This window comes from Amblyomma mixtum, chromosome 5 (assembly GCF_055824585.1).
Source record: "Amblyomma mixtum isolate Tamu chromosome 5, ASM5582458v1, whole genome shotgun sequence".
NCBI classification, from domain to species: Eukaryota; Metazoa; Arthropoda; class Arachnida; order Ixodida; family Ixodidae; genus Amblyomma; species Amblyomma mixtum.
This window is the reverse complement of record NC_143016.1, coordinates 141,398,608-141,542,484: the sequence shown is the minus strand read 5'-3', so window position 1 is coordinate 141,542,484 and position 143,877 is coordinate 141,398,608. Positions and strand designations below refer to the sequence as shown.

Here is a 143,877-nt window from a genome sequence, read left to right as displayed (position 1 = left end):
TAGATCATGACAGCGACTGCTGTGTGGTTACGATTAATTTTTAGACGTTTAAGCGATGTTCTGCCTCGTAACCATGCCTGTCTGAAGGAAATCAGTGCGTCAGAACAGTTTTGTCTTGCTCTTACGTGTTTACGACTAGACAAAGATTAATATAACCCACTGTTCACCTTTGCTTTCATTTCCTTCTAGGCACTGCAGCGGAAAATCAGGAAAAGTGACCACCGCCTCCCCCTACGTGACTTTGAACATGCTGTTTGAAGTAAACAGCGCAACCGGTGACCTTGTTGCTCTGGACGTGTGGCTCACCTTGCTGGAGGGCGCGCATTTTTTACTGGAAGGAGTCAGTGAAGCGGTCGATATGGGAGTATCCATTGTGGTGACCAAGTTGGTGCCACAAGTCCTCAGGGATTTCTGGGTCGAAACGCTGGCCTGGCACACACGTAACATCCTGAAGCAAATCACTTCCCCTTAGAGGGTATGATTTGGTAAGAGGTCTCACTGCGGTGATGAGCGCTTCCTGCAGGCTTGGCCATGGTACAAAAAGCGCTTTCATCACTGAAGTGACCAAATACATCTGTGTGCAACATTCGTCTGCGACCTCCTTTTTTCTTCATTACTGTACTGGAGAGCCACACAAGTGCATCCTGCTTAATATACACGGCAAAGAAAGCCGGTGAACTTCTCACATTTCTAGCAGTGAAGAGCACGTTATGGCTGGCCGATTTTATTACAAGTTATCCAATCATTCCTACTCTTTACAACCACCTTAACACGTCCCTCATATTTTCCAGGTAGTTTGAGGTTGTTGCAAGCTACTGGTGGGGTTAGCCTTGCGGATTCTGCCACCAATTGCTCACCGTAGCTACCCTTAAATACTAAATAAGGTCGACAAATGGGGCACATAGCTGACACCTGATTGATCTACATAGCTCTAAACACAATCACCGGTAACAGTCAATAGTCTGCAGTCTAAATCCGAGTCCTGGAAGCCTCCTTTTTACACGACTATTTTCGCGCACGTAAACAATGTCCTAAAGGGAACTTTGACGGTCTCCTGTATTCTTGAGGGAAGCGAACAGCACACACCTTTCCGCGTTGTAAACTGGAGAGCACATAAGATTATGTTCTATATCACCGCAGCCGCAACATGTAGTACACAGCGGAGACGATTCCAGACCTGTCTCATGCATGCACGCAGGGATAAGAGCAAAGCCCGTGTGAATGCCATGTAGTAGTGTGGCTTGGGATCTTTTTAGTACATTGGTCACACACGGCTTGATGGGTGAGCTCCACACAGTACTGAAAACGCCGAGCACTGTTTCTCTGAAGAATCTCTTCGCGTTTGAGACACTTTTCTTCATGCATTACCTAACAGCGATTTATGAGCGAGAATGTCCGCCATCCCATTGCTTATGACACCAACATGTGAGAACACCCGTTGAAATCGCATGGAAAAGACTGTGTTGTTCAGATTATGCATCATGCGTAGGGAGTTAAGAAGCAAAAGATCTGTAGGGAACCCGCGCATTAACCTTCGAAGAGCAGATTTTGAATCCGCCAGGATCACAAGAGGTTAGGCCGCACAAGATCCTACTTTGTGTACAGCCGCATCAATTTTAACTGTTTGGTCATTGTGGAGGGCATGACCTCACTAAAGCCTAAAGGTCACGAAGTATTCAAAGAATGAATGTGAAAAATCAACTGCGCTAACTCCTCTGGCCTTATCTGCAGAACCACCAGCGAAAACTTTAATATGGCGGGCATACTCTTTCTAAATGTTCGAGTACTAGCGAAAGCGTTCCCGCCAAAGAAGAACTGCCTTTACGCAAGCAGCACCGCTAATGGGCCCAATACTGGAAACGTATTGGCAAAGGCCAGCCCTACTCAAAACCTGAGTGCAACCATCCATTTGCCGTATTGGGCCGATTTGCTTTGTTGCTTTGGTAGCGAGCATGTTAGGAATAGAGACCGCACTGTCGAGTCTCGCAAATGACCAGGGTGGTTTCAACCGCTTGCCTTTTATTCGGCCAACAAGGCCTAGGAAAATTAAAGTATTAAGCACCAAGTAGACTCCAGGCTCAGATCTCTTTCGGAGCCGCTGCAAGAGGTCTCTGCCAGCCACCATCTCTACGAGGCGGCCAAGTTGCAATAGTAACCTCTGTGAAGCGACAAAGCTCAGGTTTTCGGTAGTGACGCATGAAGAACTGCACTGTTCGCTGCTGCCTGCAGTACTCAAAGGGCTCTTCTCAGGTCCTTTCTGTGCAAAACTTTCCGGACGGCCAAGCTGTGATACCAAGGGGGAAATTAAAGGCAGCTGGTACATTGTGCGCCTAATCACCAGTGCTTCGTGAAGTGGTACCATTGAGGAAGAGTGGTTTCCTCTTTTGCTCATTTGCAGTTTTAGCAATCAGATTCAGAAACGAAGATGGATACGAGGCAATCGAGTGCACAGCTGGTCTCCCCTTTAGACGGAAATCAATAGTGAACCTGTGATAGCACGACGCTGGCTGTGACGTCATTGTAGTCTTGCGGACCATGATTCCGTGCGGCGTTATCACGACGCTCAAGCTTATTTATTGCAGCGCATTTTTCAATAAGCGTTCTTCGTTTGTCGTCCACGTCTGGCGTCAGTCATATCATCTGGCGACGAGGCACTTCGGCCACGCGTGGGGCCGCCTCGGCACTGCGGAAGAAACCTTTTTCGGTAAGAAGACCAGCCAGTGCACCCAGCACGTTCTTCGAACGCTTGACTGTCGGCTGAGCTGTACCTGTTCAAGGAGCACGATAGCGAGCGAAAGCGTCAACTGAGTCCAGCAGGAACGCTGACGCAGGGAAGACAGACGCAGCGGGAACGCTGGCGAAGGGAAGGCCGACGCAGCGTGTGATAAGTGCTGCCTAAATGCCTCCTTACGGAAAGATTGCGGAGTATGATGCTAGGCCCAGTGTTAGCAACTGCTGTTTTTTAAAGTTGTATCCTACTATAGTTTGGTGCTTCTCGAATTTCAACGCCTTCCGTACGGGGTGGCTAGCGCTCCAGCCATTTTCCAAGCCTTGATGGGTGAAGTGTTGAAGGGCATTGCAAGAGTTGGATGCTACATTGATTACGGAATTGTGGCAGGCTCAGACATGGACGACTGCCAAAAGACACTCGAACGTGTCTTGCAGCGATTGCGTGCGTACAACATCACGTTCAATGTCGATGAGGTGACAAAGGGACGGCAGAGGGCATTTACCCTACTGACGCCAAAGTAAAGGCAATTCTGGAAGCGCCGGAGCCAAGCACAGTTTCTGAACTGAAGGGGTACCTGGGGATGTTGAATTTTTATTCAAAGGTTTTGGATAACGCGGCTATAGCAGCACAGTCACTTTAGCAGTTTCTAAAGAAGGAGCAAAAGTAGTCATGGTCTAAACAATGCAGCGGCTCTTTCCGCTTCAACAAAAAGTGGCTCACAAGCAGCAAAGTGCTTAAATTTTACGACTTCAATAACCCAATCGGCATGCTTTCGCGACACCTCATCTTATGGCCTGAGAGCTGTTATTTTTCACGAGACAGCAGACGACAGCGAACGTCAAATAGCTTTTGCCTTTCGAACGCTGGCAGCAGCAGAAAAGAACTCGCCCAGCAACTTACCTTAAAAAAGAAGTATAAGCAATATGAGCGTGAGGCCTTGGCTTTGGTTTTTGGGTTGAAGAAATTCGATCGGTACTTATACGGCAGGGAATAAACACTTTATACTGACCGTCAGCCATCGCTATTCATCCTTGGCCAGGACAAACCGACGCCTACTTTAGCCCAGTGCGCATGCAGCGTCGGGCCATGCTCCTTGCTGCTTACAATTATCGGCTTAAGTATCTCAAAGGCGAGAACCTGGAAGTAGCGGACGCGATCTCCAGATTACCGCAGGTTGAGAAAGCAACTAATGTAGCAAAACGATGCCTACCAGTGTTCGAGAGCCTGCCGTTATATGCTGCGGATGTTCCTAAAGCCACAAAGCGGAACGTGACTTTGAATTAATGTGTGTATAGACACTGCATGGATGGCCAAACCAGTACCCTGAAGAAATGAAGGCGTATCACGTGCGCCGTTTTGGGCAGTCACTTCAGCAAGGTTGCCTAACATGGGGTACTCGAGTGGGAACACCGGATCAGTTGAGGGAACGCGTATTGTATTTGCTTCATGACGAACATCCAGGCTGCACCCGCATGCAAATGCTTGCCGGAAGCTTTGTGTGGTGGCCTGATAAGGATCAAGTTATCGAAACGTGCGTCAAAAAGTGCAAAATCTCTCAAGCAGTCCAACCACCAGCCCAACGCCTGCCGCTCCATCCGTAGAGCTACGTGTCCAGGTGCTGGGAGCGAGTTCAAGTTGATTTTGCTTGCGAAAATCCTAATATGTTCCTTGTTCTAGTTGATTCTTTCTCTAAATGGGTGGAAGTTTGGCCGATGTCATCAACGTCTGCCACCCAGACAATTGAGAAGCTAAGGACTGTCTTTGCATCCTACGGACTGCCTGAAACATTAGTCAGTGATAATGGTCCGCAGTTCACATCTGCAGAGTTCTCTGACTTCTTGGAGAACAATGGTGTGAAGCATGTCCTTACCCCGCCATATCACCCCGCGTCCAATGGTGCGGCAGAACGCAACATGCAGACTATGAAACGATCGCTGCTAAAGCAGGCCATGGAACGCGACGACATTCAATGCGTGTTCGCTTCAGGAGTGCATTGATAATTTTCTTGTCGCCTACAGAAATACACCAAGCGGTGTGACGGGACGAATTCCTGCGCAGTTGTTTCTAAAGCGTCAACCACGTACAAAGTGTTCTTTGATCAAATCAAGCTTTGTCGGTGATATGCAACAAAACAAGTTGGCATGAAAGAAAAGCGTGATGTGTCGCTTGATGCTGAGCGTGCTTTGGACGAAGGTGATCGCGTGTACGTGAAGACAGTGCGTGGTGAACATGCCTCTTGGAAGGAGAGGAAGGTGACGTGCACCAACTTGTGAGTGCTGCGACGCACGTTGTGAAAGTGCAGGTACACCTTCAATTCTACGGCCACACCATGCGGCCATACATCTACAGCCATACTATGCGGCTCCTGCCGCAATCCCAGATCCACCATGTGCAACCGGAGCACCAAATGGATTGTCTCCACTAAGCGGTTCTCTGCGTAATAATGAGGGGGCCCAATAAGCGCAAGCGTCACAAGAAAGGAATCTGACCACCCCTCAGCCTCCGCTAGTGGATGACGAAGTGCCATCCTCTGATACTGCGGACCTGTCGCCCAAGCAAAGCCGAGGGCAGCTGCCAGCATCTGAGCCGACGCCACCTACTGCGGGAGAAGAACCACCGCTTCGTAGGAGCGCTCGTTTGCGCAGGAAACCGGACTGGTTCGGACTAGAGAACTTTAAGTAGAGCTCGTTTGGGGGGGAGAAAATGTGACAGCGCGACGCTGGTTGTGACGTCATTGCGGTCTTGAGAACCATGATTCCGTGCAGCGTTATCACGACGCTCGTGCCTATATATTGCTGCGCGCTTTTCAATAAACGTTCTTCGTTCGTCGTCCACGTGCGGCATCACCCATATCAACTCCAAAAAAGCGCATGTGACTGAACTGATGGATGCAAGAGCGAATAAAGCTATCTTCAACCGCCCATAACGGCTTTTATATACCTGCAAACAGGACGAAGCCGGATTTTTCTATTGACAGAGACACCTTGAAAGTTTTTTTTGTACCGAAAGTAAGGCCTGTCGACCTATCAAGCCTAATCGCTTGTGCTGGTAGCCGGCAAACCAAAGACATATATCGTCTGCATGTATGGACATACGCGCATGCCTGAATTTTTTCTACACTGAATAGGGGAGAACAGTCATTTTAACGTAAAAAAGCGTGCGGAAAAATACTTGCCAGAGGCACGCCTCGCGATACAGCCATTCGGTGCTTATGGTACCCCCAAACCACACTAGAATTGAACGATCACTGAAAACTGAGTGAATGAATCTTTGCGGAGGGCCTGTACGCCTATGTCTTGCGAACTATTTAGTCGTGGGCTTTGAAGGACCCTATTGTAATCTTATACGACATCAAGAAAAATGGCTGCCGTGGAAATCCCGAAAGCACTCAGATGCTCAGTGTGCCTTACAAAGTCCGAGACGCTATCTTGCGCACTTAAACCTCGGCGGAAACCAGTCACACATTCAGGCAGTGTCCTGCTATCCTCAAGCTAGCACGATGACCGTTCACTTGCCAGCTTCTCCATCAGGTTAGCAACACAGGATGTGAGTGACACAGTACAATACGAAGTCAGGACCGTAATTTGTTTGCCAGACTTCAGCACTGAAACAACACAAGCCACTTTACATGGCGCAAGAGCATCGTCAGTCTCCCAAACTTGATTGCAGTAGTTTAGGAGCGCCTTCCTGTGCTCCAGAGGAAGGCTCCGTAGCATTTGATTGGTGAAGCCGTCAGGACCTCGTGTACACCTGCGCCGTAGACCGCTGAGCGCTGTCTGGAGCTTTCGAAGAGTGCACGGTGCGTCGTCCATGACAGACGTCCATGACAACGCTCTCAAGGTTAGGTCACTTGCAAACATATATACCCCCGAAAGCAGATGATCTTCAGCCGCCGCCGTACCTCAGTTGGTAGAGCACCGGCTGCGTAATTCGGAGGTCGTGGGCTTGGTTCCCACCGGCGGCATGTGGTTTTTTCTTCTGCTTTTCTGATCAATTGCCTTTAAGCGATCACGTACTCAGTAAGTTCCTCCATTCATCAACACCACAAAATAAATAAACAACGAAAAATCCCCCATGTCCCTTGGTTTCCCTGGCTGTTGGCTTCTCTATTATACATAACTGACTTCATGGCAGCTGATTGATGAGTATAAGATAAAGTCACCAGGAATTCAAAAACATAACGGGATTTAATTCACGACGTTTCGGCTGGAGGACCAGCCTTTTTGGAGTGTATTACAGTATTTGAAATCACACTCAGAGAAGGGTTGTGGCAGCTCATTAACGCATTTCGGTGACAAGCGTGAAGCGCTTGGCAGCTTCGCAGCAATGAGGCAATATTTGATTTCATTTGATTTTATTTATGGGGTTTAACGTCCCAAAGTTACTCAGGATATGAGGGACGACGTAGTGAAGGACTCCGGAAATTTCGACCACCTGGTGTTCTTTAACGTGCCCTGACATCACACAGTACACGGGCGTCTAGAGTTTCTCCTCCATAGAAATTCAACCGCCGCGGCCGGGATCGAACCCGCTTCTTTTGGGTCAGCAGCCGAGCACCATAACCACTGAGCCACCGTGGCGGCTGCGATGAGGGAATATGTGAGGAGAAATTAGTTGGGATGGGGGTCAGCGGGAGGGCCAAAGAAACGCCTCTGAAAAAAAAGAAAAAGAAAAACGCTGTTGCACAAGGTTTTGAAAAATATTACTCAGAGAATGAAATTTGGCAGCAAAATACGATAGAAAATAGGTCATTAGGAAAAATAACGTTTGTAATTAATCCTTACACGAGAAGGAAAAAAGAGAGACAAGCCTAACAACAAATATAACATCAGAAACAAACTGCAGAGAGTCGCAAGTACATTGTTCCATAAGACAAGTCGGACTGCAAGATTATTCAGTTTTAAACAAATTTAACTTTTCACTTCGTGTGAGTGCACGCAGAACAGCATGGTAGTTCATAAATGTATGAAGAGAAGAGGGACGTAAAACCAAAAATTACAGCAAAAAGAGGGGCAGAAATGTGACACACAGCATGCACTACAAAAGAAAAATAAGAAAATATTAAAAACATAAATAATCGAAAAGGGGCGAAAAAGCACCACTCACAACAAAATCAGTGACAATACGAGTGACATGGGAAAAAGAAGAAACGACGTCGGAAGCAACGCCTGCTATGCCTTCTGCCGCCCGTTCTGTCAGTCCCTACTTTGACCATGTCTTGGATAATTATTTGCTACGCTAATAAGCGTGAAAGCATGACTGCCGGCCTACTGTTTCGTTGATGCCGCTTGAGGATGTGTTAAATTTTTGAATCAGGTACGATTCAGCGCTCTCGCAGTCATAATGTGTTTTGAACAGCGATTGAAGTACAATAGCTTTAAACTTATTGAATGGATGCCCAAGGTTGATCATGTGTTTTGAAAGTGGGAGATTTTGCTGTGTCCGCGCATGTGATCTGTGACGGTTGATGCGAATTCTGAACGGTGTAACTGTTTTTCCCACGTACTCAGCTTTACAGGTGCCACATTTCAAGAGGTAGACAACATTAGCGCTGTAGCATGAGAAGTTACCTTTTATCTGGATTGAGAAGGATGACGCTGTGCTTTTGGCACTAGTAGTTGTTGCCATCATCGGCAGCATGCCATCATCGGCAACAGTTGATTGCATGGCGCAGATCTTCCGAAGCTGCGGTTGCCGATTGTAGGCGATGTTATCACAACACGGATGTTCTTTTCATGAATATGCACAATCCGTGATGACTTCTTTCAATCTTTCACTGTGTAGAAAACATTGTGACGTTTCTTAAGCACAGCATTAACACTGGGGATTGATGCAGAATGTGTAAGAACAATACTGACTTGAGACTCCGGGCGTAGCTGCTTCTTGCCATTTATGAGTTCGCGCTGGTCATGCTTTGAAGATTTCTTGATTGAATCGTAGAAAATTGAAAATGGGTGTTTCTGTCACGATAGGTCTTCCCGGAGTTTCTCGCAGTTTGATCCCAAGTCGCTATCTTTAGAGCAAATCCTACGGAAACCTAGGTACTGACTGTAGGCGATTTCCAATGTTTTCCAATGTCGGGTGTGACTGCTCTGGAAGTGTAAGTACTGATGTCGGTCTATGGCTTTTCTGTAAACTGTTGTTTCAAGTTTCTTTCCCGTGGTGGTCACCTTCACATCAAGAAAATTCAATTACGAAGCAGAATATGATGACGAAAACGAGATGCTAGTGTGAGCGTTGTTGAAGTCGGAAATACACTTCGTCAATTTTCCTCCCAGTGTGTCCAGACGATGAATATGTCACCTCTGAATCTTCTGTAAAATAACTGCTTATGTGGAGAACTATTGAGAAATCCTGTCTCAAGTACGGCCATGAATATATTAGCGTTATTTGGTCCAATTATTGTTCCCATTGATGTTCCGCTTATATGCACGTATGGCTGGCCGTTTATGATGTGCACACGGAATCGTCGAGGAATTTTTTAACGTGGGGCGTCGACGATGATGCTTTGGACAGCGGAGCGCCACGCGTGCCAGCCCCGTGTTGCGCGTGTGCACGTGCGAATGGTGTGTACGAGGCGGGCACGAGGAGTGGAAAGTTGACCTGTCAGTAAACCGAGGTAGGAAGGAAGACACCACACCGTAAGTCTGGTCATTCAAGCGTGGAGGTGACAGCCTTTGGACGTTGAGTCCGCGCTGCCGGATACTTCTCTTGGATTACCGACACAGGCCTACAGCGTCCCTTTCAAGTTTGGAAGTGGCAACCGATGGATTGAGGGTCCGTGCTGCCATTGCTTCCTTAAATAGCCTGCATAAGCCTACGGCGTTTCGGCACGCCGTCGATGGGACTTGGCTATGCTTTTGCGGCTGCTGCTGCTGCCAAGTTCTTGGGTCGGCTCACGCCTCCATCCGCGTCTTCCAGACTTCCACCTTACCACCTGGCTTTCTACCACCGCTTCCCTCGATGCAACGCCAGCCACGCATCGCAAGTCAGCAACCCACATCCATGCTGCCTGCAAGGCATTTCCGCTTCATCTGGGATGCACTTCACCTGGTGAACTCTTTCCTCTTATCCGTAGTGTTGTACGCGTCTTGAGTGTGTGTATTTTTCTTGTTGTTTTCGTTTTTATTGGCTCCTTTCCTTTAAAGTATAAACACGGCTTCGTTTTGTTTAGTTTGATAGCGTTCCCCTTCGGCAGTCGGGGACACGTCACTCAATTCGCAACAATTTGGTGTACGCGACAGGATGAAGCCGTGTTTATTTTTTCCTTTCGTGAGTCTGCAAAAACAAACGTCGGCAACGCTAAAGGATTTGGTTGCATTAGGCGAAAAGATGTGGTTGAGAGATGCCAAGGTGCGTTAGTGGGTTGCCGCTGAGAACGAGAAGAAACGCGCTGCACATGCAGCCGAACCCGAGCATGAAAAGGCCCAAGCAGAACCCCAACGCGCTGTACTTGAAGCCGATCGCGAGCATGCAAAGTCACTAGCAGAGGCTGAAGAGCGCAGATTGGAGCACGAATTAAGGCTCGTAGAAGCTGGCGGGGGTAATCGAGAGCCCGCACCGGGGTCCTCAGCAGCGGTTAGCCCGCAGAACTTGATCCCGCCTTTCGACGATCGCAGGGATGACTTGCATGCGTACTTAAAACGTTTTGAGCGTATCGCAGAAGGGCACAGCTGGCCTAAGAAAAAAGGGGCTACAGCACTCAGTATGTCTTTGACTTGGGAGGCTCTCCGTGTGTTCGGTCGATTATCTCCCGCAGATTCAATTGATATGATAAGGCAAAACTAGCATGCTTCAGCATTCTCGGTTCGGAGCAGAACGTTATCGCGAAAGGTTTCGTGAAAGTAAGCTGCTTGATAAAGAAACAGGCAAGCAATACGCAGTGCGCTTGCTCAGTGTTTTTGATCGATGGGTCGAGTTGTCGGGAGCGGCCACAACGTACAATGATTTACGTGACTTCGTGGTGGCCGAGCAGTTAATGAGGAACTGCCATACTCGTCTGGAGATTTTCCTTCGAGAAAGAGAATCAAAGACGCTGGACAAAATGGCTGAGGCAGCAGACAACTTTCTAGAGGCCCAGCGACAAAGAAACTTGTCTTCGTTCAAACAATCGTTCGTGTTGCGCATTCCAAAAGAGGACGTTCTACCAAATAGACAGTCAGGAAGGTGCATCATTTTTAATCGACGAGGACATCAGGCTGCCGACTGTCGCTTTATTCTGTTTATTGCCGGACAGCAGGGCATGATGTAGTCCCTGCTCAAGAAAGCACGGAAAACAAAAGCAGTCGTCCTGTTGTGTTCAGCCAGAGAGCGTTGCGCCTGCAACAGGGTCCACAACAGCAAGTAAGCTTGAACCAGCTGAGGATAAGGCGATGGTAGGACTTCTCCGGAAAAATCCTGCAGGCGCACAACACATGCCAGTCCTAGAGGGAGAGCTACGAGGCCTACCCGTAAGTGTCTTTTGGGGGACACGGGGAGTAATAGAGTGGTTGTGCGGAGGGCCTTAGTTCCTGACTGAACTCTCATCGGCTCGAGGACTAAGGTGTTCCTCGTTGATGGTAGTAGCCTGGAAGTTCCCGAGGCACAAGTCTATATCGCTTCACATTATTTCACTGGCACGTTCCTGGTGCAGTGCATGAAGACACCATTGTATGATGTCATAATTCTAAATATACCAGAGCCCCGTGAGCAGTCAAATCCAGATATCGGAAGAAGTCGCAGGGCGTTGCTAAGTTGAGTGATAGCATAGTCAGTGACGAGGTTACCAGTAAAAATGGTGAGAGCCCAAAAGTGGTTTTGGCTGGAAAGGAAGCTTCTGTGCAAAGTAGGGAAAATACTTTAAGCGTTGGTCCCATGCAGGTCGCCAGGGAGGTGTTAAAAAAGAGCAAAGAGACGATGGTTCATTGAGGGCGTGTTGGGTGAAAGTAGGAACGGTGTTCCATCGTAAGCACGGCAGTTCGCACTCGTGTTCTGTCGAAAATGGTTTGCTGTACCGCGTCTATCATCTCGCTTCTTGGAGAGAGGTTCGACAGGTAGTACTTCCCAAGTCTTGCAGGTCGCAGGAGTTAAGGCTTGCCCACGATAGCCCGTGCATCAGGGCAGTAAGAAAACTAGAGGTCGAGTTCTCGAAGAATTCTAGTAACCAGGAGTAAAGGAGGAGATTAAAAGGTATGTCAGATCGTGCGACACAATGGTTAAAGAATGCAGCGCGAAAATACAAGGACAATCGAAGAAGTGGAGAGGACTGGCGCTGGTCCTGTCCAGCTTTCAGCTTTCAACCACCTTCAAATAAGTACCAGCTTCTGGTAATGGTGCGGCAGATGGCACAAAATGTTCCGGAGCAAGACAAGGCGCGTGCGATTGGGGACGGTGTCGATGTGCTACGCCGCTGTGGGGCATCGCTCAGGCAGGCTTAACCTCCCATAGCGTCCATCGCCAAGAGCCTCAAAGAGGGAAACCTTATGGCACTACAAAGCGACAAAGAAGGCGGATTTGTCATCCTCCCTGACCACTTGTTCCAGGAGAAGGCTGCGGTAAACAAAAAAAAAAAACAGCGCCAGTCCTGTCCACTTCTTCGATTGTCCTTGTCTTTTCGCGCTGCATTCTTTAACCATGATCACTGACCAACAAGCCCAAACAGCCACTTTAGTTCGTGTGACACCTGCCAAAGGACGTGCCCGAAAGGCAAAGTAGAGAAAGCTCCGTTGGGACGCCTCTTATACACCCTCCTTTTGATCGGGTCGCTGTCGGTACTATCGGACCGCTGTCGCCCACATCGGTGAAAGTGAATAGGTATATTTTCACTCTTGTCTATTTCTCCACCTGGTATCCCAATGCCGTGGCTCTGCCAAAGATAGATTCAGCAACCGTGGCACAAGGTTTGGTGGAGATATCTTCAAGAGTAGGTTTTCCGAGAGATATCCTCTGTGACCAGGGCTCCTGTTTCACTTCAGAAGGGATGACAGAGTTCAGTGATCTCTTGGCGGTGAAACATCTAAGCACGACCTCTTACCATCCAGTGTGCAATGGGACGGTGGAAAAATTTAACGGCATACTCAAGCAGATGCTGCGGAAGCTCAGTCAAGAGCAGCCCAAAACATGGAATCATTGTATCGCTCCTCTTCTGTTTGCATACAGAAAGGTGCCGCAGGCGAGTCTAGGGTTTTCTCCATTTCAGTTGATATTTCGACGGCATGTGCGAGGACCGCTAGCAGCCCTCAGAGAACTCCGGACAAGGGAAGAGCTGGGAGAAGACACGAAGGCATGATATGGGTACGTTCTTGATCTAAGTAAGCGTCTCAAGGAAACTGTGAGAGCGGCACATCAAAATTTGTTGTGTGCCCAAAAATCTCAGAAGAGCTACTACGACATTAATAGCAAGAAGCGGTACTTATAGGCTGGGGATCATGGCCTAATTCTTTTGCCGAGTAGCCGCAATAAACTTCTGATGCAGTGGAAAGGTCCATTCGTGGTTTCTGGCGAAAAGAATGACGTGGATTATTGGATCGACTTGGGGCACACCAAGAGTATATTCTACATCAACATGTTTGAACGGTACGAAGAGCTTGTGTCTCAAGAGACCATTGCCTAAGAGATCGTTTGTAAATTGCCGGAGGGTGGTGCCTAATGTATAGTTCTGCTATCCGACATTTGTAACCTGTGCAAGTGCAGTGTGGTAGTGCCTGTGGTTGTTTTTATCTCTTCTTCCTTCGTTCTGCGGTTATGGATCGTTCAGTGTGTAATATTCATCTTTATGGTACAGACGTGTTTAAAGTTTGAGTCTGATGTTTTGTATGGTTTATATTTTCCCTTTTGCCAGATATGTAATGTTTAACCCATGTTCCCTGTGTGCGCGTTTCCACGTGCCTCCATGTGTGACTGTGTAAAGAGCCTTCGTGGACTTCGGCAACATCTGACTTTTCCGTTTACCACATGAACATGAGTCTTGTGTGCACCACCGGCATTTTCTTCTATGTGAAAAAACTTTTCCTAAGGATGGGCATATGTGATGTGCCCAGAAAACCGTCGAGAGGTTTTTGAACGTGGTGCGTCGACGGTGGTGCGTCGGACAGCACAGTGCCATTCGTGCCAGCCCCGCGCTGCGCGTGGGCACGTGCGAATGGTGTGTGCGATGCGGGCACGAGGAGTGGAGAGCTTAGGTGTCAGTGAACCGAGGTGGGAAGGAAGACACCATAGGGGAAGTCTGGTCATTCAAGCGTGGAGGTGGCAGACGTCGGACGTTGGGTATGGGCTGCCGGAACCTTCCCTTGGATCATCGGCACAGGCCTACTGCTTCCCTTTCAAGTTTGGAAGTGGTAGCCGATGGATTGAGGGTCCGTGCTTCCACTGCTTCCTTAAAAAGCCTCTATAAGCCTACGGCGTTTCGGCACGTCGTCGACGGGACATGGCTACGCTTCTGCTGCTCCTGGCGCCAAGTTCCTGGGTCGGCTCACGCCTCCATCGGCGTCTTCCAGAGTTCCACCTTACCACCTGGCTTTCTACAACCGCTTCCTTCGACGCAACGCCAGCGATGCATCGCAAGTCATCAACCCGCGTCCTTGCTGCCTGCAAGGCATTCTCGCTTCGCCTGGGACGCTCTGTATCTGGTGAACGCTTTCCTTTTATTTGTAGTGTTGTACCCGTCTTGAGTGTGTGTTTTTGTTGTTGTCTTCGTTTTTTATTGGCTCGTTTTCTTTAAAGTATAAAAAGGCTTTGTTTTGTTTTGTTTGATTTCTTGGTTTTCTTCTTCGAACCTGCACGCGATGGCGTCTCCTTCAGCAGTCGGGGACTCGTCACTCAATTCGCGGCACCATTACACTCAAAATTATTATGAGCGGTGTTCTTCCTTGCTTGGCAATTGTTTTTTGCTGGTTGAGTGCGCATGTGTTTTACCTGTCATGCATTTGATAACTGACTTTACGTTTGGTGTATAAGTGGCTGGTGTCTCAGAAATAAAAACTAGTTGGAAGTTTGCGCTCTGTCCTGTCCTCACGTCTCTTTCGTTTTCCTCTTCAATCCCTTTGCCCAATTTTATTCCTTTAAATGCTGTTATGAACGAACTCGCCCAGAGAAAAGTGCTTAGTGAACTTATTTCTCCCACATTGGGTTCTATTCTGTAAAGTAAGAAGACCGGTGATCCAGCAAGCACATGCATCAGATTCGTCTCCAGTACCGTCTGCGAAGCAAGGTTCATCATGTTCTGCCTCAGAAGAAAGCCAGCGCCACCGGAGGTTCGACACTTATTTAGGCATGTGAATCTTTCTTGGGGCAATTTAAGACGTATCTGCAAAATTCTAAAATTTCAGTATTGGCACCAAGTTCGCCTGCTGGAAGAATGGCTAAAAACGTACATCACCGAACGCACTGATCCATCAAGTCAGGCTAGTCGTCTCACCGAATTCAAAAAGATGACCACCCAGTGTACTAAGTTTCAGTGACGCTGCATTGTCAGCAATGTACCCAGGAAAGACAAAAGCAAGCGTGATACTATGGATACGCTCGTCGTTCTGGGGATGTGTGGCACCCTGTGGACATCAGAAACACGCTGCAAATAGGACCGAAGTTCAGTTACGAACCAGCGGCCAGCAGACCACAACTACTGGAGCTTGTTAGGACTGTGACCGTAGGGGGAAAGAAACGAACAAGGTAGTGATTGGCGATGGCGTTGACTGGTTATTACAACAGCGGATGCATTCCAGAGAAAGAAGCCTCCCATTATGAAGATAGCCAAGGCGATACAGAGCTGCGGAGCTACCGTAATACATGATGATGAAGTAGGTGGCTTCGTTGTGTGGCCGGAAACACTTTTCAAAGATAAAGCACTTGCAGCCCTAGACAAGAATTTTAATGTGGTAACGTACCGTACCAGAAAGCAGAAATCTTTTCCCTTATAACTGCTGCAAGATCTTTACCTGGAGTTGGTAAAAACAGCCACCAAAAATCGAAGATTAATTCCGTAGAATTCTTCTTTTCAGGCAGAACACACAAGCCGGAATACCCACTCAGGACAACTGTGTCAGAAAGGGGTACATGGCAGGCAGCAGTGAGCAAGTTTCTGCAGCAACAGCTGAAGTGCCTGCCACTGGAGAATCCCTTTTTGGTGAGAGGTTCTAATGAAGCAGTAGAAGCTCTAAGAGGCCTCATTTCAGCTAATACAGCCTGTTCTGTGGAGGGGGAAGATCTTTATTACTCTGTCCCGCAAGGGATGCTCCTAGAAACCGTACGGCAGGAGACTGAGCACACCACCGAAATCAGCTTCCAGAGCTCCTCATATGTTCATCACCCACCTATAGTTGCACCTAAAGTCAACGGCTGTATTTTTCAACAAGAAATACTACGTAAAAAAAGAGATTTGCATAGGATCTTCTGTGGCACCCGTGCTGTGTGATATCTACCTGTGCGCCATGGACAAGCGAATCTCCGACCGTCTTACAGAAACGAGTGTTGTGAAAGTCCTGAGGTATGTCCATGACTACCTTCTCATACTTTGATGCTCTCGTGTCTAGTATTTTAGATATGTTAACTGCCGAAGCAATGGGCCTAAAGTTTACATGGGAGATGCTACAGAATCAAGAGATTCAGTTGCTCGATTTATTAATCACATTCAGTAAATCCGATTGCTGCCCTTGCTACAAATATAATCACGCAGCCAGAAAAGCCTCTTGGATTATCAAAGCGCCTATTGAAAGCTCATCAAACCTGGGATCATTACCCGTCTTCTCCAAGGCACACTCACCCGAGGCTGCTCACACTACATGGAGAACCGCCTTCTGCACCAGATAAATCGGCAAGAAAAAGCAGGGTATCTCTCTACTGTCATTAATCATTAACAGTGTCGCAGCAAGTCTGCTGAAAAAAGTAAAAAAGAATGGCAGTTAGAAAGCCTGAAGTGTGCCTCGGCCAAGACAGCAGGTTCAAGTGATTCCTTATCTGCACAAAATCTCGCATAACCTGAATAAGTTTGGCAACACTAATGCCGTCAACGTGCTCTTCTCCGCGCCTACCACGCTCTCAAGCATCCGCGCAGTGCTAGGCAAAAAACGTAGAGAATGTCAAAAGAAGCATTGAACTAGGTTCGTCGAATGCTCCAACAAGTAGTGTACAGCCTGCCTCTCACTTGTGGTTGCGCATACATTGAATAGACGGGTAGATGTGTGAATGATCGAATCATTGAACACAGGCGGAATGTGGAAAACTACAAGAGTGGCAACCTGTATGAAAATATAGTGTCTCACAAATGCAAACATGTGTACGGGGGCACCACTATCCTTTGCACGTGCCAAAATCAAAATGCAGAGGACAATAATTGAGGCCTTTCAAATAGTGCACTTTGGTGAAAAATGTGTTAGTTCAACCTCGTTGACACTTCTAACCAAAGAAATAGCCTTTTCAAAAGGACATGTGTGACTTGCCGCATTGCCTGTTGAAGATTTTAATGTGTTTGTTTTAACGACTGGCGCGGTTTTTTTCTAGGAAACCATCTCCTCTGTGCAGCCTATTTGCTGGTTTTATCGACTTTCGGTGTACCCTTTTCCCTTTTTTGTTCTTGCGTTTTATCTAGACGTCGCCTTGTCATGAGATACGTTTTACGTGTGCATGTGCATGTGTGTGTGTGTGTTTGTTTCTGTGTGTGTGGGTTGGGAGCTGTCTACGCACGCGTAGTATCCATGTGTGAGTATGTGTTAGGCTTGACCTCGCCTTCTTTTTTGCAGCGGCCCTGGCGCAGTGGTTGTTTCCTTTGGTTTATTTTACTCGAGAAGATGAGATATGGGCAGTGTTCCTCCTTGCTTTGCAGCTGTTTTTTGCTGGTTGAGTGCGCATGTGTTTTACCTGTCATGCCTGTGATAAATGATTTCACATTTGGTACATAAACAGCTGGTGTCTCAGAAATAAATGCAAGTTGGAAGTTTGCGCTCTGTCCTGTCCTCACGTCTGTTTCATTTTCTTCTTCAATCCCTTTGAGCAATTTTAGTCCGTTAATTGTGGTTGAAAGTAAATACATCAGGACGCACCGCATTAGAATTGTTAGCCAAGGAAACCTGCATGAGGAGTAGAAAACTTGTAACGGTCACCTCGATGTTGCAGAATGCACGAGTGGTTAAAACAGTAGGGTTTTGAAGTAGTTAAACCGAGAAGATGCGCGATAGCACGGGTTCAGCCTGATTTGCGTCTAGTTTTGCTTTGCTTGGACGTCGCAACATCTGGCGACGATATCAGGCTCAGATTAAGCTGTGATCTAGGTCAAGCTGATCTGATCGGTTCGGGCTTCAGATGGTAGTTGATGACGTGTTGGAGGCATGATGGGGTGCGGCGATAGCACATTGCTCTCGAGCAGTGGCAAGCGAGCGCAAGCCACTGTGCTCCGCAGGTTACAGACACACTCCATCCTTAGCCATTGTAGACTTTCACTCATCACGGACGGGCAACACGACCCAGTCTGCCAAAATTGTAACCAGGGAGAAATCGCCACCCAGGCACACATCCTCTGGGGTTGCGCAGGAAATCCGCCTCCTCGAACCTTACTGCCAGCTCCCTCCGAAGAAGGATGGAACCAACTCCTCAGAAGGCCAGACAAGAGCATCCAAATGGCACTCATTTTGTGGGCCCAGGAAGTCGCCCCCACCTTGGGGCCACACCAAGCCCACCTGCCCTAAATTCCGACAATCTAAGGCAATAAAGTTGTCTCTCTCTCTCTCTCTGATCTTATCTCGCCGCAGGGAGTTTGAATCCGCGTCGCGGCAATACCAAAGCAACTCCGAAAGGGAACCTGCTCTGGCAAATCATGCAGTAACTAGGGCTCACAAGGGTAAACAACCCGAGCGACCACACACGCACGGGTAACAGTGTATGTCTAGACACATCTCCAGACTTATCCCTCTCTAAAAACGTCAAGGACGCCAAGTAGGTCAACACCGGGCAAAATCTTGGTAGTGAGCACTTCATCTTTACCATCACTTTCCGCACGAAAAAACTCAAAAGCAAAGCTAAAGAAATACCAACCACGGATTGGGGCAAATTCAGACAACTTCGCAACAGAACAGCTCCAAAGGAGATCTCTAACTTTAGCGAGTGGGTTATCTCCCTAAATGAGGATGTCAGCTCCAGTAGTGTTGCCGTGGCAGTTGAGAAAGAGGAGCAGATTGCAGACTCAAAATTCTGAGACTTGTGCCAGGCACAAAAATGCCTCCATAAACGCTGGAAGAAGCAAAAACACAACAAGTGACTCCGCAAAAGGATCGCTGAAATCGAGAGGCGAATCGAGGAACATTCAGTTACGCTCCAAAATATATGAAAGCATCAACGGACAGCTCGGAAATAAGAAGACATGGCATCTTCTAAGATACCTGCTTGACCCAGAACAAACACGTCCCGTGCAACAAAGTCAACTGTACAGACTCATACATAAATATTAGGGTATAACTGAAGACCTAATCAAAGAGCTAGCAGAACGCCATCTAGGCACGGATGAGGGTACCATACAACGAGACTACCGGGAGACTCATAATCTACATTTAGACACAGACATCAAAGACGCAGAGGTCTGGTACGCAATTAGAAAACTGCGGACAACATCTGTGGCAGGACCAGACAACGTAACAAATAAGACGCTCAGGAACTTAGACACAACGTCGATCGCGACGGTTGCAGATGTTATGAACAAATACTGGCATGCAGGCAACATACCACAAGAGTGGAGACACGCGAAAATCGCTTTTATTCCTAAAGCGGGTAAGAAACTCAGCACTGAGAATCTACGCCCAATTTCATTAACACCATGCCAAGGCAAACTCATGGAGCATGTCATCCTCAACAGGCTCCAAAACTATGCGGAGGACATGAACCTCCTACCTGAAAGAATGGTAGAATTCAGGTCCCAACTGTCTACCCAGGACATACTCTTGCAGCTTCACAAGGACGTAATTTAAGCTGACGAGGGAACAGGAACGAAAGCAATATTGGGTTTAGACCTTATTAAAGCTTTCGACCACGCCACCCACAAAGCCATTTTGACAAATCAACCCCGGAGAAAGGACGTACAACTACATCCGATACTTCCTCACTAACAGAACAGCAGTGATAGTGGCCGGAACAATAGAGTCTGCCCCAATCAAACTAGGAAGTAAAGGAACACCACAGTGCTCCGTCCTGTCCCTTTTCCTTTTTAACCTCTCCCTCATCAAAATTCCCCCCCAAACTGGCACATATACCAGACCTACATCACACGTTCTATGCAGATGACAACACACTTTTAGTAACCAAATAATGCAAAGGTTACATAGAACACACTCCAACAAGCAGTGGACATCATTAAGGCATGCGCATGGGAATCCGACCTCACTTGTTCTGAGCAAAAATCTGAACTTCCTGATCCGTCATAAACGAAAACGAAGAGGCAGGAATACTACGACTCCCCCCCCCCCCCCCCCGCCAATAAACGTCTATGTCAATGGACGATCCGACACAGAGGTACAAGCCATGAGAATGCCGGGCTTGTATTTACAAACAAATGGAAAAAATACTGACACACTCACTAAGCTAAAACGCACGGTAGAAGCGACGGCGAGATTAATCCGCCGCATAGCTAATCGAAGACAAGGGGTGAGGGAACGAGATTTATGCCGACTATTGCAGGCCTTTGCGCTAAACAGGATACTCTATGCCACGCCTTACCTAAAATTTGCGAAAGCAGAGAAGGACAAATTGCATAGCAAGATACGGCAGGCCTACGAAGCTGCGTTAGGACTCCCACTAAATGCCTCAACCGAAAGGCTTATGACGTTAGGAATACATAACACCTACAATGAACAGAAAGAAGCCTATTTATTGGCTCAAACAGCAAACTGGCAGGAGTATTCTTACCAGGCTTGGAATTAACTTTCAACCTACAAACACAGATGCCAAATTTGACCTACCCCCCGACTATAGGACGGCCCTACTAATCAAACCACTCCCTAAAAACATGAACCCCTTACACCATGAGGGTAGAAGACAAGCACGAGCCGAAGGCTTACATAATAAATACAGACAGTGCGCTGGAACACTTTATGTATATGCGGCAGCGTACAAACATATGAATGCATTTGCAATTGCGGCTGTGAACGAAAATGGTGACCACATTGGATCGGCAACAATCAAAACGAAATCCTCTGAAAGAGCAGAAGAGGCGGCTATATAGCCCTCGCCCTAGCGCATACCCAAGAGAGCAGCATCCTCAGCGGCTCAAAATGGATACCAATAGTTTCGCAAATGGCCGAATTACAAACATCTCCCTTAAAATCCTTAACGCAACCAAATTCTGAACAAATTGTTCCGAACTGATATGTGTCCCAGCCCATTGGGGGAATCTGGTGAACGAGGCGGCCCACAATAAAGCCCGAGGTTTCGTCGACCTGGCAGTGGATCAGTCTGGCTGCCTTAATTTCACGAAGGACTCCATGGTCACATATCATGATGTCACCAATCATTTTAATCTAGAAAGGAGAATTTTTCCCCCTTCGGACAAAACACTTACTAAAGAACAAGAAGTTACGTGGCGTCGTCTACAGATGAGACCGATACGCACCCCGTAGCTCCTCGCGCCCATTTATCCAGATCTTTACAACCCAAACTGTAAACACTGTGGCCAACGCGCTACCTACGTTCATATCCTGTGGGACTGCAAAATAGCGCCACCTCCGGGTGATCTAGTTACAGCTCCTTCTCTTGAGCGGCGCGAGACCATGCTGGCTAGCTCTGACCCCAGAGCGCAAGTTTTGGCGGTGGAGTGGGTTGACAAAGTCTTCGAGAGCTATGTACTCTCGACCACTTAACGCGACCTCTTACCGAGCTCTTTCCAGCGAATAAAAAGTTTTACAATTAATTGTTTGGTTTTATTGTTTTATGGGGTTTAACGTCCCAAAGCGACTAAGGCTATGAGAGACGCCGTAGTGGAGGGCTCCGGAAATTTCGACGACCTGGGGTTCTTTAACGTTCACTGACATCGCACAGTACACGGGCCGCTGGAATTTCTCCTCCAAGGAAATTCAACCGCCGCAGCCGGGATCAAACCCGCGTCTTTCGGGTCAGCAGCCGAGCACCATAACCACTGAGCCACAGCGGTGGCTTGCAATTAATTGTATTTATTTATTCAAGATCAAGATCAAGGCTTTAGCGGTGAATTCTGTTTAGCAGCTGTGGTCGTGAAGTAGAGCTTTTGTTCTAAAAACTACCTCGGCGGAAAATAACTGCATATTATCAACTAATTCTCACTTCAAGCCATATCTAAGCTTGCTTTACTTTCACTTTGTTTCCTAATCGTACAGTAAATGATCAAAATTATTATTCATTTAGAATATTTGGTTTGTATTCATTTTATCTGTATAATGTCTGCATCAATACATTCGCCATCACTGTTTCATGTCTTTTTAGCCACTTCCCCTTATCATTTACCGTGTGATACCAATGTTTCATGCTTTAGAAATTCTACCATCCTTAACTCTTCTCACACATGTTGACCGCAGTCGCAAAGAGAGCGAAAAAGGCTTTCAAAAGAAACTGTTCATTGTGTAGACTGGCGTACACCAAGAACTAAATGACTCGGCGAAAACCTAGTAAACAGTGTGATCGTTGGCAGTCAAACAGAACGTCCGCAGTTCTTGGTCCGACTCAATTTAAGGCTGGCAAGGAACCTTTAACGTAAGGAACCAACTGCAATTACAACAGTCTGGAAAATTGTTGAAGCAGTTGTCAATATCCGCGATCAATCGAGATTTGCCTGGCTGCATCTCACGTCACAAACAGAACAATGCCGCGAGCTGGCGTGTTTGATCGTTAACGAACCAACAGACAAAAGATTCGAAGCAATACTCCCCTCTCAAAGACGCATCAACGCGATTCGTTAATTAAAACAAGTAATGTGCCCAGAACAAAATTGTTAGAATTTTAACTTAATTTCAGGTATTACAATGCGAAAGAATGACTTGTTTTTTGGCAACGGCATCGCAATACTTTGTAAAGGCCCCGGGCCAAACTTGGAGGCGACCATCATGTTGGGCATGGTCAATTATGTGTTGACATCGATTTTCATTTAAAAAGTCATAGGTCAAATTTTAGCTTTTGTATTGGCCACATTTTTTAAATAGCCCGCCCCAAACTGGGAGAGAACCATCATGCTGGACACAGTTATACATGGCTGGACATTACTGTTAGTTCAAATGGGCGAAGTGGAAATTTCCGGGGTGGCTGGGCCAAATTTGGAGGTCTCCATAATGTTGGGCGCAATCAATTATGGCTGGACATCAGTATTGGTTCAAATCGGCGAGGGTATAATTTCGTTTGGGGGAGGGGGGTGTGGAGAGCAAATTTTCCTGGTGTCTGGGACTAAGTTTGCAGGCAACAATCTTCTTGTGCCTGGACCTAGAAGATCAAGTTTCGGGGTGGATGGGCCAAATTTAGATGTAACCATCATTTGAGCGCAGTCGAATTCGGAGGTGGTCGGACATGGAAGCTATCTATGTGTTATATGCTTTTTATAATTAGCATGACGTCGCTGTTGCTAATTGTCGGCGGAATCAAGAGCGGACGGAGAAGGTACTTGGTCGGGGTGGTTGAACATATGGGTTGTTAGTTATTTCAGTTGGGTTTTATGGCGCAAAAGCACAAAAGCCATGATGCGCCAAACACAGGTTTAGAATATTTTGTGTTAAAGGAGAAAGCTATATTTTGTTTGAAATACTGGCTTCTTTAAGAAACTTGAAAATACATGAAAAATCAATAAGTGCTTCATCATCTAAAAGCAACATGGGAAGTGATGGGATGTATTCATTGTAGAATGTTCTAAAATACTTTTTCTCAGTAGTTCAAGTTTTGTACATGAAATTTAAATGTGGTTTACTGTGAGTTCATTGCCACACATTCGCAGAGAGGTTTGTCTTTTGTCAGTAGGAAGCTGTGTGTAAGGTGTGTGTGTCCGATGCGTAGTCGACACAAGATAACTTCTGTAGAGCGTTCCTGATGTCTACATATTTCAATTCTCCTAAAACGGACTTTACAGAGTGCAGTTTGTTGTGTATTTCCTCCTCCCATGTACCTCAGCACTTATTTCTAACTTTACTGCATATTAACTTCCAACATTCCTGCGCGGATGTTAACTTGTTTCATTTTACCAATTCGGGCTTGTGCGGCGCCTGTATCTGATTACTCGTTACCCACAATTCCAACATGGCAATAGACCCAGCAGAATATGATGTTATGTTTTTGTTTTGTGATTTTAACCATCTTGTGTGTGATGTTTCTTATTATGGGTTCAGAAGCGTTTCTAGAGTACAATGCTCTGAGAATATTCAAGGAATCATTGTAGATGATGCTGTGTTTGATGTTCTCTTTTACTATTTGCTCTACAGGTACGAAGATGGCGCAACACTCGTTAGTTGAAACCGAAGCATACTGTGGCAGTCGTACCATTTTTTCCCCTTGGCTTGAGTTACTGCACTTCTGACAAGTGCTTGATTTTGGAGCGATAAGTGTAAAATTCTGTGTAGGTGCAATAATTTTCTTGCAGCGCCAAAGAATGAACAGTTGAGTAAGGTTCGAATTAATGAGGACATTGTGACCGACTGCACAGTAATTACAGAAGGTTTTAACTCTTACTTTCAAAGCGCATTTCTGACGGAGAGGGCAACCACAGCTAGAATTCGAGGTGAGGATCTCGGTAACATACCGGCTATTTCTGTGAATGGTGTTCTGTCGATGCTGCGTAAACTTGATGATAAGAAATGTTCTGGTCCTGATGGGCTTGCAAATGCTTTTCTTAAACATTTTGCAGCACAATTATCCGAGTTTTTAACACAGATATTTCAAGTCTCTTTAATTTCTGGTGATGTGCCGGAGGACTGGAAATTGGCCCGCGTTGTACCAATCCATAAAAAAGGAGATAAGCTAAATATTTCTAACTACAGACCGATTTCAATTACTTCTTGTTGTAAGTTAATAGAACACATAGTCTCCGGGTACCTTAATTCGTTTCTAGCTGAAAATAACATGTTATCCCCTTTGCAACACGGCTTCAGAAAGGGTATGTCCACCGTGACGCAGTTGGTTTCTACGATTAATGAATTCCAAGTTGTTCTTGATAAATCCGGGCAGGTTGATGTTCTTTTTTTAGACTTCCGCGAAGCTTTTGACACTGTTTCTCATGGCAAACTATTTTCTAAATTAGATAGTATTGGCGTCCCTACTTATCTTGTCAACTGGATTCATGCTTATCTTAAACATAGAAAACAATACGTAGACGTTAATGGCTGCAGATCTAACGATCTTCCAATTACTTCAGGTGTACCTCAAGGCAGCGTCTTAGGGCCACTGCTTTTCCTAATCTATATAAACGATCTGTCTGCTTCCATCCCCGGAAATGTCTCTTTAAAGCTTTTTGCAGATGATTGCATACTTTTTAAGAGCATAAATAACCAGAACAATAACTACATGTTGCAAAATGCGCTTCTAGCTGTTCATCAGTGGTGCGTAAAATGGGATATGCAACTAAACCTTGATAAAACTGTTCTCTTACGCATTTCGCGCATAAAACATTTTAGTTCTTTCTCTTACATCCTGCAAAATCATGTAATCCACGAGGTTACACAATATAAATATTTAGGGGTAACGTTAACTCATGACTTAACATGGACTTCACACATTGCAGCCATTTGCTCCTCGTCCTTTTCCAAGCTTTGCTACTTAATGCGGAAGCTTAAAGATGTCCCAAGTAAAGTTAAACTCCTTGCATACTCAACATTCATTAGGTCCAAATTACAGTACGCTTCGGTATTATGGGATTCATTCATAAAGAAATACATATACAAGATAGAGATTGTGCAAAGGAAAGCGGTTAGGTTTATTTATAACAAATACAGGAGGTTAGACTCACCTACAACACAAATGAAAACCAACCATATTCCATTACTTGAAGTACGCAGAATTTCCCGTCTGTTGTTTATGCATAACCTTTTAACACATAAACTAAACATACCCCGCCCTGTAATTCTCAAATAATTGTCGCGCCGAACATACCATTTACGAATTTATTTGTTGGAACCCATTTTTGCAAAGACTGACTCTTTCAAGCACAGTTTTTTTCCGCGGACTTTTTCCGACTGGAACTCTCTTCCCGAGGCCATTTTACAGTCCTCAAATTTTAGTAAAGCTCTTGAGAAGCATTTTCCCGAGTGAACGAGCGTTGTATTTTGTTATTCTGCTCATTGTTTCTAACCCAATGTATTTTTTTTGTATTTGTCATTTTCAATGCCTTGTATAGCCCCTCCTGTATGGGCCAATCTCTTGGCCTGCAGTATTATGAAATAAATAAATAAATAACTTCCTGTAGTATGTGCTCGTTTGGCGGTTACTTTTTGCCTTAATGTGTCATTGTAAAGTCGCATACTGCGGCGAAGCTGTATCATGGTGGCAAAGGGTTTTGTCTCGATGCAATATTAGGTAGCGCATCTAGTACCGCAAGCTCTTCGCATCTGTCTTCAAAGCGCAGTATTAATGGCCTCATAAAATGTGGTTTGTTGCTGAATAATCTTTTAGATAGGCACTTCGTGATAATGGTGTGGCAGGGATGTTTTGGAAGAGCACGGGGTTTTAGGACATATGTCCATATAAGTGCATTTCTTCGATCCCCTAAAGTTGGCTCATTATTGTCAACGTAAAGGCAGGCTACCGGCGATGTTCTGTATGCTCCAGATGATAGGCGCAGTCCAAGATTATGAGTTTGGTCTAATCTTTTTACCTAGGACGCACTGGCCGAACTTTGTACTACGCACCCGTAGTCCAGCTTGGAGCGCAGCAGAGAGCGATATATTTGTAAACGGCATGTTCTATCGGACACCCACCGTTTCCGGGAGACACTTTTAAGATATTGACGGCTTGAGAAGTTTTCTTTTTAAGATTAATAATGTGTGGTAAAAATGCTTCTTGTTAAAAGTGGCATCTAAAATTTTGTGTTCTTGTTTAATTGGTAGCGCGGTTTGGTTAAGGTATAGATTGGGATTTACCTGTCGGCCTGGTCGATATGAGAACAGAGCAGCTACTGTTTTTAGGAGAAAATTTCATACCATTTTTCTCTGCATAAGCAGCTACTTTATTTACTGTAATTTGTATTTGGCCCTCACAATGATGATATGCCGGAGGAAGTGCATGATGCTATCTGTAGGTCATCTACAAAAACCGATTGCATTATGGACTTGGATATTACTTTTGCTAAGGAATTCATTTTTACTACGAAGAGTGTCGTGCTTAGAATACGCCCCTGTGGTAGGCCATTCTCTTGGGGGAAAGTCATCGAGAAAGTTGCTCCTAGACGGACTCTGAATGTTCGGTTAGCAAGGAAGTTGTTAGAGCAGTTCAGCATGCTGCTGCAGATACCTAGCTCTTCTAGATCACAGAGGATGCCGAACTTTTCACGCGGTATCCTAGGCCTTCCAAAGTCGAAGACCCGGATGCAGTGCTGCTTGTGGATGAATGTCTCCTGGATGGTGCTTTCTACGCGGACAAGGTGATCAGTGGTTGAAAAACCTTTTTTTAACTCCACACTGATATAAGCGTAAAAGTTGCCGGAATTCAAGTATAAAGGCCAATGGAATGTTTACTACACATTAGAAAGATTTGGCAATGCAGCTTGTGAGGGCTATTGGTCTGTAACTACTGGGATTGGTTGGTGGTCCTCCAGGCTTCAGAAAAGTACTATGACTGCTTTTTTTTCACTCATAAGGTGTATTTCCAGCTATCCATATTTTATTTAAGACTGTCAACAGTGCCTCTGCGGCAGCCTCAGAGATGGGAAAGTATAGCGTAATGAACATTGTCTGGGCGTGGTGCTGTTTTTTTTCCGGAAGATAATACCCTATTTAATTCCTGCAGTGCGACAGGCTGTTTCTAGTCCTCATGCTTACCTGCTACAGATAGAAGTATTTTTTTACAGCTTTTTCTTTCTGGTTCAGGAATGTGTTAGTGCAGTTGGATGAGCTTGAGACTTCAGAAAAATGCTTGTCAATATATAGGCCTGTTCTTCTAACGATGTTTGTGTACCTGGTGTTATCAACAGCGGAAGTGTAAAAGGGATGGTGTCACCAGTGAATCTACGAAACGTTTTTCCACACCAGCGCATGGCTAGCAAGTAGTCTGTGTTCGGGTGGAAAATTTTGGAGACTTCGGATCTTTCGCAAATTGCTCTTCGGTTCGGACGCCTTCATTTTCCGCTCTATGTTTCGAGGTGGCTCGGGCTGCTTCGGCAGCTGGCATGGGGCGAGGTCGATAAGGATATCTGCTGCTCAGCGCCACCATCAGTCGCCAATTAGCGGTGACGGCTATCAGCAAGGCAGCCAAAAGTGCTGCTAAAAAAACTATTTATCGGGCAGACCTGCGTCCTCAAAGAACTGAATGACCCGGCCGCGGTGTAGCAACAAGCGTGCTCTGCAGTCGTCGAACAGAATGCGTGCAGTTGTTGGTCACTATAAATTTAAATGCGGCAATAAATCGTCGCGGTGAAGAAACCAAAAGAAACTACAGAAATCTCGCAAAATGTGAAAGCAGTTGAGCGTGATCGCGATCAAAATGATAACACCGCGTGCTAGCATATTTGACTGCCGAGAAACAAACAAAACAAATATTTGTGCCGTTATTCTATTACTTATTCATTGCCAAAAATTGTACTGATAGGTTTTAATTTCGTGTGTGTTTTTTCCAGCTCATCTCATTATCTTCCGTGCTTAAATTCAAGTATTGTGACGGCATGTCTCCTAGGCAGTTTTGCATCGGGACCTCCTACTGTACTACGTGTTTGTGCATTCTTACAGACTGTGTTTGTTTCGTTGGCCTTCAAACCTTTCAGTAAGAGAGAACCACGCCGCGAGGTGCGTTGCTGAACTATCAATCGGGACAAATGCAAAATATTAATACGAACACCACTGTATGAAATTTATGGTCGGAACAAAGCGCAACACAATTTCTCCTGAGTGCGATATTTTTGTTTTTCGGAAATCTATTTTGTGCTAGTACGGCTTCAATCATTTTTAATGAGACAGTACAGGGTCAATCACACTTAGAGGGAACACGGCTCCGCGTGGCTGCGCACATGCGCGGCACCATTGCGACCAAGCCGGTAGGAAACACGTGCAAATGGGCAGGTGACACGAAGCATCACGTCGATGTCCCTGTTCTTGTGAGACACTCTGCACAGATTCATGAACGGGTTAGATTCATGAACTCCACAGACACGTGGCCACGCGGAGCCGTGTTCCCTCTAAGTGTGATTGACCCTGTATATGTCGTAGGGAGCCGCTGAGATATAATGTTGCCCCCGAATATTGCGAAACAGCTTTAAAAAATAGGTGAAAGGTAAGTTTTAAGGGGTAAAATAATGCAATAAAACAACACAAAAACTTGTCCAACAATCAATTGCTGCGCGATAAAAAAAAACACGAAACAAATCGATACCTATACAACATTTTTGAACGCAAAACAAGATACTTTATTTTTTGTGTGTGTGTGCCGTCGTGGTGCTTCAGTGGTTATGGCGCTCTGCTGCTGAGTGGAAAGGCGTGGGTTCGATCCCCGCCACGGCAGTCGAATTTCAGTGGAGGCTAAATTCTAGAGGCCCGTGTACTGTGCGATGTCAGTGCACGTTAAAGAACCCCAGGTGGTCGAAATTTCCGGAGCCCTTCACTACGGCGCCCCTCATAGCTTGAGTAGCTTTGGGACGTTTAACCCCAATAAACCAAACCATACCATATCTTCGAGAGAATACACAGCTAGAAATTATTATGTCATGCAGATGAAGCGCCTGCTGTTCAGTAGTGAAAAGTCTGAAGATAGCTATTATCGGAGAGGGTGCCTCTACTGGCCAGATGTGGAGCTGTCCTCTTTGTCTGTGCCCGTGTACCTTTTATTGCAGGGCACAGGTATGTACATGTATGTTCCCATGAGCTGACTGTCTCAGCCAAGTTTCACGTCTTTCTATAAGCCTACATGCCTGAGTGGAGTGGCGGTGATCAAAACTCTTTGAATTAATATTACGTGAACTACGAAGATTTTTCTTTTGTAAAATAGCGGCCTCAAATGGGTTACCAATGCACTGAGCTTCTTAATAAAATAGCCTGCTGCTGTGTAACATTTTCTACTCGAAAGACTTTGTGCAAACCGGCATAGAACACTGTGCGATGGGATGAGCCTCTCGAGTATAGTTAATGGTAGGAAGTAAATGATCATCTGCATGCCTACATTCAACCTGAAATTATCACTCTAGTTCGCATTTCAGGTTGTACACGGTGTTTTTTTTTAATTTACAGCCTCTCGCGATTGGCTTCTCTCGCATTCCATGATGGTGTCAGCTTGAAAAAACAAGGGCAGTACGCATGAGAGGCAAGTAACAAAATTTTCACTAAAAACAATGCCTTTATTGAGCATTAACAATACTTTTAATGAGCATTTAATGAGCATCGGGTTGGTCTTGTTTAAAAAAATGCTTCCCAAGTTTAAAACTGTCTCTTATTTGTATATTTGCCGTCATCGTGTGGCGAGGGCGCCGCTACGCAATATCTTCATTTTGCTGGACAAGCCAGTTTGAAATTTCAGCGGTTAAAATGTTTGATCCAGCTTACTCGCTGCAGCCGTTACCGAAGTTTCTTTCTTTGACGCGACACAGTGCAGGAGTCAAAACAAGTACAGGAAGCGTTAGATGAAACGCCGTCTAAGAGAGCAATCTGGTGGCGCCTACAGTCGCCGTCGTTTTCCGAAAGGCTCCCATTATTACAATCTCTTTCCTTTCAGAAGAGAACTAATGAGCAGTGCGCACGTAGCCTCCACTGTGCTGTGCAATACAGGCACCACTGCCGCACGCAAACGACGGCCCCAGCTCGTGTCTCCGCCACTTCCGACGGAAGCACTGCAGCCACATCACCTCTCTCCTATAAAGAGTCCTGAAGGAATGATACCAGCGCCCTATTCAGTTGAGCGTCAGCAAGGCACATCTTCCAGTACAGCAGGATCCTCAAGGAATACCGCATCAGCACCGGTAAGGATGAAAATCTCAGCTGCACCCGGGAGACTCGAAGACCTGTGCCGGTAACATCAGACAAGGCGCTGGTGTTTTGCTCTAGGATGAATAGTTTTCGAGGAAACAGAGTTTAAGAATACGCATTAAGCCCTTCTAGGAAGTTGCCTTCGCTATGTAGAGCAGAGGAGAGAAGAATACGGACCATGCTTCGGCGATTAAATTCTTCAGACACATTAACTAGAGAAAAGTTATGAATATTTGACCCATATGCAAGTGGTACGTCTTCCCGTGCACATATAGGTAGCAAATATTTATATTTCTGTTACGTTAAGCGACAGCAGTGTCTAAATCCGGTTGCGTGGTCTCCACAATTCAGTCTGCTATTTCACGTTTGCTTCCCTCAACGAATCTTTTAATGAGCTAGGGGACATAATACACCTTTGTTCATTGGCAGAGATTGAATAATTTCCCGCTTACTTGCACTGTCTTCGAAGTTGAGGAAAAAGTTTGAAAATGGCCCCACCTCGCGGCTATTTCAATTCACGCTAATTAAATCAGCCTTTCATGTACTTCACCGCTATACCTAGGAAAATGGTGCCAGAAAAAGCATCGAGGTTACTGCTCACGCGACGCTTGAAAAAATTACAAGAAATTCACTTCAAAATTCTATCCTCGTATCGGCACCGTAGCTTGCTGGCAGGAGCCCTAGATAAGCCACTCAGTGCATAAGAATAGTTAGCCAATGCAGCTAATGCCCACTTGGCATGGGAACCGTAATTGTCTGCCCCCGTCTGGCAGGGACTGATGGTCCGACACGTAATTTGTGTTTTGTTCTTGTGAGCTGAAGAAAGGAAAAAACGCGGTACACTCTAAGAACAGCTACTCCTGCATTAAGAGTAAAAGAGCCCCGCTACTCCTGCAGGTCTCAATCTACTCTCTCTACAAACGAGAAAGAGTGAAAGGTCCTGTTCACTCCTCTTGACAAAAAAGAGTAAAATGGCATTTACACTCCTGCATACCCCAAGGGAGTTCAGTGCTTGTTTTACTCCTCCGCCAAAGGAATTAACAAACTGTTGAGGTATTAGCGGGGTCGCAGCGGAGCACCAGTGAGAGACGACCAGCGTGGCAGGCTTCTAGTTCCGGACTGCTCGTGCCGGGAGTGCGCTCCGAGCACGCGCTGTCGTTCTTTATTTTCTTCTGTCGCGGGAACGCCGATCGCAGCGCCTGCGCTTTATAGCGTCGCCGGGCGCTACAGGGCCCCCCGCCTAGACGGAACGTCGAAATATACGCGCCGACGGGGCAGAGATGGAGTAGCCACGGCAGGCAAGCAGGCAGCTGGAGTAACAGTGTCCCCACGGGGTCGCTACAAGGTCCGGTAAGTTCATGTCGGGGGCCGGGAAGAGCTGTCGGGTGGAGTGCACGGGCTCAGGTGGACGAGCCTGGCTGCTGCGCAACGGGCGAATGAGGCAGAGTGCCGAGCTGACAAAGCATATTAGGGCAATGGAGGCCATGGTGGGGCCGTCACCGACTGTAGTGCTGCCCGCTAGCACAAGTGTCATTGGTGCTGGACCGTTGCAGCTGATGTCGGCGGGAAGCTGGCACACAGAGTACGCCGTCACAAGCAAGGGAGCGGTCGAAACGGCTCCGTGGACAGATGTGGTCTTTAGCGTGGTGTCGTGTCGCTGCTGTAGCGCCAGCTTCAAGTCGTCCAAATAGGTGGAAATGGCTGGCTTACATGGCTCAGGTGCCCCTGATGTAGGGCGCGAGCAGTGCGGTCCTGCCACTAGGGTGGGCACAGGTGTGACCGACGAGACAACGGTGACAGCTGTGGTGATGACGGAGGAAGTTGCTGGGTTCAATTCCAGGTGCTGGGGTAAAGCGGGAGTGGCCGTCCGGAGCGACTGGCCAGTGCTGATGCGCGTGTGGGCATGGTCGGGCTTGAGAGCAAGCGCTGACACTGGGTCAGGAACTGTTTCAGGCAAAGTGGGGCTGGAGGCGATCGCCGTGCTTGTTACTGCTGTCATCGGGTTGGCTTTCTCATCCTGCTCCTGATGACGAGTAGTGCTCTGCGGACCTTCTGAGGGGCTGGGAGTGTGACAGGCAGGCTTGGTCGTTGTCGAGGGCTCTTTAGCATCAGCGGGCGACGGCTTCAACCTCACAGAAGAGGCCTGCAGAGCTGTTGGCGGTAGTGACGAGGTAGATGGAGATGTCGGCACGGCTGCTGCCGCAGAGTCGTCTTTGGCTGCAGGAGGCTCAGGCGACAACGCCACTGAAGCGCAAGGAGGCAGAGCCAGAGACGCGGGTCGGATAGTAGTGGGAGCAGGACGCGAGGCGGAGCTCGTGCGGATCCCACCTGGTGTGGCGTCGAGAGAGACAGCCGGGCTGGAGACGCTGGACGGGAGTGGCGGCGAGGCGGCGAGGGGCCGCTGAGGCGGGCCGGGTTCTGATGAAGGCTGCGTGGGCGCGAGCGAGGCCGGTGCAGGGCCAGAGGCTGGCGGCGGCGAAAACGGGTCCGCTGCGTCGTAGAGCGGCGGCGGAACGTAGTAGGCGCCGAAGTACGCCAAGACGGCCGCACGCAGCTCATCGTATGGCCGGCCGCCGAAAGCAGAGTAGGTGAGCCGACGCAGGAGGTCGGCCGGGAGGATGTCACAAAGGACTTCGTGTTTGAACGGCTGGATGGTGATGCCGTTCAGGTACATCGCAGCCTCCAGTTGGGCGAACCACCCGCCGACGCCTGCAGGCCGGAACGCCGGGAGCGGCGGGTCGAAACTTGGGTGCTGCCAGTACGCCATGCTGGAACGCCGCTGCGATAGAAGGCACGGTTCGCCAGGTCACCACTGTTGAGGTATTGGCGGGGTCGCAGCGGAGCACCAGTGAGAGACGACCAGCGTGGCAGGCTTCTAGTTCCGGACTGCGCGTGCCGGGCGTGCGCTCCGAGCACGCGCTGTCGTTCTTTATTTTCTTCTGTCGCGGGAACGCCGATCGCAGCGCCTGCGCTTTATAGCGTCGCCGTGCGCTACAAAACAAATGACAACGTTCATGCGGCTCCACAGGCTGCACAATAGATATCATTGCTCATCGCAGCAAGCAACTCGTATTATTTTCTTATGCCGCAAAGAATAATCTACAGCGACGACGCGTTGTTCATTTTGCTAAGAGCGCTCGCCATGCATTCCTTCAAACTTGCGTTTAACTGTATTTTCGCGGAAGCACTTACTATATACGTATACGTGAACTACATATACATACGTATACGTGAACTACGTATACATACGTATACGTGAACTACGTGAACTAAGGGACTCGCTACTTCAAACGGGCATTGAATGCCCATTCACACTTGCAAGTAGCAAAGGGCAAGCGACCAGCAGTCGCTTGCGACCAGGCAGCAGCTCCACGACACCGTTCCTCACACCTACAAGGGTGACCTGCGGGTCGCCTGCTCGTTTGATTCTTACGTGAAATGAGAAGTCTCGGGAATGACGTCAGTCACGCGCTTTGGCCCAGGCTCCTGCGCCCTCGCGCTCGGTCCTTTAAAGTGGTCTGGTTCCTCGCTATTAGCAGTGTGCTGCTACAACCTGAGCGAAGAGGAGAATGTCGTGGCGGTTTTGATGTGCGCCACGACCATACAATCGTAAGGGCGCGCTAGCTTCTCGGGGCCGGCCTGCCAGCCTGGATGCTGCTGCCAGAAAAATGCACTGGTATTGTTTGTTCACGACCAAAGCTCTGAGATAGAGTATCATTAGCCAATGTCGAGTTGTTGGTAGAAGCGATAACAGCCATACAAATTTCCTCCCATAGCCGCTTTGCTGCTGCTCTGGAGTTCGCCTGGCCTCTGCTATAGCTCCGCTCCTGAAGGGGTCGCGGAAACCGAGCATATATTTATTTCCCTATGACGCGGGGTTCAGAGTAAAACGGTGCCGAGGTTAGCACCTAAGTGCTGGCCAGTTTCGAAGCGCACTCAGCTACAGCATCTATGTGAAATCGGCTAGGTTTAGCGACGACAAGGGCAGCCGGCGAGCAGCGCACAGTTCGTCGCCCGGCGCGACCGCGGGCGGCGTCGTTGCCGAAAGCTCGGCTCGCTCAATGATTCGCTCCGTCGCTTGCGAATCGCGCACGCAAGGCTGGAAAATCGAGCAGCGACTGGCCTGCGATTGAGCGAGCCTTTATGCCCACGTTTGCAGCACAGGTGAACAAATTTAGCACACATGTATGCATGGAATATCGGCTGCGTTGCGGCGATTCTTAAGCTCGTCCTCGACGCCATCATCACCGTTCGGGTGGACCCGAGCATATCTTTATTTCACTACGAGACATAGTTCACAATAAAACCTACTTACAATGAAAAGAGTAGCACCTCAGCGCTAGCCAGTTTCGAAGCGCTCTCAGCTCTGGCATCGAAGTGAAACCTGCTAGGCTTAGCTACAAATACGGCAGCCAGGGAGCAAGCCGAAGCTCGTCGCCCGGCGCGCTCGCGAGCAGCGCCATTGCTGAAAGCTCGGCTCGCTCACAGATTGGCTCAGAAACTTGCGAATTGTACTCGCAAGGCTGGCACATCAAGCAGCTAGCGGCTGGCCTGCGACTGAGCGCACGAATGCTTGGGATACCGGCTGCGTTGCGGCCACGTTAAGGCGATTCTTAAGCTCGTCCTCGACGCCATCTTCACCGTACGTGACACACAGGCTGAGAACTTGAATTCGAGTACGTGCTAAAGTAAGCTGCTCGTATTTCTCGGAACAATCTGAACTCGAAAAGACAGTTGCTTCTGTCGGCTTCCATGCATGTGGGCTCTTGCTTGTGAAAGTACACTCGAACAGGATGCGGCGAGTGCGGGCCGCTGTTGCATATAAGCTAAAGTGTGAAGCAAGTATCGACGTAGTTCCGTAACGCAGTTGATATCCGCTTGTACGGGTCACATTTAAGCTCTGTTTCATGTAGATCTCCGTCGAGCATGCCAGTGTCGCGTAGAGTAATGCATTGCAGCTGCTCTTTGTCCTACCGCTCGCGTCGAACATATCCTTGATATTGACCAGTTTGCGATACGGTGCGTTTCTTTGCCTTTTTTGTCGCATTTCAGGGATTTTCGCTGCCGTCAATCGAAATTGCATTCCGTCAACAGCGTCGTCTGCGCCGTCGTCTGCTAGGACATCCGGGGTCTGGGTTATGGGATCACAGGATCGCAGCTTCTACAAACGACATGTCAGCAAAAGTATCTAAAAGCGCTTTGGTATTCGCAATTAATAAAGAAATAAAATGAAAAAATATAATTTGTTTTTGTTGCGAACACAATTCAAATATTAGTCATAAAGAAAGCGCATTTGTAGGTTTTTTCAACGAAGCAAAACTGCAGCCGTCGGCGCCATATTTAGCGCCATAGCAGTGCGCGCGACGCGTCACGTTTTCTGTTATTTGGGTTTTCGTAGCATTGTTTGAGTGCTCGTGCGGTGGACGTGTATGAAGAACAGAAGTGTGTTTTAGAAACCAACGACGAGAATTACGCCCTGTCAACACTGGTGATTTTGAACGGGTAAAGCCGTGAAGAAAGGTAGCGCTACGACTTCTTGTCATCTGGAGAGGCAACGAAGAAGAATGTGCGGTTTTGCTAAGCCTTGATGAGCCGTCTGAACGGTGAGTCCCGTGTACGTTTCTTTACTTCTGATCTCTATTCGCACGCGTTATTAGTGTGCGCCTATATAGGGATGGCAGTGCAGGCAGTCTGCGAGCGGTTGCCTCAGTTATAGTGCGTTAAGGCCGATTCACACGACGGTCCGTTCGCCCGCGGCCCGCGCACTACGTATTCATGCGTCACCACATTGAGAGGCGCGCTGTCGGCCGCGGCAGCGGGCGAACGGACCGTCGTGTGAATCGGCCTTTACCAGAAAAGAACGGGCGTATAGGCCGTATGGCAACTGTTGCTCCATAGTCTCTATCTGCGTTTAGTACTCGGGTGCCGTGGTAAATAAAAATGCCACCAGTTATCACAACAGAGTTATGCGGTCGCTTGCTAGCGCTGCGAAAAACAACAGACAATGTTTACTGCATTCCAATAGCATAGATTTGTGCTACGTAGGAGAGGATGATGAGCGTGCAGTGCCACTTTAGAGAGCGCTCTCGCTAGGCCAGCTGCGGACAGACAAGGGAACTGACAACGGTCGAGTTTCCTTGCGGCTGGTGCCCGTCGGATTGATTTGTGCTACTTAGAAGATGACGATGAGCGGCAGTGCCGCGCGACAGAGCACTCGCGCTAGGCCAGCTACCAACAGACAGTGCTCAGTGTGTGTACTCGTCGGATTAGTGCTTACGCCTTAATATTTGTCATACAATTTTTTCGGGGACAATGATCATGATTATAAGGCTGGGGCATATCCCTTGCCTAGTCATTTGTAAATTTTTATCTGTGCTTCCCCATGGAACAGAATTTGACACAGTATTATGTCAAAGTTAGATGGTTCTTGCGTCTGCCCTGAGGTGTAGGTGTCGATGCTTCCTTGCCTTCAGATTTTGAGAACTGTTTGGGATGCAACTGCGCACTTATTTAGGATTTCAAGCTTTTTGCTATATCCCTCGTTTGTGCGGCCCGCTTTCAAGTCGTTCGCTATATCGGTGATGGTTTGTTATTGATTTTCACTTTCTCTTATTTATTCTTGGTTGACTGCCACCAGCTGTGCTGCCGGCGATTCTCCGCGCTCGGAACTATTCCCAGGCACGAGACCCTACCCACAGACTTCCCTGCACCACACTCACCAGTTTTCTTCGGTATTGTTTTCCCTTGCTCTTACTTGCATTGCCACTTGGCAATTTTTTTCGCAGTTTTTATTTCTGTGCAGATTTGTTAAATGCAATACCAATTTTCGTTTCATGCTGTGATGTGAGATATCGTGCTTCTTGCTAATGAATGCATGCCTTTTCCATCCTCTCGTCATTTGTGCAAAGCAGACGGGTCTACTGGTCACTACGTTCAATTTAAAAATACCTTCGATGCTGCTGCAAAGCACCCTAATAGTAATTAACTAAATCCTGTGCATGCTATATTCGAATAGTTACGCTCTTTTCATCAAGCATAAAAATAGTGGTATTCCAGCCTGCTTATCTTTCTATGCGGTTGTGACAATCATGTAAACCTACTGAAAAAATGTATATCGGTGCATCACATACAATCTGTTCATTTCTTTTGTCATGGGCCATCTCATTGCTTTTTGTGTTCCTATGTTAATACCTTATTCTAATTTATGAAGCAGTAGACAATTTCTTCTCTTGTCATTCATGACATTGTTACGGCCACTGACAACAGTTGCTCTGACATATTTATTTGCAGTTGCCAGCTGCCAGTATCTGCTGGGCCATTCGTGCTTCCAGCTTTTGGCTGTGCTATCTCTCCTCAGCTGTTTGTGGTAGGTATTGTTTTCCAGTGATGCATACCTTACCTGCCTATTTCGAAAAATTTCGTAGGCTCACAGCCGGGTTTAGAAATGCATGTAGAGCTCTACGTGCACTTAGCAGCAGTACCTCCCTGTATAATCACATGAATCTGATCCCGAATTACATGAATGTAATTGCATGATCTGTATGAAATAGTCGGTCACGTAGCTTTTGACTCTGCTGCTGTTAACATAATGGAATTTACACTGCTTCAGGTCCAGTGACTATTTCACACATGTTGCGTCTTATGCATATGTGCCCTCTGAAAGGGCGAACATATTCCTTTATCCCTTTAAAAAACATTGTGTTCTATTATGATGCTTTACCGGTATTTCTGGTGTATAGACCAAAATGTCACTCAGTTTTGTAACATGAAGCGGGAACTCAGTTTGTCCAATGTTTTAGAGGTAACATGAAGCGGCAACTGAGTTTATCCAATGTTTTAGGGGTCCTAAAACAATGGACCAACACAGTTCCCACTCGAGTTATTGGTCACTTTGCTCTCACCCTACCATAAGCTTGCCGTCCAGGTTGGACAAATTGGTAGAGCGACTGCTCCAGTGAAGTGGTGGTTCTGAGTTCGAACACCGGACCAGGACGAATCTTTCTTTAACTACGAAGTTTCTGTGAAAGCTGTATAGCTTTTCTTTGTAGTCATTTGGCTGTGCTCGAGTGGATGTCAATGAGTAATTACTCCTTATTACAGATCTTTTGTCAACGTCAAACTGATTCAGTAGCAACAAACAGTAGAAGGGTAAAAGTATGCTGCTCCCAAAAATTCGTTAAGCATGTTATAAAATGTACGTTGTATTCTTTTAACTGCTGCAAAGAAATAACGGTGATGTTAGATGCCCAGCCCCTATTAGGTAAACATAGCTCGCAATTAACACAGTGAATGGAAAAGAAATATGGACTTCAACCCTCACGACGACCCTCACCCCAGTAAAACAAAAAGTGCCAGTGTTGCCATACTTGAGAGCTGTGCTCTTTAAAAGTGCAGTAGACTGCCACTCAAAGTTGACAAAAAAATGCGTCTAGTTTTCTGCATGTGCATTCCACAGTGCTGGTGCCATTTTCACTGGCCATTGACATTCAGTCGCATGATGTGCACCCCGCTCCTCGAGTTGATTTTGTATGTCTTGTGAACCTGCCGTCAAAATCAGTGCAGGAAAATGCTTCCCCAGTTGATCTGCAGTTAACCTTGTCCTTTGCCAGCTGCTGTCACCCTTTCTCTACAGAGAAGGGCGGTGGGAGTCCAAGCCAGGTGGAGTTGAAATATTTGACTAGTAGTGGACAGGGATCCTGCGGTTTGTTGAGGACACAGGCAATTTGGAGACTTATGGAAGAAATCTAAAAGAGTGCGGTGAGGGGCTAGTTGGTACGACAAGATTATCGGACGCTCGAGGGATAAGAAAGAACGAGAAATTATCGAGGCCTTGGAAATCGCGAGGTTAGGGCCTGATAAGTGCATTAGCGATGCTTCAGTACACCTGTACCGCAAGGAGGTCGAGTTCCTTGATTCCACGAGATGAGTGTCGCTTCTGTTTTTTGTTTTTGTGGTTGGTGCGCATGCGCTTTGCTGCTGAAGGAAAGAGGAGTTGGTGGTATAAATCAGTTGTCAGTCTGCGTTTGTCCCGTGTGGTTCTCTTTCTCTTGTCCCGTCCTTTTGCGCAGTTACTTTTTGTTCTAATAATTATGGAAGAATTTTTTTGCCAGCCAAAAAAGACGCATACACAAGAGAGAACCGCACAGGACAAGGGCTGGTAAAAGCCGTAGTCCTCTGTGGCTCTCTTGTGTATGCGTGTTCCTTGGCTGGTAAAAAAAATTCCTCCGTTAGTCTCCAATCTGCCGGTGTCCTCCACAGATTGGAGGATCCCTGTCTGTTACTAGTCAAATTTCACTACACCACCTGGATTGGACTCCCAGTGCCCTTCTCAAACTTTTGAAATCCTGTTGCCCTAGCAGATCATCAGCTGTCGGTTGTATTACTTGCGCTTCAGTGAAATTTGACATGTTGCGGACAGGGATTTGTGGAGTACACAGGCAAACTGGAGACTTATAGAATTTTTTTACCAGCCAAGGAAGACGCATACACAAGATTTGTTGTCTGTGTTTCACAACTGAAAGTTCTAAATGCGTGCGAAAGTGTATCGTGCATTCGCACGTATTTTGAAAACTCAATTTTTGCTGCGTTAGGTTTTCGGAATTGGAGCTGTAGCGTTGCCGCCACAGAATCCCGCTCGTTAACAAAGCGCACACTTATTTGCTAGGTATATATTCGGTATACCGCAACCAGTACACGTCACTGTTTGGAAGGTTCTGTCGCGAAATTTCTGATTGTGCAAGGTAGCTTTTCTTTTAAATTCAAGCGCTCTCTATTTGCTTTTTCCTGTGCATATTCATCGGTCGTTTCAATTCGGAAGCGTTGATGCTGCAAGACGTGCATACGGAAGCTGCGTTTGTGCACAAAGCTCCTGAATTTTTGAAAGCGCAGCTCTGACAGTTCTCGTTGTCATAAATAAGTACAAAGCAGCCTAATCTTTTTGGACACACCATTTCATGCTCATAGCTGCTTCTGAGAAACAGGCGGCCTTTTTTTCTGTTTTTGGTGTGAAACATTCCTAACAACTTCTTTCTTTCTCCATGCACAGATAGCCTATGCATACGCGGGCAGCTTGATTGCAATATTTAGGGCAACATTTATAACAGGTGCAGTGAGCCTTGGTGCATGTGGACAGAAATTAATCTAGGGTGGGGTGGGGTATTTTCGCACAGGGTAATGTTAGGCGGAGGGTTTGGCGTATTGAAACCGAGTCTTTCTGAGCTCTTATTAGACGTCCCAGCACCAGGACAGTAGTTGAGGCTTTTCTTCTTTGTTGTCTAGTCAATGGTTTCCATAACACAAAATAGCCTTAATTCTAGCTTTCCCGTGGCCGCCTAACAGAACGATGCAGATATACTGAAGTGATCAGTGTTGCATAAAAGTAGTGAGAACATTGCAAATGCAAGACAACTTCATTGGTTTGCTGTGCACTAACGTGACAGTGATAGAGAATTACACATTACATTTGCAAATCTAAATTGTGCATAATAGTATGGACTGGCACGTAATGTGCGAAGTAATCACAGTTATCTCGTTCATGCCAAATGCTAGTGTCAAACATTGTAAGTATTGCATATTTATAAAGAGCAGACATGCTGCGCCTAATTTGTCATTGGATAGATTTTGTTACTATGAAAGCAAAAAGTTTACACATGGCTGTCGTGGTCTTGCGTGGGAAGTAGTATTACCTTAAATCAGTATAAACACCAAATTTTTGGTTATGTGGGTTCTTTGTAGTGACGTGCTGGGCATTCGTATACATAGAATTGTTGCATAGTATTAGTCTCCAATCGCTAAATAATTACAACCAGATTTATTTTCTTCCCTGTTTCAATAGCATAGCAATTGCTATGACATCAATGTTCAGTATAGGTTATGGAAGGCACAAAAAAGCTGCGATATCGCTACTTCATCGTTTTAATTAGTTACAATGCTAAAGCCAGCATGCCTTAAGAGTCTGAATCACAATGAATGACGAAGCAGCAATTATATTGCAGTTTTCCTCATGCCTCCCCTGGCTTATACTGACCTTTGATGCCATTGCCATTGCTCAGTTTTCAAAAGTGAAGCAGGAGAGAGAAGATATTTAATTACAAATTATTTAGCAGCCATAGGCGAATACTGTGTGGTTATCCGTGCATAGTAATGTCTTATGCATCATTGAAAAAAAAATGTGCAACTGAAATTTGCTCGGCTGCTGACCCAAAAGACGCGGGTTCTATCCCGGGCGCGGCGGCTGGAATTTATTTGGGGGAGAAATTCTAGAGGCCCGTGTACTGTGCGATGTCAGTGCACGTTAAAGAACCCCAGGCGGTCGAAATTTCCGGAGCCCTTCACTACGGCGTCTCTTATAGCCTGGGTCGCTTTGGAACGTTAAACCCCATAAACCAACCCAAACCAAACTGAAATTTGTTGTCTGCCTCATTGAGATTAAAAATTTTGAATTTTTCCTTCACTATTTTAGAGCATGAAATTCAGTTAATGGTATCTGAGAAACAGGAATTGCAACAGCCATTTCTCTTCAGCACGAAAACTGTCATTGGTTTAAGTGTTTTCCCGATCCAAGGTTACCCTATATTTTAAACTGCACAATGTATTATGTGACAAGAAACCGTCAAGCACAATAGGTGTGGTTTTAGCAATGACTGCAAGTGATAAGGGAATACATTTACTTAGAGCAGGTAGTGACCGCTGATCCGGATCATGAAGGGTAATAACTAGAAGAATATGAATGGGGTGGAGTGCATATGGCAGGTTCTCTCAGATCATGAATGGCAGTTTTTCAATACCCCTCAAGAGAAAAGTATACAACAGCTGTATCCTACCGGTATTCACCTATGGGGCAGAAACGTGGAGGCTAACGAAGATGGTTCAGCTTAAGTTAAGGACAACGCAACGAGCTACGGAAATAAAAATAATAGGCGTAACGTTAAGAGATCGGAAGCGGGCGGAGTGGGTGAGGGAACAAACGCGGGTTGAAGACATCCTAGTCGAAATCACGAGAAAAAAGGGTGCTTGGGCAGGGCATATGTAATACGAAGGCAAGATAATCGCTGATCCTTAAGGGTAACGGAGTGGATTCCAAGAGAAGGCAAGTGTAGCAGGGAGGAGCAAAAAGTTCCATGGGCGGAGGTTTGCAGGAACACGGTGGACATAGCTGGCGAAGGACAGGGTTAATTGGAGAACATGGGAGAGGCCTTTGCCTTGCAGTGGGCGTAGTCAGGCTGATCATGATACTTGCAGAAGAGCTTGCTCATGTTAAAATTTTCAGTTGGTAAATATGTGCTTGTGTTACTTGCACACACTTTTGAAAGGACTAGCATAGTGATAATTGTGTTGGGCGTCATAAAATTGTAGCTCTGAATGAAGGTTTGCAATGAAAGGTGTCAACACTTGGTCACAATATAGGTACACACAAGTGGCGACATGACACACACGATCAGTATATTCTAGTTGTATTCTTTCTTTTTTCATGGGGTTATATACAGGATAGTATGAAAAGGGCATTGGAATTGACTCTTAGTTGCATTATTTTCATTCATGTTTGCAGGCACCCGGAGAAATGCACGCGTAGCCAAAGCTCCTTCGCTCAGCCGAGCAAGCTACGGCATCATCCAGCATCTTAGTTTCTTTTGAGCGCTTACAGCTCACTGCGGTGGATTTGGTAGATGGATTTACTTTGGTTTTGGCAGTGTTCTTGGCATTTAATGTCAAGTACACCCCAAAAACAAAGCGGGCTTGTCTGCTGCTTGAGACACTAATGGGGCTTGATCCTAGCGAGCGCCTCCCGAGCGTGTTTTGGGCAGCCACAGCAATCACAGCAATGACTTGAGAAATAAAAGTTATCAGTGTTGTACATTTGTGTCATTATTTCTTGAACCATTGTTATTCCCAACGCAGACAGAGCACCATACTAATATGCAAACTGTAGTGTAGCCATAAAGTAGTTGTATAAGCAAAAATTATTCTACTCAAAGATTATAATCCCTTTTGCTCATTACTCTTTTGTAGATGTAGCGCAGGTGGATCCTGCAAAACATATGACCAACTTGCTCTGAATAATATGTGAAGTAAGAAAATTAGTAGGATGAAAACACGTGAAACTCCTTTTGAAGGAGTAAAATAAGATCTGGGCTGATAATCTCTCTAACAATAGTCACTCTAACAAACGGAGTCCTGGAACTCTACCTGAAAGAGTAGTAGGATGCTGTTTCAATGTGGTAGCTTTACTCCCTCGGAGGAGTGCCTGTACTCTATTGCAGGAGTAGTACAGTACTCCTTGAGTAAGTGTTGGATCACTCTTTGTCCAGAGGGAGTAATTTTATTCCGGAAAAAGGAGTGGAATATGGGACAACCGAATACTCCTTCAAAGTGTGTTCTGGGCCCTCCTCTGCACTCCTTTAGTTCTAAGAGTGTAGAAAAACAAGGAGTCGGTTGTCTGGTATCGAGCAGTGATGTGTACGGGGCTTTTAAGTACATCTCAAGGGTGCAATTTTTTCATAGACTACAGCTGCTTCTAAAAAAATGAACTGCACCGAAAGAGAACCTGGAAGAACGACTGTTCGGCAATCGACTATAGGCGATGCGATAAAACCTAGCAGAGATAAGGAAAGAAATATAAAAAATAAGGCATGAAATTCTCCAAAAGCTTTTTAATATAATAGTCCTCTAAATTTGTCTAATCACCTCAATTACGTTTTTTTTGAAAATTCGCCGCTATATTATGAAAATCAAAAGTTACATTAGTATTCAAATATTTTTCTTAAACATATTTGTTTAAAGCAGAGTTACGGTTGCCTGTTGTTCTTTTTCATCAAACAAATGTACTCTGATACATTGTTATTTTGCTGTGGTGCATTATTTCTTTACTGCCTACCTAGGTGTTGTCTTACAATGTTTCATCCTTGTGTGTTCGTGCATTTACTATATCAGTTACGTAGTTAATATTACCATTTTATAAGTATCATTTTCATTTCCCCTTTTTCTAGTTCAGGATGTTCCTAATATTCAGCTGGATACTACCATCCATCGCCTCGAAAAGGGTCTTTAGGTGTATCTCAAATAAATAAAAGCAAAGCAAACGTTGAACTTCTGACCATGTATTTACTTCTTCTTTTCAACAAGCGCAGCTCTCGCATCACTGCAAACATGAAGACCGTTGGCGCTTTCCTGCTGTGTGCAGCAATCGTGTCCGCCCAGGAACGCGCGAGATTCGGTGAGCAGGCATGCGAAGTATTTTCTTTTATCGAGCATTTATCACTCCCTTCCTTTGACACTCAATCTGTTTCTTTGTTCACATTGAAGTTCACACAAAGAAAAAAGAGCTATTCAGATAGTGGGGTGTTAATTTGCTTAGAACTCATGGAAACTGTTGAGCGACACATGGAGTGTTGGAGGCAATTCCCTAAAATGTATTGATGTGTACAAAACTTTTCATGTCCTCCACAGTGGAGTGAAGCTTGTCTGTGTAATTTTCAGATAACATTTTATCCCTCTATGCAGAAAGGCTCTGGATTCTCGTATACTTTACGTTCCCACTAGTAAGCCTCCTTGGTCGCATACTACCTTGTAATGTAAACTTTACTTGCAATGTAAAGTTTGAATTTCCACATCCTCGCCGACAGAAATCCAATAGCGTGTAGCATGTTCGCGATTATATACCACGGACCAGCCCTAATAGCGTTTTTGTGGTGGCTTCGAGCCCTCCAGTGCTCTGAGGGAATGCGGCATAGAAGCATGGTCTCGACGGTCCTGCGTTGGTGCGAACGAACTCTGAGAGCATATCTCAAAGTGGTTTGTTAACATTTTTCTCCCTTTTTTTTGTCTTTTTGTGATGGGCAAAATTCTTTTGACCGTTCTTCTGCCTAGCCTAGTAGATTTGTATTCAGTCGTAGATTTGTAAATCAGTCCTCCATAATGATTGAATAGGAGCACTTTGGGGCAAACAATACTAGTTGTCAAAAATGACACTAACTGTAGCGCGCCACTATGGAAACAATAGGCTCAGGATTGTTGTTTGCGGAGCTGTGAAAGGGATATACATAGGGTTGAATAGCCAACATGCGTAGGCCTGAACAGCCTAAGATTAGTAATAGTGCTTACCTTCTGTTCTGTAGTTTGCTTTGCATTTCTGGCATTGGAGCTCTCTTTAACACGTCGCACTTGGTTAACAGCAAAATGGTATCTTTCTACACACATGCGTACTGCTAAACACTATGATCAGCTGAATATTTCGCCTAACAACCTTGTCACATTTTTTGGCGACTGCTAGAGGTATATTTATGATCTCCTCTTTATGCGTCATTGAAAACTGGGCGAGGTGGGTCTGTCAAAGCCAAGAGGCTTCCTTCTGCGCACTATACAACCAAAATGAGGTATGTGTCCTGCATCACCTACGTTTGATGCTCTTCTTTATGCTATAACCCATGCCTCAGGGTGAAAGTGTACAGCAAGAATTTCTATCGAAATTTCTTGACTTTGGTCTTCCAACTAATCGGTTGCAACAATATACTGCTCGATACCGAAAGTGGAAGTTGGAAAAGAGCCATGAAGTTTTCACATGGACACTCCAGTTGGCTTCAGAAATCGAGCTGTTCGTGTCGGTGCTGCAGTTAGTCTTTGATAATGTGATCAGGACGTAAAGTGGCAATGTAGAATGGCGCATATAAAACACTGGGGCCTAAATGCGTGCAGCAGGTTTTCGTGCAGATTATTTACGAGAATCCATTTTGTGATCTATACAAGCATATGCGTGCGAGCACTTAACCAGGCGTAATGCATGAAGTTTGATAAGGCGTTCCGGCTGCTGGGCTAGACCACGTCCAGAACCATATCACCTATGCATGAGTTCGCTTTTAGTGGCTCACGGAAAGGTGTGCAATACAAGCTCATTGAAGTCTAGATCTAAACATAACCCAAATATCAAAACAATAAAGAAAATAAAGTGCAGGTATCATACAATCAATTCATTTAAGCCTCAGATTTTTATTCATGACGCACTACATAATGCAATATATTGCTTCCTTCTCAAACAAAACAATTAAAGTGTGAATAACTGTCCCATCCGCCGTGTGATGATAATGTGCGGTAGCGAACATATATCATTAGAGCAGCCTTGAGCGGTTGTGCGGAGTCTACGGTTTAAACTGTACTTCAGCATAAGGATACACTTACGACGCGCAATATGACAGCGCAATCGCGTTTTCTATTGGAACTAGACGAGATTCCAGGGGAATGTGACGTAGTGGAGAGACCCTCAGCTACTTCCAGGCTGGTGCCACGATGATATCTCGGTAGCATGCTCCTTCAGGTCAGTGTCGGGTGGCTGTTCCCGTGAATACTTAAAAAGATCGGCAAGTTGTTGGCAATTTCGCTCAGAAGTTTGTTATCCCTTCATCTGGTTTCGGAGAACAAAAAAATGGCAACTCAATTGCTTTTCAGTTCGCTACCAGCAATTCGAAGAATTGAGAACGCAATTGCATTTATTCTAATGTTATAGTCCTCATTAAATAGCAAGAAAAATACGAGCGGAAACAAAGCATATTTTTAATTTCCATGTCCATGCTGCAATCACCAGTTTGGCCACGAACTGCCTGCTACGCAAGCACTGAGCATTCATTAGTGAACACTGCCTTTGAAAGCACATATCAGCCCGTATTTTCTTTCTCAGGCTTGCATAGCCATGTTTTGTGTTTCTTGTTTAAATAAGTCCCATTTTTGAAAAACTGAGATATCACCGCGTGATTATGTGTCCTTCAAGCAAGTAGATACAGCACGTTTGAATAGTTCATCTGAGAGAAGACAGCTATTCCGCTTCCACAGCTCCCATCGAGGTTGGAGTACGCACCGTCGGCACCTCGTTATCTGAAGAGATACCGTCCAGTGATCACTGAAGAATATGGGCCCACCAAAGTGCAATACAAACTCATTGCTTCTGGCTAACATGTCTGGCTAAAAATGCTGCCTAACATGTCTTCTGGAACGCAAATCCTGTCAAGCCGAGCACCAGAGGAGCACTGAAAATAAGAATGAATGTTAGGTCCCTTACCTTGCCCGACATCCACCAGGTTGTATTCGCATTCAAAGTCGGAAAGTAAAGCAGCACTAAGGCCATAACACTTACTTAACACTGCTCGGTCTTCATCCCTACAAACACAATTGAAATCACCCAACTGTCTAGCTTTACTATCCGTGCACAAATGACAGAAAAAATAGCCTTCTATGACACTGCATTGCAGGGCCATAAACCCAAATAATTTGATACTGTACACCCAGAATTGCAAAGTTACAGCAGATAAGTCGCCCGTCATCATCTGTGCGACACGACACGGCAGTAATCACCAGTGTGTTCGCCAGGAATAGCATGAACCCTCCTGATAAGCTTGTCTAGTGACAAACATACCGTTGAATTCTGACAAAAACGAATCGTGAGCAGCTTCGACACTTCGACGTTTGAAGATGAATAAAGGCGAGTCTACAGAATGCACAGTTCTTAAAAACGTACCTTCAAGATATGTATTTTAGCCCTACATGAGTAATGGTGAGCATGTTAATTACAAATGTACCAATCAAGCGAGTAGCAAATTTCCCCCGTTTCCGGTAGATTTGCTCCGTGCTGGAGTGTAGTAGAAGCGCCATCATGCGGCATCCTCTGAAAAAACTTTTCTTGGAATGTACGGCGGTAGTCCAACGAATGCCGTGGGTAGCGGACCGCACAGGGCTTCCGCGCCACGTGAAAACGAGGCGCGAAAGCTAGGCGGGCATCCTAAACACCCGAAAAACGAGAAGTTTGGTTTGGTTTTAGGGTTTAACGTCCCAAAGCAACTCAGGCTCTTAGGGACGCCGTAGTGAAGGGCTCCTGAAATTTAGACCACCTGGGGCTCTTTTACGTGCACTGTCATCGCACAGTACACGGGCCTCTAGAATTTTGCCTCCATCGAATTTGAACGTATCGCGTAGAGGCGCCGCCAGGGTGCTCAACGACAACGAGGGTGTGTCGCTACCGAAATGTCAGTAGATGACACTGCCTTCGGTACGTATATCTTGGCGCAGCTGAGCTAAGATATTGCCAATTTTGCATAACAAGGCAACGCAGCCACACAAGCAACACCGTGACACGAACCTCTGGTAGAATATATGAATCGGCACCAAGTAATTTCACCCCATTACGTGGAAAATGAAAGCATTAAAAAGTCGTAGAGAAGCCCATTTAGCTAGGAATTCTTTAAAATGCAACTACTGTTTGTTGTGCTGAAATCAAATTTGTGCACTTTCCTGCGTTACTGGCATCATGTAGCGTTTCCTTTTGATCTTTCTAAATTTGGCGTACCCTGTTCATGTCTCTAGGCACTTGCACCTTTCCTGGCATCGACCTGGAGGGAGCCGTAGATGACCTGCTCAAGCGGTTGCCCCAGTCCGACAACTTAGCGGACGCGGAGCCCAGAGACTTGTTCCCAGGCCTGAGATTAGGCAACACCACCTTAGTCGGCCTGTCCAAGCTAGAGTTGCAAGGAGCCCCGCGACTTTACTGCCGGCGGAGCAAGGCGATGCTTGAGATCAGCACACATGGATCTGCGCGCTTCAGCGCGCCATGGAGGTGAGCGCGTGCGCGAAACACCCTTTCCATCAGTAGAAGTGACAAGCGATATGTAGTTTTCTCCGATTTCTCACAGGCTGCGGTTAACTGAGGACAGGGTTAGTGAAAAAATTGAATGGCGACTACAGATTTGTGGCAGTGAGAATGATAAGTTTAGGTAGCACAAGCCTGTGAATCCTGGCGTCTCAGACAGGCCGCTTCGGTGCGCCGTTCCAGGCTCAAAGGCTTCGGTTTGTCCGAAGGGCCCTGCGCTGCTTTGGCTGCTGCACTGAGTGTTGGGTTATGAAAGGGTTTCTCTAGTAACGTTTCGTCGCACATGGGGCCATCTTGTTGCAAAATGTGCCCCACCTGATGACAGCAAATTTAGGGTATGGCATGGTCTTTGAGATTTGAGATCTGAACTCTTACATCGACGGTCATCTTTGGTTACAGGCGCAAAAAAAGACACAAGGCAGAAAGACGGAAGATGGCGCTTCGTCCCGTCTTTCTGCCGTGTGTCTTTTTTTCGGCCCTCTAACCAAAGATGAACAGTTACCAACTTGCCCAGCAGGATGTTCTTAAATCGACGCACGCGCGTTGGCGCGAACGTGTTCCATTCCTGCTCACCGCTGTAAAACTACTCGGGCCGCCACGCCGACTACCGGAGCGATTGCTCTCCGCTGTCTCGGCGCTATAGTCAGAGGGGCGCGGAAGCGCCGGCCGGCTGAGGGCATAAACACTGCAAGGCCGTACTTTCCTCTCTCTCCTTGCATTCCCTCCAGCGCGAGTAATACTGAAGGTAATCCTAACGAAGCCGTGCTAGTGCTATGCGGTGTCGGCGTCGACTGCTTACGCCTCTACTTGTGCAATATCGAGAACCATGGCACGAAAAGCAGAACGCTGGTCCTAAAATAAATAATAATACATCTGAAATAATCTCAAATAGTCTAAGAACGGCGCACCAGTTTGCAACAGGAGCGCAGGCATCGGAAGCTTCCACGCAATACATACGCTTAGAGCAGGTTGCAATGGTGGCCGGCACTAAGATTGATAAGCCAGCCAAATAAAACTTCGGGGAAGCGCATATTCCAGGTATTCTCATGTCATGAATAGCACCATACATCTATCCCTCAAGAAGAAAGTATAATTCAGTTGTATCTTCTTAGTACTGCCTTGTTAAGCAGGAACTTGTAGGTTATCAAGAAGGATTAAATTTAGGCTGGAGAGAGCGCAGTGATGAATGCAAGGAAAATAATTTTTGCATCGTGAAAGGAAAACGAGAGATTAATATCCGGTTATAAATGAAGAAGAAATGGGTACCGCAAGGAATGTAATGCTGCGACAAGACAACCGATGGGCCTTTAGAGTAACGAAATTGATTTCGAGAGGCAACGGTTTCAGGCGCAGGCAGAAAGTTAGGCTGGCGGGTGAAATTCAGTAGTTTGCGGAGAAAAGGTGCCCGCGATTATACATGCCAGGATTAGTTAGAGGGGCATAGGACAGGCGCCTGTTCCGTAAGAAATGCAGTTAGACTTATGATGACTTTGATGGTGACAACAGGTGGTCAGCGGTTGTGATTCATACAATAAAATGTGAGTAATACCATGCCGCATAAAAATTCCTCTCGGAACGAATGGAGATGGCGAGAATACTTTTGCTTGGCTATTGCTTTTTACCGCAAGTCAAAGTCAAGCATAACACAGTGTGTGTCTCTGCTTTCCTTTCCTTCAAGGTTGTGCGGCGGGAAATCAGGAACACTGACCACCATGTGCCCCTACGTCACTATGAAGATGCTGTTTGAAGTAGACAGCGCAACTGGCGACCTTGTTCCTGTAAACGTGTGGCTCACCTCGCTGGAGGGCACGCTTTTTCTGCTGGAAGGAGTTAATAGCGTGGTTGATTCTGTAGTTTCCGCAGTGATCACGAAGTTGCTGCCAGAAGTCGTCAGGGATTTCTGGGTCGCATCGCTGCCCTTCAACACGCGTACCATTCTCAAGGAGATCACTTCCTCTTAGAAGGCATGCTACTCGAATATGCCTCGGCGATCTGGAATCCCCATCAAAAGATCTAATCGACCAGCTTGAAGCCATCCAATATCGCGCGGCCCGTTTTATCACATCGCAGTACGGCAGACAACACAGTGTAACTCTTATCAAGGCATCCCTTGATCTGCAACCCCTCGCACTTCGGCGCAAAATTTCACAGCTCTGTTTGTTTCACAAATTGTACTACACCTTCCCACAGCTAAGAAATTCTGTATTGCGCCCGCCGCTTCGCACCTCACAACGACTTTTAACTCTTTAAGTCTGCAGCGCATACACGGCTCCACAAACTCATTTAATAAATCTTTTTTGCCTAGCTCCATTACACTGTGGAATTACTTACCTGATTTCATAGTTATTGAAATAGAACGCAATAAATTCAGACAGTTATTAGCATCACATTTCAAGGGCTGAGTTATTTTGTCGTGTTTTTGAGTGTTTGCATGTGTGTGTGTTTTTTTCTTATGTCTCTCCAAGTTGTTGTTGAGCTGCTGTGTCTTTCTTATGTTAATACTTTTGATAATGTGGATAATGTTAATGTTGACCATGAACCCTGTACTTTGTACTTCTTGTTGACGTTGCCGACCACTGTATTATGAAACGACCGCTCCCCCACCCCTTATGTAATGCCCTAAGCCGAGGGCCCTTAAGGGTAAATAAATGATGATGACGATTATAAGGAGTCGGGGCTGTTCACATGAGCGCCGCCTCCTACCAAGCTTTGCAATGCTACAAATTCACTGTTATTACCAGAGTAGCCAAATAGATCTGCTTGCAGCTTTTTTCTGAGTGTCTTTCTGCCTTCATTGATGTTCTATTCCGTCACGGAAGTTGTGCATACACTACTGGAACTTAAACCGTGAAGCTTGTTACATCTCTATTTTTAAAGGTGAGCGTTGCGACCGTCATATAATATTTTTGCCTAAAATATAATTCCTACTGTTCATGTCCACCTCCGCGTTTCCTCTCACATTTTCCAGGTAGGTCTCAGAGCGGCAAGTGAACAACAGTCTGTGCCGAGTGTGGTTGAACAATGTATTAAATTCGGCGGAGGGCACCTTTTTAAAGTCTCCTCACTTGGTGGCCGGGGTATTCGAAAGCAACATACGTAGTGGGAAGTTGGTAATGCAATGTGCGTTATCTACAATGGAGCAGACATTTGTGAAACGAAGAGGATACCTGTGGCATTTCGTAAACGCCGGATTGGTGTGTAGCGGCCTACCACGCGATTGCTACGATGGTCCGGCCGAAAAGGAAGAAGAGTAGCGACAACTTACGCGTGTGCGCGGGCAGAAACGGTTCAGCACACACTCTGGTTTTCCACCTGGTGAAGTGGGTCTAAAAATATATATTTCTGGACAACAGGCAATGATGTCTGCCTGGTTCTCATACGCCACAGGTCTTTTCGGCAAAGATACAAGCCTGCAACAGTTTCACAACGCTTCAATAGAGGTCTCTGCATTTATTTCTTGCTAACAATGACATGAGGGTGTGGGCGCGGCGGTGCGGTATTTAAGAGTGCATTTGTGAATAAAAAATTTAGCCATAGGTTTAACGCCTCACTGTGCATGACAACTTCAGCCAAATCACGTCGTCGTCAGTATAAATCACGTATCAATCAGTAGCAATCACGTGGTCGTCCGTGCGCGGTCATCCTCTCCCATCTTCCATTGCTTCCCAATGCACCAGTTATGCCCGTAATCGATGGCTCGTTGCTGAATAAAGTGGGCGTCTGACGTGTAAGGCACTGCGAGAAACATCGGAAAACTCATCATGCATTGAAAAGGAACTTTTGTGGTCACAGCAAGAAAAACGAAATCGATTACTGGCTTGACATGGGCTTCAGCAAGAAGTTGTTCCACATAAATATGCTGAAACGCTATGAAGGGTGCCAGCCAGTGAATGCACTCCAAGCATTCTTTTATTTTCGGCCTCCATAAGTAGTCTTTGGCAACGCGATACCCGGTAGGCTTTTGACCGTGCGGGCTGAGGTGAAGTAAGCTCGATATCATGAACTATAAAGGTAGTTCGGCCTGGTTTGTCCAAGAGCATGTCTTTGAATTCGCGCAAGACTTCTGTTAAATATATATTTTAATCAACACTGAGCTGAGCAGCCTCTAACATTGCCTTGATCGCTAGGTCCTTGCTCCCACCGTTTTTCGCTGCGGCTTGTTCCGGGGAATCTAACGGAGCTTCCTCAGCAACGTCCAGCGACAACTGGCACGATGTGAGCAGGTTGGTGTAGTATATTTGCTACGCCATTTGCGTTCCGGGTATGCTTACTATAGTATAGTTCGTGTCGAACAACCTCTGCACGACTTCCGGTGGGCCCTCTCATTGAACTTCTAGTTTACTTTTTTTCGAAGGTCGCAGAAGCTTTACCTCATCTCCTGCTTCAAACTGGTGTAATCTGGCTGTACTGCACTGTAGTACTGTTTGGCCTTTGCTTGTGCTTTACTCATCTCGGGTCCCAACTTCTCCTGCGCTTTGTGTAGTCTCAAGCAGAGTGAGCACAGACTCAAGCACTGTGGGATTCTCTCCTCCATTTTTCCACGATTACCACGCCAATTGGCGGTCACTGGCATCGCACTGAACCACAAATGGCTTTGAGTAGTCAGTGCTTTAAGCACAGGTTAACTCATTAGCGCAATTTTCATGTCTAAGAAACCCTTTTGCTTTTTTTCCCGTCCGATTGCAGGATCTGCGGTTCGGTTTTCCGAGAGCATCAGTGAGGCGACTGGCAAGCTCTCAATAACGAGGGATATAGCGCTGGCAGTAGGCGGTAACTCCCAAAAATGACCGCACAACCATTGTCGTACACCACTGTGAGAAATTACTGATTACAATCGCTTTTAACTCAGATGGTCGGCGGTGGCCTCGCCCCACTATGTGATCCCAGTAGGTCACCTCTGCAAGTACACTATCTTCACAAGATTGGCATCGAAAGTAACCCAAATTGCGCACAGTGCCACACTCCAGAGACTATTGGACACCTTTTTTTGTGAGTGCCCGAACTATATCGCTGCAAGAAGAACATTGGAGGCGACCGTGAAACAACTGGTCTCTCGCCCTCTCTCTGAGGAAACTCTTCTGGGCGCCAGGACGAGACGTTCTGATTGGTGGCGTGTGATAAAGGCCCTGCTCAACTTTTTGTGTGAAACAGGCCTGGATACTCGTCTGTGACTGCCTGTGCACAACCTACATGGTTAATGACATGTGTCGGTGTTTGTGTTGCAGACACCAGTTTTATGAGTTTTATGTGCGTCTATTAACCGCGATTGCGAGTGCCAGCCAGTGTGGTGTGTGTGTGTGTAGACATCACCCGTGAAACTCATTGTATTATGCCATCAGCCTTCATTCGCACTTTCCTTTTCCTCCTCTTCCCTTTCCCCTGTGTGGAGTAGCAGGCCAGGGCCATGTTACCACCGGCCGACCTCTCCACCTTTTCCTCATTAAACCTCCTTTCTCTCTCTCTCTCTGTCACAGAAGTGGCGGCAGCCTGTAAATTACTTTTGTTTGTATAAAACTGATGCGTCCGCGTTTCTTTGTATGTGTCTCGGGAAGAGCAAGAATGCATGCACGCTTTTTTTCAGTTATGTAGACAACCCCTCGCGTTGCGAAAGCGGAGGCGGCTCAAATTCGTCCCCGATACTGCCGGTCTAGAGCTGACCATTAGCGGGAAAGAAGTTGCGGCCTACGTGACTGGCTTTTTGGTTGTGTTTTACTTTTTTGCGTTTCCAAGGTCACCGAATCGAGAGTCGAAGCCTGGGGCTTCTTTTTAGTTGTGCGTTAATTTTTTCCTCCTCCAAGATGGCGGCCATGCAGCGTCAAAGTGTAGGTGCCTACGTGCTCTCGTTGCGCTTTTTGGTGTTTTGTTTTTTCGACGCCGACGCTGTGGCGCCGCGAGTGCTCGCTCGCTAGCGCTCGAGGGCTTTAAAAGGGGGCCGTATCGAAACGAACTTCAGTCCGCTCGTCGGTGGAAACGCTGCCGCCGCGAACTCCCGGGTCTCCGAGCCGCCGCACCGCATCCTCGAAACCGCAAGCTGCCCTGGACGGACGTCGCCTTCGGGGGCCGCACTGACTGCGTGTTTGGGATGGACTGCAGCCGCGCTTCCCGGTTGACTGTATGTTTGTTCACCTTCTGACTTTTGATCGACTGTATCTAAATTGGCCTCTCACTTGTTTTCTGACCTGTGTAGAAATATTCAATGTATAACTTAATTCAGTGTGTTTACTGTTATGTGATTTCCGCAATTGTTTTGTAGAATGTGAATTATGTATCTGTGAAAGCTGCCGCATCGTTCAATCGAACTATAAACGTTATTTTGTTGTTGTTACCTCTTAAACACGCCTCGGTCTCAGTCACTGCGTTTGCTTACCGGCTACGCCGTGCATCAAACGGCCACCCCCTCATTGTCCGGACTCGGTGATGACGTCGACTAGTCGCCGAACCCGTGACAATTAACTGGCGTCCGCGACAGGACGTTTGATGCGAAGGGAACGTGGTGAACTGAGAGGGAGACTTGTTGAGGTATTGAACTGTGCCGACTTTATAGAGGTGTCGTGTATCAATAGGATTTGCTTTGTGCTGAGCTTGTAGCTGTGTTATTGAAAGTGTGCTTGGAGATAGAAGCATGGATTTGGAAAGGTTGATATCTATGGGTAGCCAGTTGGGGCTGAAAAGCACTGAGCTCAGAAAATGGGTCGAAGATAAGCAGCGCGAAGAGCGGGCGTTTGCCCGAGAGAGCGCGGAGCAGGAGCGCGCGGCCGCGAAGGCAGCTGACGAACGTCAGATAGAAATTATGCGTTTAAAAATAGAGAGTCAGCGACTAGAGAAAGAGACAAGAGAGAAAGAAGGGAGCCAGGAAAAAGGTGATTTGAAGTTAAACACAAGTAAACTCCTGATCCCATTTGACGACCGGAAGGATGATTTAGATGCGTATATCAGACGATTTGAAAGCATTGCGAAGAGCCAGAAGTGGCCGGAGAGCCAGTGGTCGACAGCGCTAGCTACTTGTCTGAGTGGGGAAGCCCTTAGTGTTTATGGGCGTTTGCCGCCGGGTGATGCAGCGGATTATACGAAGGTGAAAACCGCCCTTTTGAAGAGATTTCGTTTCACCGCAGAAGGCTTTCGAGAGAAATTCAATACAGGAAAACCGGCGGATGGCGAAACTGCAGCTCAGTTCTCAGCGCGTCTCAGCCACTATTTTGACCGCTGGATTGAACTTTCAGGCATCAAGACAGAGTTTCAGGAACTCAGAGAGCTCCTCATTAAGGAAAGATTCCTACAAGGCTGCCATTCCAACATGGCTCTTTACCTGAAGGAGAGGAAAGCAAAATCGCTAGGAGAGATGTTGGACCTAGCTGATCAGTTTTTAGAAGCGCAAGGAAGCCTGAATCTCTCCAAGTCAAAGACAGACAGCCGAGACGATGCCGGGAGGCCCGAAAGCGAAGGAAAGAGAATCAATCAACGAGCACCGCCTCGCTGTTACCTTTGCAACCGCATTGGGCATCAGGCTTCACAGTGCCGTACCCACACCAGTAACAGTACTAGCGTCACCTGTTTCAAGTGCGGGCGAAAGGGACACAAGGCGGATGCGTGCCGCTCAGCGGTAAAGGATAGGCCTCAGGCATCGTGCGTCTACTCACCCGCCAAGAACGTTAATGAGGAGAGCATTCGCGATGGCTACCTGGAGCTCAAAAATGGGGATAAAATTCCCGTTGTGAACGCGGTCATGCAGACGCGACCGAAATTCCTCGTTGAAGGACTGCCGGTGGTGGCTGGAACGTTGGGAGGCAAGAGCATATCGGTACTGCGGGATACCGGATGCAATACGGCGATCGTGAGACGAGAGCTCATCAACGACGACCAGCTCACAGGAGAGAAGAGGCCAGTTTATCTAGTGGATGGAACAGCTAAGATGCTGCCTGAGGCGCGGGTTCACATCGACACCCCGTATTTTTCTGGGATTATATCGGTGCTCTGCATGGAGGAGCCGCTGTATGACTTAATTCTCGGAAACATAGAAGGCGCCAGAGCTCCAGATGACCCGAAGGAATTGGTTGAACAACCGGTCAGCAACGAGCTCGCTGAAGAGGAAGTTGCAGCGGTTGTAACAAGAGCGAAAGCTAGGGAGCAAAACAAGAAGTTCCAAGCGCTTAAAACCCCCGGCGTCGCAGTGGAGCCAAGCAGGAAGAGTTATGCAGAGGAGCAAGCAGAGGACCAGTCGCTCAAGCACTGCTTCTCCCAAATTGGCAAGAAAGTGACGTGTAGGGATTCGCAAGGAAAAATAGAATTCCAGAAAGAGAATGAAGTATTGTACCGAATCTACACCGAGAAAACTGGGCGGATCGTGCGCCAGCTCGTCGTTCCAAAGTGTCATCGAGAGGCGGTGCTGAAAACTGCGCACGACGGAATAATGGCCGGACATTTAGGCGCCCAAAAGACGAAGGACCGGATTTTGGAAGATTTTTTCTGGCCGGGTATCACCGCGGACGTGAAGCGATTTGTCGCCTCCTGTGACATCTGCCAGAGGACAATCCCGAAGGGCCGGGTCGCCCGGGTGCCGCTGGGGAGGACGCCGCTCATCGAAACACCATTCAAAAGAGTGGCCATAGACATTGTGGGCCCAATCCAGCCCCCTTCCAAACATGGCAACCGGTACATCCTGACCTTAATGGATTATGCTACCCGGTACCCAGAGGCCGTAGCGCTGCCGAGCGTGGAAACTGAGAGGGTCGCTGAGGCACTGGTCGAAATGTTTTCACGATTTGGAGTCCCTAATGAAGTCCTAAGCGACCGAGGCACCAATTTCACTTCCGACTTAATGAAGGAGGTGGCCCGACTTCTCTCCATACGCCAGCTGCATACCACGCCGTACCACCCCATGGCGAACGGGATGGTCGAAAAATTCAACGGCACCCTGAAATTAATGTTGAAGAGAATGTGCGCCGAAAAGCCGCGAGACTGGGACCGCTATCTGGCGCCGTTGCTCTTCGCATACAGGGAGGTCCCACAGGCAAGTTTGGGCTTTTCGCCCTTCGAGCTTTTGTATGGGCGGCATGTGAGGGGACCCCTGGCCATTTTGAAGGAGCTCTGGACAAACCATCACCTCGACGAGGAGGCGAAGACCACATACCAGCACGTCTTTGACCTCCGTAATCGACTGGAAGACACGTGCAAGCTAGCGCACGAGGAGCTCGAAAAGGCCGGGGCGCGCTGCGCAAAACTGTACAACCGGAAAACCAAAGAGAGGATGTTTGATCCGGGAGACAAGGTCCTGATTTTGCTGCCTACGGACAACAACAAGCTGCTGCTTCAGTGGAAGGGGCCCTTCGAGATCAAAGAGAAGAAAGGAGAGGCCGACTACGTTATCGAGACAGCCGGAGGGAGGAAGATTTTTCACGCCAACCTACTTAAAAAGTACGAAGAGCGGGAAAGCCAGCCAATAGAACGCGTGTGCCACGCGATCTGCGGCGTTACCGAATCGGACAGCGAGGGAGCCATTCCTGTTCCGGCGCTTGAACAATCGGAGGGCGAGCGAGATGTGAAGCTTTCTAATGATTTGACGGCGGATCAACGGAGACAGCTCCGAGAAGTGATATCAGAGCACTCTCGCATCTTCTCCGACGTCCCGGGCAAGACGGACTGGGCCGAGTGCCGGTTAGACCTCACTACCCGCACTCCGGTCCAGGTAAGACAATACCCACTTCCGTTTGCGACGAGAGAAGCCGTAGAAAGAGAGATGCAGCAGATGGAGCGACTGGGAATAATCGAGAAGTCCCAGTCACCCTACAATTCACCGGTCCTCTTGGTGAAGAAACCAGACGGCACGAACCGGCTTTGCATTGATTTCCGACGCCTTAACGACGTCCTGGTTGCCGATTCGGAGCCAATGCCCAGAGCGGACGTGGTCTTCGCTGCAGCTGGAGAGAAGAAATACTTCTCAAAGGTAGACTTTGCCAAAGGATATTGGCAAATCCCATTGACTGAGGAGTCCAAGCCCAAAACGGCGTTTTCAACGACATCGGGTCTCTTCCAATTCCGTTTTATGCCGTTCGGTATAAAAACTGCCCCGGCAGTATTTTCAAGATTGATGCAACGAGTGGTGGAGGGAATTCCCGGAGTGCAGCACTACTATGATGATGTCCTCGTTGCCAGTGCTACGTGGGAGGAGCATCTTTCTTCGCTGAGGCAGCTGTTTGCGAGAATCGAGATGGCCGGTCTGACAGTACGACCAAGCAAATGCGAATTCGGGATGGAAAGCATCGAGTTCCTCGGGCATCGCATTGGCAGAGGTGAGCTGGCACCACTCGGTAAAACGCTCGACAAGATACAGGCGGCGCCAACTCCTCGAACAAAGCGTCAGGTACGCGCTTTCCTTGGCTTGTCGGGGTATTACCGCGACTTCATCCCCGACTACGCAAGAATAAGCGAGCCCCTCACCCAGCTGACGAGAAAAGGGGAGAGGAACGTCGTAAGGTGGACGCCGGCCCATCAGGAAGCCTTCGAAGAGCTCAAGCGACGAGTCTCAAGCCCTCCGATACTACGGCTGCCAGACTTCTCCAAACAGTTTGTGCTGCGCACGGACGCCTCTGATACCAGCCTTGGCGCGGTACTAATGCAGCGGCACGACGGAACGCTTCACCCGGTGGCATACGCGAGCAGAAAATTGCTCCCCAGGGAAGCAGCATACAGCGCAATCGAGAGGGAGTGCCTAGCGTTAGTTTGGGGAATACAGAAGTTTTCCACCTACCTGTATGGGGTACCGTTTTTAGTTCAGACAGACCACCAACCACTGAGCTACATCCAAAGAGCCAAACAGCTCAACAGCAGAGTCCTGCGCTGGAGCTTGCTGCTCCAAGAATATCAGTTTACCGTCGAGCATATAAAGGGCAAGGACAATGTCGGTGCTGATTTTCTTAGCAGGCTGTAGATTTGTCGCGCGGTTAATTTTCGCTATTAATTTATTCAAGTGTTATGGTGCATGTATACACGGTGCCTTGTAGTGTGTGCGTGCTAGATTTATATAAGAGGTTCTGTTACGCGCTGTATATCTGTGCACAGGTCTGCTCGCCGACCTCTGTGGGTCTAGAATATTATCGGATAATATTCCGAAAGTGGGGGGCCGTGTCACAGAAGTGGCGGCAGCCTGTAAATTACTTTTGTTTGTATAAAACTGATGCGTCCGCGTTTCTTTGTATGTGTCTCGGGAAGAGCAAGAATGCATGCACGCTTTTTTTCAGTTATGTAGACAACCCCTCGCGTTGCGAAAGCGGAGGCGGCTCAAATTCGTCCCCGATACTGCCGGTCTAGAGCTGACCATTAGCGGGAAAGAAGTTGCGGCCTACGTGACTGGCTTTTTGGTTGTGTTTTACTTTTTTGCGTTTCCAAGGTCACCGAATCGAGAGTCGAAGCCTGGGGCTTCTTTTTAGTTGTGCGTTAATTTTTTCCTCCTCCAAGATGGCGGCCATGCAGAGTCAAAGTGTAGGTGCCTACGTGCTCTCGTTGCGCTTTTTGGTGTTTTGTTTTTTCGACGCCGACGCTGTGGCGCCGCGAGTGCTCGCTCGCTAGCGCTCGAGGGCTTTAAAAGGGGGCCGTATGGAAACGAACTTCAGTCCGCTCGTCGGTGGAAACGCTGCCGCCGCGAACTCCCGGGTCTCCGAGCCGCCGCACCGCATCCTCGAAACCGCAAGCTGCCCTGGACGGACGTCGCCTTCGGGGGCCGCACTGACTGCGTGTTTGGGATGGACTGCAGCCGCGCTTCCCGGTTGACTGTATGTTTGTTCACCTTCTGACTTTTGATCGACTGTATCTAAATTGGCCTCTCACTTGTTTTCTGACCTGTGTAGAAATATTCAATGTATAACTTAATTCAGTGTGTTTACTGTTATGTGATTTCCGCAATTGTTTTGTAGAATGTGAATTATGTATCTGTGAAAGCTGCCGCATCGTTCAATCGAACTATAAACGTTATTTTGTTGTTGTTACCTCTTAAACACGCCTCGGTCTCAGTCACTGCGTTTGCTTACCGGCTACGCCGTGCATCAAACGGCCACCCCCTCATTGTCCGGACTCGGTGATGACGTCGACTAGTCGCCGAACCCGTGACACTCTCTCTCTCCACGTTGACATTCCTCAGCTTTTACTGTCAGGCCCGGGTCACGAAGACGCTCAAGAACTGTTCACAGGTGCGTGACATGCTCAGACTATGAACCGGAAAACTCCGACACGTCATCTACATACGTAAAGGAAAAATCATACTGTCCCATCGACACTTTATCCATGAGGAATGAGAAGCAGTAGGGACCGTTCTTAAAGCCGAAGCTTAATACTTTAGGACGGATGTGCCTACGGGTGAGATTAATGCCGCATATTTACTTGTGCGTTCGGTAAGTGGCACCTGCCAATAGCCCCGAACGAGGCTGAACGTAGAGATATACTGAGCTCTGTACAACTTTCTCAATTCTCTTCATGATGTTGCTTATGTGGTAGGTGTGGTCCTTGGTTATGGGGTTTAGCCTCCTGTAATCAATACAAGAAGGTGGTTCTTTGCCAAGGGCTTCCACCAAAAATAAGCATTGAGGTGTAGTTGCCCTCGCAAGGCGTAATGACGTCGAGGTCATGCATTCTATTAATCTCGGCCTCCATATGTTCTCTATGGCGAGGCGATACCACGTAAGCTTTCGAGCGTAGGGCTGAAAGGAAGCAAGCTTGATGTCATTCATTCATTCATTCATTCATTTTATTTGTTTTTCACAACATGACGTACACATTGTGAAAGAGGCCAAGAAGAAAAGCCGTTCCTTTACGGCTTGAAAAAAAATCTTGGTCCCCCCTGGCATTGACAGCAACGAAGCAACACAATCCAGAAACAAATGTACAGAAAAAAAATGTACAGATATATACAGAAACAAACAAAATTATAACTTGGCATTTTTATGAAAGATATGGCGATAAGCTCATGGAACGGTCGGGAAATAAAGACATGCAGTTATAATGAAACAGTGGCTAAATATCTGTACAAGGTGTTCTGTTTATGAAATGTGTGGTGTGTATTAGGGACATGCAAATTAATAAAACAACGCCTTCAGGTTCCGGAAATTTAGTCCTAAAATATCTGTTTCCGCTTTAATATGTTCATTTAGTAATCGAGGCAGGTTATTCCTAAGACTCTGAAACCCATAGTTCGTACGGCATTTTGGCACTTTCCAACGGTCTGTTGTCCTCGTATTATAGGCCGCGTTGACTATTAATTCTAAGTTCGATATGTCCAAAAACCGCCTTTGATTTTCCTTGATGCTGAGTTTATATTCGCGTAGGAGTTTATAATGATACATTTTAGTTATTGGAATGACCTTAAGATTTCTGAAGATAAGTTTACTTGAGTAAAACTTAGGCAAATTATTAATGATCCGTAAAACCTTTTTTTGCATCCTTAAAAGACTACTGAGGTTTTTGTCGGTCGTTGTGCCCCAGACTAAATGAGAATAGTTCATGTAGGAAGAAAATAAGGCATAATAAATGGCTAGTTTTGCAGACATTGGAAATACATAGCGATTTCGACTGAGTATACCTGTTATGGAACATAATTTCTGCAAAATATGGTTTACGTGGTCATCCCATTGCAACGTCTTGGAAAAGAAAACGCCCAATACATTTCTTATTTCGACCACCTCAATCCTTGTACCTCTAAACAGAAGATCGTAATCGGTAGATAGCTGCTTACCCTTGGGGTGAAAAATTACTGCTTTTGTTTTTTTTTTGTATTGATATTCAGTTGATTACTGTCTGTCCAAGCTTCCAACTTTTTTAAGGCCATGTTTCCTTTAACGAACGCGTCAGCACAAGAGGATGAAGGCACAAATATACTAGTGTCGTCTGCATATATAACAAACTTCAGGTCAGATGATATACATACTATATCATTAATGTATAAATTAAAGAGTAAGGGACCAAGAATACTTCCTTGAGGTTCGCCTGCGACTATTGCTTTCTGATTAGATATTAAATGGCTTACTTGAACAAATTGTTTTCTGTGAGAGAGATAACTAATTAACACATTAAGTGCATGTCCTCTGATACCGTAGTGATGTAATTTATCAAAAAGAATAGAGTGATTAATGTTGTCAAAAGCCTGCGTAAAGTCAACAAAAATCCCCAGAACGTAGTTCTTATCCTCGAAGTTTTGCAAAATGTATTCTTTTTGATCAAGAAGTGCCAGTTCCGTGGACCGATGTTTTTGGAAGCCATACTGCGATTTTGTGATTATATCATATTTGTGGCAGAAACGTGAAAGTTGTTTGAATAGGATTTTTTCCAGACCTTTAGAAAACACAGGCAATATTGATATGGGGCGGTAGTTGGAAACTTCTCGGTTATCACCTTTTTTTTTGTATAGCGGAATCACTCGAGCCACTTGCATTTTTGTTGGATAAACTGCAGTTGAAAGGCAAAGATTATATATGTAGGTTAGTATGGGACTTATAACGTCAAGGACATATTTCACTGGACTAATTTGCACATCGTCAGCGTCGCAGCTACGCGAAGTTTTCAAATTTGGAAACACAGAGCAAACTTCTTGAATGTCGGTTGGTTCTAAGAAAAAAGTATTATTGTTAGCTATACCTTGCAGCGTGTTGTTTCCTGAAGGGCGTGCAGTCACATTCCTGTTAACAAAGAACTCGTTAATAGCATTAACCATTGCGTCCCCTCTCAGCGTTTTTCCGTCATGTATAATCTCTACTACGGAATCTTTTTCCTGCCCACGTCCCATAAGAGCATTCATTTTACTCCATTATTCACTCATTCGACCTGAGCGCTTAGAAAAGTAACGAAAGTAGTAGGCGTCCCTGCACTTTTTCAGTTCTTTATTTAAGACATTACGGAAACGTTTAAAAGCTAGAAGGCCCGCCTCATTACGGGAATTCATAAATTTTTTGAAAAGTCGATCTTTTTTATGGATTTTTTTATGAAGTTCACGGGTCATCCAATGTTTTTTATAATTTTTGTTTTTTACACGTTCCTTACGAATGAAATGCTTTTTATAGTTACATAAGAAACGACCCATAAACGCTTCATATGCAGCATTTGCATCAGCAATGTTCCGGATGTAGTCCCAGCTTGTGGTTTTTAACTCTGTACGGAAAGAGTCTAGTGTTTTCTGAGAAATCAACTGAGAAAACATCGCAGGGCTCTCTGTTGTATTAAACGGATTAGTGTCAACCTTACAACATATTGCCATATGGTCACTAACGGAACAGGGAAGAATAGCTGTAGTGATGGACCCTATATCATAATTAGCTAGGAACAAATCTATAGTAGTTTCTGAAGTAGGTGTCAACCGAGTAGCCATATTTATAAGGTTAGAGCAGGCACTGCTACTAAGCAGATTTTCAAATTCAACTTTTCTGGAGGTATTACATGACATGTCAATATTAAAATCACCGCCAATAATGACATTATAATGATTTTCATTTACAAATGTTAACATATTGTCCAGGAACTCAAAAAAATCACACACATTGCCATCTGGAGGACGGTAGCATGCTGCAATAACGATATCTTTTGCCTGCACACACACAATTTCATAACTATCTGTAACAGCAGAGAAGTCTGCCAATGAACGGGCTTGTAAGGAGTTTTCTACAAGAAGAGATACGCCCCCACCACGGCGCTTGGTTCTATGAACATAAAATGTTTTCATGTTAGGAAGGTAAAACGCATCCGTTTCATGAGCTTGCCAGGTCTCGGTAAACATAAGTACATTGAAGCAATTCTGTATTCTATTATATAGGCACTCAAGTTCAACAGTTTTGTTTTGTAGAGACTGAACGTTTTAATGGAAACAACGCAGGAGAGTGTCTCTATTTCCATATTCTTTGGTTAGCTCATCCAAAGATATGTATCCCAAATGCGCCATTGAACTTGGAATTTAGACAGAACAAAGGCAACACAGCACAGACACAGGACTCAGGTGACCAGGTTTGAGAGATCACTTTCACATTTGATGACTACGGCGGAGTCCCCAGGCCTTCTGCGCACCAGGACCTTTCCGTTTGAGTGCCAGGCAAAGTCATAGTCATGCGATTTAGCCCATGCCTTGACAGCTACCAGGAGCGCTTTTGAACGCTTTGTCATGTTTTCTGTGATATACCTCTTTCCTTCGGAATCCCTCAGAGCTTTTCGTTTTTCCAACCATGTATCTCTTAGGTCCTGGCGCGCAAACCTCACCATCACGTCGGCTTTTGTGTACCCGGGCTTCGCGGGCAGCCTATGAACAGCCAGAACGTCCTCCTTTACGAGTTGATGCATGTTCAACTCGTCCGCAAGTTCATTGACTTTAGCAAGGAGGTCTTCATCTTGAGATTCCGCTCGACCATGTATTTCAATGTTTAACCGCCTACTCCGCCACTCAAGATCGTCAACATCCATTTGCAGTCGCGCCAGGCCCCCAACGTCTTCCTCTCTCTCAATTCGGTCAATTCGTGCCTTAATGTCTTTTATTTCCTTTCCCTGTTGCTTTAACTTTTCTTGCACTGCATCGAACTGGTTCGATAACATCTGGATCGATTGTTCAATGCCATCTACTTTGTCTGTTAGTGGGAGAAGGGATGACAATTTCCGGTTGATCTCTAATACAAGAGACTTTAGTTCAGCGTCCTCCTTTCCAAAAGCCACGGGACCGTCGTCCCGAGCGCCACTTGGCCTGCACATTGCACATTTCCAGGACTTTTTGCTTTTTTTAGAGTTGAACACTTCTTCAGTCATACCAGAACACTCAACAGCATGAAAATGAAATTTGCAGTCACAACAAACTATTGAAGGCTCGTGATCACGAAGCGCCCCGCGACAAGTACAGCACCGAGGCATGGCTCGCAGTTAAAGCACTGAACACTGTAGCAAGTTGGCAGCAACGGCAGCAAAAGCGCGTGATAACCGCGTGGTAAAGATAAATGACGGTCACCAACCTGCATGTGCAGAAGAGCGGCGTTACGGACGTGTTGCTCGAGCTGCCGTCGCTGCCAAAGTGCGTGACGAAACACGTCCCCATGCAGCAGTCCGGAACACAGATGTCTCTGCTGGTGGAGAAATGGTTGCCAGGAGCGGTCGCAGACGCGCCGCCGAATGGTCCGGAATGGTCCGGAACGTTGAGAACGGTGACTGGCAAACAAAATCACTGTCCAGTCTTCGGCAGAAAAGGCTTGCAAAAGCACGAAGGTGGGTAGGCAGCCGCAAGAATTTCCGGCTGGCACCGATCAACCTGCATGTGCAGGAGAGTGGCGTTACGGACGTGTTGCTCGAGCTGCCGTCGCTGCCAAAATGCGTGACGAAACACGCCCCCCTGCAGCAGTCCGGAACACAGATGTCTCTGCTGGTGGCGAAATGGTTGCCAGGAGCGGTCGCAGACGCGCCGCCGAATGGTCCGGAATGGTCCGGAACGTTGAGAACGGTGACTGGCAAACAAAATCACTGTCCAGTCTTCGGCAGAAAAGGCTTGCAAAAGCACGAAGGTGGGTAGGCAGCCGCAAGAATTTCCGGCTGGCACCGATCAACCTGCATGTGCAGAAGAGCGGCGTTACGGACGTGTTGCTCGAGCTGCCGTCGCTGCCAAAATGCCAAAATGTCCTGAACTTTAACAGCAGTTCGGCCTGGCTCTTCCGAGAACATGTCTTTGATTTCGTGCAAGAGTTCTGCTAATTATTTATTTTGATCACACTGAGCTCAGGAGCCTCTACCTTTGCCTTTATTGCAAGGACAGTGCTGACACCGTTTTTCGGTGCGGCTAGTTCCGGGAAGCAACGTTTAGCGACAACCGGTACGGTTCGAGGAGGTTGGTGTAGAATATTTGCTGTGCCTTTCGCGTTCCGGATATGCTTACTGTATAGTTTGTCGCACAGCCTCTGACCGACTTTCGGTGGTCCCTCCCATTGAACTTCTAGGTTATTTTTTTTGAAGGTCTCAGCAACATTACCTGGTCTCCTACTTCATAGAGGCGTGATCTGGGCGTCAGGTCGTCTTTCAAGCAGAGCACGCACAGACAACCACCGTGGGGTCCTTTCCTCCGTCTTCCCACGATTACCGAAGAATGCTGAGTGGTGATCGCAGGGAGCGGCCGTAGACTGGTTCGACAGGCGTGAATCCAGTGGCCTCATGAATCACGGTTCTGAGCGCTAACATTGTGGCTGACAAGCAGGCATCCCAGTTGGCTTTGCGATCAGAGCACAGTGCCCTCAGTACGCGTTTCATAACTGAATTCAACTTTTCCACTGAATTGGACTGCGCGTATTACATTGAGCTAGGGATCAATTGAGTCCCACATTTCTCCAGGAAACATGCAGTTAACGCGCTGGTCAAACGGTTCCCTGATTTTACTGCAATTCCGCGGGAAACCCGGAACGTGCGAAAATGGACAGGAGTGCGCTTATGTGTTGTATTGGGTTTTATGGCACATAGGCAATTGACGCCACCAAGCAAAAAGTATAGGAAACTTTTTTTGTTGAACAATATAGATGTAAAAAACCATCCCTGGTGTAGAGACCCTCGAACGATAATACTATCTAGAGAAAACATACACAAATTTTAGAAATGTATACTAGAAAAAGTTTTAAAGAGGGCTGGGTAATCTCAGTAGCTATCCTTGTCTGGACAAGTATATCGAGACTCCGAAGCAATCAAAATAAGAACCTCAGCCCTATTTTCATGAGTGAGAAAGTGGCTGAACTGTATTAGATTTCAAACAGGCCAGTGGGTAAAAAATTTAGTCTCTTGAGAAATCCCGTTTGTTTAAGAAAGCTAAAAACACATGTTATATTAACATATGGATCATCTACTAAGAGCAGTGTAGGATGAAAAGGGATGTATTCGTTATAAGATTGAGTAAAGTACTTTTCCTTAGTTTTTCCAGTTGGCGCACAATAGAATAAAACGTGGTTAATCGTAACTTCAACTCCGCATTCTTCGCAAACATGTTGATCTTGTTTTGTGAGTAGGAAAGTGTGCGTGAGGTACGTTTATGCTATGCGAAGACTGAAGACAATCACTTGCTTGAAATATTCTTGGTGGGTGCAGGATTTCCATTCTCCTAAAGCTGGTTTTACGAAGTGCAGTTTGTTGTTTGCCCTATTGTCCCAAGCAGACTGCCATTTTTCCCCTGTTTCACAATGTACCGAGTTCATGCAATTTTATACGCAATATCTAGTTTATTTATTTGCTTGCCACGAGCCTGCGCAGCGCAGAGTTCTGCTCTCTCATTGCCTTTAATTCCGATATGACTCGCCAGATAACAAATTTTTGTGTTTTTTCCTTGAGCTATGGCTTTTGTTATATTGTGTGTGGTGTCATCTAGAATCGGAGAAATTGCATTTCTAGAGTGGAGGGGTAGTAATTAAACTGAGGGAGTCTGTGTAAATTATACTGTTTCTGAGGTTCTCATTTACTACATTTTTTACGGCTAAGCATACAGGGTAACATTCTGCTGTGAACACTGATTCGCACTGTGGAACCCTTAGCAAAAACTAATACGTTTGGAATATACGGTGGGCTATTTAAACTGTATTTTAAACACATTTGGTATTCATGAATGCACTAAAATATGTATGAAATACGTTCCTGAAATTTCATGCTTGATATTCGAGAGATATTCTTAAAATATGCCAAAAATACGTCACTAAAAGCATAATTCGAGCACTTTTCAAATACGTGAAAAAATATGTATGCAGTTTTAGCATCCTATCAATGTAATGGTTGGTTTGGTTTATGGGGTTTAACGTCCCAAAGCGACTGAGGCTATGAGAGACGCCGTAGTGAAGGGCTCCGGAAATTTTGACCACCTGGGGTTCTTTAACGTGCACTGACATCGCACAGTACACGGGCCTCAAGAATTTCTCCTCCAAAGAAATTCCAGCCGCCGCTGCCGGGATTGAACCCGCGTCTTTCGGGCCAGCAGCCGAGCACCATAGCCACTGAGCCACCGCGGCGGCGTTAATCAATGTAATGAAAGTGTATTTTCGTAAATATGAAATTAATTCAATCGAAGTATACTTCATTTCTAACAAACGGGCAGTCATTTTGAATGTATTTGCAGCACACTTCTTGCTGCTGTCGAACAGTCGAGTGCTCGAAATCGCGTTTCGGGAAATGACATTTGCGTGTTGTCAATGTATTTGAAGTGTACTTCCATAAATGCGCAATTAATTCGACCAAAGAATACTTAAATTCTAGCAAATTGGCAGTCCGCGCCTTAGCATATTTTCCGGACACTTCAAGCTGCCGTTGAACAACCTAATGCTCGAAATCGAGTTTCGGGAAATCGCACTTTGGTGTTGGCAATGTATTTAAAGTGTACTTTCGTAGATACGCAATTAATCCTTCCAAGTATACTTAAATTCTAACAAGTGGCAGTCCGCGTAGACATATTTGCATTACACTTCAAGCTAGCGTGGGACAATCTAGGGCTCGAAATGACATTTGAGGAAACAGTGAAAACTCTCCCTTTCCTGTAGCTTCTTTTATGGTAAGTTCTCGCTTTATGGTAACTTCTAGGAGGAAGGTAATCATCACTTATTTAGACTACGTGCGGAGAATGTAATAGCATAATACCGGCAAAGGCGCCTTGGGTACTTACGGGCCCTAATATGCCAGCGAAAAGGACCACGACCGGGAAGGCCGACAGGCTCACTTAGACGCCCGTGTATCTGTTGGTTGACAGTTCGACCCATGACCTATTCCTGACGCAAGTTTCAAATAGCAGTTCGGTTCTAGATTGCCCGCAGATTCGAACGCGACCAGTAGGGTACTTCTGGGATAATCTGGGGGCCTTGCGCAAAAAACGCCTCACCGGGCAAGATAGTGCGTCGCTGTCGGTGGGTATATAAAAGGCGAGCCAAGCATGGCGCTTGTCGTAGCACTTCTTGTTTGTTGCTGCACTTTCGTCATGATTTGCTGTGTAGGTATCTTTGGCGTTCCCATTCCGCGACGTGGGCATATAATCCCATGCACCACTTGATTGGTAATCACACGTGTAGAATTTGTTTCGCGGCTGAAGCATTCACACGTCTCAATCTTTGAAGCCGACCAGTAAACCTTTTTCAAGCCGAAGTGAATATATTTTTAGTGTATTAAATGTATATTTTCATTCTATGTGTAATGTATTAAATGTACATTTTTAGTATATTTTTAATGCTTTATAAATATACAAAGTGGGCAGAAATGTGGTTTTGACATATTTTGAAGAACGTTGAAAATGTTATTCCTAGTACACTTAGAAAGCATTCGTATTTTAGTTTAAGCATAGGGGCAAAAAAATGCGAAATAAATGTAAAATTAATACAATATGTTTGAAATGCATTTTAAGCACATCCTCTTTCTCGCTCAGGGAAGTCTGATTATTTACTTCTCATACCCTCGTACTACTGCACTTCCTACGTAGAAATCTATTTTCGAACCGTCAGTATAAAAGTCCGCAAAACCATTGTATTTTTCCTGCAGTGAAAGAAAGTGTTGTATTATATGTTCCTGTGGAGTTTCATTTTTGTGAAACTGTGTAAGAATAAAATCGCATATCGCACGAATATTGTACCATGGAGGTAGTGGCTCTCGTCTCAGCGCAATGTTGGGTAATGTGTTCAGTACGCCGAGATTCTCGCACATCTCTTCAAAACGCAGGAGGAGTGGCCTGCTAATTTCCGGTTTGTTATTAAAGAGTGTTTTGGCGGACACTTTGTATCTATTTCGTAACAGATATGGAACGAATAGGGAACGGATCTTTAGAATGTATGAGTATGTGAGCATGATTTTTCTGCCTCTAAGTGATAGTTCGTTGGTTTCAACATAAAGACTGTTTATAGACGACGTCCTAAAAGCACCAGTTGAAAGTGGTAAACCTAAATTGGGCACTGGGTCGTGTTGTTTCAAGCGCGATCGCCTTGCTGAACCTTATACTTTACTACCATAGTCTAAGCAGGATCGGACCACGAGCGATAAATTTTTAGAAGGCATGCCCTCTCAGAACCCCGGTGTTTATGTGAAAGGACTTTGAGTATGTTCAGTGATCAGGAAGTTTTCTTTTTTAACAGGTTAATACGAGGCATTAAAGTTAGTTTTTGTCTAATGTTATACCTAAAAATTTGTGTTCATTTTTTACGGGCAACTTGGTTTTGTTCAGATGCAGGAACGGATGTGCCTGTAATCCTGGTTTGCATGATAAAATAATGGCTATTGTTTTCTGTGCAGAAAACCGAAAACCATTTCTGTCTGCCCATAATGCCAGTTTGTTTAATGTTAACTGTGTCTTTTCCGTGTTGATATGTTGGAGGATGTGTAAGCTATCTGGAGGTCTTTTACAAAAAATGAATACATAACGGACCTTGATAATATTTCGTTAAGAGAATTCATTTTCGCAAGAAAGAGAGTTGTGCTTAAAATACACCCTTGAGGCACTCCTATCTTCTTAGTAAAATTCCTCGAAAGGGTTGAGCATAGACGGACATTAAAAGAACAGTCAGACAAAATTCTTTAATCGAGTTCAGCATTCTGCCGCGGATGGCGTGCGCAGCTAAGTCCTGATGAATCCCGAACCTCCAGGTTGTATCATCAGCTTTTTATAAATCGAAAAAGACTGCAAGACAGTGTTGTTTGTGTACAAAAGCTTCCCTGACTGTATTTTTGAGATGGATGAGGTGATCTTTAGTGGATCATTCCTTTTTAAAACCACACTGCTGGATATCAAGAAGTTAACACGCTTGAAGAACAAAAGTTAATCACACTCACGACACTTTCAAAGTACATGGCGAGGCAACTGGTAAGTTCTATGGGTCTATAACTGGTAGGAAAAGTTGGGGGTTAACTAGATTGAAGAAACGGTACAATAAAAGCTATTTACCGGCCCAATTCTCCGTCCTTATTAGGGGGTAGATGTATCGTTGTTTCGGTTTCGAGATCACAGATTACTCACCTCAGGGGGCGCCGTATTGCGGCATTCAGTCCATTTAAGGCCCGCGCTATGAAAAAATTAGCTGAGGTTTAGATTTGGTTAAACCCGGTAGGTCGCGTAAACACAGCGCAGAGCGCGCCCCTTTGGCAGCATCCTGGGCTCGCTGTTTAGCAAGCCGCTGTTCACGCTCTTCATCGGTCTCTTGGGCGCGCTGTTGCTTCCTGGCTGCTGCAAGTCGGCGTGGAAAGAGCAGTTTGCTTTTTTCCTAATGTCAACAAAAATACAAAAATACAAAGCAAAACTGCTCAACTCAAAGTTCTGATCTTTCAAGCACATGCGCAGTGACGCAGCCCTGAGCATGTCAGTAGGGCAGTAATAAGGCCTACACTCGACCGCCGCGCAGGACGATGAAGTATGTCGACCATTTGCGCAAAAGCCGCCGCGGTGACTCAGTGGCTATGGTGCTCGGCTGCTGACCCAAAAGACGCGGGTTCGATCCCGGCCGCGGCGGCTAGAATTTCTTTGGAGGAGAAATTCTAGAGGCCCGTGTACTGTGCGATGTCAGTGCACGTTAAAGAACCCCAGGTGGTCGAAATTTCCGGAGCCCTCCACTACGGCGTCTCTCATAGCCTCAGTCGCTTTGGGACGTTAAACCCCATAAACCAAACCAAACCATTTGCGCAAAAACTCAGCCTCGATCATTGACACTGCGTCCACGCATGCTTGCTCAAAAAGGCGCGTGCGGAGGCGCTGCAGCATTGGAAACATTGCTCTTCGCGGACGACCATTTAAGGAAGCCACTCCACGCTGCCGCCACAAAACTGACATGCCGACACACAACAGAATATTTTTAAACACTTCGGACGAAATAGTGCGCGCTTGCAGGCGGGTTACAAAGAGGCGTGACACTAAAATCCAAAAGGTGCGCGCCACTACACAGTCGAACATTGCGTGCTTTAATGTTTCTATGAGACCGCGTTGCGGACATCGGGCGGAGGGCCCCACGCCCCACGCCGCAAGGCGGTCTCTTGTGGGCAGGACCCGCCAGCCTCGCAACCAGCCGAAGTCCCTGATATCTGCAGGAAGCGCAGCTGACGTTAGATGGCGCCAGCGTGCCCGTCTCGTTTTCTGGAGTTGTTCGCGGGTCAGCTGAGCGACCGTTAGTGCCTCACAGATCCTGGAGGCCGGGCTTTCATCAACATCCAGATCGGGCACGCTGGCAGTCAACGACGCCAGTGTGGGGCGCATGTTAACGAAAAATGCCGGTGGCTGCTCGGCTCCAGGGCGGACCACGTGTTGCGAAAAAAACACGTTACGCGTTACAAGTCGGCGTAGCTTCTCTTTCCGTTTATCGGGTAGCATGTCGAATGAATCCAGCAAGCAAGTCAACACGCTTTATACACATTTCCCCCTCTCTCTCACATCTGGCGAGAGAGCAGCGCAACAGCGCCTCCACTTGGTAGCGACGGCAGCTGTAGCGCGGCGTGCCTACCGCCACGACCACCCGACGGCTTGAAATGGGGGGCATCTGCGGTCGCTCTAAAGTTCAAACGTGCCTACCACCGTGGCTACATGAAGAGGCAGAAACCTGACGTAATATTACTTACGCAATAATAAACAGGGGCTCTCTCAACCTCGGCCAGCGCCTCTGTCAGTGGCTGTCTTTCTTCAGGCCTACGGGCCGGCGTGCTCTAACTTGCTCCAGCATGGCGTTCCACGCCGATACAACAGTTTAGCGACGAAGATCCATCCACGTGCATCGTGCTTATACGCGAGTGAGAAGATTTAACTTACCTTACCACTACGCCTACTCCTTCTGCTGCCCTGCCATCAAGCAGCATTTTTGCCCTTGGCTGCACTTGGCTGCACTTGGCTGCGCAGTCTGCCTGACATATCGATGCTATCGCGGCGTCTTCTGCACAGCTCTGCTGAACCCCTGGTTCCGCTTCCTGCTTCTTCAAGATGAACGTGGCAATACTTCCCCCACCCTTCTTGTCATGCCCCGGCGTACCGGCTGTTCCTTGGCTTCAATGGCGACGTGTTTTCGAGGCTTACTTCAGCGCCGCCGCCAGGAATGCCACTCGCTAGCTCAAGAAAGCCCTTCTGCTCAATGCGCTTGGTGTAGAAGGCATCAGTATCTACTACAGCCTCATCGAGGAAGACAGGCAGGCTGGAACCGACGTAGGGACTGGTGACTCTGAGGCACCGGGCGTATACAGGGGGTGCTTCATGCTCTATAAGGAAGAAGAGAACTAATATTTCAGCGGCGTTCATTTCAAACACAGTGTGCACAGCCGTGCTGAGCCAACTATCGACTACATTCGAGATGTCCAACGGCTCACCAAATTGTGTAAGTTTGGCACCACTGCCAGTTTATCGTGCAAGCTCAAATCCTTTGCGGCTTGCACTCGCATCAATTTCTCCGCCGGTTCATCCAACTCATGATGAAAACCCTGTAGCGCTCGCGACGACGACACCACGAAGACGACAACACATGCGCTAACTTTCAATTGAATCGTTATTCCATGCACAAACTGTTTTTAAGTACTGAGAAATCATCAAAATATCGTCCCACAAGCCTACCACACCGCAAGTCACTTTTCACATTTTGTTCAAGCCATCAAGAAAAATCATCTCCATCGCTGATAAAGATACAGACGGGATGCTTACACACCTATCTTCTAAGCTTTTTATTCGTCTTGCTTCAATAATCTCTCATGTTAGCTCTTTCCTGCATTTTTTAATCGCCTGGCATTCATCGAACTTCGGCACGCATGCATCTGGTTTACATTCCTCACAGTTTTCTGAAAGACTCCCTTTTCTATTTTCTATATGCTTATTGTGCTCCTGTAGACTCTCGTTTAGGCATCTCCCGGTTTGGCCTATGCACACCTTACTACATGACAGTGTATTACAGGAAAAAATAGCGCCAAACCATGCATACCACGAGAAAGGAATTCACAACTGAAATTTAATTGAAACCAGGAAGCATCTTAAATAAGGTGAAGTTTCAAGGGGAAAGAACGGTGACAAGAAGGAGAAGGTTAACAAATGCAACCATCCGGGAACGCAGAAGCAGGCAGGCAGCCAAAAATCGCAAAAGAAAAAGAACAGTTACATGATAGCGGAATCTAGAAAATCGAACTCGGAGGCAAAAAGAGATAAAGATGGAGTGCTGACACACCTACAGCCAAATTTCTTTATGTAGAAAGCCTCCAGACTAAGACGTGCAGTTTTATCCGTGCTCTTGCCAAGAATCTTCGTCTCGTTTAACCGAGCCTCGCAACCGTTGCAGCTCATTACGTGCGCAACCAAATGTGCGTACTTATCTTTCGTATCTGGCAAATTCCGGGCATGGTCCCCCAAACGCTGGTTGATGCATCGGCCAGTCTGGCCGACATAAAGTTTCCCACACGTTAAGGGGATAGCGTAAACCACTCCTACGGAACACTTAGTAAACAGAGTACCATGCTTCATCTGGCATCTCCGCTTTCTTGAGTCGCAGATTCGGGGGCACAACTTTCCCATCTTGTTAGAAGCCGAAAAGGCGACACTCACACCATACCTGTTGGCCACTTTCCTCAAGTTGTGCGAGGTTTTTTGCAAGTAAGGCACAACTAGCGGCTTCTTCTTCCTGTGACGGTCCTCTCCTGTATTTCTTCGTGTTCCGTGCTTAAGTTTTTGAAGGCGCGTCTCGCAAACAGCAACCAACACACAGCAGGGGAACCCAGCCGCCGAAAGTCGCCTCATCTGATTCTGAAAGCTGTCTTGCAACTGGTGCGGGCACGATTTCTTGAGAGTAGACTCCGGGCAATCCGACGCTATTGCTCTTTTTACAGTCTTGGAGTGCATGGAATCTTAAGGCAAAAAATTTTTTTGCAGGCGGGTAATAACCCTAGAAAACGTGTCTTTCAAGGAAGGTTAGTTTCAAGTCTAAAAACTGTAAAACATTAGTGTCGGGTACTTCATGGGTAAAAGTGAGCCCAAGTCTATGTTTGTCAAAAGCATTTAAAACTTCGCCTACTGTAGAGTGGTAGGCGAAGGGCGTCTGATTTCTTTAAAAGCACTAAAAAATCGTGCACATACCTAAAAACCTTTAAAACTGCCCCCCACCCCCTGCCCCATAAAAATGTTTATCTAATGATCGGTCAACCTTTGTCAAGAAAATGTCGCAAAGGATAGGGGCCACGCAGGACCCTATGCATACTCCGTTACGCTGCAAAAAAGGCAGGTTGTCAAATAGTATAAAAGTAGAACTTAAGTAAACTGCAATAAAGCGACAAAATTATCAACCGACAGTCCTGAAGAATTCTCCAAAGCCACGTCGCCGTTTGCTTGCATGCATTCCTTTACAGCCAACAAAAGCTGGTATTGGGGAACAGTTTAAAACAAATCTTCCACATCTACAGAAAACCCAAAGCCGACGCAACTGGTACTCTGTAGGTACTCAGCGACAACTGTCGAATTTTTTGTGATGATTGGATGGTCCAAAACAAGTAATTTAAGATGCTTCTGTAAGAAACCGCTGACATTCTTTTGCCAAGGTTGTTCTTCGCTGACAATTGTTCGGAAAGGTATTTCTGGATTGTGGGTCTTGGCTGTAGAGAAAGCATTTAGGCTATCACCCTTGCTCTTTTTTATATCATTGGCAAGAGTCTGAAGATTTAAATTCGTGCAAAAGTTGATGAATTTCGTCTTAATCCAAACAGCACTTTTCTTCACCTGTACAAAGTTCTCATTGACTGCTGCACGCGCTTTCTGGTCGTACATGTCCTCAAGAAAAACAACAAACCCAGTCTCTTTGTCAGCTTGAACAAGCTCTAGGCTGCAAGACAGCTTTCAGAATCAGACGAGCAGACTTTGGGCGGCTGGGTTCCCCTGCTCTTTGTTGTTTGCTGTTTTCGAGACCATCCTTCAAAAAGTTAAGCACGGAACACGAAGAAATACAGGAGAGGACCGTCACAGGACACAGAAGCCGCTAGTTGTGCCTTACGTGCACAAAACCTCGCACAATATGAGGAAAGTGGCCAACAGCGATGGCGTGAATTCCGCCTTTTCGGCTCCTAACAAGCTGAGAAAGTTGTGCCCCCGAATCTGCGACTCAAAAAAGCGGGGATGCCAGATGAAGCATGGTACTCTGTTTACCAAGTGTTCCGTAGGAGTGGTTTACGCTATCCACTTAACGTGTTGTAAACTTTATGTCGGCCAGACTGGCCGATGCATCAACGATCGTTTGAGGGACCATGCCCGATATTTGTCAGATATGAAAGATAAGTACAGACATTTGGTTGCGCACGTAATGAGCTGCAACGGTTGCGAGGCTCGGTTAACGAGACAAACTTTCTTGGCAAGAGCACGGATAAAACTGCACGTGTTAGTCTGGAGGCATTCTACACAAAGAAATTTGGCTCTTGGTGTGTCAGCACTCCATCTTTATCTCTTTTTGCCTCCGAGTTCGATTTTCTAGATACCGCTATCTGGTAACTGTTTTTTTTTTCCTTTGCGATTTTGGCTGCCTGCCTGTTTCTGCGTTCCCGGTTGGTTGCATTTGTTCACCTTCTCCTTCTTGTCACCCTACTTTCTTCTTGAAACTTCACCTTATATAAGGTGCTTCCTGGCTTCAATATAATTTCAGTTGTGAGTTAGCGCTTGTGTCTCGTCCTCGTTCCTTTTCTGTGGTATGCATGGTTTGGTGCTATTTTTTCCTCTAATTCACTATGCACCAACTAGCACAAAAAGAGGTGTCAATACTTGACAGTGGCAAGGAATACACGACACCTTCTGCGCAGTCAACAAGTTTCTTCCTGTGATTCTTTGTACACCTTTAATGTTTCACAGAGTACGGATCCTTCGTCTTAAATAGTTTTGCCAGTTTTTATGGGTCCGAAACCACTACCTGAACGCCTACTCGTTGACCTATCTTTTTCAGATTATGGGAAATCATGTGCATGTACGGAATTACTGCTGTTTTCCTACATTTCTCAGGCAGTTTGACATTTAGAATTATTCATACGAATCACCCCCTCAGCCACTGACTCCAAAATGGTTTCAGGATACCCAGCCTCTTGTAACCGTGTTACCTGTTCCTGAAAACTACTGTTCACCTGGTGCCCACATTACTTCTCCAAAGGCTTTTTGGAACACGTGTTGACAATGCCTTTTTTTATCAACTTAGAGTGCGCCGAATTTTAAGCAAGCAAGGATTTGTTGGCACGAGGCGCATAGCTCCAGCAATTGTGTTCTTGACCATATACCAGCTTAATATAAAGGAAGCGAATTTCTTTGTTTTCAGGAGATTCAAAGGTCAGGTGAAGTGGGTCGAGGCATTCATTAAAAACTGCTGTTGCATCAGATGATACTTTGTTTAGATCATCAGAGCTACTGTCGAAGAAGACCACTAAATCGTCCACATATCTAAATACTCTGGTCACTTTGGAAGCAAATAGGCAATCAATGATGATTATGTCAACATTTGCTGGGTACAAGATGCCGAAAACCGGTGCTAGGCACGACCCAATACAAACCGCCTGTTTTTGCAGGTAGGGCTTGCCCTGCCAGCTGATAAAGGTGGACTGGAGATAAAAAGCTAAAAGGCCCAAAAAATTCTGTAAAGACACTCCTGTAGCGTTCTAGAGAACTATTACTCCTAAATCGTCTATGCTATCTTCGACGCACCTAAGCAAGCCTGCGTGGCGTAGTGAATAGTAAAGATCTTTAATATCGATTGAGTAGGCTTGAAAGCCCTTGTCAGTTGTGTGTTAAGGAGGCCTATTACTTCTTCAGAATTCTTTATAAGGTACGGATCCTTGATTGCCAACAGGTTTAGTTTCTCTTCTAAAAATAAGGCTATTGACTTGTGCCAAGTGTTATTTTCTGAACTCCTGAATCCAAGTGTCATTTTCTGAATACAACTCGGCGAGAATTTCACCATCAAGAAGGCAATGGAGGTTGCTCATAAAGAGGAACGCACCGGTAAGATAATGCAGCAGTTCGGCGCTCTGCAAGTACACGCCGTTTCACAGCGTCGGCAGATGCAAGATGAGGGGCACGACGTGTGTCGTCTTCGACCTGTGTCGTCTTCGGCGAGACTTTCAAGATGGCGCAATTTCCCGTCCTGTTCCTATCCAAGATGGAGGTCTCCTTCCCGGCCCGGCTTCACTTCAATACGGCGGCCAATGAACCGGCGTTTCCCCCCGATCGGGTAGCGATGGCGGACGCCGAGAGCGAGGAGGTCGTAATCCCCGTCAGGAAAGGAGGCATCCGGGCGCCCCCGCGCCGTTGGCTCGACTCGGCTGCTGTTTTCGCTGTGGATCGACGGATCACTGGGCGAATTTTCCGGATTCCCTGCTCGCCACAAATACTGCCAGACATGTGGAAAAAGGGACATTTCTTGCAAACTTGCCGCTCATCTGAAGGTACGGCGGGAACCGTCAACGAAATGGAAACTCAAGAAAATGCCATTACAAATACATTGACTGTACGCAAGGCTAAAAAGACAGTGTCAATGCCCTGTCACTTATGAGCCTTCCGATTCAAGTTAATAATGTGACCCTCCCCTTGATGGTCAACACCGGGGCAGTCGTCTTTCTCATGACTATTTGGGACTACGAGACGTACTTTTCACATATCCGCCTACTTCAATCGCAATTAATCATCCAGAACTACTTGGAGCAAGTGGTGAAGAACTTCGGATTTTTCTCCACAACCGTCAAGATAGATGCAGAGAGAGGGGAAAGGCAGGCATGTTAAACAGAAAAGTTTCCGTTTGGCTACCATTCACAGGGAAAGGGAATCAGGGGATTAAAGAGGGAAGAGAGAAGGAACGGGAAACCGTCACAATCTGTCAATCAAGGCAGTCTCTCTCAAAAAACAAAACAGTGCCTTGTAAGCCTTGATGGCAGTCCACTGTTGTGGCCACGGACCGAAGATCTTGGCCTCTGTGAAAGGGACAGGGTCAAGGCGGTGTAGAGCACAACGCAGGTTATGTCTTTCGGTCACAAATACACGGCACACGCACAAGAGATGAGTGATTGTCTCTTCACAGGCACACTTTACACAAGAAGGGCTGTCGGCCATGGCGATCCGGAAAGCGTACTTATTCGTGGAGGCAACGCCGAGCCATAGACGACATATTAATGTTGCTTCATTACGCGCTACATCACATGGAAGACGGAGGCGCAGTCTAGGTTCCAATGCACTGAGGTGACGGATGCAGAACTCTCCGGTGTTCCACGCTGAAAGTGTGAGCTCCAGCCTCAAGGAAAGAAGCCCACACGCTCCGTCAGCTCTCGTTACAGGGATATTGACAGAGATTCCCTCACTGTGGGCAGAACGGGCAGTTTGGTCAGCCCGGCGATTGCCACGAATACCGCAGTGACCCGGCAGCCACTAGAAAATTATGTCATGTCCTTTCAATATGGCGCCATGGTAAAACTTGCGGATTTCTCCAACGAGTTGTTCGTGTCACCCGCGGCGTAGTGCAGCTTGCAGGCCTTGAAGGGCTGCTTTAGAGTCAGTGAAATCTGTCCAGTCATGTGCAGATTCCTAACGGATGAATTGAACTGCAGCTCGTAGGGCAGCTAGTTCTGTACCAGTTGAAGAGGTGAGATAGGTACTCCTGACCTTAATTAAAAGAGACCTGGCCGGTATCACCACAAACCCAGCAGAGCTTGTCGAAGTCACGTTACGATCTATGTAGACATGTATGCGGTGTTTATGGGTAAAAAACACCGCATACCACACAACCGTCAAGTTCCAAGATACGTCGGTAGCGGTACACTTTTATGTCACGGAACGCGGTTCTATGTCTGGGACGGCGCTATTCAGGCTTTCAGACTCATCATCATCGGTGAAACTCTGTCCTGTGCATAGATCACTCCTTCGTCTGCAGTTCCGTCCAACGCACCGTTGGAATCCAATCATCTCTTCACACCGCACTTCGGTCTGTTAAAAGGCTACGTGCATCAGGTGACCCGGCAACCGGACGTAAAACTTGTGAAACGTGTGAGCCCACCTGTTGTAAGAGCTAGGATGTTCCGTAGATATTCCGTACGTGAAACAACACGTGAATATAAAAAATTATGGCTGAGGCTTAGCTAAGGTTAAGCCTAGTCAGATGCGAAGCATATTGGTGGCTAGGCTTGGTAATACTTGGCTTTCCTTGGTTGCATACTTGGTCATTTTAATACAACCACTAGAAGCCATTCGTCGTGGGGGAAGACAACGGCATGGCTACAGCGGAACGCCGACTAACTCCGAGACGCGCGTTGGGTGAGCGCCTGGATTGCCACGGAAGCCGCGTCTGCCTGCCCGGTGGAGCGAGCGTTTCACCTACACCGAGTGTGAACGCGCGTTCGAAATGCGCGGGAATGCCGCTCGAGGACATTCCGGCGTCTGTGTGATGGCATCGTCACGACGACGTCACGGTGTCACGTGGCGTGACGGCTACGGGTCCCACGGCGACGGCGCGAGGTGGAGGCCGCCTCTCTCATCCAATGTCACGTGGTGTGACGTCACGGTGTCACGTGGTGTGACGTCACGGTGTCACGTGGTGTGACGTGCAGGGGTCCCACGCCGACGGTGTGAGTGGTAGCTCTAGCAATATGCTTCGCATAAAAAGGGGATCAAAGCCTCCATATATACAGATTGGGAGTAGAGTAAGGGTACGCATTCCAGGGAAACGTCTTAAGTACAGAGGTCCTTTTAAGCACTGTCCAAGGTATCGCAAAAGGCATTTCAGCAGAGTGATGGAAATGTGATGATGGATGTTGAAGTCACTGAGCGATCTGGGTAGACATGTATGCAGTGTTTATGGTTAAAAAACACCGCATACCACACAACCGTCAAGTTCCAAGAACCGTCGGAAACGGCAAACTTCTCTGCCACAGAACGCGGTTCCATGTCTGGGACGACGCTATTAAGGCACTGAGACTCATCATCGTCGGTGAAACTCTGTCCTGTGCATACATCAGTGCTTCGTCTGCAGCTCCGCCCAACGCACCGTTCGAATCGAATCATATTTTCACACCGGACTCGGGCCTCGTAACTTTCTTCAGACCGCCGTCTTGGAGTGCCCTATTGTGCTCCGGCATGGCTTTCCAGGCCGATACAACAGTAGACATCCTTCTTATTTATGCTTTTTAAAGTGAAGGTGGAGAAGAAGCAATGGAGAAGAAGTGGAGGAGAAGAAGTGGAGGAGAAGCAATGTGTGCCGTCTTTTTTCCACAACAGAACAACGGGCGTCGGACCCGTGCTATTTTGGACGGCCAGGTAGGGACGTCGGCTTCGTGCCTGCTGAGCCACAGCTACGTCGGTAGGATCGAACAGGGCGTTACCGAGCTTGGTACCTAATAGCCCACTAGGTAACGTCCCACTAGTTGCAGGCGCTAGAGCTCGTAAGACGACAACCACTCGTCGACATCGTGGTCGTCGGTACCGCCGAAGACGCTCGAAGAGCGCTGCCGGAGCACGCCGGAACAGAGGATGGTGAGCGAACGGATGGGGGCTGTCTGGGTGGTGACATCGGGTATAACGGGAGTCCAAGGTAAAGGGCACAGACGTTTGGGCTAGTTGGTGCTATCATAAGACACGAGCAAGCGGCAAAAACACGGAGAGAAAAGACTTGGACAACACGAGCGCTTAGTCGAAGGTAAGGTGCGTCTACAGCAGCCTCCACCAAGTGTAAGAGGGAGTTTTGGCGCAGCAAAACCTAGGTCGCCTTTCAACATTCAGCCAAGGTTCAGGCCATGCGTTCCGGCTGCGAGCGAGCTTCACAGCTCCGGATTGTGGTCATACTTTTCATCCAAACAGTTTACCACAGTGAGTGAACGCGGCTGCTATTCTACATGCTAAAATTATGTCACATGCAATATTTTAGAGGCAAATGACTTCAACGTCCTGAAGACGCGAATGTTAGGCCTCAGATGTTATGCTATTTTATAATTCAGCCTAGATGTGATTCATGCTACACTTTCCATACTACAAATTTAGAACGGTCGCCGATATTTATGCGCCCTGGTGTTGGGACCGTTGGCTTTGTGTATTAGGAATGAGAGCAGTTGCACTTGTGCTTGGCCCATCTTCCAACAACCCACGTAAGATTTATAGGCAGCCACAGGTTCGCATCTGCCAGTAGCAACTCGTTCGTTGTTGGTAGCAGCTGTTTTCGATTCATGGTCAAGGTAAGCAATTTGGCATGTGTATACTGAATAAGGACAGTGCTGCTATTGCATTAACATAGCAATCCAGCAAATAAATCCTCAAGTTGTTTAAAAGCAGCTCTTTGCTGTTCAGGCTGCAGGCGTTGTTAGCAAGTTGCATGTTTCTTTCAACGGACTGCATAGTACTGGTGGCACAAACATGTTGCCGGCTCAAACCTGGTGCCACAGCGATGCTTGGCCGCCATAATACCTCGAAAATTTGTATTGGGGGCTACCTCAAATTAATTAATAAAGGATAATGATGTTTTCCCCAATTATTTCTCTTCTTTTTATGTATCGGGGCCACCGACAAGAAAGCGTTCACAGGGAAGGCACAAGATACTCAACATGCTGAATAAATGTGCTAAATGCACTGATTTAAATCGTGATCTACGTAGCACATTCTCGACAAGGTGGTAGCGTGGACGCTGCCTGGCAATCCACGGTGCCAGTGCACGGTCGGCTGCCTTTTATTCAACCGGCGCAGAAAGAAGCCTGAAAAGCTTCAAATTATATTCATACTGGGGCGCGAGGATAGCAACGTCCTGCAACGATGCGAAACTGTATGCACACGTAAACTGTGCACAAAAAACCGCAAGCAAGCATTGGAGTAAATGGTAAAAATCTCCGTCTACCAATAACGCCGAAGTACCGCCTGCAGATTCGCACTTCTTTGCTCTAATCAATTTGTGCTTTCCAGTGATGGAGCGAAAGCACACTTCGTGCTGTTAGCTGATTCTGGTGCTGTTCGAAAGTTTGCGTGTTGTTTACTTCTACCGCAAAAGGCAACTTTTACGCAGTGAAATAGAGCCTCACGACAAATGCGTAGATTTGGTACTTTCATCTGGAGGTTTGCAGTCTCCTCGGCGATGAAGTATGGCTCTTCTTAGCACACTGTATGTACATATGCTGCCGTTCTTGTCCCCTGAGATGGATCGGCTAATGGGTTCCACGCGTTGACTTTTGGAACCGACTAAATGGTCGGCAACCTAAAAGCGCTTCTGCAGCGAGTATCCGGCTGTCCTGCGGCTATATTTTCAGGCATATCTCGCCCTCTCCCAGAGAGAGCAACGATATTTGCACGCAGGGTTCTCTAACGAACACACGCTGAAGTCACAAGTTCTGCGTATGTACGCTGCGAATACGCGACCCGCAATACTCGGGCTGCAGTACAGAGCACGAAATCAGCGTGCGGACCCAGAGGTCTTGCGCCTGTTTAAGCACGCAGTACTTCAACTCTCTAATATCTATTGCGTGGAGTTTTGAAGTTCCCGTAAGCGCACTAGCTCAGCCAGGTTTCACATCGTTCTAGAAGCCTACATGCCCGAGTGGAGTGACGGGGATCAAAACTGGTTGCATTTATATTACGTGAACCGCGCAGTTAAATTTGCAAATTAACGGCCTTAAATAGGTGAACAATGCACCGAGCTTCTTAAAAAAATAGACTGCCCCTGTGTAACATTTTCTACTCGAAAGACTTCGTGTCAACCCGCATAGGAGACTGCCCGATAGGATGACGCACTGGAGTATAGTTAATGGTAGGAAGTAAACGATCATCTGCATGTCTTCATTCAGCCTAAAATCTGCACTCTAGTTCGCATATCAGGTTGTCAATGGTGTTTTTCAGCGACAGCTTCGTGCGAGTGGCTTCTCTCACATTCCATAATGGTGGCAAGACAAAAAGACAAGTGTAGGCCACATAAGAGGCCTCAGTTACAAAGTTTCCACTGAAAACAATGCCTTCCACGAGCAATACCGTATTAACTTACGTGCACCCAACCGCTTTTCACAGCCTTTTCACGCTTTTTTTTTTCTTTCTTGGTTGGCGGGGGCTACACATCACGCTATCGTTTCTCAAAAAACAAATAATTTTAAAGTTCCGGACTGTCTCTTCCTTGCATATTTACCGTCACCGTTTTGCGAGGCCCCCGCCACGCAATGCCCCAGATTAGCTCAACTATTCGTTTTGAAAATTTCCCGGTTAAAATATTTGATCTAGCATTCTCGCTGCAGTCGTTAACAAAGTTTATGTCTCGATGCGACACAGTGCAAATTTCAAAACACGTAGAGAATGCGTTAGATTAAATACCGTAAAAGAGAGCAATTTGGTGGCGCCTAAAGTCGCAGTTGTCTTGCGAAAGGGTCCCATTATTGCAATCTACTTCCTTTCAGAAGCGAACTAATGAGCAGCGCGCATGTAGCCTCCACTGTGCTCGGCGATACAAACACCACGGCCGGCGGCTAGCGACGGCCCCGGCGCGTGTATCCGGCAGTTCCGGTGGAAGCACTAGAGCCACACCACCTCTCTTCTTCAACCTTCCTGAAGGAACGGTACCGGCACCCTATTCAGCTTAACGGGAGCAAGGCACATCTTGCAGTACAGCAGGCTCCTCAGGGAAGACAGCATCAACAGCGGTAAGGATGAAAAACTCGGCTGCACCCGGCTGGCTCGAAGACCTGTGCTGGTAGCATTACGCAAGGCGCGGGTGTTTTGATCTAGGATGAATAGATTTCGAGGAAACCGATTTTAAGAAAACGCATTAAGCCTTTCTAGAGAGTTGTCATCGCTATGTACAGCAGAGCAGAGAAGAATACAGACCATGCTTCGGCGGTTAAATTTTTCAGATGCGTAAACTAGGAAAAAGTTTCGAATATTTGTGGCATATGGAAGTAATACTCACTTCTGCCCGTACACATAGAGGTAGCACGCATTTCTATTTCTGTTGTGCTAAGCCACAGCAGTGTTTAAACACGGATGCGTGGTCTCCGCAATTCTGTATGCTATTCCACGTTTGCTCCCATCAGCGAATCTTCAGCGAGCTAGGTTACATTATACACTTGCGTTCATTGGCAGAAATCGCTTAACTCCCGCTTACTTGCACCTTCTTCGAAGTTCAGGAAAAAAAATTTGAAGTTGGCCGTACCTCGCACCTAACTCAATTCACGTAAATTAAATAAGCCTTCCATGATATATAAGAACCCCAGCTTTCATATCCTTCAAAGTTATACGCAGTAAAATGGTTTCAGAAAAAGAATCCAGGTTACTGCTTAATATACGCTTGAAACAATGACGGGAAATTGACCTGACAGGTTGTCTACCAACCGGGAAAACCGTGAAAACCGGGAATTATCAGGGAATTTGGATAATCTGGAAAAACTCAGGGAAAACTCAGGGGATTTGTGCTTATATCAGGGAAAAATAGCTGCATTTCTACATAAAAAGAATTAAAGGCGCGATAATGCTGCCTCGTGTAAACGATGCGGACTGGCATTGCACAGATTGTCCACTGCGGCGTTACGCGTACTCTCCTCAGCGAGCGCCGGCCTCCAACGTTTTGCCGTCAAGTGGAGCATCCCAGCAAGGCGGCAAAAAGCTTCGCGGCGCCAGCGGCACTTCGAATTTTGAAGCGTACTTTCCGGTGCTTCTCCGGCGTTGTGGCCGACGACAGAGCGCGCGCTTCTTACGGTTTGCACGTGCGCTGTTCGACGGCCAGCGGCCTCCCCTTGTTTTCCGGTGTTTCTGAGTGAACTCTTCCTCCCTGCGCGTCTCCCTGATGGAAGCGTCCATTTCTGCCGCAGGGGGTGCACACACGCGATGCAGGCAGCGCAGCTTTGGGAGAGGGGGAATAGTTTCCCGCCTTATCGCGATCTGGCGACGCTGGCGAATCAACGAAGTCTGTCCGTACTTATCAGCGCCGTTTTGAACCGACTTAGTTTTAATGACTGCTGTGGTGCCGCAGGCAAGCTGTGTGCGACATGTCAAGCATGACGGCCTTCAAGTGCACTTTCGTCCAGGACTGGACGAATGCGAAACATTGCGAGTTTGCAGCCTGGATTAGGCCCGTCGAAAGTAACCCAAACGCAGCGTACTGCGCGCTATGCAGAAAGCAGTTTTCGGTCAGCAACATGGGAAGACGAGCGGTGACAAGTCACGCTGAAAGTAAGAAGCACCGACTGGCCATTACCGGCGCCGGGACACCCTCTGTAGCCTCATTTTTGACACCGCCGGCCACCGTTGTGACCAGTGCCGAGCCAGTGCCGTCTGTTTCTGCGCATCCTTCAAGTGCTTCAACTACGGCGACGAACGTCCAGCCCGACCGTACAGCAAAGAATCTTTCAGCGTGACTTAGAAGTCGTAAATGCTGAAGTGATGTGGTGCCTCAACGCTGTTATGACGCACTCATCACTCCGTTCTGCCGCGGCATCAGCTTCTCTGTTCCCTTTGATGTTCCCATTATCAGCTACAGCCAAGAAAATGCAGCTTGGCAAAGACAAGGTAGGGTATACTATTGTCTATGGTCTCTCACCTTTCTTCAAGGAGAACCTCATGTCGGAAGTAAGCCAAGCCTCCCACGTAGTCGTGGCGTTTGACGAATCGTTAAACAAAGTTGCACAAAGAGAGCAAATGGACGTGCTGGTTCGCTTTTGGTCGGATGCAGAGCAGAGCGTCAAAACGCGCTACTTGACGTCAAGCTTTCTGGGGCGCACGCGGACGGAAGAATTGGTGTCCGCTTTTAAAACTTTCAGAGATGGACTCTCCCGATCAAAAATTCTTCAGATCTCTATGGATGGGCCGAATGTAAATGCAAAATTTCTCCGTGAGATCAAACAAGAACTGTGTGAATCCAGCGACGGCCGTCGTATTCTCGAAGTTGGTAGCTGTGGCCTTCATGTTGTGAACGGCGCTTTCAAAAGCGGACATGCGGCAACAGGTTGGCAACTCGTGGAATTTCTTCGGGCTTTGTACAACTTATTCAAATGTGTACCTGCCCGACGCGCTGAATACGCACGCATAACCGGGAGCAACATTTACCCTATGAAGTTTTGCGCTGTGCGATGGCTTGAAAATGTTCGTGTAATTTCAAGAGCTCTTGAGATTCTGCCGTACCTAAAAGTGTACGTCGAGTCGTGCCGAAACGAGGATAACCGACCGACCAGCTCCAGTTACTGCGTGGTCGAAGCAGCTATTCGCGATCCTCTGCTGTCTGCAAAGCTAACCTTTATGCTTGGCATCGGGGAGGAACGGCAGCCGTTCCTGGCTGAGTTCCAGACCGATTCGCCCATGCTTTCATTTCTTGGCGCAGCATTGGAGAACCTTCTACGATCACTGATGAGTAGAATAGTGGAGAAATAAGTAATAATGGCAGCGGACAGTCCTTTAAAGCTGATCAAGGTGGACATGGACCTGACTGCGAACATACTTGCGACGCCCAAGGTTGCCCTTGGGTTTGCTACGAAGAATGCGCTCCGAAAGGCCCCGAAACTTTCAGATTCGGCTATCTTGGGGTTCAGAAGGGACTGTGCCACTTTCGTGAAGAACTGTGCCAAAAAGATCGTGGAGAGGTCGCCGTTGAAGTACAAGCGAGGGGATCGTCGTCTCTGGATCCCGCGTGCGCGCTGATTCCCGATCTCGGGGAACGGCGTCTAAGTGATGCACTTGAAGTTGTAACGGAGCACCATTACAGGAACAGAAGCTGACCGGGCGATGCGGTCCTACAAGCATGTGTGCTCCCTAGCCTCGACGCAAGCGACATTGAAAAATTTCAATAGGAGCACGCATCGGCTGGATGCCCTTTGGGCAGGCATCTGTGGTTCGAACAAAGAACTCTTCACGTTTGTTAAATGATTCTGTCTCTTTCGCACGGAAATGCGTCTGTTGACCGGGGATTTTCTATTAACAAGGAATGCCTTGTTGAAAATCAGAAGGAGCAATCTTTGGTCGCCCAGCGAATCGTGTATGACGCCGTAATGTCGGCTGGAGGAGTTGCCAACGTTCAGCTGACCAAGAGGATGCTCCAAATGGTCCGTGGGGCGAACGCACGGTGGAAAGAGGAGCTGGAGAGGACGAGAGCAGAAAGGGCTGATGCACTGAGGACGAAACGGGAAAGGAAGCGTGTCGCCGCTTCTGTGAAAGAGCTTGAGCTGAAAAAACAAAGTGTTGGCTGATGCCGAGATGCAAGTGTCCCTCATCCAAACTAAAATAAACTCTCTAAAACAGTGAAACAACACTGAAGCGTTGTGCACGAACTTGAGGTTGACTTTTCAGTGTTACATTGAGGTTTGTCACTCTTTCATTTCTACAAACTAAGATTTTTGTAATCTGGTGTTCATCTGAATAGACTTGCTGAGAGAGAATCTCACCATTGCGGTTACTATCAGTAGATAAAAATATCTCGCATTTGAAAGTATTTCTTTCCGCATGCATCTTCCTTTTATTTCATATTTGAAAATGTTCAATTCGATTCGCAGTTTGTTTTAGCATTTTTTCGAAGATATTAGATTTGTTATGCATTTTGCTACTCTTTCCCTTATGTTTTTTTTTTTTACAATGAAATGTATTTACTCGCATAATAGGCGCACCCCTAGTTTGGGCGCGAAAAATCAATTTTTTTCTATTTCCGCGCATAAAAGGCGCACCCCGAACTTGGCACTGTGATCAATACTGTATTTACACGATTGCAAGCCGACACCTCGCCACCCCCCGCTCCCCAATATTTATTTTAACAAAGTTTTTGCTGAACTGACTACCAGTCCTGCTGCGGACCCACAGCACGTACAACGACATCGCGTAGAACAGCCGCACACAGTTTTCAGGGATGCTCACTTTAAACGTCTATTTGGAAAGCTTCATCTCCAGCCGGAAACGTTCCCGACTTAGGCCCGCGAAAGCCTCGGCGCTTGGAGTCGCGTACGAAAATTTAGGGACGCCGCAGTCGCAACTGCCGCACTTCTCGGCCACGTCGTATTTTCCGACCTGCCGCACGCTAGCCGTGTAGGGAGCGTGACGTCACGCGGCCAGCGTTCGCAAGCCGAGTGTTACGAAGCCGTTTTCTCCCTCAGTTGTCGGTCTCCGATTCTGTCCTTTATGTTTTGATTCTGGTATGTTTTAGTGCGCGCGTATGTGCGACCCGCGGCGCGGGCGTCTACAGCAAGGAGGTTGATCTACAGTCAGTCTGCCGCGCTAATCTGCGCATGCGCATGCGCGCTCGCAGCGGGGCTAGATTTTACCGCACGCTATCACGTGGCAAGGTGCTTGGCCGTCGAGCTAAAACAGCAACGCTCCGCGGCAAAGCCATAAACCACGATGAACTATCGCGCTACCGCAGATCCCGGCACTTGACAGCAACAAAAAAAAACGAGCTATAGATGCTGATTGCGATATGGATAGCGAAAGCTCGCGGCGGAGAAAACGTTGATGATGATGATAAGCTCTACCTCGGGCGCCCTCCGTGGGTGGCGTCTGGAAGCTCCTGTGCGCGTGTGTGGCCTCCACGATCAAGCGCCGGGTGCGCGCAGCCGGATCCGATCGCAGAGGCCTCGGCGCGTGCATTCTGAAGGCTATTCCCGCGTGGGTCGTAGAAAGTTTCGGTGCAGCCCTTACACGGATCTTTTTTTTTTATATTTTCTTCGGGAAAACGGGGTGCGGCCCATACACGAGTGCGTTTACGCGGTGTGTTCAATTTTGAGAGTCGAAAAATTTCCGGAAATTTTACCCCGCGTAATAGGCGCACCCCGAACTTTGAGCCGAATTTTCTGGAAAAAAGTGCCCCTATTATGCGAGTAAATACGGTAAAAGCTACTTCTTACTATTCAAATAAGACTAAATCGTTTTTTTTTATTTTTTAACATGCTTACTGAAGAGTGATACCATCAGGCGGCTTTGTGTCAGGCTGTTTTCGCATAAACCAAAGTAATGTGTCACTCAGGGAATTTAACAAATGCACTCAGGGAAAACCTGGAAAACTCAGGGAATTTGGAAACGTCAACTTGGTAGGCACCCTGCCTGAATGTTCTATGCGAGTATCAGCACGGTACCTTGCCCTCAGCAGACCTAAATAAGCCACTCAGGTGTGCAAAGGATATTTAGCCAACGAAGCTAATTCACACTTTACATGGGACCCGTGACAGTTTGCCTGCGTCTGGCAGTGATTAATGCTCCGATACGTCATCGTTGTCTTGTTCTTGCAGCTGAAGAAAGGAAAGAATTCACTTGAAAAACAAGAAAGCGGTTGCCTGGTATTGAGCGGTGATGTTTACTAGGCTTTTAAGTACATATTGAGGGCACACTTTTTTTCTTAGGCTGGAGCTACATCACAAATAATGGACTGGACCGAAAGAAGACCTGAGAGAACGACAGTGCGGCAAGCGGCAAAGGTATATTTCTGGTTCCTAAGAGACGCGCTTAAATCTAGAACAGATAAGGAAAGAAATATAGAAAATAAAGGAATGAAATTTTTCTAATGGATTTCAGTGTAAAAATTCTCTAATTTTCTCTATTGACAATAATTACTTTTTTTTTAAATTCGCCGCTATGAGAATTTAAGGTTAGATTATGATTTAAATATGTTTATTATACAGTACTTACCCAGCTGAGAGGAGACATCCATATACAAAATTCACCGCTTGAAATTTAAACATGGTTCGCTACCGTTCTGTATTTCTAGACTGCGGCTGAATTACCGCGACTATATTTGATTAAGCCACTCAGCAGCACTTTAGAGCAACATGTTGCAGTGTGCCATCGCTAGGAGAGGACATGAAGCAATGGGTGCAGACGTGACAGGCGATACTAACGAGCGTGAAGTTCATTTAGAAGCATGCGCTTCCGAGAGCAGTCCCGTTGCCGTGCGGGCACTTCTTCGTCAATGCAACATTTGTTTATTTCATCCACAGCTACGGATAGTTCTTTATCTTTTTCATCAAAAATATACTCTGATCCATTCTTCTTTTGCTGTAGTGCGCTATTTTATCACATCTTACTTAGGATTTCTGTTACAGTATTCCATCCTTGTGTGTTTGTGTACATAGAATGCCAGGTATTTTGAGTTTTATTAATATTTTATAACTATCCGTTTTGTGTTCTTGATGTTCTGTTCTTGATCTCTTGGTGTTCCGATTGTTCAGTTGGATACTGCCATCCATAACCTCCAAAAGGGTCTTTAGATGTATCTCGAATAAATAAAAGGAAAGTAAACAATGAATTTCTGAACATGTATTTTTTTGTACTTCTCAACAGATGCAGCTCTCGCATCTATGCAGACATGAAGACAGTTCGTGCTTTCCTGCTGTGTGCAGCAATCGTGTCCGCCCAGGAACGCGCGAGATTTGGTGAGCAGGTCGGCCAAAATATATTGTAACGAATCTTTAGCAGTGTTCCTTTCACACTAAAGCCGTTTCTTTGTTTACATTGTAGTGCACACGACGCGGTGGCTCAGCAGTTATGGTGCTCGGCTGCTGACCCGAAAGACGCGGGTTCGATCCCGGCCGCGGCGGCTAGAATTTCTTTGGAGGAGAAGTTCTAGAGGCCCGTGTACTGTGCGATGTCAGTGCACGTTAAAGAACCCCAGGTGGTCGAAATTTCCGGAGCCCTTCACTAAGGCATCTCTCGTAGCCTTAGTCGCTTTGGGACGTTAAACCCCATAAACCATAAACCATAAACCATTGTAGTTCACACAAAGAAAAAAGAGCTCTGCAAAAAAGTGGGCGTTAATTTGGTTGTAACTGACGAAAACTTTTGAGCGACACATGGAGGGTTGACGACAATTGTCTAAAATTTATTGACATGTATACAACTTTTGAAGTACCCCGCAGTGGAGTAAAGGTTATCTGTGTAATTTTCAGACAAACTTTTATTGCTCTATGCAGAAAGCCTATGGACACTCGAATACGTTACGTTTTCATTACTAAGCTTCCTTGATTGCATACTGCTCCTGAGAATGTATGATTATCGTCATCGGTGAAACCTGGTAAAAGAACTCAAACACACTGACGCTGAAGGGGCTTATCATAACAGTTTCTCTTCATTGTCAACAGCCACTTTACGTGTATTGTAAAGTTTGAATTTCCACAAGCTTACCGCCAGAAAACCAATAGGGTTACCGGTCTCGCGAATGCGCACAATGGAGTGGTCACGTCCTCCATTTTTCACGTGCGTGCTCGGTAGCGGAGCGTGTAACATGTTCGGGAATAATATACCGCTACCAGCCCTAATAGCGTCTTTGTGTTCGTTTCGAGAACTAGTGTTCTGAACGCGGCGTGGAAGCGTGGTCTCAACGGTCCTCGCAGGTGTGAACGAACATTGACATTGAGCATTCATTCATTCATTCATTCATTCATTCATTCATTCATTCATTCATTCATTCATTCATTTATTTCTACTTTTGCCATACAAATTACCAAAACACTGACTGAACCCATAGCCAGAGGCTAGTGTGGGGTTCAGAATTGTTTTGCCTTTTGTCTCTTTGGGATGGACAATATTCGTTGGCCGTTTTTCTGGTTAATCTAGTACAGTCTGTGTTAAGTCGATACCAAAAGTGTTGTCAATAATGAGTAAATAGGAGCACTTTGGCGCCAACAGAACCGGTTATTAAAAGTTACACAGACTCAAGCGCTCTACCATGGCAACTTGGGGTCAGGATTTTTGTTTGTGGAGCTGTGAAATGCGATTTGTGTGGCGCACTTTTTCTTGCAACTTACGTAGGCCTTAATAGCCTTATATTACTAACATCACTTACCTTCTGATCTGAACTTTGCTTTATATTTCTGGTATTGGAGCTCTCGCCACACCTGATTAACAGAAAAACAGTATCTTTCCACACACGTGCGTAGTGCGAAACACTATGGTCAGCTGACTATTTCGCCCAACAACATCGTCACATTTGCGGAGGCTGCCAGAGATACGTTTATGACTTCCTCTTTATGCGTCAATGAAAAATGTGTGGGTGGGAGGGGCTGTCGAGGCCAATCAGGCTTCCTTCTACGCAATGTAAAACCAAACTAAGGTATATTTCATGCATCGCCTACCTTGGAGTCTCCTCTTTATATCACAACACATGCCACGGAATGAAAGTGTGCAGGGAGAATTTTTATCCAATTTTTTTTTACTTTGGACCTTCAAATAGTCGGTTGCAAAAATATGCTACTTGATACCAAAAGTGGAAGTTGGAAAAGAGCCATGTAGTTCTGAGGTGGCCACTTCAGTTGCCTTCAGAAATCCAGCTGTTCGGGTCGGTGCTGCAGTTAGTCGTTGATAATGTGTACAAGACAAAGTGACAGTGCAAAATGTCTAATATCAAACACTGGAGCGTAAATGCGTGAGCACACTGCGGTGTAAATGCGTGAAGCAGGCTTCCGTGCAGGGCATTCACAAGAATCCATTTTGGGCTCACTACATGCACATGCGTGTGAGCACTCAGCCAGGCGTAATACATAGTATTTAATAAGACGTTCTGCGCTGCTTGGCTAGACCACATGAGGAGCCATCTAACCTACGCATGAGTTCGCTTTTAACGGCTCACGGATAGGTGTGCAATAGAAGGTCATTGAAGTCTAGATCTAAATATTGCAACGTATCATTGTAGTGTCCATTCATTCGCGCAAGGCCGCAGGAAAGGGGTGTTATCATTTTTGTTCGTGACGCGAGAAGCGACCGGACTAATCTCGATTGATCACAGACATGAAGAGCTGCATCTAGGTGTTTCCAGATTACTGTAGATGATCTTGACCTGTTATCTGGAAGTTTCTTTGCCGTCTTTAAATTGAGCGATGCCGCGAGCGGCGGGCATTCGTAGTTCGACGACCGACGAGCACGTTTGTTGCTTACGCCGCCGCCGAGTGATTTAGTTTTTTTGCGGGCGCAAGTCAGCCCAAATAAAGAGCTTCGTTTCCAAGACTGGTTGGTGTCTTCCTGACCGCTGTACTGTCGTCACTACAACGTGACATCTGGTGGACGTGCGGGGTAGTCTTCTATGTTCCGGACACCCCCTACAAGTCGTGACGACAGCCCTCTGAGTCATTCACCGCAAGACCTGACTCCAGTCCACCGCACAAGCCGACGCCTGCTAGGGGACGCACCTGAGTTCGGGATTCTGCCGGACCCTACCCGGAAGCGATAACCAGTAGCAACGTCCACCATGAGCTTGCCCCAGACGACGACTCCAATCATTCTTCACCAGCCCCGGGTACCAACAACATTCGACGCTTCGCCTGGCGCCGACCCCGACGAATGGGTGGAGCAGTTCGACCGTGTGGCTGTCTTCAACGACTGGGATGATGCTACGAAACTGAGGTACGTCTTCTTCGCCTTGGAGGGACTAGCAAGAATCTGAATTGAGAATGAGGAAGCTAGCCTCACGAACTGGGAAACCTTCAAAGAGCAGCTTCTGAACATCTTCACGAACGTCGTACGAAAGGAGAGAGCCCAGCAGCTGCTACAGTCTCGCATACAACATCCAAACGAGACCGTTGCAATGTACACTGAGGAGATGAAGCGTCCCTTCCGGCGCGCCGACGCAGACACGAAAGAAGAAGAAAAAGTAAAGCTTCTTATGCGAGGAGTCAAAGAGCAACTCTTTGCGGGCCTCGTACGGAACCCACCCAAAACCGTCGCGGAATTCGTCGAAGAGGCATCCACCATGGAAAAAACTCTTGATGCCAGAGCCCGCCAGTATGACCGCCAGCAGCGCTTTTTGTCAGCAAGCTGCATGGACACCGCTAACAATGATAACCTGCGGGAGGTTATACGTGAAATTGTGCGAGAAGAGCGCCGACGATTGCTGCCAACAGGAATGCGTCCGCAGCTTTTATCGCTCACAGACGTCATCCGGGATGAGGTTCAACAGTCCTTGGGTGTGACGCCGACAACCGCGCAGCCTCTGCAGCCCACAGCCGACTTACGCCGCAGCTGTGCGCCGTTCTGAACCTCGACGACGGGACCCCCGGGTACCAAGCCGATATCGCCCTCAGCCAGCTGCGTTGGACCGCCGCCCTCTCGCCCCAACCCGACCGTCCTACGAGCGTCGCACACAGCCGAGGAAATGCGACGAGTGGAGAACTCCCGACCAACGCCGCCCACTATGCTTCCACTGTGGCGAAGCCGGTCACGTCCTCCGGCACTGCCCATACAGAAGACTAGGCATCCGAGGGTTCTATTACGACGCCCCACGACCCCGACCCGGCCAGCGACCGGCCGAAATCGAAGAGTTTTTCATCGGGAAGAATGCTCATCGCCGAGCCGCCTATCACATTCTCCGTCGCCATCGTCCCCGCGCTTTGTATCTCCTAGCCGAAGTTACGCCGTGCGTGGGCGCTCCCCCAGCCCCCGAAGGTTAAACTGAATAAAGCAGCCTCTGGAGGTGAGGTTGCTTCTGAGAGCAATGACAAAGATCCTCCATCGACGAGTAATCAAGATCATGCCTCAACTACGACGACAACACCGACGACGACGACGACGACGCGGCCAGACTTGAAGCTTTTACCGCTGCCCAGTGAAGTAACGTCGGAGTACGCCCACCGCAGCCTCACTTCTCGACGAAGCCGAGATCGGACACTGAAGACAACGTACAATACGAGAACGCGAACAAGTGATCATGAAGTTGCGGTGGACGGTCACGCGGTTACTGCCTTGGTCGACACGGGAGCTGACTACCCAGTCATGAGCGGGCCACTCGCTGTCCGACTCAGGAAAGTGACAACAACTTGGGATGGCCCGCTGATCCGCACCGCAAGTGGTAACCTTATTACGCCGTCAGGACGCTGCACCGCGAGAGTTACAGTAAATGGGCGAACCTATGCTACAACCTTCCTGTTCCTACAGAAATGCTCGCGAGACGTGATTTTGGGAATCGACTTCCTGAATGAACATCGGGCGATCATCGACCTTCGATCCAAGTCGATCAAGCTTTCCACGGACAAAGCCATACCTGCCGCGACGACAGCGGCTCATCCCATTTCCTTAAACGTCCTCGACGAAGCATTGAGCGTGCCGCCCCGATCAAGTGTCGTCGCCTGCATAGGTACTGGAGACATCGAAACTGCCGAAGGCGTCGTCGAGGGGAACACCCAGTTACTCTTTGATCGAGGACTGGGCGTCGCAAGGGGAGTCGCCTAAATCCGAAATGGCCAATCCCAGGTGTTGCTAACCAACTTCACCGAAGAATACCGCCATCTAAACAAAGGTACGACGAGTTTCCTCTGGCAGACATCAGAGACGTATTTGCCCTACCCGACCAACCAGCAGAACCATCTGACCAAGGCCATCAACCCACGTTCGACATCAACCCGGCATTACCCCGGAGCAGACAAGACCAAATACGCAGTCTTCTTCAAAGGACCAGCGATTGCTTCTTATCAGCATCGAATGTGCGGCGAATCCGGCTTGCCAAGCACCGCATTGTCACAGGCGAACACGCCCGACCACTGCGGCAGAGCCTCTACAGCGTATCGCCGATAGAACGCCAAGCTATCCGCAAGCAAGTAGAGGAAATGCTACGTGACGACGTCATCCAGCCATCAAGGAGCCCCTGGGCAGCACCAGTTGTCCTAGTGAAAAAGAAAGACGGCACCCTTCGCTTCTGCGTCGATTACCGCCGCCTGAACAGCATTACGAAGAAGGATGTCTTTCCATCTCCCCCGCATCGACGACACACTGGATCGGCTATGCAACGCTAAGTACTTCCCATCGATGGACCTGAAGAGCGGCTACTGGCAAATTGAAGTCGACGACAGATATCGCGAGAAGACTGCGTTCATCACGCCAGACGGACTCTTCGAGTTCAAGGTGATGCCATTCGGCCTCTGCTCTGCCCCAGCGACGTTCCAGCGAGTAATGGATACGGTGCTCGCAGGCTTGAAATGGCAGATTTGCCTAGTCTACTTAGATGACGTTGTTGTCTTTTCCTCAAGCTTTGAAGACCACCTCAGAAGGCTTCGGATAGTGCTGGAAGCTATCAAGTCTTCAGGACTGAAACTCAAAACAAAAGAAGTGCCACTTCGCCTACGAGGAGCTGCTGTTCCTTGGTCACGTCGTATGCAATGATGGAGTTCGCCCAGACCCCCAGAAGACAGCTGCGATCGCAGAGTTTCCACAGCCTAATGACAAGAAAGCTATACGCAGATTCCTTGGATTGTGCGCTTATTACCAGCGATTCGTCAAGAACTTTTCGCGCATCGCTGAACCTTTGACCCAACTTACCAAGGCTGACGTGCCTTTTAATTGGGAAAGACCGCAAGAGGAAGCTTTCAACGAGCTGAAGCGCCACTTACAGTCCCCTCCTGTGCTCGGGCACTTTGATGAAAATGCCTAAACCGAAGTTCACACCGATGCAAGCAGTGTGGGCTTAGGAGCGGTCCTCGTTCAGAAAAATGGCAGACAGGAGAGGTATCGCGTACGCTAGCCGTTCACTGTCGAAAGCCGAAGCCAACTATTCGACCATCGAGAAAGAATGTCTCGCTATTATTTGGGCCACGTCGAAATTTCGCCCCTACCTGTACTAACGACCATTCAACGTTGTCAGCGATCACCATACTCTGTGCTGGCTAGCCAATTTGAAAGATCCCTCCGGCCGCCTTGCTCGTTGGAGCCTGCGCCTTCATGAATTCGACATAACTGTAGTGTGCAAATCTGGCCGCAAGCATTCCGATGCAGACTGCCGATCGCGAGCCCCCGTAGACGCAGCACCGGAAGAGGGAGACGACGACGCTCTCCTAGGACCGGTTAACGCCAGCAGTTTCGCGCAGCAGCAGCGCTCGGATCCTGAGTTGCAAAGCCTGGTTGATTATTTGAAAGGCAAGGCCGCATCGCCTCCCCGGGGTTTCAAGTGCCAACTGTTGTCCTTCGTCCTTCACAACAATGTCCTCCTGAAGAAGAACTTCGCGCCCAACAGGACAGTGCATCTTCTTGTCGTGCCCAAAAACCTCAGGCAAGAAATCATGCAGGCGTGTCATGATGAGCCGACTGCAGGGCATCTCGGGATTACCTCGCACATTGCACCGCATCCAGGAGTACTATTGGCCGAGGGTAGCTACCGACGTTTCCCATTACGTGAAAACGTGCCGTGAGTGTCAGCGACGCAAAACGCCTCCGACTAGACCAGCCGGACTCCTGAACCCCATACCACCGCCAACTAAGCCCTTTCAGCAAATGGGAATGGACCTCCTGGGCCCCTTTCCCACTTTATCATCAGGTAACAAGTGGATCGTCATGGCGACCGACTACATGACCCCCTACGCCGAAGCAAAAGCGTTGCCTAGTGGTACCGCAACAGAAGTTGCAAAATTTTTTGTCGAACAAATTCTCCTGCGACACGGCGCCCCCGAAGTGCTCATCACAGACAGAGTAACGGCGTTCACAGCGGAGCTGACACAAGCCTTCTTACACTACAGTCAGACAAGCCATCGGACGACAACTGCCTATCATCCCCAAACCAACGGACTCACAGAGCGTCTGAGCAAAACCATCGCAGACATGCTCTCCATGTACATCGACGCCGAACACAAGACTTCGGACACCATTCTGCCCTTTGTGATCTTCGCCTATAATACTGCCGTCCAGGAGAAAACCAGGTTTACCCCATTCTAGCTTGTATACGGCAGGAAGCCCGCGACAACACTCGACGCAATGCTCCCGCACGTTTCAGACGAAGACAACCTCGACGTCGCCGCCTACCTTCATCGCGCCGAGGAAGCGCGAAGACTTGCGCGTCTTCGCATAAAAGACCATTAGCACACTGACGCCCGACGCTACAATCTGCGCCGACGAGACACGCATTACAAGCCAGGTGATCGTGTTTGGATATGGACACCAATTCGCCGCCGTGGATTGAGTGGAAAGTTGCTGCGACGCTACTTTGGCCCGTATATTGTTCTCCACCGCATCGGTGGCCTGGACTATGAAGTCATCCCCGACGGCACGACAGCATCTTAGCGACGACGCACACGCCCGAAAGTCGTACATGTCGTACGCCTTAAACCCTATTATGAACGCTAAGGGACTCAAAGTTTGCATTCTCCGTGTTTATTTTAATTTTAAAGCATCGAGACGATGCTTCTTTGGCAGGGGGGTAATGCCACGTATCATTGTAGTGTCCATTCATTCGCGCAAGGCCGCTGGAAGGGGGTGTTATCATTTTTGTTCGTGACGCGAGAAGCGACCGGACTAATCTCGATTGATCACAGCCATGAAGAGCTGCATCTGGGTGTTTCCAGATTATTGTACATGATATTGATCTGTTATCTGGAAGTTTCCTTGCCGGCTTTAAATTGAGCGATGCCGCGAGCGGCGGGCATTCGTAGCTCGACGACCGACGAGAACGTTTGTTGCTTACGCGACCGCCGAATGATTCAGTTCTTTTGAGGGCGCAAGTCAGCCCAAATAAAGAGCTTCGTTTCCAAGACTAGTTGGTGCCTTCCTGACCGCTGGACTGCCGTCACTACAACGTGACAATATGATTCAAATATCAAATCAAGAAAGAAGAGAAAGTGCAAACACCATACAGTCAAGTAATTTAAGCCTCACATTTTTTTATTGGTGATGCATTGGATAATAGAATCCCCTGCTTCATTGCTAAAGAAAATAATTAAAGTGTGAATGATTTTCTGATCCATCATGTGATGATAACGTGCGGTAGCCAGCGCTATATCATTGGAGCAGCCTCATGAAATAGATTTTGTTGGCAGGCTTAGGTTTTTCAACTAAACTCTTTTTTAAGGCCCGCCTCACATGAGTACGGTTGTTCGGTTGTGCGGAGACTGCAGTTTAAAAATGCACCTGAGCATAAGGACACACTTAGGACATGCAAATATGAGGGCGCAGTCGTGTCTTTCATTGGAACTAAACGAAAGGCTGGGGGCATCTGACGCGGTCGAAAACCCTCAGCTACTTCCAGGCTGGTGCCACAATGATATCTCTGTAGCATGCTACTTCAGTCAATGTGCAGCGGCTGTACCCCATACATGTTTAAAAAGAGGGGCAAGTCGTTGGCAGTTTCGCTAAGGAGTTCTTTATCCCTGCATCTGATATCGAAGAACAAAAAAATTGCCAACTAATTTGCTATTCATTCCGCTGCCAGAAATTTGATGAATTGAGAACACTATTGCAATTAATCTGCTCTTATAGTTCTCATTAAATGCGAAATGAATAAAAACAGAAACAAAATATATTCTCAAATTTCTGTCTATACAGCGATCATCTTTTTTCCCACAATCTTCGGCCAGAAATCGAATGCTAGCTATGAAAATCCACACCATTAGTGCAAAAAAAATCACAAATAAACCTCACAGACGTACCTTAGAGTATGTACCTTAAAGATGCTTTGGAACAACAATGCAAGCAGCATTCGTCTTGTTTTTCACAACTCACAAACGATAACGCATTCAGGAGCAAGGCGCAACATGTTTTCGGAGTCTTCTAGCGACTTGTAATGTTAGGGAGTGAAGCGAAACATTAATCAGAATAAATACAGCGCGTACGCTGAGGATATAGGAATCTGGATCAAGTAATTATCACAGAATGGGATACATGAAAGCGTACTCATACTCTCTGATGTAGCCGAAAATAGTTACCAATTACAAGCCTTGAAATGGCCGCTGATCTGACTCCATGTGAAAGTAGTTCCAATGACGTAAACTACAAATCAAACTGTAGATAACGGGACCCGTATATTCAATAACAATGCGTGAATTACTGGGGGAAAGCTTCAACACACTGCCCAAATCGATATTGTGACGTAGAACTTGATTTACCATGGTGAATAAATCATATAATTGATTAACTGAGTTGTTCTTAAAGTAAAAAATAAGGGCACACGGGTTTACCATGGCAAAGCAACGCACATTGCGCAGGGGCACTAGTTACGGTAGGCACTTAAGGTCCTTGCGAGCATGGAATGCGAACGCATCCTTTGACCTAAAGACATTTATACTCAAGGCATTGACCGTAAAGATCTTAGATTAAACGGCATTTCACCTGAAAGATTCACCCTAAACGGTTTTACCACAAGTTATTTACCACAAAAGCCTGTGACCTAAAGGTCTTGACCACAAACGCCTTTGACCTAAAGGGATTAACCTTTAAGGCATTAAAATTGAAGGCATTCACCCCGGTGTACCCTTCACCAAAGGCTTCGGCCAGGTGAAGGCCTTCAAGGTGAACACACCTACAGCCAGGTAAAGGTGTACACACACAGCTTGCCAGGTGTGCACACTTGGCAGGCTACCCACAACCCGGTGGGCAGGCGGGTCGCCTACCAAAGAGCAGGCTTCAGGAAAGTTCGAAGTACGTATGCCCCATTTCGAAAAAAAAAAAACGCCGTGTAGTGCAACCGCACTAAATTCTGGCAGGACGACTATGCTTTGCAATCGCTACACGCGAGCAGCCTTACTGTGTCGAGTACCTGCCTATGGCGCTGATAAATGGACTCGAAACAATTACAAGGAGAACTGCAGAAGCCACCCTGTGCATACCCGAAATGGCAAGGAAGTGGCCTGTTCAGGCACACTCCTCAGCATCGTGTAGTAGAGGCCTTAATTTCAGTCCACTAAACTAACCAGTTCCAACGCCTACGAATACCTAAGAAAGGAAGCAAGCTTTTTGCATAACTAGGCAAGAAGCTGCACTTCTAGCACAGTAACACTAACCTTTCGTAGAAAATATAAGTAATAACAAAATAATTTCATACCATTACGACGAAAAAAATGCATTAAAAAAGGCGTAGAGAAGTCCACAGAACTAGGAATTCTTTTTGACGTAACTCCTTTTTGCTGCGTTGAACTTAAATTTGTGCACTTTCCTCCGCTACTGCCATTATGTTGCGTTTGCTATTGACTCGTCTAAATTTGGCGCGCCCTACTTCATGTCTCTAGGCACTTGCACCTTTCCTCGCATCGATCTGGAGGCGGCCGTGGATGACCTGCTCAAGCGGTTGCCCGAATCCTACAACTTAGCGGATGCGGAGCCCAGAGATTTCTTCCCAGGTCTTAGAGTAGGCAACACCACCTTAGACTTCCCGTCCAAGATGCAGCTGCAAGGTGCCCTGCGACTTTACTGCCGCCGGGACAAGGCGATGCTTGAGATCAGCACACACGGAATAACGCGCTTCAGAGCGCTATGGAGGTGAGCGCACGTGCCAGACACCCCTTACCTCTGTCGAAGTGACAAGCGATGCGCAATCTTCTCTGATATCTTATAGGCTGTAAGCAAATCTTATCTATGGCTGCCCATTCAGCCTTTCGCGTTGCAGTTCATTGAAAACAGGGTTAGTAAATAAAAATCAATGGCGATTACACATTTGCGGTAATGAGCATGATAAGTTTAGGTAGCACAAACTTGTGATCCTGGTGTCTCAGATGGGCGTGTTTGAGCCATGCGCTGCTTTGCCTGCTGCACTGAGTGTTCGGTTACATCATGTTTCCCCTAGTAACAGTCCATTCCGCATGGGGCCATCTTGTTGCGAACTGTGCCCCACCTGATTACAACGAATTTAGGACGTGGCATGGGCTTTAAGATCTGGGTTGTTCCGGGACAGTGGTTGCTGTTGCACTCTTACATCGACGCGCACGCGTCGGCGCCAACGCGTTCCATTTCTGCTCGCCGCTGTAAAAGTTCTCAGTCCGGCACGCCGTCTACCGGTGCGATTCCTCTCCGCTCTCTCGGGGCTACGATCAGAGGGGCGCGGAAGCGCGCGCCGGCTGCGGGCATAAACACTGAAAGGGTGTACTTCCCTCTCCCTTCATTGCATTCGCTACAGCGCGAATGTTACTAAAGGCAATACTAATGAAGCCGTGCTACTACTTTACGGCGTCGGCGTTGACTACTTACGCCTCTAAATCTGCATTATCAAAAACCAGGACATACAAAAAAGAACGCTGGGCCTCAATAAGTAAGAAAACATCTACTGTCCAATATTTTACAATCACCGCACCGGTTTGAAACAGGAAGCGATGCAACAGAAGTTGTTACAGAATACAAACGTTTCGAGCAGGTTGAAATGCTGGCCTGGATTAAGATTGAAACTCCAGGCAAATAAAATTCGGGGAAGCGCATATTGCAGGTACTCTGATGTCATGCAAAGCACCGTACAAGTATCCGTCAAGAAGAAAGTATACAGCAGTTGTATCTTTTTAGCATTGGCCTATGGGGCGGGATGTTGTAGGCGAACAAAAAAGCTTAAAATTACGTTGGCGAGAGCGCAGTGATGTATGCAATGAAAATTATTGTTGCAACCTGAAGAGAAAGGAGGAGATTCAAATGGATCAGGGAACAAACGCGAGTTATTAATATCCGACTATAAATAAGCAAGAACGTAGCAGATAAAGGCATGTAATGCTGAGGTGAGACAACCGATGGGCCTTTAGGGTAACGAAACGAATTCCAAGAGATGACAAGCGTTTCAGGGACCGGCAGAAAGTTCGGTGGGTAGATGAAATTTGGTAGTTTGCGGAAATAAGGTAGCCGCAGCTGGTACATGATAGGGTTAATTTGAGGGAAATTGGAGAGGTGCCTGTTCCGCAAGAGATGTAGTTAGGCTTATGATGTGTATGATGGGGACAACATGCGGTCAGCGTCTCTGATTCTATCAATAAAAATCTGAGTAATACCATGCTGAATAAAAATTCCTCTCGGAAAGTATGGAGATGGCGATAATACTTTTGGTTGACTATTTCTTTTTATCGCTAGTCAAAGTCAAGTATAAGCCAGTGTGGGTCTCTGCTTTCCTTTCCTTCAAGGAACTGCGGCGGGAAATCAGGAACATTGACCACCGTCACCCCCTACGTCACTATGAAGATGCTGTTTGAAGTTAACAGCGCAACGGGCGACCTTGCTCCTGTCGACGAGTGGCTCACCTGGCTGGAGGGCACGTTTTTTTCTGCTGGAAGGAGTGAATAACGCTGTCGATATTGCAGTGTCCGTAGTGATGATGAGGTTCCCACCAGAATTCATCAGGGATTTCTGGGTCAACTCGCTGGCCTTCAACACGCGTAGCATTCTCCAGGAAATCACTTCCTCTTAGATGGCGTGCCAGGGTGAAGCGACAAGGCTGTTCTCATGAGCGCCTCCTATCAAGCTTTGCAATGCGACAAAATACACCATTAGAAAAGTGGCCAAATACAGCCATGCGAAACTTTTTCTGCGGCTTTTTTTTTACCCTCATTGCTGTTCTATAGTTCCGGGAGCGGTTTGTGCACATAGTACTGGAACTTATACCGGGAAGCTTGTTACATCTATGTCTGTAAAGATGAGCGTTGTGGCCTTCATATATTATTATAACTTAAAATATAATTCCAACCTTTCATTTCCGCTTCCGCTTTTCCCCTGACATTTTCCAGGTAGATCTCAGAGTGATATGTGAATAGAATGTGTCGAGTGTGGTTATACGATTTAGTAAACTTCAGCCCATGCACACCTTTAACAATGGGCCCTAATTTGGTGTCAGGGGTAATTAGGAGCACCATAGTGTAGTGGGTAAGTTGGTATCTCAATCTGCAATGTCTAAGAATGATCGGACACCTGTGAAACGAAGCAGACACCTCTGACAAAGTAACCTCGACATGTGTCTTCTGGGCAGACATACAAGCCTGATATTTTTCCCACCGCTGGAATTAAAATATGTGCATTTATTTCCTGCTACGATGGCATGAAAGTGTCAGCGCAGTGGTGAGGTATTTAAGTTTGCATTTCTAAATAAAAAAGTCAGTCGTAGTTTGATCGCATGTTTGTCTCTTTCGTTGCAGTGTACTTCGTATCTGCGCTATTCCCCGGTTTCAGTATGAGGCCATGCAACTACCACTATGCTTTTGCATCGACAACTGTGTATGACACCTTCACCCTAATCACTTCGTCGTCAGTGTAGTGCGTGGTTTGCCCCTTTTTTGTTTGTTTGCTTTGCAATGCGCCAGTTTCGTCGGTGATGGTTTGTTCGTAGCTCAATAACGCGGGCGTCAGCCGTGTAAGGCGCTGCGAGGAAGACGGGCAAAAGGGGGCGGAAACATAATTTTCGTCACGCTGCACGTAAGCGAGAGCCAATCATTTACGAATCTGTAGTCGAGGGGCTAGAGAAGGAATTTGCTGGGAATGCTGGCTGCAAACGCGCTGCACGGTAGTATCCCGTAGGTATCAGGGTCAGAATGTACTCTCAGGAATGAATGAAACGCGAGCAAGAGAACTGAAGTGTAGCACAAAAACACGAACATAGCTCATAGAGAGGAATTATTAGCGAAGTCTATTAACAATTTAAAACAATTTAAAATTAACATTTTTTTCACGCGTTTTAAGTACCCACTGCTAGCATTGAACTTCCTAGTTCATGAGCTTCCTTCTTTGCTCTTCGTGATTAAATTGGCTTGTTCACGCGTCACTTGTTGGTGATTGTACCGGCCAGCTACATGGATAAAGCCAAAATAGAAGGGTTCGTCGGCGATTATTGGTTTTGTAGGAAAATGTGCACATTGAGTGATTCAACGAACAAAGCTGTGACATGGCGATTGTAAAGCACATGTTTTCTGCTTGTGCCAACATGAAGAGAACATCAAGGGACTTTGATTATTTGTGCTGGCCAATGAAACTGTCTACATGATATATCAATACAGTGATCTGTATGACCTGTTTATTTAGTAATATGACGCTCATTGACTGAAATCTGAGGGAAATGATCAGAAGTCCGTGAACTGAAACACTGTATTGTCATTGAGTCTTTAAGCTTCAAAAGACCCCATAAGTTGGTGTTTGCCGCGAAAGACTCGGGAACAGTTGTTGCGATGTTCCCGAGCGGGTTGCACCTTTTGCCCCTGAGAAGGTGGCCATGGAACAATACTTTGAGGGGTAATAAGAGGGGTAATAACCTGTTGCTACTATAGAGTTCCCCGCACTCGAAGGTTGTTAAAAGAGTGCCAAGTTTCAGGAGTGCACTTACTAAATCCTCTCAACATCAAACCGAACGCAGTTTTAGTAACCCGATGGACACGCTAACTGCTTGTGGCTATCCACTTCGTGTGATTTGATCTGTGGCTGGTGTTATGTTTAAAAAATAGAAATGCTCCCGGAGTCCTGAATTTCAAACGAAAAAGCCAGTAGCAGCCATTCCCTATATCCACAAGATCTCACATAATTTGAAAAGTGTTGAAAAAAGAGTAGGAGTGGATGTTGTCTTCTCGGCCCCATTAAGATGTCAAGCTTGTCCATGCGTGTCGAGAATCGAGAGGAAACTATCCTGATTGCCCAAAAAATTATGAATGCAAATTTGTGAAGTGTCAAAAAATGTTGTGTATTCTATTCCTCTCAATTTTAACAGGTTTTATACTGGCCTGACCGGACAATACTTACATGATAGGCTCAGGCAGCATCGTAACACTATCGATAACAAACAGTCTCGTAACCTCGGAATGCATTGCCGTGAGTGCGATTGCTCCCCAGAGTTCAGATATTGCCGAGTTGTTGCTAGGAGCAAAAATCAGCTGTGTCGGGAAATTATCGAGGCCTGGAATATCAATAATTGCGGTGATTCCTGTATAAGTGCTCCATCGATATCTCCATCACAAAGCTAATTTCGCTTCCTGAGTCGCACATCCTAGTTTGTGTTGTTTCGCAGGAATCCGGGCGGATGAATGTGCTCTTTTCGGTGTTTTCTATTTTGGCGCCTAAATGTATTGATACGGACAGCGTGCGAAATAAATTTCAGTTGTTAGTTAAGCGCTGTGTTGTCCGTTTCATCCTTTCCTCTGCTCTCTTCTTAGGCCTTGGACCTTGCGCTGTTTGAATTATATCATGCATAACCACTCGCCGATCAGTTCGTGCCTTCAATTATATAATAAAACTCCCGCACACTCTTTTAAAATACTGGTATCAATGTTATCGAATAACAACTCTGACTTCATCTTCATGGTGTCTGCAATGACAGCAGGGCTAAATGTAAGACTGCCTGAAGTGCGCATGCAAGCGCTCGATCTCTGGAATGAGGTCAACATGGGAAATTGTGAGAGAGCAGCCAATAAATGCTGTCATCTAAAGCGGAAAGCTAAATACATGTTTCGAAAATGTTCGCGCTGCGAAGATCACACAAAACACATCAAATCATTGTCTGTGAAAATTCCATTTCTCACTGCAAAGTTTGCCGGCACACCTCTTCTTTCACGAGCGTTCGCTATAGCTTCGACGTAGACACTACGCGGCCGTTTTCAAAGATTGCAAAGGGAATAAATCTATAATACAACCTAATAAAATTTGCGTTTTTACCAGCAGTTTTTACCGGTGATTAAGTTTTAGAATAAAGCGCATGAGCTTGCTAGCAACGCCTATAACTCGGGCAGAATTTTTTGACGTACTAACAAAATCCGGTATAATCGCTGTTTCCATAACTGGTGTGGGCAATTCCTCTGCGCGGGGACGCACAGGCAGTCACTCGAGGCAGGACTTTGTACAAACGGTTTATTCTCACATCAGGGGGGGCGGTCGTCGTCCTGGCAGCTGGGTCAGGTGGTCCTTTTGGCAGGGCTGGTCCAAGAGCGAGAGAGCGCGAGCCTTCCCGGTCTCGCCTTATAAAGGCTTTCTCCCAGCCTCGCTCCCCCCGCCCCCCCACTCGGGAAGAAGGGGTCCGAGGCTACCCGCGGTGAGCGGCGCGAGATTTGACTTGCCCGCGAGCAGACCCTACATCTCCCCCCCCCCTCAAACGTCCGTCCCGGGGTTCGCCAGTAGGCGGTCGATGACCTCCGGGTCCGGGTCCATAGAGTCGTCGCAGGGGGGAGGGGTGCTCGCCGGGGGGCCGCTCACCGCTAGCTGGATGGGCTCCTCACGAGCCGCCTGGGGGAGCGAGGCGCCTGGCTCCGCTGGGGGCCCTGCCGGCAGCGCCCTCCAAAGCTCCTCGGCCGCCGTGGACAGCAGGTCTGGGCGGCTGGACTGGAGGATGCGGAGGGCCGCCTCCTCCGGGCTGCCCCTCTGCAGTGGCGCAGCGTGGGAAGGCGCTGAAGCTGCCAAGCGCTTTTCCGCCGCCTCCCTGCGCGCTCTATGCAGCGCACCCGCCTCGTGGCGGGGCCGGTGCACAACAAGTGTGCCGCAGAGGGAACACAGGCCGGCCCGCTCCTCGTCACTAAACACGGCCGGGGGCTCCTGGTCCCTCTCCTCCAGGGTCAGGCCGCGGAAAGGCAGCGCCACTTCCTGGAGGTCACCGCCGCGAAGGGGCTGCGCCTGGTCCCGCCACCTGGACCGCGCGCAGTAAGAGATGGCCGCTCCGTTAGCGACCGTGGTCCAGGTGGCCACGTGCCGCAGGACCCTGGGCCGCTTGGGTTGCGGCTGCTCGGCGGCCGAAGCGCCGGCTGGGTGCTGAGGGGGGCCCTGCGCCTGGTCGTCACTGGCCCTCTTGCGTTGTCCTGCACCACTGGGAGGTTCTCTCCAGTGGTCAGGCGCGCGGTTAGACTGGCGGTGGGGGCCACCGCGGCCGTGGAACCGGCGCCACTCGCGTGGACCCTGCCGCCGGCCGGGTGGCGCGCCTTGATGGCGGCCACCGTTTGACGGTGGTCTGCCATCCCTTCCCGAGCCCCGGGTGTCGGTCCGCTGGAGCTTCCTAGAAGGCATATTGAGAGGGCGAGAGCATTGCGAGTGATAATTGATCGAGAGACACGGGTGCTACCTGGTCCTCAGGTTGTAGCGTCGGTTGCGAACCGCACCGCTACCTGCTCGTCCTCCCGGGGGTGAGATCGCCGCATCGCGCTGATTTTCCACCGCTTCGCAGCCATCGTCCTTGCGAAGGTGGAAAGCCTTCAAATCAGCGACATGCACCGGACCGGCGGTTTCGCCGTTTGTCAACAACCGCAGCTTGTAGGTGAGCGGCGTAGTCCGTGCCGTAACTTCGTACGGCCCAGCCCACTTGTGCGCTAGCGACGCGGTGAAACCGCGCGCTGCGTTACTAAGTGGGTGCGTTCTCTTGAGTACTAAGTCGCCCGTGTTGAAAACGACGTGACGGCGACCTTTGTTGTACTGATCCGCCTGCTCCATGCGCGCGACATCGAGGTTTTCTCGGGCTGCGCGCTGCGCTGCCTCCAGGCGCTCCCGGAGCCTTGCCGCGTACTGCGAAAGCGGAGGGGGCGCAGGCCCCGCCGCGTCGAGTAGGGCATTCTCTAGCGGAAAAGCGATCTCTCTCCCAAAATTCAAGTAAGCGGGTGTAATACCCACTGACCTGTTCACGGTTGTCCTTGTAGCGAACGCCAGTTCGGACAGCCGCGCGTCCCAATCACTGTGCTGCTCGGTCGTCGCGACCAGCGTGCTCTTCAGATTTCGATTCACCCGCTCGGTAATGTTGCTCTGAGCGTGGTAGGGACTCGTTCTCCTGTGGCGGATTTGAAGCGCCCGACAAGTGTCTACAAAGACTTTGCTTGTGAAATACGAACCATTGTCTGTAATCAGGTCGGAAGGGAAACCGAAACGAGTGAAAGTCTCCAACAGTTTTTCCCAAATTCGTTCCGACACAAGCTTCCTAAGGGGGAAAACCTCAACCCACTTGGAATAGTGGTCCGTTATTACCAGGATGAATTGGTTTCCGCGCGCGGACCGAGGGAGGGGTCCCATGATATCGCACGCGACCACTTGCCACGGGTGGTTGCTAACTACCGCCTTCATCATGCCAGCGGGCTTGCCCGCCCGAGGCTTGGCTACCTGGCATACCGGGCAGGTACGGGCGTATCCCAGCACATCCTTTCTCATGCCTGGCCAGGTCGCGACACGGCATAACTTGTCGTAAGTCTTACTGCCGCTGCCATGGCCTGCCAGCGCTGAGTCATGGAAGTACTGTAGGAACCGTTTCCGCAACCTTCTCGGGACCACGACTCGGAAAGGGGATGCTATCGCCTCTTCCTCGTCAAGTTGGGGAATGTAGCGGAGCAGCAAGCCATCATCGCCCAGCAGATACGCGTCGTACTTGCCCTCAGCGTTCCCGGTGCAAGCTGCGCTGCTCGCAAGCTCCTTCAGCACCCGCTGGCAAAGACCGTCTGCTTTCTGGGCCTCGATCAGCTCTTCTCTACTGACCGCTACTCCCCAAGACAGATTTCTTTCTGCCTCGCTCCTAGGCAGGCGAGCGGTCGCCGCCACGAGCTGCTGTGTTTCCCTTCCGTCACAGCACCGTGCGGGACCTTTGTCCGCCTCCTCCTTCGCCAAACCGGGCGCGACACTCCCGTCCGCCCTCTCCTCCTCTCCAACAGCGGTGACGCCGCTTTTTACAAAGCTGGGCTGCGCTTCTGAAGCGCTTCCATCATTCCACGGTGCGCGCGATAAAGCATCGGCCGCCTTGTTCAAGCTGCCCCGGCGGTACTCGATGGCGTACGCGTAACGTTGTAACGTCAGCGCCCATCTCGCGAGTCTGCCTGCGGGGTTCTTGAGCCTCTTTAACCAAGACAATGCCTGATGATCTGTCTGCACGGTGAAGATCGCTCCGTCTAGGCACATGTCGAACTTCGACAATGCGAACATGATCGCCAGGCATTCTTTTTCGGTCACGGAGTAATTCCGCTCCGCCGATGTGAGCGTGCGACTAGCGAACGCGACAGGGCGCAGTTTGCCCTCGTGTTCCTGTAACAAAACAGCTCCAATACCGTCGTCACTAGCGTCTGTCTGCAAGACAAACTGCTTGTTCAGGTCGGGGAGGCGCAGACTAGCGGTATTCGCTATCGCGCGAGCCAAGGCAACAAATGCGTCACTCTGTTCCTTGCCCCAGACCCACTTCGAGCCTTTACGCAACAGCAGGTTCAGCGGCCTTGCAAGCTCCGAACAGCGCGGAATGAATTGCCTGTAGAACGCAACCATCCCCAAAAACCTCTGCAAGCTTTTCACATCCATGGGGCAGGGGTAGTTCAGAATTGCCTGCAGTTTGTCATCATTCGGTCTCAGTGTGCCATCATCCACGACAAAGCCCAAGAGGTTCACTCTCTTCGATGCCAACTGAACTTTCTTTGGATTAATGGTTAGACCGGCACGTCTCATTCTATCGAGAACGGAATTCAGGTGAATGAGGTGCTCCTCGAACGACTGTGAGAATATCACAACGTCGTCGAGGTACGCCATGGCGTAGTTGAACCTTGCATCGCCCAGCACGATGTCCATCAGTCGCATGAACGTGCTCGGGGCGTTACACAAACCAAACGGGAGTAGAGTAAATTCGAAGAGCCCGTGGTGGCAGGTGAATGCGGTTTTCTCAATGTCACCTTCGGCCACATCAATCTGCAGGTACCCTCTGCTTCCATCTAGGACTGTGAAGAACCTCGCGTTCCCTAACGCGTACATCACAGCCTCGATCGACTGAAAAGGGTACGCAACGGTAGGCGTCAGTGAGTTGAGCTTACGATAATCAACACACAGCCTGACCGATCCATCTTTCTTCGGTGCTAGAACCACTGGTGACGCCCAGGGACTTTTTGAGGGTCTCACCGCACCGGTGTCAATCATCTCGTCAAGGGCACAGTCGAGAAGCTGCCTCTTATGCGCACTTAACGGCCTCGGGTTACACCTGAAAGGGCGCGTATCACCCGTCTGAATCTCGTGCTGAAGCAGGTCGGTTCTGCCCGGTTTCTCCGTGAAGCAATCCGAAAACGGGAGTAAAGTTTCCGCGAGCCTTCGGCGCTGACTACTGGGTCCTGAGAAAGACGCAATAATCGCTTCTAACGGGCCACTGTCTCTCAGCATCTCGAGGGAGCTCCCCTGCCTTTCTGTCGCACAGGTGTGGACACCCACCTTTTGTGCAGGACAGCCGGGCAAGGATGCGCTTTCGAAGGGAATGAGGGGGGCGAGCTGGCTGTAACGATAGCCATTCTCCCCCATGTCGAGCACAATGCCTTCGCTCGAGAGAAAATCCCTTCCCAGAATTACTGGTATCGACAAGCCAGGCAGATAGACGAAGCGATGTCTCCGCTTTCTGCCGTCAAAGCGCATCGTAAGACGCACTGCTCCCTTTGCCTTTGCCGCCCCAGCTGCTAAGCTTAACGGGGTTTCGGCCGGTCTGACACGGATGTTACCTATCCGGCAGGCCTTGTACACCTCGTCACCGACCAGTGACAGCGTTGAGCCCGTGTCTACGAGTGCAGAGTAGCATCGACCCGCTAACTGCACTAGCATAAATGGGCTTAAGCGCGGAACGACTCCCTGAGCTCTACAGGCGAGCGGGACAAAGGCCTCCCCGTCGCCGGCGCGGGAATTCTTTTCCTGACTAGCGCCTTGACAACCATGAAATTCTCCCGCTGACGGTGAAAGGTCGGTGCCACCAGACATCACCGCCAGCGCCTGGCGTTTCCCTGCATACGCCTTGCTTGGCATTCGCGTGCCACGTGGCCGGGCTGGTTGCAATTCCAGCAAAGCCGGTCGTTCACCCGCCGCGTGGACGGAGGACCCCTCGTTCCACGAAGCGGTTGGGGACGGCTCTCCCCTTTCTCCGCGCATTCCTGACACTCGCTCGGCGCGTGGCCTGTGAGGCCGGCACGACGCCGCTGCTCGAAAGCGTACGGGTCCAGCGCGCGAGGAACAACAGGGGGTTCCGCCTGCCTTTCCACGGCCATTACCTCGGCGCGCCGAGCCCTCATCGCGTATTCTCGGCCTCCATCCCATGCGCATCCCGGTTCTAGCGATTCGGCCGGCCTGGGGGGCGGCTGGTAGCGCAGTTCGGCTAGTAAATCCGCCTGCACGGTCTTGGCCTCCTGCGCTAGGGCCTCGAGGTTTGTAAAACTGCGGCCCCGTAGATACGGCTTGAAGCGTGGATGGCACTGCCTGATCACACGCGCAACCTGATCTCGGTCGGTTGCCGTCGGATCTGCCCTCTTGTACAGCTCCTGCATTGCGCGTACGTACTCGAGGAGGCTTTCCTCTGGGTGTTGGGTGCGCAACGCGAGCTCCTCCAGCATCCGGCGCTCATAATCAGGCGGCAAGAACTGGGCGCGGAAACGGTCTTTGAAGTCCGCCATCGACTGGAAAGTCCGCTGGCAGCGCCTCCATCGCTCCGCGCTCTCGACGAGTGCTACAGGCAGGACCTGCCCTAGCATCACGTCATCTGGGGCGCCCAGAGCCGTCTGGTAGTCGTCGAATTGTAGTAAAAACTCGTTGACTGATTTCGCGTCCGTGTACCTGGAAAAGGAGGGGACCTCCATATTTATCCGCGGGCGCGATGTTGTCGCCGATGCTACCGATGCTGCGGCCTGGCTGGCGCCAGCCACCGCACCGAGCTGACGGGCTAATGCGGCAAACATCTCAGTCACCTGCCCCATTACGGCCGCCGCGTCGGCCGTCTCACTACCGGCTGCCCCGCCATCCAAAGCCGTGGCTGAAACATCCTTTCTGGGAGGCATAGTTCGCGCTAACTGTCCGGCCGCACCGGCTAACTGCTCATGGCAACAAGAACATTCATATACACAACAATCTATCTGCAAACACACGGAAATACACAACAGAAAACGCCCGAAAACTGCATAAATAACACAAAACCCCTAACAAATTTACAACACTACACAAGTCGCTACCCCGCGAACATTCCGCCTGACCCGCTCCTTAACCCTATCGGCCCGGCGTGGCCCTGAACAAAGAGGGCCTGCCACGAGTCTGGCTGCACGTCCCAAAATCGGCAGAGAAATCGTCCACAAGGTGTTAATTAAAGCCCCACGTTGGGCGCCATTATTTGTGGGCAATTCCTCTGCGCGGGGAAGCACAGGCAGTCACTCGAGGCAGGACTTTGTACAAACGGTTTATTCTCACATCAGGGGGGCCGGTCGTCGTCGTGGCAGCTGGGTCAGGTGGTCCTTCTGGCAGGGCTGGTCCAAGAGCGAGAGAGCGCCAGCCTTCCCGGTCTCGCCTTATAAAGGCTTTCTCCCAGCCTCGCTCCCCCCGCCCGCCCACTCTGGAAGAAGGGGTCCGAGGCTACCCGCGGTGAGCGGCGCGAGATTTGACTTGCCCGCGAGCAGACCCTACACTGTCAAGCTCGTCATGTAACAGTGATGGTATATATTTGCCAAAAGCGTCATCTTAAAACTACCCTGCACATATAACTAAGCAATGCAGACATGAACCGTAGTGTACTATATATCAGAGCCTAAATTGCTCATATCAACACAAATATTTTCACACCGTGTTCAACTGTCAAAACGATATCTAAATTTTTGACGGAACAGCGCAAAACACCGGGACAAGAGGCAAGCGCTGACTTACTTTGTAACTTAGAGTTGTAAGTCAGCGCTTGTCTCTTGTCCCGGTGTTTTGCGCTGTTCCGTCAAAAATGAATAACCAACATGCCCAAGCTGCTGTCCTGGCGATATCTAAAACCTAGCTAACGGCCGTTCCCGAGCTTAGTCGTTACTTACAATTATGCTATCGCGTAGTGGTGACGGCAGTCTCGCAGTCAACAAGACAGCAAAAAGAGCTTATAAAAGAAACTTATCACTCTGCGCACCTGGACTCGCAAATAATGCATAACTCGCCGGTGGCGATAGCAACAAGGTTGCTCGGCAGTCGTCAAACGGAGTGGCTGCAGTTCTTGGACGCGCTCAGTTTAAAGCTAGCTGGGATCCTTCGAGATACGGAAGTAAAAAACAATCACAAAAAATGCAGAACCAGTCGCGCGTGGCCACCAGCAATCGGAGAAGTCTCCTCGAATCTCGCATCAGAAATAAAATTATAAAGCCGCCGGCACTCTGCTTCATCAGCTTATGTTTTATTTTTATAATTATTTTTCATTTTGCTTTTGTCATTTAAAAGCATCGACAGCATGCCATAAAAAAGGTGGACAAAAAAACGAAATACACACCGATAATGCAAAGGAAGCCTTCATTATCACGCGACCCTCTGCGGAGCCTGAGTGGCTACGCCGCTCGACTGCTGGCCCGAAAGACGCGGGTTCAATCCCGGCCGCGGCGGCTGAATTTCGATGGGGGAAAATTCTAGAGGCCCATGTAATGTGCAATGTCAGTGCACGTTAAAGAACCCCCGGTGGTCGAAATTTCAGGAGCCCTTCACTACGCCGTCTCTCATAGCCTGAGTCGCTTTGGGACGTTAAACCGGAAGAAATCAAATCATTAGCGCGCATAACCCGAATTTCGATGTGCGACATGGACAAAGTAGAGATTGCTTGTTGCGCATGCGTAGGGTTGGTGATGGAAGGAAGATGTGTTTCAATAAACAGTTGCAAGTCCGCGCTCGTCCTGTCTACTTCTTCCCTGTGTATCGTCCTTTGCGTGGTTTTCGTTCTTAGTTCATGGAGAACTCTGTACGGGCGGAAGTAGCGGCCTCGAATTTTTGTCACTCATCCGCGGCAGCAAATGGTTGTGGAAAACCAAGGCCCGGTCACCTGGCTTGTATTTCGTTTTGCGTTTGTGACTGAAGCATCGTCTGGAGTCACTCTGTTGCTGATCTCGGATCCGTACTCGCCAAAGTAAACGGTATTTTTCTTCGGGCTGAAGGCAGGCGAAGACATCGACGTTCTCTTCATTGGTAACACTTGAGAGCACGGAGCCGAGCACGGTAGTCGCCTCGCTTCCATGAACGACCTTAAACGGTGTCACCTGGATGGTCCACAGCGCAGCAGTCTTGTACGCAAAGAGGACGCTGGGTAGGATAGTATCCTAGGTCTTGTGTCCGGCGTCCACATGCATGACGAACACGTCAGCAATAGTTTTCTTCTGACGCTCATTAAGACTGTTATCTCCTGATGGCACGCAGTCGTTGGCCGACGGATTGTGTGGCTTTTGTTCAGAATTTTCTGGGTGTGCACAGCCTCCAGTGCAGTTCCACTATTATTGATCAGAACTTCTGGGACGCCGTAGCGCCGAAGGATCTGCTCAACGAAAAATGTTGCGACTTCCGCCTCAGTACCTCTTGACAGAGGTTGTGCTTCCACTTAGCGGGTCAAGTAGTCTGTCGCCACAATGATCAAGTTATTTATAAATGCTGCCGTTTGGAAGGGGTCGAGGAGATAATTCCAGTCTATTGGAAGGGTTTGCTCGGTGGTGCTAGGTGTGAAGAAGCATTGCCTTCCAGATAGTAGACGAAACGCTGTAGTTCAGGGTCCGAATGGTGGCGCTGGGCGTAGTCGGTGGTGCTTATCGGTCCTAAAAAGGCGTCATCCTCGTTCTGTTCAGGCAATTTCTGCTGGTACTGAGATAGACGTGCATTAGGTAGGGGCTGCCTAAAAATAAATAAAAATAATAAGCCTCTGCTGGCACCACATACACACAACAGGCAGTCACCATCGGGGCGCTTGCGTCCAGGTTTGTAAACGACGCCGATGCTGAACTGCAGGAGGTGCAGGCTCCATCGAGGGAGGCGGCCGGTGGTGTTCATTAAAATTGGCAAGCCCGCTTTGTGCGTGGAGATCTCTGACCACTTGGAATGGTCGTTCGAAAAGGTGAAGGTAGAATTTTTACGGGACCAGATGATGGCGAGGCACTCCTCAGTCTTCGAATAGTTATCCTCGTACTTGGACATGAAATGGCTATGTACGCGGTTATTTTCTCCAGGCTGTCTTTTAAAGCGATAGCGTTAAGCAGCTAGTGTCGCATAAAAACTGGCGGCGTTGTTGTTGACCGTGAGCATAAATCCAGAAAAACTGTCCAGGGAAGCAACCTGGGAGGCAGGTGGGCCACCTAGGTCGCGTCACCTTGCGACGTCATCAGAACCTACTCACTGCATTGTGAGAAAACTGCCCACCTTAGCAGGTGCCAGGCAAATTAATGAGAGGTCACTCGGGGAGAGCCACCTGGGTCGTAGAACGTCGAAGAGGTGGCAGCACATGGCATGGTAAGCCTTATCGGTCTTATCGATCGGCGGCAGTTATTATACAATACGAGCTGCTTTCTCCGGGTCAGGGTGTCGTCCATCCTTTTTTGGACGTGGTCCGGAAAGAGCAGCTCTTCATAGGCGAAAAGGTATTTCTCGACTTTCAAGTTTACTGCGGACGACTTAACTCTTTCAAGCACTGCTGGCAGGATTTTCAGGTGGTCATCAAAGTTGGACGTGAAGACAGAGACGTCATCAATGTTTACTAGACAAATGCGCCATTTAAGAACTTTTTATTTATGTTTTTCAAGTGGTGAGAATGGACCAAAAAGCGATGCATGCTGTCGTTTTTCCGCACCAGAACAGCGGGGGCCGCCAAGGTGCTATTCTTTCACTTGGTACGCGAGAGCTCTGCGACACACGTACGTGTTTTGGCTGAGAGGCCGGGAGTTTCTGTCCGTTACAATGGGGATGTAGGGCAGGGGGCGTTGGTCAAGTTGGTCGAGTGCTTCTCATGACAATGAGAAGCACTCGTTGTAACTTTGAAGAAGACTGTGCATTTGGTATTTTAAGGCGGAAGCCTTTAATGTCTCATCGTTGTAAGCAGCAGTTGTCGACAGAAAATGTCACGCTTTTCAATTGGTGGAAACGGTCGTGCCGTCACAGTGCGGGAATTTCAAACGGGGCCAATTGTACTTTGGCTAGTAACCATGCAACCAATTGAAGGGATCGTATTGTGATGCTCCAAGTAAGTGGGACTGAGCTTAGTTAATTGCTTAATTACCCAATTAGCCTAATTAGCTTTACTATTCAGGCCATATAAATAAATAAAACCGGTTAAGAAAGTGGTCGCGCTCAGGAATCGATCCCCGGTCTTCGGCGTGAGAGACGAGCATGCTACCCACTCCGCCATGCCAGCTCGATGGTTCGGAATGAACAAAGGCGCGTCTAGTGAATACGGTGTCTTCACTCACCCTCATCCTCCTCCATTCCCTTCCGGCGAGGTTTAGGTGTCCACCGACAAATGAGAGACAGATGCATTTCCTTTCCTCAAAAACCAATTTACCGACGAGCGAGGCGTAGAACCGAATGGGCGATGGCGTTCTATGGACTCCTTGGCAGCGTTGCAAGACGCTGTCGCGTTCCACTCTTAGGGGCGAAGCTTAACATCTTAACCACACATCAGTGACCACACTTTAGGTCAAAAAAGTGCCCCCCTGAATTTTGTGAGACAGTTGCTGCGTAATCTCCTTTCCTCAAATACAATTTTCACTTTCTTCATTACCGGCCGTCTTTGTCTTCTTTCACTCCCACTTCCTCCCTTCCTCTACGGTGCGGTTCAGGTGTCCACCGAGATGACAGAGAATTGCTGCGCCATTTCCTTTCCTTAAAAAGCGTTGCGTTCAAAGGGCAAGGCATCCGCTGAAACGGGTGGTGGGGTTCCGTGGACTCCCTGGCAGCGCTACAACGCGCTGTCGCGTTCCACTCCTAAAGGCGAAGCTTAAGCGTCATTAATTAGCAGTTAATTAGTATTTAGGCATTAATCAGTAATTAACCATTAATTAGTGATTTGTCATCACTAAGTAATTAGTACTCAATTATATGTGACGCCACCAGTGCCACAGAAACAGCGAAGGTGGTGCGGAAAACGCTTCCGCCTCTACCCACTTTGGACAGTCAAAGTGCCCCCTGAATTTTCTGTTGCTGGCAGGGCTGGTCTGATTGCGAAGGTAGTCGAGTTTTCTAGATTATTAGGAAAAATTCAGAAGGGCCCTAGTCAACGAGCGCGAGAACGGGGCCGCCTTCAACAGTTCAGTCACGCTAGCAAGATGAAACGGACGACGTAACGAGCTCGCAAAAAGCGCAGTCCATGCCCCCGGAACTGCGGCATTGCGTTTTCCTCTGGAAGGAGTACACGGTTGCCAGAGCATCGCACAACTGGAGGTCGGCGAGGTGACAGCTTGCTGTGAGCAGGGTTCTATAGGCAAAGCGCGGACAAGCCAGAAGGGATCGTAGGCAAGGGTACCTCTGCATCGTGTCTGTATGGGCGCGCGTCATCCCGAAAATGGCGTGATCGCTGACGGCAAAACTTTCGACATGGCCTGGATTGATTCCTAATAATTCATTTCTTCAGAAAATTAAAAATTGAGACAATCCGTGCTAGGCGGCTATCAGCCCCCGGCTGACAGCGACCTGAGTCGCCCATTCGATGTCCTGAATTTTAACTCCCAGGTCTGAGCTGGCCAACACGGCCTCCCATTGCTCGAGCGTAGGAACTTGTATTAGAGATTGCAGTGACCGCTCCTATTTAGAGTTTCACAATATGTGGCCCAGAAACCAGCGAGCATGCCAGACTGGCCTATTGTCGTCAGTACTGCAAGGGCTGTTAGGGTGCCGTCGGGGTAGAAGAAATGAGACTGGCAGTGGCGGAGCGGACGGGGTTGGAGCATAAAAGGCAGGACTGGTATATTACGAGGCAGGGGCGGACGAGCGCCATGTAATGGGGAGTGCTCCAGCATAGGTGAGAGGTGCTACTATAGGAGGAAGCGGCAGGCTAGATGGTGGGACTCCAGCCACCTGCTCCTGAAGAGCACGGCATATAGTCGGTGCGATAGGCGACGCTAGGTCCAGAGTAGGACAAACGTGGTATTGAACGTGAAGCAGCAAAGTAAGCTGGCGAGCGACTTTTTCCGGGATAAATTCCTTTGTCGCGCTGCTTGAACAGGGACGATGCACAGAGGGCCAAGCCAGGAAGATCCCCGGCAGGCACACCGGACTGGCACCTAGAAGCGCGTTGCTTTCGTAACTCGTTGTAGCTGTAGCATTGCTGGATGGCAGCAGCGTCGGAGCTGTGGTTCTTCGCTAAGGCCCATCTGGAAAGCATCATTAGTGATCCCTATTAAGGCTATGGTTAACTCTCTCAGTCTCGGTCATTGATGGCTGACACGCTTGCATAAGTGAACGATATCTTCGATGTAGGTACTGAATGCTTCGGCCGGTAGCTGTGCTCGAGCACGAAGAGGATGCTCGGCGCAGAGTTTCCGGACACCGAGGCGGCCGACTTTCTCGGCGAAGTTCTTAAAGGAGGACCAGGTGGAAGAGTCGGCTTCGTGGTTGCGACACCATAGGATGGCAACCTCCGTGAGGTAGAAGAGTACGTTGCTCAGTTTAACGGAATGGTCCCACTGATTGTAACTGCTGACGCTCTCGAAGGAGGCCAGCCAGTCGTCAACGTCCTGGTTGTCGGTGCCACCGAATAGAGAAGGGCTATGCTGGCGCAGCATCCCGGAACGTAGGACGTTTGTAGGAATGGGCGCCGATAGTTGGCGCGTGCTGTCTGGCACGGTCGCCGGGGCAAGTAACGTTCGGCTGTGATGTTCCAAGATGAGGAGCGGGATGGTAACCGAGACAGTTGCATCAAGTGCAGACGTGTTTATTCCAAGCCCAGATCGATGAACATTGGTCAAAGAGTGTCGGAGAGACGTCTGTGAGAGTGTCCCTCGTGACGCTCTTTGAAGCTCTGTATCCCATTGGATAGCCTTTTCGAGTTCAAGGTGAGGCCATCTGGGGTCTGTTCCACGCCAGCAACATTCTAACGGGTAATGGATACAGTATTGGCAGGTCTGAAGTGGCGCATTTGTCTAGTAAACTTTGATGACGTCGTTGTCTACACGTCCAACTTTGATTACCACCTGCAATTGCTTCGAGCAATGCCTGAAGCAGTTAAGTCGTCCGCAGTAAGCTTGAAAGTGGAGAAGAGCCTCTTCATAAGCAGCTCATATTGCATAGTTACTGCCCCCGACTGTTAAGAAAGCTATGCGCGGATTGTTCCGATTGTGCGCGCATTACTAACGATTTGTCAGGATTATTTCCCGCATCACAACAACCTCTCAGCCAGATCACAAAGGTACGCATACCATTCAAGTGAGAAGCGGCGCAAGCGCTAGCGTTCCAGGAACTTCAGCATCGTTTACTGTCCCCTCTGGTCCTCCGGCACTTTGATTAGAACGCTGAGACTCCAATTCCTCAGCGTGGGCGTAGGCGCCATCCTCGTTTAAAAGAATTACAGGAGTTCGTAAAGTTCCACCTTGAGGGTACGAAGCGATAGCGCAATGGCTTAATTCTAAAATATTGCCATTGCGAGCACGGTGCGATCATAGACCTCCCGAACCGCTTGGTGACGTTTTCTACCGCAATGGCCACAGAAGAACCTGCGCACCAGGGTTCTCGGTCCGCCCTGCGAGTCGCCGACGATAACGTTACGGTGCCACCACGTGCCAGCATTCTCGCGAGAGTTACCTGCGACGAGCCACATAGGGGACTCCGGGTTGTCGAGCCTAATGTCTCCCTCGTACTCACTAAGGGGGTTGCGGTGGCACGGGGCCTTGGATCCTTTCATGACGGTTGTACAGAGGTCCTTGTCACCAACTTCTGCAATGAACATCGATATCTGTTCCGTGGCACTGCCATCGCTTACGTCGACCATGTTCAGGAAGTGGCCGAATGCTTTGCTTGTGCGGAGGACACACCTGGAGCTGACGCCGAAGCGGTCACCAGCGTAGACATAAATCCTTACCTTCCACCCACTGAAAAGAGGCAACTCCAGCACCTCTTGCGGGAGTTTGGTGCGTGTTTCACGTCGTCGTCCAAAGTGCGCCAAACGTCGATAGTTAAACACCGCATTATCGCGCATGAAGGAGCCCGACCCATCCATCAGCAGCCCTATCGTGTGTCCCCTCGTGAGCGAGATGCTATTCAAACACAGGTCGAAGAGATGCTCACAGACGGCGTCATCCAACCGTCAAGCAGTCCGTGGTCGTCTCCTGTCGTCCTCGTGAGAAAGAAAGACGGGACACTACGGTTCTGCGTCGACTACAGGAAGCTGAACAGTGTGACCAAGAAAGACGTGTACCCGCTCCCGCGTATCGACGACTCACTCGACCGACTTCGTCAAGCCAAGTACTTCTCTTCGGTCGACCTCAGAAGTGGTTATTGGCAGATAGAAGTTGATGAGAGGGACCGTGAGAAAACCGCCTTCATTACACCGGACGGGCTGTATGAATTTCGCGTCCTCCCATTCGGGCTCTGCTGTGCTCCTGCCACGTTCCAAAGAATGATGGACACCGTTCTCACCGGTTTGAAGTGGCAGACCTGTCTTGTTTATCTTGACGATGTCATCATTTTTTCCGCAACGTTCACGGAACATCTGCACCGCCTCAGGACTGTCCTCAAAGCCGTTCGATCCGCCAACCTCTCCCTCAAACCAGAAAAATGCCACTTTGGGTTCACCGAATTGAAGTTCCTCGGGCACGTCATTAGTGCTGACGGAATCCGCGCTGACCCAGAGAAGCTTGCTGCCGTTGCTGCCTTTCCGGTCCCCTCCCACAAAAAAGCTGTCCGACGTTTTCTGGGCCTGTGCTCCTATTATCGCCGCTTCATTAGAAACTTCGCCCAGCTCGCCAGCCCTCTGACGCTCCTAACCCGTGATTTCACGTCATTTTCCTGGGGCAACGAACAACAGACTGCCTTCGACGAGTTACGACGCCTACTCCAATCACCGCCCATCCTGGCACATTTCGACGAAGATGCCGACACGGAGGTGCACACGGATGCGAGCAACGTCGGTCTTGGCGCCGTTCTAGTTCAGCGGCAAAACGGTGTCGACAAAGTAATTGCCTACGCTAGCCGCGCACTGTCGCGTGCTGAGTTGAACTACTCTACCACGGAAAAAGAATGTTTAGCGGTAGTCTGGGCCGCCGCCAAGTTCCGCCCATACCTCTATGGCAGACCGTTTCGTATCGTCACCGACCACCACTCGCTGTGCTGGCTGAAAAATTTAAAGGACCCTTGCGGCCGCCTAGCACGTTGGGCATTACGCCTGCAGGAATTCGATTTCACCGTCACCTACAAGTCAGGCCGGAAACACACCGACGCTGATACCTTGTCACGTGCTCCCGTCGAACCTCCTCCGCAAGACACCACCGACGATGATAGCTTCCTTGGAGCGGTCAGCACATCTGAGCTCGTTTCCAGACAGCGTGCCGACGCCGAGCTCCGTCTGCTCATCGAACATCTCGAAGGTGGGTGCCATGAAATACCACGAAACCTAGCTCGTGGACTATCGTCGTTCTGCCTGCGGAGAGGGGTGCTTTATAAAAAGAACTCTACTTCAAGTCCGACAACTTACCTGCTCGTCATACCGTCTGATCTGCGGGATGAAGTCCTCCTTGCCTGCCATGATGAACCGACTTCCGGCCACCTTGGAGTTACCCGCACCTTATCCCGAATCCGGCAGAACTATTACTGGCCCAACCTAACTTCAAGTGTCAAGCATTATGTCCGGACATGCCGGCAATGCCAGCGGCGAAAAAAACTCGCGCTCAAGCCCCCTGGGCTGCTTCAGTGCATCGAGCCGCCACAAATACCATTCGACAAAGTCGGCATGGACCTTCTGGGGCCATTTCCTCTCTCGTCTTCCGGCCACAAGTGGATCGTAGTCGCCACAGACTACTTGACCCGCTACGCTGAAACGAAGGCCCTTGCGCGAGGTACTGCCGCCGAAGTTGCCCACTTCTTTATGCACGACATCGTGCTTAGACACGGCGCCCCATCGGCCATCATTACTGACCGAGGCAAGGCGTTTACAGCCCGAGTCCTACGTGACATCTTAGCGCTTAGCCGTACTGCTCATCGACCAACAACAGCGTATCATCCCCAAACAAATGGTCTAACGGAACGGCTCAACAAAACATTGGCGGACATGATCTCGATGTACGTCGACGTTGAACACAAAACCTGGGATGAGGTCTTGCCGTACGTCACCTTCGCATATAATACCGCGACGCAGGAAACCACCCAGTTCACCCCGTTCCGTCTCGTGTATGGCAGAGAGGTCCGCATGATGCTAGACGCCATGCTGCCGTACGGCGACGCAGAGCTTCCCCCTGAAGCTGGCCACTTCGTGGAGCAAGCAGAGCAGGCCCGTCAGCTGGCCCGCTTGCACATCAAGGACCAGCAATGCGCCGATGCCCGACACTATAACCTTCGGCACAGGGACGTGCACTACGAGCCGGGCGACCACGTGTGGGTGTGGACACCAGTGCGCCGCAAGGGATTGTGCGAAAAGCTTTTAAACAGGTATTTTGGCCCGTACAAGGTCCTGCGCCGCCTGAACAGCGTCAACTACGAAGTTGTCCCCCATGGAACTGTGGTCGTCGGCCCTCAGCGTCAACGGCCTGAAATCGTGCATGTAGTGCGCTTAAAGCCGTACTTTTCGCGTGACTGAGCGCTGTGTTCACGCTGTTTCGTACCTTTTCCCCTTACCCCACGTGTGAACTTGACTCTCCTGCATGTCATCTAGCGCGCACTGTATAGTTCACCTCACCCCCAGTCCTCCCCTCACTGTACATATCCCATTCCACATCGAGACGATGTTTGCTTTCGCGGGGGGGAATAATGCCACGCGCCTAACACGCCGCGCGGCCTCCGCGCTGAGTCGAAGACGACGACGAAGCGGCGGTGGGCTCTCGTGGCGCGCTGTTCTGTTCTGTGTCGTGGAAGCTGGCTCGATAATTAAAAAGAAGGCTCCCGGTCTTGGGTTCTCCCCGACGTCTACCTTCACGGCTCCTCTGGTCGTGACAATATGTAGAAATGGCAATCGTCTGCTTTACATTTATAAACTGCTGGTAGCCCTAATTCTACTCTTGGCACGAAGACACAGCGGTTAAGTTGTGCGCCACTGCCCTGCCATGCCAGGTGCTGCCACCTGTTCGACTTTCTGTGACCCAGGTGGCTCTCCCCGAGCGACCAATAATTAATTTGCCTGGCACCTGCTAAGGTGGGCAGTTTCCTCACAATACAGCGAGTAGGTTGTGATGAGACCGGAGTGTCACGCGACCTAGGTGGCCCACCTGCCACCTAGGTTTCTTCTCTGAACATTTTTTCTGGATTTTTGCTCACGGTCAACAACAACGACGCCGGATTTTATGCGACGCTAGCTGCTTAACGCTACCGCTTTAAAATACAGCCTGGAGAAAGTCATCACGTACACTAGCCGTTTCATGTCCAAGGAAGAAGATAACTATTCGACGACTGCGGAGTGCTCGATCGCCATCATCTGGTCCCCGTAAAAATTCCACTCGTACCTTTACGAACGACCATTCCAGGTGGTCAGAGATCTCCACGCACAATGCTGGCTTGCCAATTTGAATTAACACCACCGGCCACCTCCCTCGATGGACGCCACCTCATTTGAAAATCTAGACGAAAGCACACCGATGTTGACTCTCTATCTCAGTACCATGAGAAACTGGCTCAAGAGGACGAGGACGACGCCTTTTCAGTACCTATAAGCACCACCGACTATGCGCAACACCACCACTCGGAACCTCAACTACAGCGTTTCGTCAACTATCTGGAAGGCAATGCTTTTTCATACCCAGCTGCGCCCAAGCGTGATCTCTTCTCTTTCTGTCTACAAAATGGTGTCCTTGTGTAGATGTTCCGCCTAACAAGACCACGTACCTCCTCATCGTTCCAAACAGCTTACGGTAAGAAATTCTGTGAGCTCCGCAAGACTAACCAAACAGCTTGAAGTCTCTGGTTTACCCTCAACCTATGCCGCTTTCAAGTTAAATATTAGTTGCCACGAATCTGTGCCGATGTTGCACGGTATGCAAAACATGCCGTCAGTTTCAACGACGAAACACGGCGCCGACCAGGCCAGCTATGCTATTGAAGCCCGTACCACCACCGAGCAAATCCTTCCAAAAAACTGAATTGGATCTCCTCGACCCCTTCGGAACGTCAACATCGGTAAACAGCTTGATCATTCTGGCAATCGACTACTTGACCCGCTAAGCCTAAGCAAACGCTCTTCCAAGCCGTACAGCGGCGGAAGTCGCAACATTTTTCGTTGAGCAGATCCTTTTGTGCCACGACGACCCAGAAGGGCGCGAGGGGAAAGTCCCGCCACCACCGAGACGACGGCCGTAGGCACACACGAGGCGGCTATGGGGCGACTTGAATTGGCTAGTCATGACCAATGACCAACTAGTTGTGATTGGATAATGATTAACTAGTCATAATTGATTAGTTAATGGCTAGTTAATTAATGGCGACTCATGACTAATTAGTTGACGAACTACTCCTAACTGGTTAATTTCTAATTAGTGTTGGCTGGTTAAAGACAAACCAGTGATGACTAACTAGTCACGACAGGTTAATGAGTAGTTGGTCATGATTATTTAGGTAACGTGACTGAGTTGTCATGACTATTCAGTCATGACTAGTTAGACACGAGTGCTTAACGACTAGTTAGTCATGACTAGTTCGTAATGGCTAACCAGTAGTGAAAGACTAGTCATGACTGGTAAACAACTAACTAGTCATGACTGATCAGTCCTGACTCATGAATAACTAGTCGTGACTAACTATTCATGACTGGTTGATGACTACTTAGTCATGACTTGTGACTAGTAATGACTAGTTACGACTTTCACTTCATATGTAATGGACGGACGAACATAGTCATCGCCGTGGGTATGAGCGCTTAAAGGCTTTCGCCTTAAAATTTACCGTACTTGCACTAGCAAGCGCAATTCGAGACAACGGAGGCGCACAAAAATTAGCTCAGCTTCCAGCTGTAAGAGAGCACTCGGGCATCGCCGCAGCCAGTGGCGACGCGTCTTTAACCGGCAGCCTCTCGCGCTGTTCTCTGGCTGCCGTAAGCGTCATTTTGCATCCGTTCGTATGCACTTCTTAAGCTTGCGACCGCCACTAAGCGAAAATGAGCCTTAATTGAGAAACAGAAAGACGCAGTAACAGTCTCACTCCTCAGTGCACACCTGAAACATGCTGCTCACCTGAGCTACGACACGGAACCCGGGCACCGACGGCAGCTGGAGCAACAGCAGCTCGAATAACAAAGCTAATGGTCCCCTGGAAAATCCGATTCAAGAGCGGAAATGAAAAAGCTGTTGGCAAAATCGAACCTGCTAAAGCAGATAATGTCGCATCACATTGCATGATCCCTTCTCAATATTTGCTTCGTTTCTGCATTCTATCCTGCACAATAATTACTTAGTTTTATCAGTGTGTTCGTAGTATGAATATTTTTATAGAAATTATGCACAACTATATTCCGGTCAAGCTTTGATATGCTTACTCAATGCCCCTTTTTGGAGTCTGTTGGGTCTGTAAAATACAGTGAGCAGAAAAAAGACACCACAAAGAGAAGAAAAACAACACCACATGCGGAATTTGCAAGTGTTTACTCTTAACAGAAACGAGTGATTATATCCTCATTAGGGCGAAGTACACAAGGCAAAACGTATGTCTAGAACACGTTATGGGTGTGTTTCGGGCTGAACACGCGATAACTAGCGATAATATTCGGATAAAACGGTCTGGATGTAAACACATGCAGTTAAACTCAGAATTTCATCGTCATTTTTGCCTGCTTGGTCGCTTCGGCTTTGGGGGCTGAGGAACACATAGTTTGTTTCTTCTAGGCATGTATTTTGCCCTCTGTACTTGTACACTGCCCCGCGAGACAAGATATGAAATGCAATGAATGCACATGGGCCGAAAATTTCTCAACATATCGAGAAACGAACATTCATTTCTATGGACAGCGAGCGGTGCACTGCTAGCACCCACTTGCCATGTTTTTGTGATATGAATGGCATTGACCATGCTATGTGCAATGCCTCCCAAAGCATCGCGAGTGGCGCTGCTGAGCCTGGTGTGCAGCTCCACCGTTAGAAGAAATTTAAAAATTTAGATGTCCATTGCTCCGCGCGCTGCGGTCCACACGCTTTTTTTGCACTCGCGTTTCTTGCACGTGCAATTCGGGTACCTCCATGCCCGCGCTCCTCGCGCTATCGCAATATGTCGCCTGCATTGCGGCTTCAAGAAGATTGTTCATATTGACGCGCACATCCGCAAGGCAAACCTAGTAAAGTGGAGAAGCTGATTAGTCACATCTACTCTGTGCAGCAGATGATGTACTACCAGGAGGCCCATTTGACTGTAAAATGCATCCACTTTTGAAGACAGTGATAACGTTTAATTAATGCTTGAAATATGATCAGTACCATCAGCTCTGTGAAATAAAGTGAGGCACTCGTTTATCTTAGTTGTCGGTTGTTAATTGTATGTACACGGTGATCCACTCGTAGAGTGAGCATGCAAGTGCACAGCGGCGCTCTTCGGACCGCCCATGCGCGTTCCACACGACCGTGCATCGAAGCAAAGAGGCGTGCGCAGATGAGGAGCTTGATGTTATACTTCGCATTATGTGCCACTTCAATTGCACGGCCCGGACGGACGTACTGGCGCTCCGAAGAGCGTGGCCACATACTCGCATGTTCGCGTTAAGAATGGATGGCCCTGCACATACGCTTTGGTTTCTATATTACGGCTTTATTAAAGCGAATTTTTTACATCGGGGGAAAAAGTGTATGTAGCGAAGAAAAAAAGTAGGCAGAGACACTTAAGACTGCTTACATGTGAGAAGACGTAAGCCCGCCCGCTGAGTATGTGAACGCAGACGCCGCGCTTCGCGGCGTGATTTAGCCCGATTTAACCGCTGCTACGACGCAGCAACCCCTCCTGGTCGGCGCGCTAACTTAAAGGGGTAGTGAAATATTTTCCGAAAATTTTGAACGACGCGTGTATTTGGAATTCCGACCCTTCATACTATAGTATACCTTGGTTCGTTTTATCGTCCGGGTTGATTGAATAGCGAAAAAAACTAAATTTTGGTTTCCCAGAGTGCGTCCCCCTCAACTCACAGCAAACGTCATCTTAAGAAGCCAATGAGAGGCTTCTGTCGTCAACACAACATGGCCGCTTAGCGAGGCCTGTTGAGCCATAGTTGACCGAAGTCACAGCACTATATTGACACGAATGTGGCGTCACAATGACGTCACGCCAGGCTGCACCGTCACATCCTCAGAACGGAGTCTGCTAGCTGTTACGCTGGCACATGTGCGTAAACTTGGCCGGCGTGCCCCACCAGTCGCCACTTGCCAACTGCCGCCTACCGCAAGCAGGGACACACGGAGCGGCAAGCATGTTTGCGCCGCTAGACTCAAGCCCAGCCCAGATCCGGTGTACACTTTGCCACCGCACACCAGCGTCTGCGCGCTGCTCGGCTACTCAAGTTCCCACCAGAAAAGACAAAATAGCGGCGACAAAGCATACCTGCCCATGTTGCGCGCCTTCGGCACGGCGCTGGACGCGGGCGCGCCGGGCAACCTACTGCCCTGGTCTTCGCTAGGCCTATTTCCCATTCAAGCCGCAGTGGAGAGCGCTTCAGAAGTAACCTGAGTTATAATAAAATGCCTGCGCTTGGCATCCCTTTGCTGCCAACAGCATCGTCTCACAACAAGAAATACGGTCATTTTTGCGGTGCGCTCAGCAGCGGAGCTGGCGGACGCCACGCGTGCGAGCCGCACCGCAACGACCGGGCAACGGCAGCTGAGCGGCGGTTGTGGCAAGAAAATTGCTCGTATTACAGTTCCTGTTTCTACCAGCAACTCGGCATTGCTCACCAATCCTCAAAAATGATCTATTTTCCACAATTCTTGCTCCTAGAGTTTATTACTTCCGTTAAGAACAATCTTTAGCTCACTATTATGACGCCAGCGAACGGGATCCAGGCTTGCCGGCCGGTCTGCAGGCTCGATGTATTTCACATTCGGACCAGAAAAGACAAAACAGCCATGCTATCAGAAAGGCTGCCTGCTATATTCGAGCAATGACAACATGTCGAGCGTTGAGCAACGACGTCGCCTACTGGCGCGCCCGGCGATGAACTACGAGGCTCCCCGACGGCCCTGGGCGTCGCTAAGCCTACCTGGTTTCGCATCGATACCGCAGCTGAGAAAGCTTCTGAACTGGTCAGCGCTGTAAAAGGTACTAATCTCCTCACCCCTTTACTTCGGAACCTGTCCCATAATAAAATAAAGATATGCTCGATTTCCGCGATGCCCTCAAAAGCGGAGCTAGCTATGCGAGCGGCGACCAGGCAGCAAATAAAGCGGCCATGGTGTGGACACGACGAAGCATGGTGCATGAATGACGCTTTATTCAAGAAGGCGAGCGGTTATATAGGAAAGCGGTTAGATAACAGAAATGGGGGCGGCTTCTGTCCGGCTAGGCGCGTGTGCATGACTTGCACTACGTCACATCTCCCCTCTCTCTCTTTTTTTTTTATCGTCGAAACAAGCAGAGTTTTAGAACTCAGGCGCCGGGTATCTTCGTGGTGGTTGGCGCTTCCGTTCACTCCTGCGGAGTTGTGTAGATTCGGATGTCCCTGTAGTGTCTGGGACTCCCACAGCTGGCAGCGGCGCGGGAGTCTCGTGGTCTGGAGACGAGGGAGGAGGAGCCGGATTGAGGTGTTCTCTTGTGCGCTGAATCTGTTGACCCTCTTCCGTTTTGACGATGTAGGCCCGAGGAGTCTCAGCCCGCTGTACGACCATGACAGGGGACCACGATCTTGAGGGCACGTTGTACATAGTTGCGGTCGAGCCAGTGCGAAGCTCTGGAAGAGGCCGTGTACCTCTGTTGTAGAAGCAGCGTTGCTTGCTCCTGATGTCTTCTAGCCTTCGTCGCACGGTCTTGGGTGGCACTGTTTGTGGCTGTAGGTGGCTGGCTGGTACAGGAAGCAGAGTTCTTGTCTGTCGGCCCATGAGCCTCTGCACAGGGGACTTCAGAGAAGAGTCACGAGGTGAATTTCGACACTCAAGTAATGCGGCACAAAACTCAGTGCTGCCGAAACGGAACCGCCTTAACAGCTTCTTAGCTTCCTGTACTGCTCTTTCTGCCATTCCATTCGAGCGGGGATAGTAGGGACTAGACCGGACGTGTTGCAGGCCAATCTTATCGGCGTAATCCTTGAACTGTTGGCTACTGAAGGGTGGTCCGTTGTCTGTGCAAAGTCGCCTTGGGTAGCCATGTGTTGCGAAGATGTCATTGCATGCTGCAATAACCTTGTTGGCTGACGGCGCTTGCACAAGCCTGATTTCAAAAAAGAAAGAGTAGAAGTCAACAACAACTAAGTACTCGGCACCGTTGTGATGACAAATATCAGCTCCTACTGACTCCCAGGGCAGAGTTGGTATCTCGTGACTTAACAGCGGTAGTCGCGCATTTCTTGATTTGTACTTTTGGCATGTTTGACAGCGTTGAGCGACTTCTTCAATATCGCTGTTTATACTTGGCCAGAAGACAACGGTTCGGGCGCGTGCCTTCATTTTTTCTGCTCCTGTGTGCGCAGCATGAAGAGGAGCCAGTACCTCACTGCGCAGTCTGGCAGGAATGATAAGGCGATTGCTCCGGAACACAAGGCCGGATTTAGTATGCAGCTCGTCGCGGAAGCTCCAGTAGCTGCGTAGCTCGGGAGTGACGTCAGCCTTGTCAATGGGCCACGCTGTGCTTGCATACTGGCGAAGTTTCACCATGCTTGGGTCACGGTCCGTCTCCCGCAGAACTTGCTCCAGGCGCCTGTCTGAAGCTTGAAGACAAGCGATAGTGTTAACGTGGAAATGCGCGCAATGTTCTACGAGCTGTGCTTTATTAGGAAAACGTGATAACGCGTCAGCGATGAACGGTTGTTTTCGCGGAGAATACTTGACATTTATATGGTATTTTTGCAGGTTTAGACGCATACGCTGCAGGCAGAGAGGGCACTGGCATAATGGCTTCTTGAAAATCATTTCGAGCGGCTTGTGATCAGATTCCACAATGACTTCTGGCTGCCCGAAAATGTAGTCCTTGAATTTTTCACAGCCGTGGACGATTGCTAGCATCTCTTTCTCTATCTGCGCGTACCTTTGCTGCGCTTCTGTCAGCGAGCGAGATGAGTAAGCTAAGGGGTGTCCATCCTGCATTATCACAGCGCCAATTCCGTTTTGGCTGGCGCCTACAGATAGGGTGATTGGTTTGCCCTTCTGGTAATATGCCAATATTGGAGCCGTTGCTAGTGCTTCGCGCAGTGCTTCAAAGCTTTTTTGATGTCTGTCTTCCCAAACCCATGCAGCATTCTTTTTCAAAAGTTCTCGGAGCGATGCTGTGAACGTTGACATATTAGGAATGAAGCGGGAAACGAAGTTCACCATACCCAAGAATGTCTGTAGCTCTTTCCGGTTGCAAGGGGCCTGCACGTGAAAAATATCTTCCAGTCTCCCTGGATCCAGGCTCAACCCGTCGCGCGTTAACACGTGGCCTAGGTACTTGACGGATTCCTGCAAGAAGTTACACTTTTTTTTGTTCAATTTCAAGTTGTGCTCCTGACATCTTGTCAGCACATTGACAAGATTTGCGTCATGCTCTTCTTTAGTGCCACCCCAGACTAGAATGTCGTTCATTACGACTGCTGTGCCAGTGAGACCTTCTAGTACTTTGTGCATGGCGCGCTGAAATATTTCGGGAGCCGAAGAAATGCCGAAAGGCATACGTAGGAACCTGTAACGACCGTACGGAGTGCTCATTGTGCAAATTTTGGAGCTTTCCTCATCCAGTTTTATCTGCCAAAATCCCGTAGCGGCATCCAAAGTCGAAAAGTATTGTGCTCCACACAGAGACGGTGCAATGTCTTCTAGCGTTGGCATAGGATTATGTTCCCTCAGCAGCGCTTTGTTCAAATCAGATGGATCGAGACATATGCGTACCTTGTCGTTCTTTATGACGGTAACCATGTGGCTGGACCACTCGGTTGGCTCGGTCACCTTGGAAACTACTCCGGCTGCTTCCATACGGTCCAGTTCCGCTTTTACTCTGTCCTCGACTGCGAACGGAATCCGGCGTGCTGCTTTGACCACTCCTCGGGAACCTGGCTTGAGCTTCACGTGGTAGACGACACCCTTGAGCTCGCCTAATCCGGAGAAGACGTCTTCATACGGCTTGACTACGTCGTACATCTCTTGGTGCTCCAGTGAAGCAATTCGGCGAATCAAACCCAGCTTCTCGGCGACTGAGCCGCTAAGAGTCACGGGTACGTCGTCTTCCATTACGAAGAATGTCGTTTCAAGTGTTCCCTCGGGTCCGGTCACATGAAGGTGACTACGTTTCGTTGCTTTTTTCTGAAAACCAAAAAATGTGTTCAGCACGACAGCGCAGTTTTCGGGTTTCTTTTGAGTTATCGTTTGCAGCTGGCTGCGTGATATGACCGAGCAATTGGCTCCTGTATCAAGCTTGCAGGCAACTGGCGTTTTTTCTATTTTCACGATTGCAGTCCTGCGGTCGTCTTTCTTGCTGCTTGGCGATAAAGTTGCCAACCAGAAATTATCTGCTTGTCCGTCTGAATGCGCTTCTAGTGACGCCACTTTTTGCTCTTTCACGCAGAGGTTAGCGTTCTTCGTTTCGCACGCAGCTGCAAAATGATTTCTTTTGCCACATTTTAAGCACGTGCGTCCCTTTGCAGGGCATGATTCACTGTTGTGAACGCGAGCACATTTGTTACAGCGACTTTGCATTTGATGGACTGCATTAACCTCCACTTGACGCTTCTTGCTGGAGTGTATTTCTTCACTTTGCTCTTCGCCGTGTTCCCGAGCTCGACACATTTCAACAGTTTTGGCCAAGGAAGCATTTTCTGAAAGAAGCGTTTCTTGAAGTTTCTTGTCTCTCATTCCCAGAATGATTCTGCTTCTTAGCATGCGTTCTTCCAGCTCGCCGAATTCACAGCTTTTTGCTAGTACACGCAGCTCTGTTAACCAATCGTTAAAATGTTCGTCTTCCTTCTGGTCACGCTTTCCAAATCGAAACTCGTGATAAGCTAGGTTTAGTGCTGGTTTGTAGAACGCTTCAAACTTTCGCTTCAGTACAGCAATGTGGCTTTTATCCTCTCCAGCATCAAATACGAAAGTGCTGTACGTTTTGCGTGCGTCTTCTCCAATACTGATGAGAAAGGTTGCTGCCTGTACCTCTTTCGGTTGTTGGTCCAGGTAGGTTGCAGTTGAGAAGAGCTCGAACTCTTGCCTCCATGCTTCCCAGCTATGCCAGACATCTCCCGTTGTATCCAGGGCCTTCGGTGGTGGCAGCAGCGAAGTGACGGGGGCGGCAGGCTGGGCGCGGTGCTGCTCGGCGTCTGTCATGGCTCTGGTCCGATGCAATTACCCGGGCCTCCCGGATTGCCGTGCTTCTGCCGTCGGTTACGTTGCCCGGTTGCGTTGCGCGGTCGCTAACCGGCCACTTCTGACACCATGTGGACACGACGAAGCATGGTGCATGAATGACGCTTTATTCAAGAAGGCGAGCGGTTATATAGGAAAGCGGTTAGATAACAGAAATGGGGGCGGCTTCTGTCCGGCTAGGCGCGTGTGCATGACTTGCACTACGTCACACATGGGATGAAATTTGCTTGTATCGCAGTATTAAATACTGCCAGCAACTCGGCATTGGCCAATGATCTTCAAAAATGACTCATTTTTGGCATTAATCTCTCCCGGAGCTTGTTATGAACATAAACAAATAATACTAGCGTATTTTTGTGACGCCGGCGGCTGACATGCCGCCCTCGAGAAACGCGCCCGCACGGCATTATGACGCTGGCGCTCCGCGCGCTCGCATTCTGCCGCTTGTCAGTGCGACGCTCCGCGTGCGGCCTGTCATTGACATCGGTTGGGCGCAGGCGGCGAGCTGCTGTCGGTAGTTGTTACAACGTTCGCAACGGAGCATTGCGCACCCGGAAAGTAGCAGTCATGCCGATAGCCCGCAACACCTCTGCCTGCGGGAGCCCCGACCGTGAACCTCCCGAACCCGGTCGTGAACTCGAGTCCTCATCTCCAACGCAAGGGGTGGGTTGAGTCGCAGCCCTATCCGCAAATTATGCCTAACCCTCATCACGCTTCTGGAAAGCATTTTTCTGCAGCGAAGAACAGAAGCGCGGAGCCGATGCGCGCCGCGATAGCTGACTCGTACGTTCATATCGAGTTCATGTAAACAGAAAGTCGTCGAGATGGGCTGACCTTGGTCAGCTCTGACTAACACAACCGCTGTCAAGAAACATCTCCTAGATAGGTTCACGTAAGGAAGTCTATATCGAGCCGCTGATAGAGAAGCCACAAAGGATGGAAAGCAGAACCGAAACCGAAACTGGTCCCACGTCAGTGATTGATGTATTACCCCGTGCTGCAGCTTAACGAAGTACAATTACGTGTGCAAATAATTGGAAAACTGTCTCTGTTTGTGGATTTTTCATAAAGCTATTAGTTTAGGGCAAACGAAAGCTGAAGATATCTCTACGTTTCTAAAGATCTTAAGATGACGTAGTTGGGTAATGCGTGTGCCGGCCGACGGCGGCGCAGGGTCGTTTCATGAACGCTAAGAGGCGGCGATTTTGAACGGGCTTTATTAAATTCAGACTCAATATTGAGCCTATATATTTCGGAATTAGCATGTTTAATGTTTACGGAAGCCGTAAAAATTAAAACGGGGTAGCTTCCTTCTCTTTTCACAACCCCTTTAATCTTCCTGCACTGTGCCTTGCCGCATTGGTGAGGGAGTATAGACAGGAAGGAGGTGACCGACTTACAGCGCTGTACACACTTAGGGGGAACATCTAGTGACTATACCAGCAGCAGTTGCAGCTTAGATTTAACATAATCATAATCGGTAATGATAACATAATCATAATCGATAATGATCATCATAATTAGTCCGGCTGTATCTGCAGCAAGAAAAAAACGATGGCATTGGATGGTTGCCGGGTTCGCTCCACACACGGCTTATGGTCAGAGCAGCCCACTCAATGAGTTGCTACAGTCTGCCACAAGCCGTTCCTTCACACATTGTGACTTTGCCAAATATAATCCGCGCGAAGGAAGACGGGCATATGCGACTGCCCGTCTAGGGCAGGCCACCTTGGGTAATATTTCACCACCCGCACCGGAGACATTGAACCCGCTGCCTCTCATATACATGACAGCCTCCAATGTGTCGACATGTATCTGGTAGTCGAGAGGGGCGTGCAGTGTCCTTATGTATGGGTGCGTTCTGATGTTCAGCATCTGTAGTCAAGGTACCGCGCAATTTTCATACCCATTTCTCTTTCTTTCCACTGTAAACATTGGCCAAAAGTTTCCAGGGCGTTTCGTGTTACGCCTGATAAACTCAAGGAATGCTCCGGGGATAATCTTTTAATCAGTGCAAATGCTGTTTTATGGAGCCTTTGTCAGTGGAATTTAAATTACGAACCAATGTTCTTGTTCCCGTCATTTGCCCTTCGAGATTGACACTTACCCGCACATCAAGGTGTTGTTATTGTTGGCCTTAGGAAAGATTGCACATAGTGCTCCTCATTCTTCGTTTGCTGCTTTCATCTCCTTTCAACTCTTTCAAACGGCTCAAAACGGGGGAATGAGTCAGCACGAGGAACATGGCAAGCATGCGTTCTGTACTACTACACATTATTCCGCCAATTGCTCGAACTTGTAACATAATGCGATGGTGTCCCAGAAATCACAAGAAAAAGTATAGATCCATGGATGTTGCGAGACTGCAGAACTGGGAAGCAGGGCACACGCGGCAGCAAGCACTTGCACAGCACATAGTTTTACAGAAATTGTTAAAACAGTCGTCTGAAAAGAGCAGTCAATTGTCACCTGCAGAACAATAAACAAAATAGACACTTGAGACAAGAGTAAAAACAGAAAGAAATCGGCGGTACAGGTTAAACAAAAATTTTGAAAATTTCCTTGTGCGACATTTGCAGAATGTCTATTTGTTTTTCGTCCAGTTCATTGAGCGCATGCGGTGTGGCGTGTTTTAGTCGTTGTTTTCCGTACATTGTATGGGAAAATGGAATGAGCCATGGTGTCTGATAGCGAAATGAATAGGTATTTCTGGTTTTTTGTAGTCTAGATAAGGTCAGAAATGTCTCAGACTTTCCTTGTATTGCATTCTTGAACTTACTTAACAGGTTATAAGAGTACATATCTTCCACTTTTAGAATTCAATTCATACAAACCCAAAGAACAAAATAAAACCGATAACGTAGCTTTCCAGAACGTCCTTTATTGAACCTTTAAGTGCAGTGGCTGGCGCCTCCTGGCAAATAATCTAAGGCAAATGTGTCAGTATGATACACGGCTGGTAGCGCAGATCTCTCTTACTCAATCTGTGCTTTAAAAGTAGTTCACAGTTAATTACAACAGCGAAAACTTCCTTTTTCGCTTTTGTTTTGTTCTTTGGGTTTGCATGAATAAATGGTGTCAGTCACAGACAACATAGACGCAAATTAAGCCCACTGAAGTAAAAGTACCGGGGGACTCTTTTTTCCCCCTCTCTCTATTCTCCTTTTTGCGCTGCTTTGCCGGCCCAAGATCAATGCGTTTTTGTATGGAACAGCACAGGGAGCCGTCACTTGTTCAAGATGAAAGACGTTTTGCGACAGGTCGAAACAGTTGCCGTAAACATCCTATCCCAGCGCACGGAGCCAAGTGACTCCAGCGTAAAGGGCTCGCAAAGCGTAATGGTAAATCTCTCAAATCCAATTATCGTTCGCCGATGTCGGCGACAGAAGGGACTTCACGTCACTTGAGGAAATCACGAAGGGCGTGCATATATAGAATGGAATCGCAGCACATTCGTCCCATCAACCAATCCCGGCCCAGCCATCTTATCTTGGAAAGTTAAGGAAAACGTTTGGTCTTGTACCTAGGACCGCTCCGCCATGCTAGGAACAGCCACCTCTTCCAAGTGATATAACCAGCGTAACTTGAGGATGACGCGCTCTAAGACAGAATTAGGTAAAATGGGAGTAACCATGTGACTTAGCAGCTGCGACGAATGATTCCTCATTTTGAAGACCATGGCCGATGTTCCTTTTCAGTTCGTCCTTGAGAGTAATTATAGCTCTTCTTGGGAATAATAGCAACTTGCCAGCTGTGGGGTGTACAGATCTGAAACGACATATGGACTACCAGGGACGCCGTAGTAGCGGGCTCCGAATTTATTTAGACCCCCCCTGGTGGTCTTCAGCACGTGTTGACAACCCACAGCACACGAGTGTTTTAGCATATAACCTTCATCAAAATGTGGCTGCGACCTTAGTATAAGCAACAGAACGCCAAGGCCACTGAGCTGCCACACTAACTTAATTCCTCCATATTGTGAAGTAGTGCAATAAAGTTGGATGGATGGAAGAAAGTAGCATCCCTTTTGAAACTTGAGGGTGACTGTTGCCACCGTGCTCGGCTTTTTTTTCTCTTCATATTTGTTTAAACAGCACGTCGAACATTACGGTACTATCTACAAGTTCACCGTTTTTCTTTAGATGCACTTTTTAATCTTGAACTTCTAACCTTACATCACCGTCCTGCTTCTGAGCCACCGTTTTTCCACTCGCATTGCCGCAGGGTGCCTCACAATAGCACACCGCCGTGCGGCGAATGCTGGCGCACGAGGCACCATCTAGTGGCCATAAGTGTCAGCCAAGTTCACAATCGCAGCACATTCGTCCCATCAACCAATCCCGACCCAGAAATCTTATCTTCGCTAGTTAGGCACAACGTTCGGTCTTGTACCCAGGACCCCTAAGTCATGCTAGGAACAGCCACCTCTGTGTTACAACCTCCTTCCTCGGTGTAGCTTTCAACGTGAACATTTCCATCGCAGTGGGCGAAACGTGAGGCATATTCCAGTCAATCCGGAGCAGAACCATGAATCCTGAAAGGAACACAAAATCCACCTCTACCATTAAAAGCTCAGGATTTGAATCCAAATCGCCCGTTGAAGCACGCTTTTCGGTTAGCGGAGCTAGGAACGGAAACGCGTTCCAGATCGCTGGTTGGAATACGTGTTTCTCTGAACAACGATGTGCATGCTTGCTCAGTCACACGGTTTGTTCTCTCCCCGTCTGGGCAGTCCGCGTCATTCATTTGGCTGCGCGATGGAAAGACGGCATATTCCCACCGCAATGCATAGTAACTAGATGCAGTTAGTAACGGGAGGAGGCATTTATATGCGGCACCGGAGGTCTTGAGGTTATCAAATAGAGAAGGGTAAAACCCCGGTTATAATCTTTGTAATTACTAGAATTTAGCTTGTTTGGAAGAAGAAATTTGTTTGCGTTTCCAACCATAGTATTTCGGATTTTCAGTGATGGAAATCTACCCCAGGGCTTCTGAAGAAAAACGTGCCCTTAAAAGAAAAGGCGCTAAAGGACCGCTTACTCTCTTTTTACGCCCATATAGTCTGATTTGAGTTTATCGTTATGCGGTTTAATATGGGCAGATAAATACGTTCTCCCCGCTTAACCGCGGCTGACCCAGTTCAGAACCGCGCGGACGTCACCCCGTGGTCGCGAGCGGTACCGAGCGCTCGGAGACCACGGCGGGCCTTTCTCTGCGGGAACAAGGGAGCGACACACTGGCTGACACAAACAAGGCATTTATTGTTATAACAACAATAACGCCTGCTAGCAATAAAATACACTGAGGAATCGAGGATGTCCGACTCACCAGCACAGATACGAGCGAACGTACGCCCACGCTAGGGCAAGGGAACACTCCGAGGCAGGACGAATGGGCTGGCGGGAGCATGTTCCGACCAGGACGCGCCCACCGGCGAAGACCGGAGCAGCGCGCGACAAGTCCGCGTGCTTCCTCGGTCCGGAGAAGAAGAGAACCGTCTCTCCCCCGTGCGCGCACAGCAAAACACGCCATCCGTGGCACTAGTGTCCCTGCCACGCGAGCGCCCTCCCCTGTTAGTTAAAGTAACACAACTAAGGGGAGTGTGTTGCGGGGAAGCTAATCGCAGGGAACTAGTGCATTGCGGGAAAACGAACACAGGGGACGAATGCGTCCCCACATCCCGCCACCCTTAAATAGACCCCCGCGCCTGCAAGTTACATGCTATGGAGGAGTCTCCTGGCCTTCATGTTCTTGAGGCAGGTCTTGCAGCTGAGGTCACGCCGACAGCGTGCACGCAGTCTTCCGCGGTATTACGAAGGCGGCGTGAAGGACTCCGCTGGGACGACTCGCATGGCCCGCGGACTATGTGTCCGCATGACCGCGAAGAGGAGGGCCGGTTGACCACTGTAGGCCAATATTCTGCGTAGTCGCCAGGGTAACAGCAGCCTTAGGTGGCAGCAGCCGTAGGTGGCTGCTGTCTGGTCTCGCCACGGCTGCCCCGGATGGATAAGGCGAACAGGATTCAGGCCGCTCCGTCGTAGCAGGCGGCAGCGAGACGATGTGCACAGGACAGCGAGCCGGAGTGGCTCCATAAGGTCTGCAAGATTTACGAAACAAACTCCGCATGCCTTTAACGTAGGTCACGGTAGGGGAAACGGCATCCATAAGGGCCTCGTGGCTCAGTGCTCAACTTGCTAGCAAAGCGTGTCAGGCGGCTGTGCAACGCAAAGTTGGAGTGAACAAAGACCTTTCTTGAATTGAACTGCAATGCTCAGTTCATGCGAGGTTAAAAAAAACGGGTGGGGCAGCAAAGTGCGCGCGCGCCCCTCTCAACACCACGGTCCGGTGCCCGTGTCTTGTTTGACATGGTGCAGGCAGCTCTGAAAAGCCTTAGGCCTCGCTATCATTGTGACAATGGCTCAACAAAAGAAAGACCCGAAACGGGTTTCGTGCGCGCAGCCGCGAGGAGACGTCAGTTTTGTGGGGTGGTCCTACCCCGCTCACTGCACCAAGCAGCCTCTGAGCGGTCGGCGCCCACCGTATCGGACGGTGTCGGAGCGGCCGTTGCCGAGCTGTAATACCAGCCAGCTCGTTGCGGCACCTGTGGCCCAAGGCCACCCGGCTTCCGGAGCCGCGACTCCCAGAGTCGAAATAGAGACAGCCAGACAATATATACAGAAAACTTGGACCACCCACGCAGCTTACGTACTCACTATAGCTTTGGGCTCGGCAACTCCGTGGGCGCTAGGCCTTGCGCTCCCTCGATGCGGACCAAGTGGTTCTCGTGCTGAAGAAAGTTGAGAAAACTTGACGAAAACATACTGAGCATGTCGAAAAGTTCGAGCATGCTGCAGCGCAATACACCTCGCACTCAACAAAGCATGCCGCAGGTCCCAGCGATCAAAATTCACACTAGGCCTAGCACTTGTCAAGTTCGGACAAAGTTCATTCCTCGAACCGAACAGACAGTCGTCCAATGTTCCAAGAGCAGGATCCATGTTGGGCGCCAGGTATGGGGTTAAATATGGGGAGATAAATACGTTCTCCCCGCTTCACCGCGGCGGACCCAGTTCAGAACCGCGCGGACCCCACCCCGTGGTCGCGAGCGCTACCGAGCGCTGGCAGACCACGGCGGGCCTTGCTCTGCGGGAACAAAGGAACGACACACTGGCTGACAAAAGAAGGCATTTATTGCTATAACAACAATAACGCCAGCTAGCAACAAAACATACTGAGGAATCGAGGATGTCCGACTCACCAGCACAATTACGAGCGAACGTTCGCCCACGCTAGGGCAAAGGAAAACCCTGAGGCCGGACAGGATGGGCTGGCGGGAGCATGTTCCGACCAGCAGGCGCCCACCGGCAAAGAGCGGAGCGGCGTGCGACAAGTCAGCGTGCTTCCACGGTCCCGAGAAGAAGAGAACCATCTCTCCTCCGCGCGCGTGCAGCAAAACATGCCATCCGTGGCGCTAGTGTCGCTGCGACGCGAGCGCCCTGACCTGTTAATTAAAATACCACAACTAAGGTTAGTGCGTGGCGGGGAAGCTAACCACAGGGAACTAGTGCGTTGCGGGAGAGCGAATGCAGCGGAAGAATGCGTCCCCACAGAGTGTACACTGTCATGCACACTTAATGGCAAAGCATGCTTAGTATAGTATAGCACTGGTTACAGATCAAGTTTAATACGGTGTCCTGCAGTCTAGGCCTGGTGGGAGGAGAGAGGGATAAGCGGTGTACAGTCGTTAGCAATATGAGAGGGAGCAAACTTTTTGCACGAAATTGCTAATTGAATGGTTATTTCTTTGCTAAATTTTATATTCTGGCTACCGTACGCCAAGAGGGAAACTATTTCGAAAACACGCAGAGAAGCTCTGCTTGTTACGTATAACTATGGAATAATCAATAATCAAACTTTGTTCCCTGTCATATTGCTGACGATTGTACAGTACTGTCTATGCTTAGAAGAAAAGCCTATTAATATTTCAGGGCTGAATAACCTCACATTTAGCCTAGTGTCTCACACATTAATCTTCCTGCAGTGTACCTTGCCGCACTGTTGAGGGAGGATAGAGATGAATGAGGTGACCGACTTACAGTGCTGTACACACTTAGGGGGAACATCTAGTGACTATACCAGCAGCAGTTGCAGCTTAGATTTAACGTAATCATAATCGGGAATGATAACATAACCATAATCGATAATGATCATCATAATTAGTCCGGCTGTATCTGCAGCAAGAAAAAAACGATGGCATTGGATGGTAGCCGGGTTCGCTCTGCACACGGCTTATGGTCAGAGCAGCCCACTCAATGAGTTGCTACAGTCTGCCACAAGCCGTTCCTTCACACATTATGACTTTGCCAAATATAATCCGCGCGAAGGAAGACGGGCATATGCGACTGCCCGTCTAGGGCAGGCCAACTTGGGTAATATTTCACCACCGGCACCGGAGATATTGAACCCGCTGCCTCTCATATACATGACAGCCTCCAATGTGTCGACATGTATCTGGTAGTAGACAGGGGCGTACAATGTCCTTTTATATGAGTGCTTTCCGATGTTCAGCATCTTAGCAAAAACTAATACGTTTGGAATATACGGAGGTCTATTTAAAATGTATTTTAAACATATTTTGTATTCATGAATGCACTAAAAATATGTAGGAAATACGTTTCTGAAATTTCATGCTTGGTTTTCGAAATATA

At 48.2% G+C, this 143,877-nt stretch overlaps 4 protein-coding genes and 2 pseudogenes across 5 annotated transcripts in view; 5 read left to right on the top strand and 1 right to left on the bottom strand.

The window, feature by feature from the left end:
* Positions 1 to 588, top strand: part of LOC149343922 (uncharacterized) — a 9,858-nt gene extending 9,270 nt beyond the window's left edge. The window contains exon 4 of the mRNA XM_089542527.1: positions 190 to 588. Coding sequence (XP_089398653.1) covers positions 190 to 472 — 283 coding nt within the window. The 3' untranslated portion in view covers positions 473 to 588. The remainder of the gene's footprint in view (positions 1 to 189) is intronic.
* Positions 589 to 44,914: 44,326 nt separating this feature from the next.
* Positions 44,915 to 51,754, top strand: LOC149343921 (uncharacterized). The gene is made up of 3 exons (XM_089542526.1): positions 44,915 to 44,995; positions 49,126 to 49,375; positions 51,087 to 51,754. The coding sequence occupies exons 1-3, from the start codon at positions 44,929 to 44,931 to the stop codon at positions 51,367 to 51,369; spliced, it is 600 nt and encodes a 199-aa protein (XP_089398652.1). The 5' UTR covers positions 44,915 to 44,928; the 3' UTR covers positions 51,370 to 51,754.
* A 4,882-nt stretch (positions 51,755 to 56,636) lies between these two features.
* On the top strand, positions 56,637 to 65,675 carry LOC149343920 (uncharacterized). The gene is made up of 2 exons (XM_089547100.1): positions 56,637 to 58,819; positions 65,609 to 65,675. Exons 1-2 carry the CDS (start codon positions 56,703 to 56,705, stop codon positions 65,673 to 65,675), a joined length of 2,184 nt encoding a protein of 727 aa, XP_089403226.1. The 5' UTR covers positions 56,637 to 56,702.
* A 20,950-nt stretch (positions 65,676 to 86,625) lies between these two features.
* Positions 86,626 to 89,642, top strand: LOC149343919 (uncharacterized; annotated as a pseudogene).
* A 1,991-nt stretch (positions 89,643 to 91,633) lies between these two features.
* On the top strand, positions 91,634 to 107,869 carry LOC149343918 (uncharacterized; annotated as a pseudogene). The gene is made up of 4 exons (XR_016283159.1): positions 91,634 to 91,681; positions 92,544 to 92,635; positions 103,169 to 103,418; positions 105,032 to 107,869. The product of XR_016283159.1 is annotated as an uncharacterized LOC149343918 (transcript).
* A 23,274-nt stretch (positions 107,870 to 131,143) lies between these two features.
* On the bottom strand, positions 131,144 to 135,278 carry LOC149343917 (uncharacterized). The gene is made up of 2 exons (XM_089542525.1): positions 134,960 to 135,278; positions 131,144 to 132,053 (listed from the first exon to the last, which is right to left on the bottom strand). The coding sequence occupies exons 1-2, from the start codon at positions 135,040 to 135,042 to the stop codon at positions 131,270 to 131,272; spliced, it is 867 nt and encodes a 288-aa protein (XP_089398651.1). The 5' UTR covers positions 135,043 to 135,278; the 3' UTR covers positions 131,144 to 131,269.
* Positions 135,279 to 143,877: the final 8,599 nt, after the last annotated feature.

What these genes read in the sequence shown, in the direction of transcription:
- LOC149343921 (XM_089542526.1), top strand. Translation starts at nt 44,929, where the DNA reads ATGAAGACCGTTGGCGCTTTCCTGCTGTGTGCAGCAATCGTGTCCGCC. An exon ending in CCAGGAACGCGCGAGATTCG is followed by an intron (nt 44,996 to 49,125) that starts GTGAGCAGGCAT and finishes TCATGTCTCTAG; the next exon opens with GCACTTGCACCTTTCCTGGC. An exon ending in CGCTTCAGCGCGCCATGGAG is followed by an intron (nt 49,376 to 51,086) that starts GTGAGCGCGTGC and finishes CTTTCCTTCAAG; the next exon opens with GTTGTGCGGCGGGAAATCAG.
- LOC149343920 (XM_089547100.1), top strand. Translation starts at nt 56,703, where the DNA reads ATGGCTCTTTACCTGAAGGAGAGGAAAGCAAAATCGCTAGGAGAGATG. An exon ending in CACGCCAACCTACTTAAAAA is followed by an intron (nt 58,820 to 65,608) that starts GTACGAAGAGCG and finishes TGTATCTCTTAG; the next exon opens with GTCCTGGCGCGCAAACCTCA.
- LOC149343917 (XM_089542525.1), bottom strand. Translation starts at nt 135,042, where the DNA reads ATGTCTGGCATAGCTGGGAAGCATGGAGGCAAGAGTTCGAGCTCTTCT. An exon ending in TGGACCAACAACCGAAAGAG is followed by an intron (nt 132,054 to 134,959) that starts GTACAGGCAGCA and finishes TTTTGAAATCAG; the next exon opens with GCTTGTGCAAGCGCCGTCAG.